Below are 144179 nucleotides of genomic sequence, written 5' to 3'. Positions count from 1 at the left end.
TGGGCCTCAAGCGCGTCAAATCTCGACTGGTACCGAAAACATTGAATTTTTTGGAAAAAAGGCGTCGAGTTGAAGTGTGTGAAACGATGCTTTCCGACTACCAGGGTGTCATGAAACGCATTATAACTGGCGAAGAGACTTGGATCTATGCTTACGACCCCGAAACAACCGATCAATCGAGCGAATATCGTGCCAAAAGAGAGCCGAGACCAAAAAGATAGCGCCAAAGTCGCTCGAAAATCAAGGTCATGTTGACTGTTTTCTTCGATTATCGTGGTGTTGTGCATTATGAATTCCTTCCAATCGGTCAAACAGTCCACAAGGAATATTATTTGAACGTTATGCGTCGTTTGCGTAACGCTATCCGCTTAAAAAGGCCGGAATTGTGGAAAGACAATTCTTGGTTTTTACACCACGATAATGCACCATCCCATACTGCCGTCGTAATTAGTAATCATTTCGCCAAAAACTCAACCCATATCGTTCCGCAACCACCGTATTCACCTGATCTGGCGCCGTGCGACTTCTGGCTGTTCACCAAGCTCAAAAGACTGCTCCGGGGACACCGATATACGATAGAGGAGATTCAAGCCGCAGCGAAGACGGAACTGAAGGCCATCCCGGAAAGTGACTACAACCAGTGTTTCGAGGATTGGAAACTCCGTTGGCATAAGTGCATTGCATCGGGAGGGAATAACTTTGAAGGGGATGAAATTGATTTGGAAGAATAAATAAAGAATTTTCAAAATAAATACAATGTCACCTTATTTTTTGGGCACAGTCCTTGCACGAAATTGGCTTCTTTATAATAAAATATAAGTTTTAATCTGAGCTTTCCAATCTCCCGACCTGAATAGAGAATGTCAAATAAAATTTTTGGTAGCGTTAGTTTGAAAAACAAAAAAAAGAATTGTGGAGAAATATCCAAGAAGCTTAATATTCCAAAACTCAGACTATCTGTGCGGCGCTAGTGGAGTCAATGCCAAAAAGCAAGCAAGCAAACCAAGCTGTGTTAAAAAGTAATGGCTATTAAATAAAATATTGAAAACGAACACAATTTTAAACTCCGTTTTAATTATATTTATTAATAATTTTTTTGGGAATGATCCGACTGAGGTTAAATAAGCTCCGTTTGCTCGATAACAATTGTTGTCCAGAGAGCTAGGAGCTCAAAGTTCGGCAGCAAGGGAGAAGACCGTAGTAGATGACTTCCTCTTAATCACATCAAATAGATATTAAAATCTTATTTCTTGGCCATTGTTGGAGGCGTCTCACTGAAATTCGACTACTATTGTTTCCATTAGACCTTGTCGTTGGTGGCACACTTTTTATCCCAGTAACCGACCGCTTCAGAAATGAATAGACTCTGTTGCGTTTCAGCAGCGTACATGCAATATCGGTCTATGAATACTCTACAATCATCGATCGCAGACAATATTTTCTTCTTACGTAGAATTATCATAATCACATTCTTTTTTTTAATATATCACGAAATACTCGGAGTTTGGAAAAAAATATGAAATCTACCACACAACACTATGCGCTTTAAAATTGTCGCGTTCCTGGTGGTGTCAGTTTCTTAAATAAAGTCTTCAACTGTTGAAGTGAGTATGACCCCCATCGTTGTTGAAAACCGATAATTAAAAAAAAGTTATTAATCTGTTATGTATTCCCAGACCAAGTATTGTTCGAAAAATTTAACCTAAGGTCAGATTTAGAAAAATGTCGATTTTTTCTCAAAATTGAAATTAGTAGCGCCTAAGCATTTACCAGGATGTGTTAGATACAGAGAGTTTAATAGGGAAGCGAGACGCATTTGCAGACAGAAAAAGAAAGAGGCCGAAATGCTTGAGTATGAAGAGCTTGATAAGCTGGCCGTTAGGGGTAATGCTCGAAAATTCTACGAAAAAATGCGGCGGCTTACAGAAGGTTTCAAGACCGGAGCATACTCTTGTAGAACCCCCAAAGGTGATCTAGTGACCGATGCCCAGAGCATACTTAAATTATGGAGGGAACACTTCTCCAGCCAGCTGAATGGCAGTGAATGCACAACGCCAGGAGAAGGCGAACCCGATTCCCCAATCGATGATGATGGAGCAGACGTTCCATTGCCCGACCATAAAGAAGTTCGAATAGCAATTACCCGTCTGAAGAACAACAAAGCAACGGGGCCGATGGATTACCGGCCGAGCTATTCAAACACGGCGGCGAAGAACTGATAAGGATCATGCATCAGCTTCTTTGTAAAATATGGTCGGACGAAAGCATGCCCAACGATTGGAATTTAAGTGTGCTATGCCCATAAAAAAGGAGACCCCACAATCTGCGTCAACTACCGTGGGATTAGCCTCCTCAACATCGCATATAAGGTTCTATCGAGCGTATTGTGTGAAAGATTAAAGCCCACCTTCAACAAACTGATTGGACCTTATCAGTGTGGCTTCAGACCTGGAAAATCAACAACCGACCAGATATTCACCATGCGCCAAATCTTGGAAAAGACCCGTGAAAGGAGAATCGACACACACCACCTCTTCGTCGATTTCAAAGCTGCTTTCGACAGCACGAAAAGGAGCTGCCTTTATGCCGCGATTACTGAATTTGGTACCCCCGCAAAACTAATACGGCTCTGTAAACTGACGTTGAACAACACGAAAAGCTCCGTCAGGATCGGGAAGGACCTCTCCGAGCCGTTCGATACCAAACGAGGTTTCAGACAAGGCGACTCCCTATCGTGCGACTTCTTCAACCTGCTTCTGGATAAAATAGTACGAGCTGCAGAACTAAACAGAGAAGGTACCATCTTCTATATGAGTGTACAGCTGCTGGCGTATGCCGACGATATTGATATCATCGGCCTCAACACCCGCGCCGTTAGTTCTGCTTCATCCAGGCTGGACAAGGAAGCACAGAAAATGGGTCTAGGCAGTGAACAAGGGCAAGGCGAAATATCTCCTGTCATCAAACAAACAGTCGTCGCACTCGCGACTTGGCACTCACGTCACTTTTGACAGTCATAACTTTGAAGTTGTAGATAATTTCGTATATTTGGGAACCTGCATAAACACCACCAACAATGTGAGCCTGGAAATCCAACGCAGGACAACTCTTGCCAACAGGTTCTACTTCGGACTGAGTAGGCAATTGAGCAGTAAAGTTCTCTCTCGACGAACAAAAACCAAACTCTATAAGTCACTCATAATTCCCGTCCTGCTATATGGTGCAGAGGCATGGACGATGACAACATCTGATGAGTCGACGTTGAGAGTTTTCGAGAGAAAAATTCAGCGAAAGATTTATGGTCCTTTGCGCATTGGCCACGGCGAATACCGTATTCGATGGAACGATGAGCTGTATGAGATATACGACGACATTGACATAGTTCAGTGAATTAAAGACAGCGGCTACGCAGGCTAGGTCATGTTGTCCGAATGGACGAAAACACTCCAGCTCTAAAAGTATTCGACGCAGTACCCGCCGGGAGAAGCAGAGGAAGAGGAAGACCTCCACTCCGTTGGAAGGACCAGGTGGAGAAGGACCTGGCTACGCTTGGAATATCCAATTGGCGCCACGTAGCGAAAAGAAGAAACGACGGGCGCGCTGTTGTTAACTCGGCTGTAATCGCGTAAGCGGTGTCTACGCCAATTTAAAAGAAGAAGCATTTTACGTACAAACGAAAAGTTGAAAAATCACTCTATAGAGAAAAATCAAAACGATTCGGTGATTTGAAAAGAAAAAAACATTTTAAGATATACTGATTAAGTTGAACGACTTTAGAAGGCTGTAACTCAAAAATATTTCAAATATAAATTTTAAAAAGATCTTCAAACGCTGAAATACCACAATGCAATAGCCGATGTTAACGGCTTTATACTTTCGAACATAGTTGATGAATATTATACCACGTGCATTATAAAATACACAAGCCTTAACCTTGTCAGCTGACTGTTGCTTCTTAACATGCTTTGGGTTCGGTTCATCATGTGCTGTTCACTCCGATGACTGTCGATTGGACTTCGGAGTGAAATGATGCAGCCATGTTTCATCCATTATCACATATCGATGTAAAAGCTCGGGCTTATTATGCTTGAGCATATCCATACACTGCTGTGAATCATCAACTCGTTGTTGTTTTTGGTCAAAACGGAGCCCGTGCGGCACCCTCTTTGCGCCGGGCTATCTTATACCCAAATATTCGTGAGTGATATGATATCTGGAGTCCCAGGTATCCCGAACAACTTCAATTTGCGGTAATTCAAAATTATTTTGATGACTTTTTTTGATGTCTTCGTCGGTAACAATCTGTTTCGTTCGTGCATCGTGTTCATTGTTTTCGGAATTCATTTCACCGCGTCTAAACATAGCATACCAATCCTTGATGATTAATTTTCCCGGGTCAGTGTCCGTAGTTTCATCATTGTTTTTGCTTCAACTGCATTTTAGCACTTCAAAAGGCAATATTTTATCAACACGCGGAATTCTTTTTTATCCATTTTTTTCAAAATAACAAAAGTTGCTTCACTCAAAATTATATAATTCACAAACTAATTATCCACAGCTGTCAAATTTATACATGTACCTTTCAAAGAATAGGGCAAACTAGAAATCATATTTATTGAATTCTATGGTAGTAGCGAAATCGATGTGTCAGACCGGGACCTTTTTAGACTTATGTAGAATATATAAGTAAATGCTCTAAATATATTTATCAGTAGACTAAATAATATTGAATTTATATTTATAAAATACTTCATACCTATGCAATGCTGTGCCATGTATTATGACATATTTGACATATTTAAATCCATTGGTTTTGTGACCTTTCAACTCTCCCATACAGTTACGCTTTCACTACCTCATGTGGTATTCAAATTTCATGGCCACACTGGCAAATGGCCAATGCAAAATTTATTTTGCACACACGCTCTTAGCATGTTGACACACTCAAACGCACTTGAATGTATACACGTGTAGAAATAAATTTATTGTAAAAGTCCGAAAGCTATATAAAGAGCTTTAAATTCAATTCCATTGCTTTCGCAACACCAATCCATGTAATGGTGGTCGAGTATGTGGTAATTCAATGCAATGTAATGCGATGCGTTGATCTGCGCTGAGCATCGGTTGATTTGGTTGATTGTATGATTGGCAATCAAATTTGCTTGTGGGCAAAAATAACTGACTGACAGAAAGACTGACGGCTCGACTCGATAACTGAATGGTGTGCCGTGTGCAATAAAATTCAATGCAAATGTTCTGTGCGCTGTGCTTTGGGATAAAATGAATGGATTGATGTATGCAAAGAGTTGGTGAAACTTGATCGTTGACAGAACTAAACTCATTAAAGTTTATAGTTTTGATGATGTTGAAAATTAGTAGACTTTTTTAAGTTGAAGAATTTTGATAAAATAAATTAAAAGTTTCAAAATATTTTTCAAGAACAATTTGTTTATATAATTTCACTAGGACAGACAAAACAAATAAGTAAGGAAGGGTTAAGTTCGGGTCTCACCGAACATTTTATACTCTTGGAACTTCCTAGAAACGAAGAGAAATACCTTTAGGTGCAAACTGTCAACCAGATAATAGGAATCCAAGCAATTATATGTACAGTTGAACTTCCCTAAATCAAATTACCATAATCCACAAAACAACTACATGGCTTCAATAGGCTTATAGCCTGTTCCGTGAAGTAGATTTTTCAGCTTAGGAAAAAGAAATAAGGCACAGGGAGCCAAATCTTGTGCAAACGGTGGTTAAGCGATGAATCTCTTTTCGGTCCTGACCAAAAAGTCAGTCATATTCGGTTTAGAAGGAGAAGGCATATTATCATTATGAAAATTCTATGAATTTGCTAATAAAAAAACATATCGCTTATGCGTTCAAACTGCCAATTAGTATTCCTTATTGTCCACTGCGTATCTCCTCCAGCGACTTCTCTCCGCCCACATATATCTTGACGGTATGTCAGTGAGTCGCTATGTGAGCGAAGAAACATGCACCAGTGCGACAAGCGACATAGTATGCAAGTTTTCAGGGATACAATTGCAGCTGGATATAATTTCAGCCTGACCATCCTTGGGAATCTTCTATATGCTTAGCTTTTCTGAGCGTTAAACCTACCTTCACCCTTCTGTCAAAGATCAGGTTGAAAGTTGTGACCTTCCGAATAATGGATGACGGACGTACGAGATTTCATATCTCGTGGTAAATAAAATCATTTCAGTTATAAGAGTAGTGGCATCTTCCAGTTTGTAATTTTTTCTACAGATTGCTCACTAAATGTGGTCTACATTTCGATTACCCTGACATAGCAGAAGCGGCCTACTTTTGTGACTCGTTTGAAAAATGTGCTTTTATACTAAGGAAGTCTCCCTTACCAGTTAGTTTTGTATCTTACAGCGTTGCTTGTACTCAACTTGGTAAATTGTCGAAGACGTCTATATCTATGTCTATGTCTATGTCTATGTCTATGTCTATGTCTATGTCTATGTCTATGTCTATGTCTATGTCTATGTCTATGTCTATGTCTATGTCTATGTCTATGTCTATGTCTATGTCTATGTCTATGTCTATGTCTATGTCTATGTCTATGTCTATGTCTATGTCTATGTCTATGTCTATGTCTATGTCTATGTCTATGTCTATGTCTATGTCTATGTCTATGTCTATGTCTATGTCTATGTCTATGTCTATGTCTATGTCTATGTCTATGTCTATGTCTATGTCTATGTCTATGTCTATTTCTATGTCTATGTCTATGTCTATGTCTATGTCTATGTCTATGTCTATGTCTATGTCTATGTCTATGTCTATGTCTATGTCTATGTCTATGTTTATGTCTGTGGCTATGTCCATGTCATTTTCTGTGTAATTTTTCTTATATTTCATCTTTTATTTTTCCATGGCTTTGTAATTCGTTAGATCCATATCTATTATTTTCTATGCCTATGCCCAGGGACGTGAAGAGAATACCGTTTTCAGGAGAAGAGTAGCGAATTGTAGTGAATTACTGGAGAAAAAATCTGAAAAATATATCTGAGATTCTCCTTCTCGCGTTAACTGTCTATGTTCTAGTACAGGAATGCGGTATTTTCGTACTGCAATCTTTTATTGAAAACATTAAATTCTCTTATACGACTACTGCTCCATTTTACTTTCACTACTCCAAATGTTAGGTATATCTGTGGTTATATCATATAAAATTTTCAAATTCAATAATATATTTATTGTAAATAAATAAGTAATAAATTTCTGCTAATATAAATGTAAAATATTGTCAATTCCATCAAAATATCTGAACGCTTCAGATTGTTTTATTTATTAAATTTGTAGAAATGGTCAACATTTGATAACAGAATTTGTAACTGAAATGAATTGTAGAAAATAAATCAACTTAATTTGCATATGCCTAAATATGTCGGAAGGAATTATGTTGTCATGCATAAGAAATAAATTGGAAATAATTTTCGATTTGCCATACTGCTCATAAACACTTGAAATGGAAAGTAAAACATTTTTGCATCTTTTTTATTCATTCAAAATAATAATGAAATTATTTGCATTGTCTAGCAAGTTTGGAGAAAATTTTATAATTGCCTCAATGCACGCAAATAATAAAGAATAAAGTAAAGCAGTCAAGTGAAATTTGTTTGCAGTTACAGCGAAAGGAATGTCATACACGCATACATGGGCATACACATACATACGTATGGCTGTAAGGACATATGACGGTGAATTAAAATTGCGACTATTTCTTGTTGATACATATAAGCGCAAAAGAGAGCTAAAGCTGAGCAGAAATGTTCATATTCTACAGTTATTGTAAAAATTAAATATAAACCATTGTAGAAATGTAATTTAATATAAATATTACAGTTAATTGCTGCTTTCACAAGTAATTTAATGTTGTAACATTTTTAATTTCCATTAAATTCCCTTTCATATAATGCCAGCAATTTACAGTTAAACATACTTGTATAGCCGCTCACATCCTTGTATTTTTAAGTAATGTAAAGAATGAGGAGTGAAAACCATCACGAAAACAAAAATCCTTTGAGATACTACCAAAAATCATGTTCGGCCAGAGCCTACACTTTTCGCGAAAATAGTTCAGGCAACAGTCTGATGAGCTTGGCTTTGATATCTTCTCGAAGCAACTTTTTTTCGAACGGTTGGTCTGATTTATGGCCTTCTAATGGAATTATACTTTGCATTTTTAAATAATTAGGATACAATAAAATAGTAGCTGATTTTTATTGAAGTTGATAGTGATTAAAGTTACTCTGATTTTTAAAGGTTGCAAATATGAAAGTATTACAAGTATATTAGATAAATTTAAGCCCGGATATCAGTTATTGAAAGAAATTATTTATATTCGAGTTCATATATTAATACCTTAACTGATTTAAAATAATACAATAGAAAGAGTAGTTTTAAGGCGTGAAACTAGCGAGGCAGTCGTCAACAGTCAAGGCGGTTGGCCGCAACCGTCATTATTTTCCATCCTGCAAGGAGTACCGCCCGCATGTACATGACAGATCTTCAGATCAGAGGTTTCTCGTAGACTCTGGATCAGTGGTCTTTGTAGTACCATGAGCTTTGTCAAGCAAAAACTGAAACTTAAACTCTTAAGCTCAACTAGTATCAACACTTATGGCCATCAACCAGTTACACTCAACCTTTGTTTTCGTCGAGCATTTACATGGCCCTTCATCGTCGTTGAAATTCAGTCTGCTATCATTGGGGCTGACTTCATCGTTAACTATGTTCTACTGATAGATATCAAAAAAATATCGCACCGTTAACATGACTCACAACGACTGGAGAACAGTGGATCAGCAAGCCCTCTCCAACACCCTTACTGATACCAGGAATGTTGAGCTTCAAAATCGTTTCATTGATATCATAACTGTAAAGGCTAATGTCACCTCAGCCTCTCATAGTATGGCTGACGTCCATCACATTGTCCCCACAGGCCCTCCGGTTATTGAAGGAGTCCACCAACTAGCCGGTTATAAACCCAAAGTAGAAAAGTTGACATCAACCTGCTCTTAGAGCTTGGTGTGTTCCGACCCTTCAGCAGCAACTGAGCTTGTCCCATACACATTGTACTCAAGAAGTTAAGGGGTTGGCGAACAACTGAAGACTTCAGACGATTCAACGCGCAAACGGTCTTTCACCGCTACCCAGTACCTGCCGCTGAAGACTTATTTCAGCGCCTCTACGGAAAGAAAACTTTTTACTAGATCGATCCCACTTGCGCTTATCCTAAGTTTCCTGTTACTCCAGAACACAACGAGAATATAGCGGTGGCAGCACCCTTCGGCTCTTTCGAGTTCTACACCTTCCAGCGTCACATGGACAACATCTTGAGAGGCTTGGACTTCGTTGGCTGTTTCATTGATGACCTCATAGTGGCTTTGAAAACTCATGTGGAGCATCTCCACCATATAAATCAGGATTTTACCGTACTGCGCGATAACAAATTCTCTATGAATACCAGTAAGAGCGTTTTCCCAAAAATCTTCGCCGAGTGACTTTTGACAGTATCCGTGATTTGTCCCATCCCAGTGGTTGAGTTACCGATCGTTCACTCAAGCAGAAGTACATCTGGCCGGACATAGAGAAGGACGCACTGAACTGGTCCCGCATCTGAATACCGTGCTAACGTTCCAAGATTTTGCGTGACAATTGCCTCATACCTACGCACAACGAAGCACCTGATACTCGGCTCAATCATGTATTACTAACCTCAGCACTTCGCTCACCATTACCGCCTCTCAATTTAAGTCTGCGCTTTTGACGGCTTTGACATGGGTGAATTTCATCAACATAACACCCTACCATTCGCATTCAAATGGACTGGTAGAAAGCAGCCACAGAACGTTCAAGGCAGCTCCGATGTGCAACTCAGCTGCTCCTTGGCCGGAGGTTCTTTTCACGGTACTCCTAGGTCTTTCCACGTACTATAAGGAAGACCTAAACGCTTCACCTGCTGACTTTGTATATTGCACAAGATTACATTCGCTTGAAGAATTATTTGTATAAGAGGACCTGCCACCGGACACACAGATCTGAACGTGAAGTTTCATGAATTTCAAAAAAAATTTCGTAATGAAAACTTATTCCCCATGTTTTTCTCCGTATGGATGCAGTAAAGAGACCTTTGTAGCCACACTATTCTGGATCCTGGAGCACATTGAAGCTTTCAAAAGAAGACCTTGGAAACTCTAACTAAAAATTTTATTCCAGCAGTTTCAACTGGTCTGTTATAAGCTACCAAAATTTTATCTTGGTAAATTTTTTTCACAAAATAGCTATTTGATTTCTAACTCATGTATGAAATCATATTAGCGTTTACAATTTCAGTTTGCTCTGAGTTTTCTCTCAGAACTTGTTTTTCAAGCTGGATGGTTTATGCCGTTATTGTGTCTATAGATGATGCAAACTTTCACTGCACTACAAAATCTTTGAACAACGAAGAAAATATTAGGAATCGTACAAAAAAATTTAAAAAATAATTACAATTCTTTTAAGCTTTTGTTGAGAATGAGGCCGCGTGAGAAATAAGTATATACATAAAATGCAATAGAATGTGCCCGGAAATTGTGAATAAAACGTAAAATATTACATCATATCTTATCGGCAGTTAAAATGCTCTCCAAGAATGTGGGATCAGAATTCGCACGATCAAGCTGTTTTTGAAAAAAATTCAGCTATATCGGGACGAGGCGAGCAACAACGCGTTTCATGCCAAAAATACCGACCAAAATCATTCGGAAGGTTCTTGCGAGAGTTGTCGAGCTCTCTTGCCATCTCCGTAACACTTGCTTGACGATTTTCAAACACCATATCCTTCACTTTTTTAATATTTTCATCAATTGAAGAGGTCGAAAGTTGTCCAGAACGAGGCATGTGTTTTTGTATCACTGTAAGCCTTTTTCTATATTCGCAATGATTCCGCATACGAAAATGGTTATAAATACAAAATTTTAGTTTTTAATTCTTTGTTCCATATTTTTATCCGTTGTAAAAATCGCAACACACTATTGTTGTCTGCGAAGGTCAACAGCTAATGTAAACAAAGTGGTTGACAGATCATATTTAGCGTAGTAATTAAGGATAGTCCCTCAGTTTTAAAGATATCATTTTGAAATTTTGCAAACGTCATTTTCTCTTCAAGAAGCTGCTCATTTGACGGAACTGCCGATATCGGACCACTAACATATAGCTGCCATACAAACTGAAGGATCGGAATCAAGTTCTTGTATGGAAAACTTTCACATTTGACAATGTATCTTCACGAAATTTGGTATAGATTATTTTCTAAAGCAAAAATGTAATCTCCGAAGAAATTTTTCAGATCGGTTAACTATAGCATACAACTGCCATACAAACTGAACGATCGGAATCAAATACTTGCCTGGGAAACTTCCTCATTTGACGATATATTTTCACGAAATTTGGTATGAGTTATTGTTCATAGAAATAATGTAATATTGGAAGAAATTGTTCAGATCGGCTTACTATAGCATATAGCTGCCATACAAACCGAACGATCGGAATCAAGGGCTTGTATGGAAAACTTTCGCATTTGACGTTGTATCTTCACGAAACTTCACATAGATTACTTCTTAAGGTAATAATATAATCTCCGAAGAAATTGCTCAGATCGGATTACTATAGCATATAGCTTCCGTATAAACTGAAAAGATAGTTACTAAAAGAAATGCACCTGTGAAGGGTATATTAGCTTCGGTGCAGCCTAAATTAACGTTTTTTCTTGTTTGAAATATCATTTACTCTGAGAATTTTATTACAATTTCCGGGTGCTTTTTTGTCACAATGTATAACTGACGAAGCTAATGCCGAGAGCCACTAAATTTAATTCTTATTACAAAACTGTATAAAATCAAAAGCGTGCCACATAAAAATAATAATTTCTATCTTATCATTACAATAAGCGTGCAGCTTGCTTTAGGCATATTCGTTACAAAAAGTAGCATGCAAAATTTATTGCCACACATTTCAATACATATTAAAATAATTAATACGCATTTAAATCAACAAATGAGCGTTTATGAAAATTACATTTTAATTGCTTAGTAGTATATTTCTCCAACTTATCAAATCATTAAATATATATGTATGTAGAAGTGTGCGTGTTTATTTGGAAATGAAAGTATGCTCAAGAAAAATGCGCCGTTAATTTCTTTTTGATTGATATTTGGGCACTTAAGAGGGCCAGATTTTCAGGCTTTGAAACCGCTAGGAAGCTAGCTGAAGCTATGTACACATATACATATACATACACCTGCTTATATATGTGGATACGGTGTGCTTTCATTAGCAGCCTGAGGGCCATCGAACAATAATTATCGCAAAAATGCGCAAACGTAAAAAGAGCACACACAATAAATACTTGTATAACTGAAATGTACATTTAACAGAAGAACGTCAATTTGGTTTCAGTTTGCATTATTTATTTACTTTTTTATTTCCAAAAAAGTGTACATGCCTCAAGACTGACCAGAAGAGAAAAAGCAGCAAAAAAGTGTAAATACTCACCAAATATACCTGTATGTATAATATGTGTGCGTTGTGCCCCAGGTCCACGAAAATTGCGTGACGCATATTTTTTCTGCTCAAACTTTTTTTTTAAGGAAACACAATGTTTTTTTCTTTCTTTCCTTTTCCTGCCGCCGCACGTGTTGATAGCCGCAACACGCAGTTTTCGTCGCTTTTCGAACTTTCGTCAACTGTAGCATTTTCGCTAAATATCAAAGCAAACGGAAACGCAATAAAAATAAACACTGTAATTAAGTTAATGAGCATTTTCAGATTTATGTGAACTTAAATTGTTTCAATTGTTTTGCCTACTCGTAGGACCTGTATTTGCTTTGTACGCCTTTGAAGTGTTTATAGTACGTTTTGGTTGCTGAAGGTATCAATTTCAAATTAATTATAAATGATGTGAAAAATTGTTTCAAAAATTGGTCCACATAAAATTTTTGTTAGGGTGCGGTTGTATCTAAAAGGATTTACAAATGGAGAAAGGAAAGGTAATTCAAGTAGATGTACTTTTTTCAATAGCCGTTTTTGACAGATCACGTATGAGTCGTGTTAAGCTGCCATGCTACTTTTGTTCAGTATGTTTTGGCATTTCGTCATGGAAAGCTTACACCTGAGCAACGTTTGTCAATCGTTCAACTTTGTTACGACAATTCAAGTTCTTTAAAGAATGTGTTTCGCGTGTTTCGCTCAATTTATGGTCAACATATTCGGCCTACTGATCACCCATCCGCAACACCATCATCCATCTTGAGACCCAGCACTTATTAATGAATAATATACGGCCGAATAGACCACGTCCAGCACGGAGTGAAGAAAACATAGCAACCGTAGCTGAGAGTATACACGAAGACCGTGGAGAGTCGATTCGGCACCGTTCGCAGCAACTCGTACTGATGTGACAACACTTTGCTCTATGGGCTCTTGAAAGGTTCCAAGAGACGTTTACAAGCCAATTGTGTTCAGCGATGGGGCCCATTTCTGACTCAATGGGTTATGTGAACAAAGAAAATTGCCGTGCTTGGGACGAAGGGCAACCTAAAAAGATTTAAGAGCTGTTATTTTATTAAGAAAAAATAGCGGTTTGGTGTGATTGGTGGGTTGGATGGGTTATGTATAATAAACAAACAAATTTGACGTGTTTGGGACGAAGGGCAACCTAAAAAGATTCAAGAGCTGCCATTTTATTAAGAAAAAAAAAAAACGGTTTGGTTTGATTAGTGGCCCGGAGGGATCATTAGTCTATATTTCTTCAAAAATTATGCTGGTGAGAATGAAACTATTAATGGCGACAGTTATCGCGCCATGATAACCGACTATTTGAACTGAAATTGAAACTCGTGATTTCGTCGACATTTGGACGACGCATCAATCAATAGATTAATTGAGCGAACACTACGATGAGCAGATACCGTTTGGGGCCGGTCGATTGGCCACCAAGATCGTATGATATCGCACCGCTAGACTTTTTCCTGTAGGTAAAGTATAAAGTCTGGAACAAAACATCACGCGAGTTATGCGCCAGTTACCAGTCGAAATGCTCGAACGAGGCATAGAAAATTGAACTCAACGGATGGACATCTGAGACGTAGCCGCGGCCAATATTCATCATCAGAAAAAAAAAGCCAAATTCCATTAAATTTGAAGTTTCTGTAAGTTTTCTTTAAGAAAGTAGGGAACTCCGAAATGGATAACCCTTTAGATCTCGACTTCAAAAATGCAAGCCGAACTTCTACGCCAAGCCTCTTCTTATTTAAGTAAAATCTGTATCCTTCATTCGTCTGACTTTCGAAGACGAAAATATTTATCTATGCTATAACTTCTATGTTGCAGCATTACCTCTGCATGTTATAACATTACAATTAATGATTACATTATGGAATTATTAATTGAATAAGTTCCATAGCTATATACTTGTATGTATATAAGGAAGAGTATAGTATGTTAATTTTCATATATGAAAAGCTACATTTGCATAGAGAAGAATTAACAGAAGAGCACTTATTTACATTAAGAGCTTAATTTGCTTGTTGTTGTTTGAATATACATTAAATAGAGATACAATTTGTTTTGAGCGTTCTTACGTATTTGTAGATAATGATGTTATAATTACTAATACACATTACAATAGCATTCCAATACTGAGTGCATTGTCTGGTATTATGCATGTTTTAAGTTGTTACTAATTGATATGAGGTTTCCAACTGAGAGGCCCATTAGGAACTCTTATTCAGATTTAGGAATTTACGAGGCTGTGTTTCGAGTGAATATACTATGAGTTCGAGGTAAAGCCAAAACCAAAGGAACAGAGCTGATACGATGATTTCAGTAGCGTTTGTAAATTAGTGAAAGGTTATTTATTACTTGTACTTAATTATTTTCGTTTATCTTTAATGAATCTATAGAGGTGTTGTATTAATTTTCGAAATCGAAGGGTAGAAATAAAAAAAAAAAAACACTGATTCTTATGGTTATTGGGTAATCTAATCTAACTACACTATAGTTGAAAGTGTTTTGAAAATCCCAAAGTAGTACAATTTCATGCACCGCTTCTTACCGAAATAAATTGTTAAATTAATGAATAGTTACATTGAATAATAAGAAAAGTTGTCATATTTAATGAACAAAAAATACATTCAAAATCTAAAAAAACGATATTTTATGCCAAAAATTACTATTTATGCCACTTGTCAAGAAAGTGACATTCAAGCTCCTAATAGTCCATTAACTATTGTAGAGATTAAGGAAAATATTCATGCCAAAACCGGCGCTGTTTTTACCAGTTGCTCGAAACTATTTTTTTATTTTATATTCGCAAATTTCGGAGAAGAAAATTCTTGGTTATGGGTTAAAGAAAAAGTATACCTAAGTACATACATACAAGTATATCGTGTATTCTTTGACTCTATGTTATTTTTTACTCTATTCTTTGTTTTGTTAATATATCGAATGTTTATATATTTGATGATATTCACCGAAAAGTTGAAGTTGATCTGGCTTATAGTTTCGGATACATGAGTGTATTTGTTAGACATTTGAATGTTCTGTAATCAGTTTTTAAAACTTTGAATGCGTTTTCTCGAAACAAATGGGATAAGCCCTTATTTTTTAGATATGTTCGCGAGCAATCCTCATTTATTTATCTAGATATGTTCGTCAGGTAATGATCGATGGATTAAGATTTGTGGTAATAATTTCGATTTTTTAAGCCACACTGAGTGTAGATTATTTTCCAAAGCACGACTTTTTTTCGAGGCCGCCATTTTGACAAAGCTCGAAATTTTTACTAGTTCTTTGATTTTTGTCTGTACTCCTCCAATGTAGTAATGCATTTTCTTTGGTTTTTGAATATTAAATAATTTTAAGGAGTTACATGGGTTTCCTCGGGAAACGGACAATCTTTTTTTAACATTTTTTTTTTCATATAAAAAATTAAATATTTTATTAGAATTTTTTTTTTACAAACACATACTATTAACAAAGAAATTCTGAAATTTTTGGAAAAATATATTTTAAACTCGGCCATTTCCAGTGAGCTCTTGGAAAAAAGATGCGCCCCGTTGGCAGGATAACTCCTTACAGGATTGTCTAAAGAGACAAATTCATGTTTTAGTTAAAAACATAACTTAGAACTTGGACGAAAAAGGAAAAAAAACTGAAATTTTGGATATTTTTTGCAGACATTTTTACAAAAAAATTAAAATTTCAGAGCAAATTTCGCGGCACTTTTGTTTTCAAATAGCTGAATCGAAAAAACATTTTCTTCCGAGTGTTTAAGAATTGTATCTCAAAGACCTGTGTAAAGTTTCATGAAGATCGCTTGAGTAGTTCTCGAGAAATCTTGCCAACTGACTACGAAAACATAGCTTCGAGAAAACGCGTTTAAAGACGGCGCATTTAGCTTAGCTAGCCTCGAGCGCACAAGTTCTCAAGGAAAAACTAACCTTGAAACTATTATCGGATCAACTTTAGGACATTGTGGAGGTGTTGTAGAGTTTAATGAGATAATAAAAAACATGATTTTTTGAAACCCGAAAAACTATGTAACCCCGGAGATTTACCAGGAGAACAGCTACGAGATCGAGGGAATCCAAATCAAAATGAATCACGGATTATTACTCGTATTCACACTTAGTGTGACAGCTTAAAAGGACGTCGACTTTTCGGCTTTCAAAAAGAAACTACTGAATCGATTGCTTAGAAAATTTCAGGATATATTCACAAGTACACATGTTTCTAGAATACAAAAAAAATAAAATTGTTGAACAAAATATTATTTTAAGAATTGTGCGAGATCTCCGATGGCGCTTAAAAGTCTTCTCCATGGTTGGAGCCTAAAAAAATTAACTCTAATGTAAAAGATATTTTCTGCATATGAACCTAGAAAAAAAAAGCTGTGTCTTTAAAAAAAAAATGAACTGTACCGCAAATATTGGCCGTTTTTGAATTATTGGAAATTATTGCATTTATTTTAAGCTTAACTTTAGGGTTTTGAAAATACTAAAAATTTTCTCTGCCCAAATCCCATAAATCTATAACACAAAAAGTCCAACATGTTCGGAAATTTTTACTATCACAAGCAGACAGACCGACATGGCTAAATCGACTCAGCTCAACATACTGATCATTTATATATATACTTTATAGGGTCTGCGAGGCTTCCATCTGGGTGTTACAAACTTCGTGACAAACTTAACATACTCTGGTCAGGGTATAAAGAAACAGCTTCTAACATGACAGTGACAAAATGACTGTAAACTAATATACTTGAACCAACCTTGGAATTATATAATATAATGAAAATAATTTTAAAATTTCTAAGTTTTAGTAAATTTCACTTTTTGGCTTACTTACATTTAAATAGTTTTAAGAAAAGCGTTTCAGTTAGAAATATGTAAATCTTACATATTTTTAACTTTTTTCATTCCACTTTTTGATTTAAGAAATATATTTTTTTTATTTGTTACTTCGAGTTTTAATATAAAAAATATTTTATCAACTTTTATTTCCGATTTTTGAATTAAAATTATTGAATTAATAATTCGATTTGGCCCCGCCCTCTGATTGGTTTAGTGTACACATCTCTAAAACCAATTAAGGGCTTATATACAGTTAGGGTTTTCAAAAATTCAATTTTTTATTTTATTTTCCTCAAAAACGTAGATCTAAGAATACACACAGAAAATTTTATGTCGTTCCCGTGAATATTTGCGAAGTTACACGCAAATTTGAAAGGGCTTTTCAGAGTGCTTGGAAGTACCAGGTCAAACCGGTTTTTCTCAAAATGGTGTTTTAAAAGTCGGTGATCAACATTTATCGAAAACGGTTACAACAATTAGTCTCAAGTTGTGACACGAGATTCTTAAATATATTTTTTAGTAATTAATTGAAGATAAATATATATATGTTTTTATAAACAATTTAAGGATGCCATTTTGTCAAAAAAAAAATATTGTGCTTATTCTTTACTTATTTACTAGATTTAACAATACTTTAACGAAATCTGTTTGGTTTTTAATTTCAGAGGATCCAGTTCAGATATATAGTGCTCACCGATGAACGTCTGTTTGAGAAGAGCTCCCGGAGATCAGCTGTAGTTCCTTTCCAAATAAATATTTATTAATAATAGTGAGTGAATTTAAAGTTTTCTCTGAACTTTGCGAAAATGGGCGAAATCGAAGAGCAACCACGCTACTTCCCATGCAACACAATATTAAATTCCATCTGATCCTTTCACTTTATAGTGTACAAATCAAGAAGCAATCAGTGGGATAAAACTTTGCATAAATAATGCCATAAGTAATGCCACTTTGTGACCAAACATTGTACGAGTCCCTAGATACCGAATATTCGGACCACAATACCTACAATTGATAATTCGTACACGCGTTGCTGTGCCTATTAAATTATAATAAACTGTTTAATACGCTGAAAGTACAATATTATTTAAATAATATAATAATATAATGAATAAAGATGAAAAAAATCCAAGTTAATGTACTTGAGGTTTAATTTTAAAAATTATTGATACAAGGTGCGTTCCAAACTAAACATGACTTAAAAAAAACAGAATGAATGGTTTCTTCGGCAAAATCGATTTATTTTATTCAAAATAGTCTCTTTCTGCTTCAATACAGCTTACTGCACGGTCCAAAAGCATCTCGAACGAGTGTTTTAGCTCGTTGGCCTGTATGACCGCCAGTATGCAGGTACAAGCCTTTTGAATGGCCTCTACATCTGCATAACGCTTTCCTTTCATGCGCAAATGCATTTTTCCGAAAAGGAAGAAGTCGCACGGTGCTATATCAGGTGAATACGGGGAGTGGTTAATGGTTAAAATGTGATTTTTGGTCAAATAATCGGTCACAAAATGTCCTTCGAATGTTGGATTCTGAGCAATTTTTGGTCGGTAGTCAATTTGTGCAGAACAAACCATGCACACACCTTTCGTAAGCCCAAATGTTCGGTCAAAATGCGATAAATCGATGTTTTGGAGATGTTCAATTCCACTTGCACAGTTCGATGGAATTTCCGGTGATCACGGATTTTGATTGGCCCACATGTTGATCGTCATTTATGTCCTCACGAACACTTTGGAAACGTTGAAATCACTCGTGCTCTCTGCGATAGGATAGGCAATCATCGCCATAAACTTGTTTCATCAATTGAAACGTTTCGGTAAAAGTTTTACCAATTTTAAAACAAAATTTAATGTTGGCTCTTTGTTCGAAGCTCATTTTCGCACCGATCACACAAACATACTGACACTGAAAACGCAATAACTTCACATTCAATCAATGAAATGTCAAGAAATTCTCACTGGACAATCGATAGAAATAGCAGATTCTAACGCACTAGTCGACATATAGATGGCACCACCAGGGGGCGTTAGATTCAAGAGATCCTGTTTAGTCTGGAACACACCTTGTACAACTGCAGTTAAGTTGAAAATTGCAGTTTTAAGAAATGAACTTTTAAATATAAACTTATTTAGGAAGAACGTAATTCAAAGAATGTTTGAAATATTAATTTGATGTTTTTGTGGGTTATTTCTAAAAGTATTATATAAACTAATAAAAATGTGCTCAAACAAATATTGTTGTTTTTTGTCGAAATTTACAGGATGAACATCTGAGTATTTATTTCAAACTATTTTAATTTCTTTTAACATTGTCCAAAAATTCTTTGAAATTTATGCTCAAAAAATTCTCACTGACCACAACTAATTGCCGTTACAGTGATTGAGGTTAAACAGTGAACAACACGAAGTCATCCTGCCAGAAATTACTAATAAAAAGCCTCATAGTTAAGTAATTGTTTATCATTAAGTAAAAGTAGAAAAGTAATTCAAACTACAAGCGCGCACATTTGCTCACCACTTAAATGCAAACAACGTTCAATTAGTTTGGAAGAATGCAGCACAAATCAATGTTACATATTTGGACATTAAAATGCCTTAAATGTAACAACAACGAAATGCTAAATTTTCAATAAAATAGTGATTTATGTGCTTTACGAAGCATGAGCTTACATATGTACATATATACGAAATCCAGTCGACTTGTTTAATAGTCTCGAGTTCATTATGTACATTTAGTATATTTGCGCTGGTGTGCGTGTGCGTCAAAATAAACTCATCAAAGTGTTTAGTTAATGACTTTGCATGTATGTGTATTTATTTACACACATTATATATATGTATGTATGTATGAAGTAAAACACTCGCTTGTCTGCAAGCATGTTTTAATTGCCGCATTGTTTACATTAAATAGGGAAGAAAGACATTTTCATTAACAGCAACAGTTGTTGGCTAATTAACTGTACCTATATGCATGTATGCGTCTATAAGGAATGACGTGTTTCTGTAAGCTTACATATATACGAAAATGCGTTTAATGAAGGTGATGAACTTTTGACCTTTCAAAGAATTTAGCTTTTGACCTCGGTTTGAATGACACACAATATAATGGTTTAAGCCTTTGAGATGAACTTTGTGTTCAGATCCTTTGAGGTAGTGAAAGGGGGTCAATTCCGGAGGAATATTTCGTAAGTATTTACGAAAGTATGAAAAAGAAATATAATAACATTTTTGTATGAATATGCTAATTTTACAGATTTTTTTAAACTCCTTAGTGTGTAAATTTAAAAAAATTAAAACAAGAAAAACACGTCAACTTCGGTTGCATCGCAGCTATAATATCCTTCATAAATACAAAATATTTCACACAAGAACTTTATTCGATCGGTCAGTTTGTATGATAGCTGTATACTATGGTTATCCGATTTGAACAGTTCCTTCGCCGATTACGCCATTGAAGCACACAATCATCCATGCCAAATTTTGCAAATATATTTCTTAAAGTGTAAAAAGCATTCCCTATAAGAACTTGGTTTTGATCGATTTGTTTGAATGACTGCTACATACATATATACACATATGCTTTGATGTTTCAATATTGGCACTTCCGACAAATGAGCAACTTCTTGAAGAAGAGAGTGAGAAGAGAAAGTGACGTGAGACAAATTCCAGAACGAAGTTTCAAAAACTGAGCAATTAGTTAATGTATATACAAAGAGACGAACAGGCGAGCATGGCTAATTCGACTCAGCTCGTTATGCTGATCATTTAGGAATATGTATATTTTATACGGTCTCTATGTTATAAAAGTCATGTCACATAAAGGCACAGAAAAGATAAAACAAATCTATACTCACGGTTGGGAAGTATCCACCTGCAGCCCGCGGTGAGGGTATTTAGAGCTCTTCCTAGATAGGAAGCTTTCATGAAAGCCTAATGTCGAGAAGATAGCAAGAAAAACATTGAATGCCTTGCGCGCCTTCTGAGGAGCCATTGTAGAAACGTTCAGATTCACAACAGCTATTAGCAGCTAATGAACAAATGTCTGAACACTCATGCAGCTTTGGACGCTGTGAATTTATTCTGGGTCGTTTTGATGATGTAGTCGTCAAACCAAACTCTAACCACATAACTGCGTAGGAGAAACCGCTGTGATGAGGGACAGTGAGCTTCTTACCGGTGGGTCAAAGATTGGGTTGGAAGTTTGTGGAATGGTATATTGTCCGAAACTATTTATCAGCTCTAGTTTCCAGCTTTCTTACTACTGCAGAATTTTTCTAGTCGACATTACTGCCATTAAGGTAACGGTCGATCTGCTACTTTGGGTTAAGGTTCCTACAGAGATTATCCACTCTGATAGCAAGGCGTCAATACCTTTAAGTTAGAAAGTTACAGATATACATACTAGTTATACAGCAAGCTGACTAGCTGGCAAAGAAATGCACTTTAACTCCACTATCAGTAGAATGGGAAAGGGTTGGAGTGCCACTCTTTTCGTGCATTCTAATACTAGATAGCTGATGTTGGCGAACCAGCGCTGGGTTATGGTATCATCAGCTCTTGCGCCGTGGCAAAATTAGTTTTGCCAAAGGCGAATCGCAAGAAGTCTATTGAGCTCCTTGTTCTCTGTAAGGCTATTATTTCCCCAGTTGTAGGAGTTTAACTGGTCAGTGCGCCATTGGTGTGCACGTAGAACCTGTTTTGCAGAATACGAGTAAGAAAATTTCAGCACATTTTTTCTTCACTATCCTGCCTTCGCCAGATCAAGGTTAAAACTCGAATCTTAAACTTTAATACATTCTGCTGTGCTGGCGGTACTAAAAAAAAGAACGCCTAAGCTGATTTGTGAAAAGCGTATTGCTGAGTTATAAGATTTGATTAGAGAAATTTATCCAACTAGTGTATAAGCCACTCGAACCTAATCTATGTATACCTTATGGGGTTACATGGGTTTACGGGTTTCAAAAAATCGATTTTTTTTTTGTTGTCTTATTAATTTCGACAACATCTCTAGAATATAGTCTTAAATTTTTAAGTTGATCTGAGTAATAGTTTCAGAGATACCGCCTTGAGAACCTGTGCGCTCGAGTCTAGCTAGGCTAAGTGCGCCGTCTTTGAACGCGTTTTTCTCGAAACTGGTTTTGAAGTCGGTTGGCGATTCGAGAGCTACTCAACCGATCTTCATGTAATTTTACACAGGTCTTTCAGTTACAATTCTTAAGACTTGGACGAAGGACTTTTTTCGAATACAGCTATGAAAATAAAAATGCCGTGAAATTTTCTCTGAAACATTTTTTGTAAAAATTTCTGTTAAAAATCCAATTTTCAGTTTTTTTTCCTTCATCAACCTATCTTTTAATTTTTGATGATTCTGTAAGGAGTTATTCTGCCAACGCGGGCACTACTTTTTCCGAGGGGTCACCGAAAATGTGGTCACAATGCATTGCAATTGCCGAGTTTAAAATATTATTTGTCCAAAAATTTCAGAATTTCTTTCTTAATAGTGTACAAGTATGTGTGTAGCAATAAAAAATTCTAATAAAATATCTAAGTTTTTATATGAAAAAGGAATTGTTGAAAAAAGGCTGATCCGAAGAAACTCATGTAACCGCTTACGTAAGCATCTTGCTTTTATTTTAATTTATTCCCAACCTCTACAGGTATGCCATTTTGTTGTTTAATCGTGAGTGGACTAATATTGACTAATATTTACTGAAATTAAGTTCTTATCATATACAATACGTAACAAGCGGGGGGTTTCTTCACGACAACAAAATACGATATATGACGAAAGAATTTCATAGTTAATCGTTCTGAATAATAACTAATATGTAGCAACTTTTATGACATTATTAGAATGTGGGAAATAATATTATTTAATTTTATACTTAATTGGACAAACATAATTTTTTTTTTAATTTTCTTTAACGGCTTTCTTTTAACAAAAATTAATTCTCATAATATCGAAAGGAGTCCTGAGAATATCTCATAGAAATACAAAAGAAAATGTCCATTTATTTAATTTTTTGACTTACAGTAAACAAGTTTTAAAAAATATTTATCTCATTTCGTTTGCATTACCGTGTAAATATACAATGAAATATCAAAAATTTATACGTTATTCTTGTACAATACATACATATGTATGTAGGTAAACCATTTGAAGGCATTAAGAACGACTGCAAATGAACAAATTAGGCTTAAAACTGACAAATTTAATATCAAATCTTACAATCTATATTGAAAGTAATCTCAAAGGAGAGTTAGTTGTAATCGGATTTGATAATAACTTTGTAACCCAGTAAACAAAATTGCAGCTAAAATAAAAATATCAAGCTTTTGTATGCTCTATTTTAAGGTTGTAAAGATTTTTTAAGTTTGTTGAATTCTTCATTTCTGAAGAAATATAATGTGCTTTGTTACCAAGAAAATGCACCACACAAGTCAGTTAAAACGATGGCAAAACTCCGTTATTTGGGTTTCGAATTACTTTCACATCCACCGTATTATCCAGAGCTGGCCTCCAGCGACTATACTCTTTGCTTTAATAGAAATTAAGATAGTGGTGAAGTTGTTTTAAACACTCCATTAAACCTAGTTAAAAGTCTTAAAAGGTTATTGAAGCATTTATACAATACTCTAACACTCTGTAACAGGAAAATAACCACTATCAACAAAGTCAAGTATCTAGGTGTAGTTCAAACATTTTTAACGGCGAAGGAACAAGACTTTTGAGTATGACATGCTTAAGACCATAAAAGCCATAACACATTGGATGGTTTATACTATGGGCTCATAGATATTTTCTGCGGCTAAAATAGATGATAGTAGATTTTCAATTGGCCAATGTTGACTTCACATCAGCAAGTATGGTACATAATCAGCCGGCTATGGTCAGACTTTTTTCTATAATGTCATGAAGGCTGTTTTCGATTTGGAAAGAATTAGTTTTAATTCGATTGAGACCAGAGCAGGTGGTCTTCAGGAAGCAGTATTCACCTTTACTATTTATACTGGACGAACTGCTTGCACTTTTAATGGAGTTTGATATCAATGAAGAACTAAAATCGCATTTTTAAATAGGTATTATTTTGGATTAACTACAGAGGGAACATTCTTTCTTCAGATATGAAAATATGACTTTCCCTTGACATTGTTGCAACTGTTTCACTTTTCTTCCTATCCAAGGATATATATAGGATGCTAAAGCCATCTCTTAGAAGACAAGAAAAAAAGTTAACTACGGCAGCGAAGGTATAAAAAGCTTTATTCAATTTTGATTAGCCAGTTTGAAAGGCAGCTTAAGGAGATTGTAGCGTTGCGTTTGAAAAAACCAATATAAATATCTGTAAAGTAAAGTAGAACTTCAGTTTGATATATAAAAGCTGTAGTTGTCTGATATACATATATATATTATACATAAATGTGTAGGTTTATGGCTTCACAAAAACTACGGATTTGGTTACATGTACATGGCTAAATAGTCTCAGTTCGTGACGACGTTTCGATGTTTCAGGCATCTTAAAATTAATGTTGCCTCTCGATTAGATTTACTGGGTAATTCGCTCCCTAATTCATGTATTCATATTACTCCCTATATTTACACCATAAATATATTTATATGCATATTAACACGCCAAGATAATCTCATTCTTATTCCACTTATATTTAAGTGCGAGTATATCTCCACTTAATCCGGCTCGGTGTAAATTTCAGCTTCGCTCTAACATTCATAGATTGGAATTATGGTCACGTATGTTATTACAATACAATTTGTAGTAAGATTTGTATTAGTCAATATATGTATCTGTATGGGTGTAAGCGTTTGTGCAAGTAATCGAGCAGCTAATATTGCCTTATAAACATATTTATAGAGATTGCTTATAAATACAAACGTACACATATACCAATAATCTTACATACACATGCCCTTTCATTGTTCTTGTCATGCATATGCTGTTGTTGCTTTGTTGTTTCCACAAGAAATTGGTTTTCGGCAGAACGCATTGCATGCGTAAAATGAAAATTTGAATTTATATTGAAAACAATAACTGTTCATGCCTTGCATGCTTTTTTCGTGGGATTAAAATGTGATTTCTTGAAGTGCGTTCGTTATTGCTGTTATTCCCGTTACTCTGACAGCAGCATTGTTATGGTTTTTACTAAGGAAAGTCGATGCTTTTTAATATCATATGCGATTTGATTTATGTTATTGGTTATGAAATTGGGCATTTGCTAATTTAATAAAACATTTTAAAATTTGTAGAAACGTTGCTCATATTCTTCTCCGCAATCTATTTAATATTCTATTAATTTTGCTACAACTTTTACCACAACAATACTTATGTATTTAGGTTTAATTGGAATATAGGGAAAATTAAATGATGCATTTCTATGTATATACATACAAGGTGCGTTACAAAGTAAACAGGACTTTTTGTAAACTAGCGCCCCCTGATGGTGCCATCTACATATATGTCGACCGGTGGTAAGAATCTGCTATCTTGAACGACTGCCCAGTGAGAATTTCTTGACATTTCATTGATTGAATGTGAAGTTAGTGCGTTTTCAGTGTCAGTATGTTTGTGTTATTGGTGCGAAAATGAGCTTCGAACAAAGAGCCAACCTCAAATTTTGTTTTAAAATTGGTAAAACTTTTACCGAAACGTTTCAATTGATGAAACAAGTTTATGGCGATGATTGCCTATCCCGTAGCGGAGTGCACAATTGGTTTCAACGTTTCCAAAGTGGTCGTGAGGACATAAATGACGTTCAACATTTGGGCCAATGAAAATCCGTGATCACCGGAAATTCCATCGAAACTGTGCGTGAATTCATCAAAAATTAGCCGAAATCATTATTGAAATTCATGGAAAGGAAATTGAAGATCTCCAAAACATCGATTTATCGCATTTTGACTGAACATTTGGGTTTACGAAAGGTGTGTGCACGGTTTGTTCCGCACAAATTGACTGGCGACCAAAAATTGACCAAAAATCACATTTTATCCACTAACCACTCCCCTGATATGGCTCCGTGCGAATTCTTCCTTTTCTGAAAAATGCATTTGCGCATGAAAGGAAAGCGTTATGCAGATGTAGAGGCTAAAACACCCGTTGACATGCTTTTGGACCGTGCAAAAATCCGTATTGAATTAGAAAGAGGTTATTTTGATTAAAACAAATTGATTTTGCCGAAGAAACCATTTGTTCTGTTTTGTTTTTAAAGTCCTGTTTACTTTGGAAAGCACCTTACAGCTTGCACGGATGGACGAGTGGTCGGACAGACAGGCAGTCAACCGGATTTCAACTTTTCTCGTCATCCTGATCAATTATATATATAGTATATAACCCTATATCTATCTCGCTTAGTTTTAGGTGATACGTACAACCGTTAGGTGAACAAAGCTATAATACTCTGTAGCAAAAGGTTGCAAGAGTATAAAAATGTTACCTATCCTCATTTTTTCGAATAAATAAAATATCATTTTAAATATAAAAAATATCTCCCTCAGGTACATTTTTTTAATGAAAGTGCTGTGGGCAAAAAATAGTAAGACTTTTTAATATAAATTTCGCGCGAAAACGTATTCGTCGAAATATTTTCGTTCTAGGTTTGTATGACTGTCTGCGGCCAAAATGTCACTTGTCGATTTTTACTATAAATGAAATTATTCAACAAAGAATATCCATTAAATTTGATATGCGGAATCATCGGATTGGTACAACTTATTCAAAGCTGGTCGACAACGCGTTGGCAATGAGCCACATTCCAGGTCGGCCATCAACATCAACTCTTGATCAACGCGTTAGTAAAATAAAAGGATTGCTGCTTGAGAGGGGACTATTAATAGTCAGACATCTTATTGGCATCGTTTGAATATCAGAAGGATCAGTGAAAATCATTTTGGGAGATCATTTGAGCTTAAGAAAAATGAAAGCACGACTGGTTTCAAAATCACTATTTTTTTCGAAAAACAGTATCGCGGTAAAGTTTGTGCAACAAGGCTTTCCGATGCATTTTACTGGCAATGAATCTTGGCTCTCTGCTTCCGACCAAAAAGCAGACAATCAATCGGCCGAATATCTTGGAAAAGCGAGGCTAAGCCGAAAAAACAACTTCAAAGAAGGTCAAAAATCAAGGTTCTGTTGACAGTAAGGGGAATCTGTGGGCTCAAATTTTTGAAAAAGTGAGTGTGGCGCAAACCCATTGTATTTTTTTATTTAAACTAAGTATTAATTTTTTCTCCTTATGTTGACCTTAAATCTAAAAAAACTTGTTAATGAAACCTAATCACAATAATCAATCAATACGCGTTCTTTGAATAAAAAGCTGCACAATTTTAACGTTACAGTTTTCAGTATTTTTTTGCTTATTTTTCCAATGGGAAATGAGTGGCTCTAAACATTTGATTTCTGTTTAATATTAATGGTAAGCTAATGAGGTTAATGTTTGCATTGACCACAGCCACACGGCGCTGACATGTGAAATTATATGATATGCATCTGCAGCATGAAGTTTGTCTGAGTGCAGATTTGATATTTGCGATATTTTGCAAATATGAGTGTGTTTGGCAATATGAACGTCAAATGTTGACCTCCTACATACCCCACATTCTTCCTTGCCCGGCTGGTCCAATTTCAAAGCAAAACATTTTTAATGCTCTTACTCACTCATTTGTCATCACATCCCCCTTGCTAGTATAAAATTTACACAACATCCGGTCTGCGTCTGCATGTTGCCATTTCGAATGACTCGGCAAACACGGCGGCTGCGAGCGGTTGTGAGCGCCAACTTGAAGCGGCCAACTAATCAAGGTAATGAAATCAGTTTTATTTCAACTCGCAGAGTTTATGTAGTACTTTTACTTCTTTTTTCATATTTTTTTCTGGTTTTGCAGCTTCGTGCAGCTAGTCGCACTTCCTGTGCTTTGCATCACTTCATCTGCGCACGTTGCGCTGTGGGCGGCTCATGTTGCACAAACAACCGCAGCAGACAGTTGCGCAAAAAGCAGGGGAAAATGGGAAAACAGTAAACAAGAAATTACCGGATAAGCATTTAGTTGAAGACCTGTGATGATTATTTGCAATATTTTGCTGCAAAAAAAGGCAAACAAAAAGCGCTAACCTGCGAAAGCAGCAACGAAAGCACATCAAATGCGTTTTTACCAACAGCTGTAAACGGTGTGGGTGGCGGGAAAGTTCTGGTGAGCATGAGTGTAGTGGTGTGAATATGAGCGCGAGTATATGTATATGTGTGTGTTGATTGCATTAGTATTTCGTAGCGCTAGAAGTGAATGGCAGTTTGCAGAATTAAGAATTAAAATTAAAAGTAGCATAACGGCATAAACAAAACGCTGAAAAATGCGGAAAGAGTAAAAGCAAATAATGAACTAGAAAGAATCCAGCCATTGCGAGTGTAGTTTCATTGTGCCAAAATTTCAAGTTCAGTTTCACCTTTTGCTTATGAGTAAGCGTATTTGATGTTTGTTTAAGCATTTAATGAGCTTGTAAATAATCTAGAATTTACTGATAAAGAGTATTGCATGCGTGTGTTATCAGATAGAAAGGTTTTAATATATTTAGGTGTTTCTGAACTATCAAACAACATATCCAAAAAATGTAACATTTATAGAAATTGGCTTTGATTGCAACGTTATATTCGAGATAAAGCAACAGTTTCTTTAAGAAGACATCAGGCCGTTATAAAAATGAAACTAAAAACAAGAAAAACGTTAACTTCGGCTGCACCGAAGCTAATATACCCTTCACAGGTGCATTTCTTTTAGTAACTATGTGTTCAGTTTGTATGGCAGCTTTATGCTATAGTAATCCGATCTGAACAATATTTCGGTGTTTATATTATTATCTTAAGCAGTAATCCATGTCAAATTTCGTGAAAATACTACGTCAAATGCGAATGTTTCCATACAAGCCCTTGATTCCGATCGTTCGGTTTGTATGGCAGCTATATGCTATAGTAAGTCGATCTGAACAATTTCTTTTGATATAACATTGTTTCTATGAACAATAATTCATACCAAATTTCATGAAGATATCCAACCAGTGTGAAAGTTAGTTAACCGATCTGAACAAGAATTACATTGTTGCTTTAGAAAATAATCTATACCAAATTTCGTGAAGGTACCACGTCAAATTTGAAAGTTTCCCATATGGCAGCTATATGTTATAATCGTTCGATATCGGCAGTTCCGACAAATGAGCAGCTTCTTGAAGAGAAAATGACGTTTACAAAATTTCAAAACGATATCTTAAAAACTGAGGGACTAGTTCGTATATATACAGACGGATTTACGGACGGACGGACAGACAGACGGACATGGCTAAATCGACTTAGCTCAACATACTGATCATTTATATATTTACTTTATAGGGTTTTCGACGCTTCTTTCTGCGTGTTACAAACTTCGTGACAAACTTAATACAGCCTGTTCAGGGTATAAAAATTTTATAATAGGGTTAATTTTATTTAAAAGTGCACATACTAAATAAGCGAGGAACAAAAATTTAATTGAAACTGTCGAATTTGCTTCAATCGTCAGAACCAGTTGTACAATGGTAGACTGCCATTTGGTGACCATCTCGAATAAGCCTTCACACTGATCTGTTCGATATATCCATTTCCCTTAAAATATAATAATTTCTAGAATCGGTTCGAACCTTGCGAGGATGGCTACTTCTTTATCTGTCATCAATTGTAGACGTCTGAAAAACGGTTAATAGTGTTTTAAATAAACATTCTCGAAATATCATGTTGGTTTCTTTGTTTGCATCCTAAACTTTGTAACAGAATTTATGTCAAATACTAAGTGTATTTCTCTCTCAATCTTTTAGAGGTTATGGTGTCTTTCTCATTGATGACGAGCTATTTAATTGGCCTTGCATTTCGTCTAATACCAACTCATAACACCTTACCATAGTATTATTTTGAAGCCGCAGCTTTTAATTTCTTATATTCATTGATCCTGGAGTATACTGGAGGTATTTGGAACTAATTCTTCTAAAATGCCAACCATATATAGTTAAATACATATACATGCTACCTGCTTAACTACCAAAAAATTACCTGTGTATACCATTTATAATACCAAGAGAAGAGCTCCTCCTCCCATCGCCCTCTTTGAGCTTTAATTTTATATTGTTTCTCAGGTTTGTGACAACATCTACTCAAAGAAAAATTTTCAGTGCAGATCAAACTCAATGCTATTGCTACAAGTATATGATTTATCTTCTATCGAGTGTCAGTCCCTCTAGTTAATTGAGATGGTCTATAGTAGCATATTCAACACTTTTGATCCATCTTCTAGTGATAAGATTTACGATATGTATGGAAAGGAACCAATTCAGTATCTTCAGCAACAACTTCGAAACGGCTATTGCTTTCTTTAAATGGTCCAATTGTTGACAGTGCAGATCTGATTTAAGAGAGGGTTTGAGCGTAGAGCTCATAGTAGATGATTCGCTGCCAATACTTGGCGCTGCCTAATAGCGAATTAACTACGAATGTTACCGTTTGACAGTGCTACTTTTCATCACCAGTAACCAACCATCCATTTCAGAAATGGATTTATTTTGTTACGATTTAGGTTTTGTTTTAACTCTTCTGTCATCCATACATTGAGTTACTTTCTGTATTCAGCTTGATTTTTTGGGCAATTTTCAGCGCCCGGTCAATGGAAACAGGATTTGCATATCGCTCGGTTTCCACAATTTCGATTTTCTTTCCCTTCTACGATACCGATATTTACTAGAATTTTACATGCCTTAAGACTATTAATTCGGCGATATAACTCTGATTGGCTAGAAATAAGATTTCCCTTATTTTAGCGATAATTTCCGACAGTTGGACTTCCAAAGCGCGGTTCATATTTCATATCAAAATTAGCAGAATGGTATCAATGGCACCAAAATAGCTCATCCTTGGCAATCGACTCACAGCAGTTTCAGGACTATAAAAATATTCATATTTTCCGCTGCTTAGCTTGCGAATTCATTTTCTATTAAAGAATAATTGTAAAATTTGTTTTTTATTCTTTATTGGTGTCAATCACTGACGCGTGCTCAAACAATATTGAAAGAAAAAATTACTAAACTGTTTGAAACTTTTTTAGTATGCAAATAATACAAACTAATACTGTATATTATTATAAGATCGTGCTATTAGAAGCCGAGCTACAGATTTATAAGATATTTTATTGAAAAAAAATGGAGTTTTTCTACTAGATCTTACAGTTTATGTTATAAGAATTCTGGGTCTTTGTAAAGAGTATTGTGCTTATTGTATAGATATTACTTACACTAGCTATAAAGCAAAAAACCTATACCCCTTATAGATCATTTGAAGGCAGAAAGGTTGAATCATGCAAACACGACTCAGTACTCCCATTAACACTTGTTAAAAACCAGCATATTTCCGCGCTCGACTGTTGAACAAGGCACACTTCGCGCGCATTCTCGAGCATATTCTATTTTATTTCGCAAACAGTGTCTTTGGGGAGTAATTACTTTGCATCACTGAAGCGAAGAATGCCATGAGAAATGGCGTTGAGTGAATTGTATGTTGGTATGAATATAAATAATAGCCAAATAGGAGCAGAAATAAAGCGAGTGTGTAAAAACATGAAAAAATCCTGGTAGATAGGTCATGTTGTGTCACAGAACACAAGAAAAAAGCAAAAAACAGGAAATAAAAAATTCGCGCCGAAAAATGTTAATGAAATAAACATGTTTATTATGCGTGGCGCTCCATGCTAATGCTGACAAACAACATGACGCAAGGTAACATTGATGATCATTTAGGGATTTTGATAAATTAACTTATTTGCAACATGAAGATTTCATTTGCGCCAAAGCTGGAATCAACACCGACACATGCAAACGCACAAAGTTATAAAAAATGTAAAATTTGTGTGTGTGTGTAGGTACGTATGTAAGTGCCAACAGTTACGCAGCGTTGCTCTAGTATACCTGCACGCGCTTTTATCTTTATATCCTTGGAGAGCACGCTGCGGTGTACCGATGTTTAATAAAGCACGCAAATAAAGGAAGCGAAAAAATGTTGCATGAAAGCAAAAAATGAAAAAATATACATTAGACGTGTGCCTGCCTATGCTGCTGGTAAATGGCACTTTTCTGTCCACTCATGGCACCAACAAAGTACCGTTAAATAAAAAAAGAAAATAAAAAGCGAAAGCAAAAAAAAAAATTATTTCCACTCGTGTTTACATGCCGCTTAGCGACTCAATTAGCCGTTGTTCAGCTGCAAAACTGCTGCCTCAATGCTACCGTTATTGGTAGTGCTGCTCTTTACACCATTTTGTACTTCAACATCACCTGACCCTATTGTCCGTTTGGTCCTTTATAGATTTATCTTGCATTCAACATCAGCACTTCAATATGCTCATTTGTGTGAGCGCTAATTATCGTATCGTGAGTATGTTAAGGCTTCACTGCGAACTTCATAGAAGAAGTAGCACGAATGGCGTTACATGAATGAATGTGTGTTGCTTGCTCTTTCACAGCTTTCTCTGAAAACTATGAATGTATCGCACAATGAGCAGGCTGGAAATTCAATTCAATTATTTTGTATAGAATATGCGGCGCTCTCAGGGTTCCGTATTTAATTAATCGGCGCATTCACTCACTCGGTGCTATGTACTTGTACATTGGTATTTGAGAAACACAGTTCACTCTTTAAGAACTCCAGCTATAAGAACACTCCAGCTATAAATTTTAAAGTGAATGATTGGGCTTTATTAGGTTTATGGCTTACTAACCCAGCAAAGAGCTAAAGGCTAGCTTTTACGGACCGATGGATACATATTTATCGTATTTGTTTTAAACAGCGGTTAAAAAGTTATTACCATATTCGTGAGTCTTACATCAACAATGGAAAATTTTTACTCTAAGAATGTGACCTTATCAACTTGTTCCCATCTTCAGACGTCAAGAAAATGTTCTTTTAAAAAATTACTTCTTTGAAAAAAGTTTGCCAAGAAGTTTGTGACACGTAGAAGGAAATTTGAAAGACTCTGCAAAATATATGCATAAATGATCAGCAAGTCGAGCTGGGACGATTTATCCAGTCTGTCTGTATATATACCAACTAGTCCCTCAGTTTTTTAGATATTGATCAGACATTTTGTACACGTCCTTTTATCCCCAAGAAATAGCTGCTATACAAACTCAACATCTGAGTTAAGTGCTTGTATAAAAAACTTTTTTATTTGACGAGATGTATTGGCATGGGTTACTATATAAAGCCATGGTATAATACCCGAAGAAATTATTCATCGGGCTAGTGGTTTATAGTTGCCATAATTGTACGGAAATTTTTTTAATTTTCCGAGGTATCTTCACAAAGTTTGACATCGATTATTTCCTAGGGTAATAAAGTTATCCCCGCAGCACTTCACTTTAACAGATCGGACAACTATAGCATATAGCTACCATACAAACTGACCGATCGAAATCAAGTTCTTGTAAGAAATCTTTTGTTCAGACGTCTTCGGTGCAACCGAAATTAATGGGTTTCCTTCTTTAATATAAAATTTGTAGAATTCAATAATCATTATAATTGATGATTGAAAAGAAAAAATAAAAAATAATAAAATTGATGAAAGAAAAATTCCCATGAAACACTATTTAATTAACACAAATATCAAAAAAGTTGCAGCAAAGAACACTTTTTTAGCGATTTGGTTTCTGCGTGCATTTTAAATTTTAATCCGAGTCAAATCTGATCAAATGTAGATCGAACAGCGTTCAGTTCCACAAAAGAGTTCAGGAGTAAAATAATCGGACGAAGTCTGCCGCAGATTGCAACTATCTGACGTGGAGAGTTGATTGGATTCTTCAAAAGTTCCAAGAAGATCCCACGTTTTCGAGCCAAATTTTTAAAGCGATGAGACCGCTTTCTGGCTCAAAGGGTATGTAATCAAGCAAAATTGTAGCAGTTGGGACAAAAAGCAACTTGAAGATATTCAAGAGCTGCCGTTTCATTCAGAAAAAACAACGGTTTGGTGTGGTTTGTGGGCCGATGGAATCATCGCTCCATATTTCTTCAAAAGTGTTGCTGGTGATAAGGTATCCGTCAATGGCGACCGTTATTGCGCCACGATAACCGACTCTTTGGTACCGAAAATTGAAGCTCGTGATCTGGGCATATTCGATTTCAACAAAAGGGCGCCACTTTCCACTCATCGCATCAATCAATGAATGTATTGAGAGAACGTTTCACGTTTTGGACCGGTCGATTGACCACCAAGATCATGTGATATCACGCCGTTAGACTTTTCCTGTGGGGATATGTGTACAAAGTCTAAAGTCTATGCTGACATTCCCGCTTCGATTGAGGTCTTGCAGCAAAACATCACTCGTTAGTTGCCAGTCGAAATGCTCGAACGAGTCATCGAAAATTGGATTCAACGGATGACGTAGCCGCGGCCAAAATTTGAAAGAATGTGCGTTCGAATGCTAAAAAATATTTGAAGTTTATTGTCTTTTTCTTTAAAAAAGTAGAAAAAGTGTATTAATATTTACTATATCTGAATTTTATAGCTTTTTTGATAGGCGAAATATAAATTTGTAATTTCTAATTTCTTTTGCTGGACTTATTTGCCAAACAACATTTGCTCAAATTACCTTAAAATGTCTAATTATGATTTAAGTAACACAAAAGTAGTTTGCAATTTAAACTTCTTGAAGAATATACACACGATTTCTTTATAAAAATCCTGTATTCATTCTCTCAATACCACAATTGCATTCAGCGCCCAAAAATATGCTTCGACAAATAAAAGAAGACTCAGCACCGTCTTCACTCGAACGCCATGTGCTCCAAACTAACACCGCTAGCAATTGCCCACGGACATTCACCAATTCACCATAACCGCCAACCAACGCTTATCGCCTCGTTTTTGCTATCGTTGACACACGCAAAGTGATAAAAGTGAAAATCCATTAAATTTTCCACAGTTAATTAAACGCAAACAACTTGCGGAGTGCGTGTGCCACGATTTCCCACCAACAGTTGTAACAATAACAACAACAACAGTTTGCGTTACAACTACAATGTGGTGTATTTCGCCACAGTTCAGCGGTGTTTTTACCCACGATTCAAGCAACGCGACGCGAACCGAAACAAATCGACAATCGGAAACCAGAAAACGGTGGTGACAACAGAGGTAAGCATACCATTAGGCGCGCAGCTGAGCTGTTACTGCTGGTATTTGTGTTGTAGATTTCTTTTTCTTCAATATTATAGTTTTCGTTTTTGTTGTTTTTCTGTTTGATTACGCTTCGCTTTAATGTCTAAAAGATTTTAATGATTGCCGCTAAAATAAGGAATTTCTTCAAGTCGCTAAGTTTACTGACAGTCCACAGCGATGACCTTCTTCATTTCTTCATGACCAACACGAACTGCTTTTCATCAAGTCATTTCACCTTTAATGCAATGAAAAGTAGATATTTCACTAGCTTGTAGTAGTTGCTCAATGCTCTTAGTTGCCTCACATTGCTTTAAGATTCAATCACTCATTCACTTTTTGGTGTGTGTGCGCTTGTGTGTGAGTGAGCGTGCGACAGCACTTTCTACTTCATCCTTTGAGATTGTGAAGATTGTATTGGCAGTGCATGAAGCATGGTGTGCGGTTTGCTGAAAGCAATGAACTGCGTAGAAACCAATTTTCTTAATTGACTTATTGGTTTCCAAACAATTTACACAGATTCAAAGAAGCGCACCGTTGTGGGCATAAGGCAAGGCGTATGGGGAGCACAGATACTAAAATAGGTATGTAACGTAATTCTTGGTTAGGTACTAAATATAGACTTTATATTACTTACATTTAACTAAGGTGATGAAGTTGATTGAGGCAAATTATTTTCCTGATTTAATGATATAATTAAAATGTTTATATTAGACTAATAATGATGTAATAGGCTTAGTGGAATTGCAAAGTATATTCGGTAATTAAATAATTTACATTAAGCTCGCACCTTTGTTTTTTGCAGGAATGAGATTATCGTCACACTTTTGTTGAACATCTAGATTATACTCAACCAATGCAAAATTGTGTTGTAATATACCATCTTACCAAATTTGGAATTGCCTGCACCTGCATTAGAGGCCAGCTCAGGGACTTTCGTAATAGCAAACACCTTAGCTTGAAATTTAATCAAGTGGTCCGGCAACTTAAAAGGTTGCCTTATTCCGAATCCTGGACAGTATATTAGCGCATCAACTCCATCCATTTTCGAGTCATCACTATAGATGTTTAGAGTGTTGCGCGTAGGAAACACACCTTTATGCCAGGCAGCTTTTTATGTGCTTACTTCGAACCTTCTTTTCTTAGTCTGTGTTTGCCCAACTATCATTACCTACCGAGCTATGCCCGAAGGTTCTATATATACTTATAGACTTATAAAGTGCTTTTCAGTTTGGAAAATTGAAAAAAGTCACATGGAGTCAAATCTGCGTAATATGGTGGCTGACTCTCGCTTCGTGTTTGGATAAAATTGCATGTCATTAAAGTTAGTCACAATTATGGTAGAATATAACAGCGATATTCGCGATGAAAAAAACATTGCATATCTACAAACCGTTTGACCCTATGAAATGAATTCATGGTAAACCAACCACGGTAGTTAAAGAAAATAACGAGCCTTGATTTTTAAACGACTTTGACGTGATTTTTTTGGTTTCGGCACATTTTCGGATCACCAATGGCTAAATTGTTTAACAGTTAAGGCATCATATTCATAAACTCATGTCACACCTACGCAGCTACATCGAAAAGCAACTCTTTTGGTTCCTCCACTTGACTTCGTTTTTACGATCACGTGGTATGAGTCTACCATTGACACACAGTAACCAAACCATTAACCCAATTGTGTTAAGTCGATCCATAAGAAATATCAAAATCTTCAGCTATCTCTTTGATGTCAACACGATGATTTTCAAGCTGCTGAATTGACTACTCGCTTAAGGCAAGTTTTCGTCGATTTCACGACCATAATTGACTGCTTGTGCCTCGGAAATATTTGTGTTCATCGTAAAGTAGTCTCTACAAAATACTTCTTTAATATTTTCTAGAATTCAATAGCTTCTTCTTCTTAATTGACGTAGACACCGCTTATGCGATTATAGCCGAGTTAGCAACAGCGCGCCAGTCGTTTCTTTTTTTCGCTACGTGGCGCCAATTGGATATTCCAAGCGAAGCCAGGTCCTTCTTCACTTGGTCCTTCCAACGGAGTAGAGGTCTTCCTCTTCCTCTGCTTCACCCGGCGGGTACTGCGTCGAATACTTTCAGAGCTGGAGTGTTTTCGTCCATTCGGACGACGTGACTTAGCCAGCGTGGTCGCTGTCTATTAATTCGCCGGACTATGTCAATGTCGTCGTATATCTCATACAGCTCATCGTTCCATCGAATGCGATATTCGCCGTGGCCAACGCGAAAAGGACCATAAATCTTTCGCAGAACTTTTCTCTCGAAAAAAAAGGTCGAATGGAGTCAAGTGTAGAAGTTCACGCAAGTGAGGAAAGCTCTCTGATCGCCATTCACTTAAGAGTGGCCAGAAACGATTCTTTTACATATGACACAAGCAGCTCACGACTTCCGGTCTTTGACCAAGTATCCTCTGGGTAGCCTTAGAACATCCGTTTGAAGGCGAGCTAAAGTGAGAAGGCAAAACATCCCCTCCACAGGGTTATGCGCTGGGTTTGGGACTCGCCACGTAAAAAAACACTCCCAATTAAAGGAAGCAGCTGAATGAGCTAAAGGCTTTCACAAAAGACTAGTTTGAGCAGTGTTTCGATGATTAGAAGAAGCGCTGTCTTAAGTAGGTAACATCAAATGGTCCCCATTTGAGGTTACAATATTAATCTAGACTAATAAATAAACATTATTTTCAGAAAATTAAAACTCCCATTAATTTTGAAATGCTCTTGTAGTACAAATTAGAAATTTGATTTATTATTAATTTTTGAAATCTACAATTCAGTCTAATTTTAAATAAGTCAATTGGTTTAGTAAATTTTGACAGGCGCATCGTATTGTTTCAAAATAAATGTATATAAAGTTCCGCCAACCGTCTATTATAGGATTCGTTTTGACAAAACCGGCCGCAATAACATCTAACTTTAACTAAAGACTTTTCGGTAGAAACTTTAAAATATTTTGAATCACTTTCAAAAAACAGAATGTTTTCGGCACTGAGAGACTTGGGTCGATTTGTAAAATTTGAAACAAGACCCAATTTCACTTTGTAGTTTTGAATCAACTTTTATCAAAAAACGTCTGTATTTTGGGATTTGTAATTTTTTGACTACCTTGGAAAAGAAAGAAACATCAACAGCTTTATTAGACAATTTGAAGGACAAAATGGTCAAAAAACGGGCGCATTTGAAGAAAATGAAAATGCTGTTTCACCAAGGCAAGACATTTTGGCACAAGCCAGTGAAAACGATGGCAAAAACTCATGAATTGGGCTTCGAATTGTTTTCACATCCACCGTGTGCCAGATGTGGTACCCAGAGACTATTTTATAATCTCAGATATCAAAGGAATGCTCGCTGAGAATAAATTTTCGTCGAATGAAGAAGTGATGGGCGAAACTGGGACCCTCTCTGCATGCCATCAAATCAAATAAAAAAACACGATTAAATTTTATGCTTTAATTTTTTGCTCTAAACAATTTTTCCTTTATTATTTTCATATAGCATTCATACAAATAATCATTGTGTTATATAGTACTTCACTGAGTAAACAGCTCAAATTATAGACTTAGTACTATTTTGCATACAATGTATACATACACATGTATGTTTATATTATTACTAAATGAAATGATCGTAAAACATTATGTAATATTTTGAATATAGTTTTGCAAACATGCAAACAGTAATAAACTTTCAATATTACGCACTAATATATATATTTATAATGTATTAATTTGTCAACTAATATATAATTTAGCATTTATTTATATAATCTTATTTTAGCAATTTCTTTTTGTTGTCTTTTACTCACTTATTAACTCCGTAGCAATTTCAGGCGGGGCAAAGAGGGTTGGAGCAATTTTTTGCTTAAGCCACGAAGCTTACACAGATATACATACATATGTGTTTTTATATATAATTTAACGTTTTTGTAGCAATTCTTCTCATAACTACCCTTTTATATATGGCAAGTATGTACTATATATATGTATGTATATGAACAACTTTTGAATATATATATATTTATATATGTATATACACGTATATAATACTTGTGTGTATATTTCATGAGCTACTAATTTTTGATAATTTTTTTTTTAATTTATGATTTTTTTTTCACTTTTGTTTATAACAATTTTAACTTGAATCGCATTGCATGATATGTATGTTAATGATTTTTTGGAATCAATTCATTTAACCTAACCACTTTCTCTAATATATTTTTAAGTATTACTTAACTCAGTTACACTTAATCATAATTTAAATTAAGGTTTGATTTTGAATTTTGTTCTGCAATCCAGATAGCGACTTTTTGGTATAAGTTTCCGTTAGTTGCCTAGTATGTATATGGTATTAGTTTTAGATATTTATTCACTCATTCATTCATGTTTAATTATATATATTTACAGTTCTTAAAAATGATTTATTTACATTATATGCTGAAGCTTTCGATATACCATCTTTTACATAATTTCTGCTTAATAGCATTGAATTGTGTGCATACAGTCTTTCATATCATACAAGCAGCGTTTAACATTGCTTTTTTTATTTGATGTGTAGATTACTGTTTGTACATATATACTATTCTTTTCTTGTACAAATAAAATGTTAAGTAAATTTATTCTGAATTTCAATAATTATTTTTTAAAAATTTATTAACAACCAATAATCCTTTAAAATCTCTGAAGTTTGATACCTTCTCTTTAGTGAAGCTCAAGCACATATTTTCATACTCCACCAGCCTTTGAGAAAGATAGAAGTTGATAAAGAAGTCATAGTAGGTTGAAACCCTTTGAAAAAGAAGTGCAAATAAATCATATTAAAAGAAAAATAGAAAAAAAGCTTAACCTCGGTTCCACCGAATCTATATTAGCCTTCCAATTACGAAAAATTCCATACAAAAACTTGATTTTGATCGCTCATTTTGTATGGCCGCTATACGCTATAGTGGACTGATGGACTGGACTGGTTAATAGAGATTGTTACGGTAAATTCGATAATAATCAGTTCCCAATTTCATCTAGATATTCTGTCAAATGAACAAATTGTTTCAAACAAGGACATGATTTTGGTCGTACACTTTGAACGGCAGCTAGGCGGTTCCGACAATGGAACAGCATCTTGAGGAGAAAAACACCATGTACAAATCACTTAACTTTGTGCCTACCCATGGCGCAAAACGCAAATCAAAACTGCCTTTTATCTAACTCTAAATGACAACGCAGCGCTACTAAAAAAAATTATATAAGATTCTATAGAAAAATATGAATTATCTTAAACAAGATGCTTTTGTCAGTAAATTATTTTATTCCAAACATATTTAAGAACTCGAGGGATACTATTATGATTACTTGCTTCGTACATACACATACATCATGCACATATCGTAGATATGCTTGTTCGTGAGAGCGAGAAAGAAAACTACCTTAGTGCGGCATTGAACCATACTTTCTCTTCAAATGTACTAAGTTAAGCCGCACACCTTTATTATTATGTGCATGTGTGTGTCATAGATAGACTTATTCGTGAGAACGAAAAAGATAAAGAGAGAGAAAATACCACAGCGTGGTTTTAAACCAAATAAAATAAGTTTTTTTCAATTCAAGATTAATCTCTTTTGGTATTTTACAGTTTTTTTCTCAAATATAGAATACACCTGTAATACACCAGTAAATAGGTTCCTTTTTTAAGTAAAGTGAGTTCTGTTAGTTCATTACCGACCGAATCAGTGTTAAAACTAAACTTTCTGGTTTTGAAATTTATAAAAATATTGTTTCTTTCTTAGACAAAGCAGTGCTTTCCGCCAAAAAGAGAAGAGAGAGTCAAACGCTTAGCAATATGACAGCAGCGGTGGCAAACCTCACTCAAACGTCGGTGGACCCACAGACTGATATCGAACATCCATTCGTGGATAGTCAAGAGAACCTGGATCTCCATCTAACCCAAATACTAAGTGGACATGGGTGCTTTAGAGTGCTTTGAAGACTCTGCGCATGTATTCTTTTATTGTCCTTGCTTTCTAAGTACAAGTGAAAAACTTAGAACTACTTACACTCGGTGGTTTTAAGTTTTTCTCTTCGGTCGGTGGTTTTACAGTAAATTCTACGACACTCATGTGTCAGTCCACTGAGAACTGGAAAGCTGTCAGCGAAGCGGCAGCCTCAATCGTGACAAAACTGAGACTCCAGGGCAGCTTAGGCGTCCGTCAGTCCGTGCCATAGAGGGGCCATAAATGTCTTATCATTCCCACTAAGTAATAATTAAAATTATTTGTAGAGTGGAAAATTTTGTTTTATCCTTTGTTCTTTGAGAGTTGTTGTTTGGATTGTAATGGCGTGTAGTCATGCTTCTGGGTATGCAGTTATAGTGGTAGACTATACTCCATTCCTACTCTTGCGACCTCGCCGCGCGCATTTATGTAAGGTACGGTAGCCAACCCGCGACATCCCCGCCGTCCAAGAAATATGATGGACGGGACAATGACGAAGACGACTAGTTGCTTGTGACATTTGCTACATCTTATGAAAGAGTACTAACTTGGTGTGGAATTCGTGATGGGCGAAAGACTCAGTAGTCGAGTCCTGGCTTTTACACCAATGACCATCAGAGTAAAATTTTTCAACGTAATACTAATTTGCGTCCATGACTCGTTGGAAGAGGAGGACGATATGATCAAAAATGCCTTTTATGAGCAGCTGTTGCATGCTTACATCATGTCGTCCGGATGGAAGAGAACACACAACCTTAACCCTCATCGAGATCCTCGGGTCTGGCCAGGCATATTTTGTTTTTAAATGTTATTTAAATATATTGAGAGTGTAGCAAACGACTCACGCTTCCAGGTAGCTTCCCAGAATTTTATTGTCAATAGAATTCAGAAAAAAAATTGAAGGATATCGTATCGAAAAGGACGAAAAAAGATATTATAATATTACAATATCTTAGTGTTATGACACTTTAAGGTTTTCGGTTTTCGCCATTTTTGTGGGCGTGGCAGAGGGCCGATTTTGCCCATCTTCGAACTTAACCTTTTATGGAAAATGATATCTCAATTTTTACTCAAGAAGCTTGCATGGACGGACGGACAGACGGACAGACGGACGGACGGACAGACAGACATCCGGATTTCGACTCACTTCACCCTGATCACTTTGGTATATATAACCCTTATCTGACTCTTTTATTTACAAATTTATGTGAACAAAACTATAATAGTTTCGTTAGCAACAAAAAAAATCAAGGATATCGTATCAAAAGGACGAAAAAGATATTATAATATTACACCTTAGTGCACCAATGGTGCTTGGCTAGACCCCATATATTTTGTATGAAAATATATGAACTTTGGTATGTTTCTATCACTTCGCACGGTTGATTTATCTGTTTTCATGTTCGTTACATATCCAAATTGGTTTGTAAGTTTATCTAGGTCAAATACTTTAGCCGCTAGAGCATTTTAAAGGTTAAGAAAAATGTAATTTTTCTCAAAATGTTACATTTTTTTGAACGCTATTGCCACGCCAAGCGTGAACAAGGCAGTCAATTTGATTTCAACCAAATCGAGAGGTAAGAAATTTCAAAAATGTATCTATATTGTACATACATATATGAGCGTAAATACAGCACGTATTTCCATACAAATGTATGTAAACTAGCCTAGGCTTAGCCAAGTACCATTGGTCTTGACTAAGTGTATCAGACCGTTGGTCTCGACCAGGGTTAAAGGCTTTCGATTGAGTATCCGCCAGCGGAAGCAGAAGAGAGGAACGCCTCCACAGCGTGCAGAGATAAGGTGGAGAATGATCTTGTAGCATTTGGTATCTCGATGTGACAGCAAATAATGAAAGGAAATAGCAACTGTCGTGTCGTCGTTAACTCGGCTATTACAGCGCGGGAGGTGTCTATGTCAGTAAAGATTAAGAAGAAGATGTTGTGTAGTTCAAAATATTCCATTTTATTCTTAAATAGGAAAGTAGACATGGTTTAGGTACGATTCAAATTGAATTTTTTTAGCGTAAACCTGCAAATTTAAGGGTGTTTGCAAATCAGCTTTGGGAACTTCGGACTTGCACTTTAAGTACATTTTTAGAGTTTTGATTAAAAAATTATAAAGGTAATATTTAACTAATAAAAAAACAATAATTTTGTATTCAATTCACTACTTCCAGTATACATACATATGTATATATCATACAAATATATATCGGAAATCATATTTTATCATATTTTATGTGAGAGGAAGCATTATTTTATACGTTCACCTTACATATAGTTAATTATCTTTACACTTATTATATTTCAATATTTATTTACAAGAAAAATCAAATTCAAAATTAATTAGTTGTAAACTGAACTAATTAAAATGTTTTATCATATTACTTTTCTGCCTTATTTCAAATAGAGGTTGTTTAAATTTCGTTTCTTATATATTTTTATAACTTTTATTGGCTTCACTTTCTATAAACTACAAATAGAACTAAAAATTGCAATATCTGTACTATATATACATTTGCTTATCATTGCTAAGCTCCTTATGTGCTCTACAATTTTTTCTTCATAATTTTAACTTGCAGCATAGTAACGACTTAATACTCGCAACTCATACATTTGCACAAATTTATTGCAGCAATATTTACATACAAGCACATACAAATCATAAGCAGGCAACAGTAAATCCTTTTAGCCTTAACAGTTACTCATACGCCACCGCAACCACAATGTCATCAGTGTATCAGCAGCTCTGCGCTCAGCAACTGTCAGACGTCAATCAGTACCGCAACTTTTCTGAACAGTAACAACATGGTGAACAACGCCACTGTTGTCACTGTCAATTTATGTTGTTGACAATGCGTTACAGCCGCAGCAGCTGAGTCGTAGTAACCATCCTCCAATTCGTTGCCAAGCATCATATCTGTGTAGTAGAAATGAGAGAACGAGAAAGAGAGAAGTTTTGCAGAAATATTAAGTAATTTATTGTTGCGACTTCGATGTAGTTTAAAAGTGATAGTTTGATGATATATTTAGGTATGTATACATATGTATGTAAATAAATAGTGTTGTCTGTGAATTTAAAAAGTTCAATTGCCTCGTAAAAAAATTTAATATTTTTGATCTTTCCATGAAAATATGATGCCATTCTGTTGGCTTCTATAAACTATTTTGTATAACTAACTTCTACAGTAACTATTTTAGAAAAAAAAGCCACAACAACAATAAATATTTTTTCATTATTCGAAAAATAATTAAAATGTTTTTCTTTGTGCAAATAAAATGATGGCACACCCATCTCCAGATCTTTAAGGAGTTCGAAAGAACGTGTTATTTACACAGTTTATTTTAGAAGAGCCCATCGTTTCTATAAATAACTAAACATACTGCTCATTTATACAATTCAATGTACATTAATAATCGCAGGTGAAAACAAACCAATTTATTATCAAAATACGTATATCATGAAATAATCGATGGACTAAACAAAATTATTATTATTGACAAAATTTATAAAACAAAAGTTGTTTTTTGTGAACAAATTTTCCCTTCATAATGACCTAGAAATTGAAAGTTGTTATTTTTTCTATCCCTACTTGAAAAAATATAGCTAAGAAGGTCGTATGAATTTTCAAGTCGGCCGAAAAAAAAAATTATTTACTAGCTTTGAAAGAGCGTTCCAAAAAAACCATTTAATGTTTTGGTAGCCAATTACACAAAATTAAAATATTTAAATTTTCAGATCAACTTTAAATTTATTTTCCATCATACATATGTATATTCGGTATACACTCGAGATCAAATTTGACAACAACTTATCCACGTAAATTGCGAGCGCAAACCGAATTGGAAAACTTTTTTTATATATATTTTTATTTATATATATATTATATATAAATTACTGAAATATATTTTATAAATCAGAATTATATAATTTTATAAAAAGTGTTTGTAGAACTCTAAACACCGATTGAGAAATGGCTTCAAATATTTTAATAAACCATCTATATTAAATATACATATATAAGTTTCAGCCTCATGTGCCGTAAATAGTGAAACATATACGTAACAGAAACATTTTATGTGGAGAGTCTAAAACTTTTAGATATAACACAAATCGACTTATGCGAAAATACTTGAAAGTTATAGTATTTGGGTCAAACCACGTTAAGTGGTCCATGAAAATTTCGAAAAATCTCCGATTATGAAAATTAGCAGTTCATTAGGAAGGGGACCAGACGCATACCACGTAATATAATTATTTCCTTAAAATTGTTTTTTTTTTGTTGAATTTATTGAAGGTTGAAATTTAGAGGACGATAAAATTGTAAAATTATTTTCTCATAAACTACTGCAGATAAATCGCTGAAATTTTGTGAAGACAAAGAAAAATGTTCGTGCTAAATTATAAATATTTGTTCATAATTCATATGCTTAAATAATAATATTTTACATAATTTTTTGTTAAACAATTGAAATGTATAAACATTTGATTTTTTTTTTTTTTTGAAATCTATTTTGTGTACCCTTGAAATATGAATATTTAGTAAAGAGTGTACATATATTGTACTAAAAATATCATTATATATTATTTTCTAATCATTTGCCGGAAAGTGGTCGAAATTCGGAAATCTAGACTAGAATATCCTCCAAAAACGAAGCTATGGGCTGATTTCACTCCTAAATGCCGTTTATTGGTAAAAAGTGTACATCATTGCATTCACTGAAAAGCTGTAGCGATTATATTTCTGGGGGTAACTATTCCTTACTGATTATCTAGTTTGAATGCTAAGCTGGTAGAATGACAAGTCCGACTTATATTATCTTTTCAAAGCAACCTATGGACCATTATTTAGCACTATAATGGATTTGTATTTCGCTTAATTTTATAAAAGTATATAGAACCTCTTCCGAATAAAGCTATATCCCTTTATACACTTGGTATTTTATAATTCATTGAAGTGAATTGGATTTTGGTTAATTGAAATTGAGCAGTTCTCACTAGCATCATCATGCATTACATTTCCAAAAATGTAGATAAATTTTTTCTTTGACAGTACAAAACCAAGCACATAGATGTTACTTTTTCAGAGTAGTAAATAGCTAACAAAGGTATATAAGGCATGTCGTAATACATCTGACAAAAATATTGACGGTCATACATTTTTTTTGGGATTATTTCGAAAATAAAAAGAAAAATACGAACCGCTTACGTTTTGGTTATTTAGTCCTTATTAAAAATGCCTACTTTCTCGTTCACACCTTTAACAGCCGACATATTTCACTAAAATTATTGCCAGCAAAATTTTTTTTTATATGAACATTGCAAGCAATTCCGTAAGTATTTTAATCATTTTTTGTATATGTATATAATATTGAAAACCATTTCGTTACAATTTTTGTTGAAGTTTCCACAAAAATATTGGAGTATGTATCTAATACTTAATTAGTGCTGTATTCTTCTTCTTTACTGGCATAAAAACCGCTTACGTGATTATAGCCGAGTTAGCAACATCGCGCTAGTCGTTTCTTCTTTTCGCTACGTGGCGCCAATTGGAGATTCCAAGCGAAGCCAGGTCCTTCTCAACCTGATCCTTCCAACGGAGTAGAGGTCTTCCCTTTCCTCTGCTTCCCCAGGCGGGTACTGCGTCGAATACTTTCAGAGCTGGAGTGTTTTCGTCCATTCGGACAACATGACCTAGCCAGCGTAGCCGCTCTCTTTTAATTCGCTGAACTATGTCAATGTCGTCATATATATCATACAGCTCATCGTTCCATCGAATACGGTATTCGCCGTGGCCAATGCGCAAAGGACCGTAAATCTTTCGCAGAACATTTCTCTCGAAAACTCGCAACGTCGACTCATCAGATTTTGTCATCGTCAATGCCTCTGCACCATTTAGCAGGGCGGGAATAATGAGTGACTTATAGAGTTTTGTTTTTGTTCGTAGAGAGAGGACTTTACTTCTCAATTGCCTACTCAGTCCGAAGTAGCACCCCTTGGCAAGAATTATTCTGCGTTGGATTTCGAGGCTGACGTTGTTGTTGGTGTTGATGCTGGTTCCAAAAAAGACGTAATTATCTACAACTTCGAAGTTATGACTGTCAACAGTGACGTGGGTGCCTAGTCGCGAGTGCGACGACTGTTTGTTTGATGGCAGGAGATATTTCGTCTTGCCCTCGTTCACCATCAGATCCATTTGCTCCGCTGCCGTATCCATTCTGGAGAAAGCAGAACTAACGGAGTGACTGCTAAGGCCAATGATGTCAATATTATCAGCATACGCCAGCAGCTGCACACTCTGCTAGAAGATTGTACCTTCTCGGTGCAGCTCGAATTATTTTCTCCAGAAGAAGGGTGAAGAAGTCACACGAAAGAGAGTCGCCTTGTCTGAAACCTAGTTTGGTATCGAGCGGCTCGGAGAGGTCCTTCCCGATCCTGACGAAGCTTTTCGTATTGCTCAACGTCAGTTTACACCGCCGTATTAGTTTTGCGGGGATACCAAATTCAGACATCGCGGCAAAAAGGCAGCTCGTTTTCGTGCTATCGAAAGCAGATTTGAAATCGACGAAGAGGTGATGTGTGTCGATTCTCTTTTCACGGGTCTTTTCCAAGATTTGGCGCATGGTGAATATCTGGTCGGTTGTTGATTTGCCGGGTCTAAAGCCACACTTATAAGGTCCAATCAGTTTGTTGACGGTGGGCTTTAATCCTTCACACAAAGTTTCGTAGAATTTCCATGCATTACCCCTGTCGGCCAGCTTGTCAAGCTCTTTATACTCACGCATTTCGGTCTCTCTCTTTTTGTCTTCAAATGCGTCTCGCTTCTTCAACTCTCGGTACGAGTATCTATCCCATTCCGCACGTCTTGTGATCGATCGTAACGTTGCGAGGTAGGCATTCTGTTTTCTCTCCGCTGCGACACCGCACTCTTCGTCGCACCAGCTGTTCTTTTGCACTTTCCGAAAACAAAGGGTTTCGGTCGCAGCTGTACGTAAGGAGTTTGAAATGCCGTACCACAGTTCCCTTACACCGAGTTGTTGACGAGTGCTCTCAGAGAGCAGGAGTGCAAGCCGAGTAGAAAATCGTTCGGCTGTCTGCTGTGATTGCAGCTTCTCAACGTCGAACCTTCTTTGTATTTGTTGACGTGCGTTTCCTTTTGGACCAGTTGAAGGAAAAGAGAAGAAGATATACACAAATAGTGTTCTCAAGGTATTTATTGTTATGCCCAAAAACTGTCAAAATTAGACTTTAACTTGTTGCAGACCTTAGTCTTTCCTTACTTGTTTGATTTTGCTATCACCCCAATCTGCGGAATTATTAAACACGCTTGAGAGATTAAGACACGAAATCGTGCGACAGTAGTTGACCGCCTTTCAAAGGCATGCTATTGTGCGACGTTACATGAATTGGATAATGTTTTCTGTATACGTTGCACCAAATTTGGGCGAAGTTTGAAGACGCCATGACGATTTATGTAGGTTTATTTATAAAAACCAAAAAGATAATATGGATTTATCATTGTGTACGATGATCAGTTGCCACTGTGGTCGGTATACAGAGTGAAAGAAAGAGAGAGCGAGATAGAGAGAAATATATAGAGAACTTACACTGCCACTTGCTTACACTGGCATTTAATAAGTCGGAGTAGTTTGTATCCCAACAAGTCACGACTAAGGAAACTCAAGTACATTGAAAGAGTTAACGTAGAAACTAATATCTACTGCACAGTGTTACTCTGTCGTTTGGAACGATGTAACAAAAATTAATCGCTTAGGACCTGATGATCGAAGGTGTGTTCGCCGTCCAATAATTCAAGAATTTGATTATCGCTAGGTTCCACGCGTAGTTGAGCATGGCGGAGGATCAATCATGGTGTGGGGATGTTTTATCTGGTATGATGTTGGTCCACTCCATATGATTGATTGAATTTTAAACAAGGAGCAATACGTCGACATGCCAAAAAATGTCATGCTGTCATGGGCTGAGGAAAATTTGCCTGTTAACAGGAAGATAACTATTGAAAGCATGCGTCTAAGTTAACACAAAAATTTTTTAATAAAAATTCTATCAATGTTTTGGAGTGGAAATCGTCCAGCCCAGACTTAAACCCTATAGAACATCTCTGGGTGATGCTAAAAGAGCGATATGCACCAAAAATATCCCAAATATGGATGTTCTTTGTGATGAAATTAGAACGGCATGGCAAGCTACAACATTGGTGCGCTGTCAGAGTCTTATAACGTAAATTTGGAATCGATGTGAGGCAGTATCAAGGTAGAAGAGATAACCAATAAAATACTAACTGAAAGTAAGCAAGTTATTGTAGTATCATTATTTTTCGTTGATAAAATATTTTCGTTTCTAATTAGTTGTCGCACTCAAATCCTTGATTCCACATGTTTTTGTTAAAATCTTCAAAACAAAAACGAATTTTGAACAAAATTTTTACTATTCGAGTTTAAGTTTAACATAGATTTCAATAAAACAAATGAAAATACAATATATTTATCGTGATTTATTAGAAAATAACATTATTCACTTCAAAATAGTCGTTTCTTATTAGCTGTAAACAGCTGTATATGTATATATATTATACAGTATATTAAATCAGTTCAATAGCAAACTTTTGGCTGGTAATTTTCATTACATTATGTACATAACCATCAATATCCAGAATGAGTATAAAATTGACCCATCCAAACCAAAAAAATAAAAACCAACGTGGATTATTTACAAATCATTAAATGGTCGTAAAGAATTGGCTCGGTAGGCGTAAAATACAAACATTGTGGACGAAGAAAGGAAAAGAAATGAACATTTATTGATATACAATTAGGAAGTTTATGGTATAAAAGCCAACCAAACGGTACTTCAAGTTCGGTGGTATTATTTGTACTAGCATTTTTTGTGTTTTTGTAAATTCTTTTTTTTCTATTCAAATTTTTTTTTTGTGTTCGCTTAGTCAAATAATAGAGGGGAAGACAGACTGCTACTTTGTTCAGCTTATGCTTGAGCAAAGAACAGATTTCTGGTTGCAGTGCTGACCTGATATTTATTTTAGGTAAATGTGTGTGTATATATGTATATCGTGCTGTTACAGTCTCAAGTGGCCGATCATTTTTGGAATAACTAATACCACTCACACAAAACAAGCTAAAAATACAAAGAACACTCTCACATTTACACATACACACATAAATAAAAGGCAGCAAAGTAAACGAAAGGTTTAACAGGGTAGTATTTGTGGGTATAAGGTAGGGTAAGTAAGTAAGTAAGTGAATAGGTAAGTAAATAATCTTAATCTGCTCACCTTTTCGTTTGCCGGGATTCTCCATGTCCATGCCTTCGGATGCCTTCGACTGGTGATAAAGTTCCGAGCTCTTGATGCGTTTTTTGTTGCTGCCTAAACGCCGTGTGGAATTGTGGCGAAAGCGTTAAAGGAAAAAGGGAAATGTCGTTCAGTGAAAAATGGCTAAATAAATTGCACTTTCGGTTGAGTAAGAAATGCTTTCAAAGCGTAAATTATACATTTCATATTTCGTATGCAAAGAAAAACGAGTAGTGCGGACGCACAGTGGGCTTATTTGTTGTACATGTGTGTTAGGTGGAAAATTTGAGCGCTTAAAGTATTGGAGCACTGAGTGGTGAATTGAAAACGACAGTGGATTAAGAATTGATTTATTAATTTTTACGAATAAGTGCTCAGTTTAGCTCTCAGTGTCTTAGTTTTATTGACATATATATGTTTAAGAGGTTTTATCTAATCTTATTCTGGAATACTTGAGCCAAACGAACCTTATTTCCGATAATACATAAATAGTGATACGCAAAATACCAATCAAAAAAAAATAAAGGTTCCATAATAGACCTAATATTTGCTAACGACACATTTAGCAGGCACATTAAGTATAGGGTGTCGGACCTGTACACTAACAGTGATCACTTGGCCATTATTGCCGAAGTTTTGTTCTCCCAAGAAATAGAATCCATCATCAGAACATCTCTAAACACAAAGTTAGACACAAAAGAAGTTCGCACTAGATGAAGGCGCCGCTCACTAAGTATCCGCGGTGCAAAAAGTAAGTACATAACTACAGCATACGACGCAACTATGCATAGAAAGCGAAAGCCCGTAGATTGGTGGAACGAAGAAATCGCCACGCTGAGAAAGCTCTGTCACTCAGCTAGAGGTCGTCTACAGTACAATCAGAATGATAGGAACAAAAGCCGCCTCAGAGAGACTTAAAAAAAAAGCTCCTGAAAACAGCCATTGCTCTTAGCAAAAGATCTTACTTTGAAAAAATTTAAGTACGGCAAGGCTCGGTCTTAGGCCCTCTACTATGGAACTTGAAATTCGACGGGGTGCTAAGCAGACACCAACCAAAAGCCGTTAAATTATTTGTATACGTAGACGACCTTATTGTGGTAGCGTTGGCTAAACATCTGAATGACCTCCGGCTCAAATGCAATGATAGCATAAGTGGTCTACGTCAATGGTTTGCTTCTATGAGTTTAGAGTTGGCAGAGCAGAAAACGGAAGTCTTGCTCATAATCACAAGGACGGTGAAGGAAAGGTTTTCACTCATCTTAGGGGAATGCTTTAGACGCTATCTGTTTCAGTTCCTTCAGGACTTTAGTCCATACAGTCTGACGTGAGCAGAGTGTATAGAAGACTCTGAGCACGCATTTTTTCAAGGCCTTGTTTTTCAAATGTAAGAGACAGGGAAGTTTAATAGCACTCATATATAAGTCTTCTGGTGAATGGAAAGCAGCCGATTCTAATGATAATAAAACTAAAACATATAGAGAGTATTAAGCGTCAGTCAGTCCGTATGATAAATGAGACTTAAATTCTTTCTCTCTCCCATGAAATAATACTTAATCCGGTGGTTACGTGGGAGAGATATGACTTAGGAGTAGGTTACGTTTAGCGAATTAAAGTTGCACTCTCCGTCTTTCGATGCCTCTTTCTTAAATAAGAAAAACATAAAAATTACAGGTATTCCCGTAAGCAGTCTATTTTTAGAAACTAAAAAGAAACTGAGAGGACCCTAGTACATATTTTGGATCGACCCAAACCAAAAAAAAAAAAAATAATATCAAGATCTTGTTGTTTATATATTATTTAAGAAGTCGATATAATTATTCTTCTTTCTTGGTTGGCTTGTTTGAAAAGCAATATTTGGAGTATTGTGCTCCAAAATATAACCCAAGAAAGTAAGATTCATCAGCTATGTAGTTGGATTAGATGAAACTTTTAAATTTCTTCCTTAGCTGCTCAATTTCTGCTATAATTGATCATTTCTACTCCGTCTAAAATGACTGAAATTTGCGTATTCCCGAAGGTGATGTTATAAACATTCATAATTTTAGCATTTCTTTTTAAATATGCTGAAGGTGTTTGAAGTTGAGATCCCATAGGAACTGTAATAACTCCTACCATGTCGCTTAACTCTTTCATATACAAAGGTAGAAGTCATTTGGTCTATCCGTCATACCAAACATCTCAAAGTAATTAGGTGTTCAAGATGTAATGTGTTCCTCTAGTCTCTTCGCGCCGCTTCATGGAAAGCTCTATGGTTTTGGCCATCATGTGATGCTATTTGCGTTCTCGGCATCGTCAGGTCAGGTTAATTTTGCTTTTTTATATTACATTAAAGTTACTTTTGGGCACCTTTGGCCGCAGAAATGTCAGAATCGGAGTTTAGGCAAAACTTATTGACTACAGAAAACTTTGCTATGGAATTTTTTAGTCACATTTATGCATTACGTTTGGATGAGCGAATCTTTGAAAAGTCTGATTGAGTCGTAGGTATCGCATTTATCTCAACATAACCTCAAAATATCATTATATCATCTTTTTCAACACACTGTGTATAACTGTCGAACTATGATTCATTGTGACCTCACCTTTCGCCTCGTTCTCACGATAGTTACTCACCATCCAGAGCTCGGTTGTTATTTGCCATAATGCACGCCTGCCTGGTGGCGATTAAATTCGTTCGCCTGAGGATTTGTTTGAAGCCGAAAATAAATAATTTATTTGCCTCGCACTTTTTAAAGCAATGAATTATTTGTTTTTTGTCTTCCATACACATATACACACATTTTCGTATACATCACGTGCACAATGTCATCACAAGAGCCGCCGCGAATGCAAGGGGCGTCTAGTCTGCACGTAGTGGCATTGCTTTAGATATGAGAGTACACCAACCTTTAGTTATGGTGCTTATGCCACATACATATTCATAAAGAAATATGCGAGGAAAAAAATTGTAAAAAATTATGCCGAGTGGCTATTACTGCTTGCCTCGGCGTCAGCGTTGAATGGCGTCTACAACGCGAATAGACATTGAAGTGCGCCGATTTGCATTTGCATAGTCTTACCGCACTAACACACACACACATATGTTGATATGTATACACACACATACGCATAAAGAGTAGGTACGTAAAGCATTCACTATTGACAGGCGCTGGTCAGCGCTGACACTCACCTTTGTAACGTCCTTCCGAGTTCTCCACATAATTCACAGCAGTCGGTGGTATTCCTGCGAAAATAATTGCGAAGAATGGAAAATTTTTATGGATTAGTCGAAAAAAATCACGGCAGCTGAACGCTAACTCCTACAACAAATCATACAAATTATGTAAATGAAAAGCGAAAAAATGTGGAAAAATTCAAAATTTCTGCAAAAATTACGCCACCATTCGTTGGTCGCATTCTAGAGCGCGAAATGTGTATGAATGAAGTTCATTAAAATGCAATGCCTCCGCCCTTCTTTCCGTCCTCTGACGTAAATACTCGCAGTCGTGGTTGAAAATATTTAAATTCAATTACGTCCAAGTGCAGGTGTCTGCGTACGACCGAGCCGCCGCCAGCGAAGCGGTTAAATATTTCTGCCATAGTTAATTCACTAAAAGAAATGCGAGCTTACGAATGCGCTAAGTTGGCCGCGCCATTCGGTTTAGGGGTCGCATTCATTGCCGCAATTTCGCGGATTATTTTTAAGCTGATTTGATCTTGAATGCAAATATTTTGGGTTTTTGCTTTATATTGCTTTTAAAAATGTCCTTCTTTTATAGTATTTCATATTACTTTAGTCATTGAAATCGCTTCAAACTCAGATTTCGCTTTAAAGACGTTGATTGTCTAAACCATGTATGAGAAGACATGTATCCATATCTATCTTGTGAAAATAAACCTAGTTCCGAAAAAATGGATAAAATCGCATAGTCCGACCGTAATTTGGCGCAAAAAAGCCTCTCGGAAACTTTTGCCTAAGGTTAGGTTAGGTTAGATGGTTCAAAGATCGCTCTTGGTCTGTTAGTTCTTTGTGAAGCCATTGAAAAGAAGAACTCCTGCGTTCGAACTTATGTATAAATTAGTAAAACGCTTAATGGTCAATACAAATTTGCACAGGCGTTTAATTTCCATGCCCGCCAGTTCGGTGGGATGTTTGAAGGTATGCGCTCCCAAGTGTTTAAGTTATGTCCTCCCAAATGCGGAACAGTCAAGAAGGAAGTCTTGAGTTGTTGAGTTGTTTCCACCTCATCTTCTTACATAGCTGCTGCTGGTGGCGTCTGGTAAGATTCCTAACCTTATGACATGGATGCCATTAGGCTAATGGCATATTAAAAGCCAAAAAAACTAGGGAGGGGCTAGGCTTACTGAGGGCAAAAAAGATCACTAGATCTCTTGCGATCTATCTTGGGTCAAAAGGCTTTTGTCTCATTTCCTGGCTTTGCAATTTCCTGCGATTCCGCTATGGTCTGGCTTCCATACCAGTCTTATCACAAAGACTCTCTATGCTATTAACAGCGCAGTTTGGCACTCCTCGACTAACTCTGAATGCACTGTTTGTGAGTTCAAGGCTAGTATCGCCATTCCGCTATCTGAGTGAATGGTCATTTCTCTGAAGGAGGCTGCAGTCCGGAGCAGTAGATCTGCTGCAAACTTAATGGCTGCAACCAGTGCTTGGAAGATACTGCAATAGTCATGCAGTCTGAAGCTGGAGTTGATAGAGAGCTTCTGACAATAAAATCTTTCACAATCTTTCCCCAAAGGCTTTGAGCCGTCCGTAAAGAAGCTCACTGTCCCTCTCCTCCAACGGCTTCTTCTCATCCAAAACTCCCTCATCGGTATATGGGCAGAGAAGGAGCCGCCAGTGTACGATTTGGCGACTCTATGATCCAAGTTATCCGGTATAAAGTCAAAGCGTGTGAGGATATCCAAGTGTTCAGATACCTGTACTTTTAAGAATCCAAATTCTCTGAGTATGAATCAACTCTCGCAGTCATACACCTTCCGACGATATCTAGAAGGCGTAAGTGTCATGGGTGGAGTGGACCTTAGTACCCAAACATCGTGATGAGAGCCACCCGCTGAACGCTCTCGAGTTTCTTTGCAACTTTTGCCTTAGGCTGTATACAAAAAAAGCCACACGTCTTAAGACATAATCAACTCCGAATAGCAAAAAAAAATCGATCGAAGCGAACGGATACTGTTAATAAAATTATGACCTTTACGATAAGATCAAGACACAAGGATCGTATCTTATATGCAATGAACCGACGCACACGTTGGTTAAGCGAGGATTGACGGTCAACTAGGTTTTGGTGGAGAATCATCTACTATAAGCTGGCCCTAGGGTTAAACTCTTCATTCGCAAGAATCATTCTCCCTTAGACGGCCGCGTTTGGCCAATAGGAAAGAAATTGTGTTTCATCAGGACAACCCCAAGATAAGTTGGGAGGCTTATATACATACATACATCCACCACTGGAGCTGACAGCATGGGACTATCACTTGCACTGTCTATCATCGAATGATTTTTCTGTTGAAAAATTAGTCACAGCATTTTGCCAATTGGGATGAGGGTTTCCATGAATGAGGAACAAGGTATCGAACAAAATTGTGTGTATTTCATCTTAATCGGAACATTATAACTATGTATGTAAAACAATTTTTTTTCTAATGTAAAAATAATTTCTTTTTACTAAAGCTTACATATACTAAGGCCTAACCTTCCAAGTATCGCAGTGTTCGACTACCTTTTTCAGTTCCCAAAAAATTCACTGAAAATATATTTGACATCAAAATCACCGACACTGAGACTTATTTTGAAGTAAAAAATTTTGTAGTTATTGTAGTAGCTTCAATCATACATTCGAAAAATCTTCAATAGAATATGCGAACCTGAAAGCCTCGCCATAATTTGTATTGACTGAGGGAAAGTATGTACAGTGTTCTCTAATAGGGATGATACGATTTCAAAGAGTCCTTTCGGTAATTTTTAATATGTTGTGATCTGCAATTTTCCTTTATTCAGTAATGTTTATAATTTCACTATGGAAAGACAAAGTATTTGCAAGAACAACGTTTACAAGTTATTCAATTTTATTATCAAAATAATCGTTCTCCAGTTGCAACTTTTCGTGCGCTTTTGCCATTTATTAATCGTCCAGTAGTCGCTCGTCGTCAAATTGTTGAAAACTTCGATCGTACATTTTATTCACTAAAGTTCAAGTGCCAAAAAGACGAAGAACCGCTCGAAGTAACGAAAATGTTTCTACCGTTCAGGAAAGTTTTGCTAAAGACCGCAAATTTTTGATTTCAAGTCGTTCTCTGAAGAACTGGGACTATTTTAAGACCACAATGTAACGGATTTTGAGAAAGGAGTTGGCCTCGCATCCATAGAAAATTATTCTCATTCACGAACTGAAGTTATATGACCACGGTAAATGGCGTGAATTTGCGCTGATTTTGCCTTAGAACTAGAAAACGATAACGAGTTTAAGAAAATCATATTCTCCGATGAAGCTCATTTTCATCTGTGTGGTGCGGTAAATAAATAAAACTGTAGAATCTGGTGCGAAGACACCTCACAAGTTATTCATGAAAAACCATTAAAATCAACTAAATGGCTATTTGGTGTGGTTTTTGATCTAGTGGAATCATCATTCCGAACTTTTTACGAAATGAACCAATTGACACCGTTACTGTCAATGGAGAACGCTACAGATCGATTATAACCAAGTTTTATTGCCGCAATCGGAAGAGTTTGTTCTTGACAACTTCTTGTAGAGTCATTTGAAGTTATTGGTCTTTAGCAATGAACCAAACTCTCTTCAAGCCTTAGAAGTCAATATTAAACGTGTTATTTATGGCATTCGATTTGATTTAGTGGAAAAATTAATCGAAAATTAGATTCATCGAATTTGTTCCTGCCAAAGAAGTGGTGGAGGGCATTTGTACGGTGTTATATTGAGAACTTAATTGTAAACATGTGAATTTCCTTAACAATTAGAGTGCTTTCTTTTTAAAAAATTATATCACTCTTATTGCAAAGTGCTATAGTTGAGTTCACAAATATAAGAGTATAATGCTTTTTCAAAGGTAGATGTAGATCTGATTCGCCAATCCATTTGAAACCTTCTGAACTAAACTTGGCTTGCCAAAAATATAACTAAATAAGTAAAATAAATATAACAAATTTCTAATGCCTGTAGTAAGATTGGGTATTTTAAAAACATCGTCGTAAGCGCTGCATTAACTACGAGCATTGACCCTAAATGCCGATACCTTATTTCTTTTAGCCAATATTAAATAATTAAAACTCTCGCAGTGTTCAAGGATATATAGGGTATGGAAGGGTACCTTAGAGGATTTATAGTTTTAGTTCAGTTATCGAAAAATAGTGCTGCACTTTGAAGTTTGTTAAAAATTGATATACAAGTAGGAGTTTATTATAAAGTTTTGGGGTCACCCTATAAGTTATCTGAGGTTTCTAAGCTTTTGGACATGAATTAGAAAATAATAGTGATCTAGGATACTTCAAATTTAATTCACTTAATTGCAGCAACCACAGAAATCCAGAAATATATGTATTTTAAGATTCTGATTTACCTATAAGTACTATAAAAAATATGTAATTATTACTAAACTCCACTTTATGTATAATTTGGACCATTAAATTCGATATGTCTGTGCTTTGAAACAAATAAAAAGATTTGTATGTATCCAACTTGCCCTAGTCTTTAATCTGTTTTATAAGCTCAGCATATTAACATATAAATTTCAAAACCTTAAAATATATTTTTTTGATAATAAAAGTTAAAAAAAAAACCTATTTTTGAATTTAATAAAAGCTTTAACAAAAAAAACTTCATTTAAACTCAATGCCGGCTAACTAATAACGTTTATTAACTTACGATATAATTTTATGGTGCCATCGGTATCGCCCAGTGAATTTTTCGCCACACAACGGTAAGCGCCGAACTCTGCTTGCGTCAAGTCACTGATATGCAATTGCATTGCATTGCGATATTCGCCAATCTCCGTCACGCCAGACGTATATTTGACACCTGCAATGGAAAGGTAAAAATTTGCATGAGGTGGTAGTTATGGTTATATAATCAAATCAATTATTATTAAGTAGTATAAATTGTTATTTTTAACAAAATTGAGGTTTATGAAAAAATAAAAAATAAAAAAAATTGTATAAAGATATTATTGGCTTTTTGAACACGTATGTCTGCGTGCTAAGCTCTACCATTTGTTAGTATTATTAAAGGTTAGCGGTACGCAGGTTAGCAAGCAAAAGTTAAAACCACATATACTGACTCGTATTATACTATATCTGTGTGAAATACGCTAATAACTGCGCTCTCTTATACATACATACACAGTTTTTCCATAGCTTATGTCTCTAAGTCCGCTCACATTTGCATGTAAGGACATTAGCACCAATTAAAAGTCGCTACAAAAATGCAAATTAAATTATTAGCATTTAAGCAGAGCTTTTTCTAGCGCATTTGCGTCGCTTGCTTCTTTCGCTTTTCCATATATAGACAAACATGTACAGTCCCTTTAGGTTGTTTTTTTTTTGGACTGGCCATGAATAAATGTAAATAAATGCTTACAACTGAAATAGCTTAAATCGATTTAATATATTTAAACTCTAAACAGGTTTAAGTTTGCCATAAAATTTTTAAAATGTCTGATATATCTACACTAATATTATAAAGAGGAAAGATTTGTAACTATTTTTGTATGTTTGTATGTTTGTAATGAATAGGCTCAAAAAGTACTGGGCCGATTTAAAAAATTCCAATAGAATGCTACATTCTTCCAATTTGACATAGGTTACATTTCATTTTGAAAAAAATTAGCGATCCTTGGTAAAATTTGAACAATGTAACGGAAGGTGTAGAAAAATGAGTCTTAAAATGTCTTTCGTTGAATGCGCTGCCGAAACTATTAGCGATAGAACAAAATAATGTATGTACAACAATATTGAAGAACATCATGTTTATATTCTGATCTGTCAATGTCTACAAAAATATGTCCAACTATTGTAGTTATGTCACTACAACAACTTTTTTCATTTTAAACATTAATGAAAATGCTAACCAAATTCAAACCATGCTATTTATGTGTTTATATAATATTAATGTGTATTTCAACTCAAAGATTACAGTACAAATTAACATTGACGAGTTTTTTCTCAACTTTCGTCAGTGATCCGTTTACGAGAACGTTGCTCTATTCGGAAATACCCTGATATTATACATGGAATGCATCGTCGATGAAATAGTTGCGCAGAAAGCAAGGCCAACCAGTAGATTGAAATCAAGGTGTGTTCTCAACTAATGCATTAGGACGAATTTACACAATCCACCCGAAAATCGACGATTGTTTCTAACTTGGGTTGCTATGGATTAATGTACCCGGTTCAACTTTATTTGAGTCATTGCTTACTGTGAATGGTACGGTGTGTGCGAGTTTTGGAGAAGTAAGCCAGCAATTGCAATTGCTGGAACACGTTAATCACTGGAATGAAAATGAAGTTCGTACACTTTTCGCGATAATCATTTCGACATATCAGCCTTCAAATCCGCGTCAATTATGGGATACGAACAAAAAAGACATTGCCGGAGACATTTTACATGGCCTTCGCTAAAAATTGGAAATGGTAGAAATTCGGTTGATACTTCCGGTGGTTCGATATCAATTCCATCTTCCCTTTGTCAATTCACGAAAGATGAACTCATCACAAATGTTCGAACATTGGCCAAATTATCGTAACTACGATTCCTTAAGTGCACGCGCAAGGTTAGCTGCCAAAAATACCGATGTTGTTGACTTAAACTGGAAGATTCAAAGTCAAATTCCGGGAGACTTGCGCTCATACAAATCGATCGATCGTCTTGACAATGAAGACGGCGCCATGAATTATCCATTGGTATTTCTAAATTCTTTGGACAGGCTTGGTATGCCACCGCATCATTTGCGTCTCAAAGTAGGATCGGTCGTTATTATGTTTCGCAATCATCATGCCACGAAACTGTGTAATGGAACCCGACTGATTGTGACGCACCTATCGAATACAAGGGGCAGAATGCTTGATTCTACGAATTCTTTTGAGTTCTAACGATTTCCCATTTCAGTTCAAACGTATTTCGTTTCCAGTGAAAAGTAAAACGGCTGCGGGGTCAGCTAGTAAAATATATGTACTATATATAATTTTTCATCGTGATGAGCTGAGGCAATTTAGCCTTGTTTGTCTGTTGGTTCCTCCATCCATCCATCTATACATGCTGACAAGTACGTCATTTTTCGACATATGGACCTGAAATTTTGCACACCTCCTTTTCTTCTTAAGAAGCTGCTTTTTTGTTGGAACCAACTATATCGGACCACTGTACGTACGGCTTCCAAACAAACTGATCGACCAAAATCTGGTCTTTGGATGGAAAAGTTTTTATTTGTCAAGATATCTTCACACAGTTTGGCATTAATTATTCTCCAATACATAACAACAATCTACAATAATATTGTTAAAATCGGACCACTATTTGATATAGCCGTCTTACAAATCAGTCCATCGAAATGAAGTCGTTGTAAGAAAAAGCTTTTTGCTTGACAAGATATCTTTGCGAAACTTTGCGCAAATTATTGCATCAAACAACGCTACAATCTCTGGAAATATTGTTCGGATCGGATCACTATATGATTTAGCTACCGTACGAACTGTACGGTCGAAATTAAGTTCTTGATGAAAAAAATTTTAATTGAGAAGACATCTTCATGAAATTTAACATATATTATTGTCGAAGGAAATTCGATCAACTCTGGATATATTGTTCAGATCGCACCGCTAAAGTATGTATAAAAGCTTTTAGATTTAGTTACACATATATGTAGTTGCTGTAAGAAATGCGCCATAACTAAGTATACGTCACGAGTTTCCCCTGAAAGCCCCTTTAAATATCAACAACTGCCTTCAAATATCAAAATAATAAAGCATAATGAAAATTCTCTAAAATGAACTTAAACCATTTTAACAACTAACTCCATACATTGCTGTGTGTATTCCCCTAAATGTATGCAATTATGTGTTAGCGTTCTTATACTTATATGGAAATATAGCCCTTTTTTGCAGCCACCAAAGCAACCACAGAAATCTAGGTAAAAAACATAAAACAACCGCTGCAGTGATTATGCAAAAACCTAGACCAGTGAAATATGTATCACCTACACATACATAGCTATAAACATACCTATTTGTTGGTGTGTATTTATGCGCAGCGGTAGCATTAGTGCAGCCACTGAAGTGCAGCCAGCGTAAGAGAGTTTCATAAACTGTAGTGTGGCCAGTTTGCTGCATTTCGGTTTGTGTGTTTTTGTGTGTCTCGAAAAAGTTTTTAGTTAAATCAGTTAATTAAAAAGTTAGGTTGATGCTCATGCTGCAATGATACAATACACTTTTTGGTCTACGGTCAAGGAGTATTTGTGACAACACTTCAATTAGAAGGTATAATTTTCAAAATGTTAAGGTTAGCGGCATGCTGAAAATAAAATTTCTGGAATATTTGCAAAATTTGGAAGTTGAATTCCTGGAAATAAATTGGATTGGATTAAGTACTCTAACCAATGATATCTACATATCTCTTTGCGAAGCAAAACTTTGATGATGTTTTGAAGAATCTTTACATTTGCTTTCCATTTTCGAAAATATTAATAATATAAAGAGAAAGAGTTAAAACTTTTCTATATGACAATTTTTTAACAACCTTGAGAATATTTAATATTTATTTGATTAATTAACTCTGATTCGGTACTCAAAGTTGAATTGCCTCAGTCAAATGAAACTCCAAAGTGCTTTAAATCATGTGGAAACAATTAACGAAAGAGAAAAAGTTCATAAAATAGTTAATAAAATAACCAGTCCTTTTCAATCTAATGTCTCAGTCACCGATATTCGCTCTTAGCCCAAATGTAGGCAACATTTATCTTTCCAATTAAGGAGGAGCTAAAATCTCGCAGTTTTGTAAACAAATCTTATTTAATTTAACAATAGCAAATTTTGAAAAACCTTTCAATTATTCAGAGTCTGAATGTTTAAATCAAAGAAATGCCCGAAAACTTGAACATAATTGACTGAAGTAAATGTTCAATAATATATGTAGTGAATAAATAAGCAAATACAAATTATTTATTTTATTTTACAGGGAAAGAAAGAGTTAAGAAATAAAAACTTAATTCTAGAAATTTTTTGTGCAATATATGTACAAGGTGTGTTCCAAAGTAAACAGGTCTTTTTGAATCTAGCGCCCCTGGTGACGCCATCTATATGTCAACTGGTGCGTTAGAATCTGCTATCTTTATCAATTGTCCAGTGAGAATTTCATGACATTTCATATATTGGAAGTGAAGTTATTGCGTTTTAAGTGTCGGTATGTTTGTGCTATCGGTGTGCAAATGAGCTTCGACAAAGAGCCAACATTAAATTTTGTTCTAAAATTGGTAAAATTTTCACCGAAATATTTCAATTGATGAAACAAGCTTATGGCGAAGATTGCCTATCCCGTAGCAGAGTGCACAATTGGTTTCAACGTTTTCAAAGTGGTCGTGAGGACATAAATGACGATCAACATGTGGACCAATCAAAATCCGTGAACCGGAAATTCCATCGAAACTGTGCGTGATTCATCAAAAATCAGCCGAAATCATCATTGAAATTCATGGCAAGGAGTTGAATATCTCCAAACCATCGATTTATCGCATTTTGACCGAACATTTGGGCTTACGAAAGGTGTGTGCATGGTTCGTTCTGCACAAATTGACTACCGACCAAAAATTGCTCAGAATACAACATTCGAAGGACGTTCTTTCTTTTCAGAAAAGTGCATTTGCCCATGAAAGGAAAGCGTTATGCAGACGTAGAGGCCACTCAAAAGGCTTGCACCGGTATACTGGCGGCCATTCCGGCCAATGAACTAAAACACTCGTTCGACATGCTTTTGGACCGTGCAAAAAGCCGTATTGAAGCAGAAGGAGACTATTTTTAATAAAAATAAATTGTTTTTGCAAAAAACCATTTTTTGTTTATTTTTTAAGTCATGTTTACTTTGGAACGCCTCTTGTATATAAAGCAAAAGTGAGGCATTTCCTGCAACCTCATTGAATCTGAAACTTTTTACAGGTTTTGGGTATTAATTTAATAATTATTAAGAGGAATGACATTTTAATAAAAAAAAATATAAAACTTGCATTCAGTTAATGTTACTGTTTCACAGTTATTTACAAAATTAATTTTAACGAAATATTTTCAATAATTTAATAAAAATTCCAATGGAATTATTTCTACAAAAATTTTAACATTTTTCAATCAGTAATTTAATTATCAATAAACAGAATTAAAATACCGTTTTTTCTTATTTCCACAGTACAACTTTCCCTAACTACCGACAATATTATTTTTGTTGTATCACAACTTTTTTGCAATACAATTTTTTTTGTTCTTTTTTTCCAATCCCTTTTACCATAAAAATTTTGTTCTGCCAAATAAGTATGCCACAACTCAGTTACAAACTTAATTAAAATCATAAATGCATACAAGCGCATATACTACGCTCAACGATTTCGCAAAATATGTGCCAGCAATGATTTAACTAATTAAAATCACTGTCAAGACAATGTGGCGAAAAGTTCATGCATAACTGCCACGCCGCAAATGTCCACACGTTGACACCTCAACAAAACATGCAGCGCAAACAAACACACGTGCACACAGACATCAGCATATAGCGATCTATATAACGAATAATTAAAATTTTAGACACAAGAGTTGTACATGAAATCACCAGCGCAACCGCAGAACCTTAACAAAACCTCAGAAGGTTGTCACATTCCATAAAATGCTCAATGCATGCATATATACGAGCATGTACTGTTATTCGTTTGCTACAGCAAACTAGCAGGTTTATTTTGTATGCTTGTAAGCCGCAACACAAAATTCTAATTAAATACGAAAGGGACAACTGAACGGAAATTTAGTCTGCTAGCAGAAAAAATAGAGTCAGATAAGCAGCATAGGCGATGAAGAAATTTTTGAAGAGCCCGAAGAAAAACGTATCTTCACTATAACACTGTATTGTGACCAAAAATGGCTATATCAAGATTTTATAACTTTTAATTGCCCATTGTTTGTAATACTAAAACCTTATTGAGGTTAGTTTTATCAAATCATCTAGATGAACAGATATACATACTGTAAAAAATTGAGAAAAATTTGATAAATTTTACGAATAGATCCAAGCTTGCGAGGGGAGTTGGTGGAGGGATACCCTGCCAGGAACTGTTTATTCATTTCAATTTTGGTTTTCATCACCACTGCAGCGTCTTTTTAGCTGACGTAGCTGCTAGAGAGAGAGCAGCACATCTATTGCGTCGGATCGCAGCCACTTTCTACTGAGTTGGATCACATCCACCTTTAGAGTGGTGACTATCCACTCTGGTAGTAGTGTAGTGATATTAGCTTTGACATCGCTGGCTCCTTATCTCTGGCAACGAGTTACCTAATGATTAGACCAGTATGGATGTCTGGCCACAGCGGTATTGCAGAAAACTGTAAGGCTTGAAAGGTCGGGAACTTCAGTCTCATAAACAGCAGAATAGTACAGGTAGGAGCTTCAGTACTGCATTGTTGGGCCTCAGACCAACTTAGCAAACTTGGTCAACATTAGCAACTGTGCAATCGCAACGTCCTTATAGCCCAAAAAAATGGTAACTAAGTTTAGTAAGTTCGTCTCCATCTGCAAAATCTTCCTGTCAATGGTTCTAGGAGTTCGAACGGAACACTGTCCCAAGATCATCAGATGCTTGGAAGAAGATCCTTCCTTTCTAAATGAATGTCTCACCTTTGCAAGATCAAGACTAAAATCATATCTTATAAAAATGTAATAATATCTGGAAAAAATTATCGTTCCCTCACTTAACGTTGCTACAGAAAAACTGAAATCAAATTAAAGCAAATCCATTTTTTGATATACTTGTATTTTGATTTTTTATATACATACATATTTCAGAATATTCTGTAAAAAATTGATTTCTAGCAAATGGCTGGGCCGTTTGACTTGAAATTTTCCCTCCACCTTCCAAGATTTATATGTATGTCAATTTATGATCGAAGAACATTATCGATTTTTTGCGCACTCTCAATAGTAAATTTTTCCCTTTTTTTATGAGATGCCATCTTTTCAAAAATCAAATTTTGACTAGTCCTTCGAAACAATGAAGTTTCTGACCTCATGGTTGATTTAAAAGAATATATACGTGTATAAGATGTTTCCAATTCTTTAAGCATTACTCTGCTCAGGAGCTCAAACAAACGCACATTACCTGTGGTGCAACCCTGCGCTAATACAAGTATATCTTCTGATGCATACGCAATAGTATTAAGATTCTTCCTTTGTCGATAACTAATTTTTTCACGTAAAAAGATTGTAATATTTTATTTTGATTTTCAATAAATTACTATAAGTCTAAGGTTTAAAGACAAAATTTATTTGTCATTTTAACTATTCACAATAATAAAACTGATATAAAACATGCTAAACAAAGCTTGATAGCATTGAATATAGCGGATATACCACTTTAATGAGGTATCCGTACTCTCTTCCAAGATTACTTTGTTTTTAATTTTACGTGTAATTCTTTTGAGAAGATAGTAGAAGCGAGCATAGAAATGGCGAACCAAAAACAGCTAAAACATAATCAAATACCATATGGGACTGCATTGGACTTGGCCTAGGAAACAAAAAATATTTCCTTGTCCTAGATAAACTAATAAGCAATGCATTAGAAATTATTAAAATCAGGCCAAATTATGGGGCCGAAATATTTTCAGATCATGAAGTAAATCGTTTCGGTATTTTATAAATATTCTGGAATATTTTGCACAAAAAACTGAAGATATTACTTTGTAACTATTAAGCTCTTTCTTGTCTGTAGAGCAAAATAAGAAATTTATAATCTCTAATTTCTTTATTATACTAATGAAAATTTGTCTGTTTGAAATAATTGTGTTCAAGTTTTCTTTAAAGCTTCTTCACAATGAACAATTGCTACATTAAATAAAATTCATTTTCAAAACTGCGAGACAACTTAGCGCATACTTACTTGGAAAGATAAAATGATGCCTACATTTGGGCTAAGAGCGAATATCGATGACGGATACATTAAATTGAAATCAGCTGGATATTTTTTTACCTATTTGTGAACTTTTTCGGCCACTGTGTTAACAAATTTGAAAGCTCTTCCGTATTTTATACGACTGAATACTGAAAAATTCAATACTTTCTAGGTTGTTAAAAATTTTTTAAAAATTTTCCCATAGAAAAGTTGTTGTATTACGTTGTTTTATTTCAAAACTTATTAATTCACATTTTTGACAAAGTAATCCTGTTTTCGCACAAAACCAAGGAGAGTCTAATAATTTATGGTTTTTCGAATAGTCTAGCTTTTTGAATAATTTTTGCGCTTTAGATTAAATTCTTCTAAAAATACCTTCCAAGAATTCGCTGAAATATACAAAATGTAGCTCTGAATATCGAGTAAAAGAAATCATATTCAATTTATTCGTAAATATAATGATTTGGAGGGCCAATACAAAATCATATATACAAGGTGTGTTCCAAAGTAAACAGGACTTTAAAAAAAAAGAACAAATGGTTTTTTCGGCAAAATCAATTTATTTTATTCAAAATAGTCTCCTTCTGCTTCAATACAGTTTTTGCACGGTCCAAAAGCATGTCGAACGAGTGTTTTAGGCCGGTATGGCCGCCAGTATGCCGGTGCAAGCCTTTTGAATGGCCTCTACATCTGCATAACGCTTTCCTTTCATGGCCAGATGCACTTTTCCGAAAAGGAAGAAGTCGCACGATGCCATTTCAGGTGAATACGCGGAGTGGTAAATGGTTCAAATGTGATTTTTGGTCAAATAATCGATCACAAGCGTCGATCGATTGTTTGATCGTCAGTCAATTTGTGCGGAACAAACCGTACATACACCTTTCGTAAGCCCAAATGTACGGTCAAAATGCGACAAATCGATGTTTTGGAGATATTAAACTCCATTGCTATTAATTTCAATGATGATTTCGGCTGATTTTTGATGAATTCACGCACAGTTTCGATGGAATTTCCGGTGATCACGGATTTTGATTGGCCACATGTTGATCGTCATTTATGTCCTCACGACTACTTTGAAAACGTTGAAATCACTCGTGCACTCGGCTACGAGATAGGCAATCATCGCCATAAACTGGTTTGATCAACTTGAAACGCTTCGGTAAAAGTTTAACCAATTTTAGAACAAAATTTAATGTTGGCTCTTTGTTCGAAGCTCATTTACGCACCAATAACACAAACAAACTGACACTTAAACGCAAACGCAATAACTTCACTTCCAATCAATGAAATGTCATGAAATTCTCACGGGACAATCGGCAGATATAGCAGATTCTAACGCACCAGTCGACATACGAGGTGTGTTCAAAAAGTATCGCGGATTCTTCGAAACGTGGTGCATCATAAGTCCTCAATAAGTTTACCTGCAAGTTATGCGAAAACACCTTGTATATATTCTTTACTTATTATAATGCAAATATTTATTATCTTTATTTTTGCCAATTTTTCCCTAAACTGAAAGGCCCATGAAAGGACGACGTTACGCTTCTCTTGACGATAAAGCCGGCATCGAAGGAGGAGCTGAAGAAGATACATTAAAAACTACTACCTGGTGAAGGGGACAAAATAGATATCTCCCGCGTTCTCTCGTCCAGTAATATAATTGACTTTAGGAAATTGCATTAAACTACTACCTGATTGACATCGTCCAAATTAATTGACTTACATTTTTATTTTTTTACTGCACCGATCAGTTGATTTTGCACTGTTATCATTGGCGGAACTGAAAAGTATATTCGAAATATTAAAATATGTATATTTGAGGTATTATATTTGCTTAAAAATGTATATATAATTGTGTAGAATTCTAGCTAAAACATAATTTATTCAGTATGATTATTTAAAATCTATGTTATTGTTATTAATATTCTTTTAGTTAAAAATTGATTTTAATATCAAGTCTTTTCTAAATACTAAAAATACACAAATATCGAATTTTCTATTTTTGAAAAACAAACCGTATAGGAAGCTATTTCAAGAAAAAGTTTAGAAGTGCGAGAAAAATTATTATTCAAAATTAAGTTGGTCAGTTGTTTTGAAAATATATATTCCGTTGCAAAAATAAATACAATATATTTTTTCCTAATACAATATTCTATTAATTAGTATTTATAAATATTTTTAGTTTTGTTTTGTTTTTATATTCATTACTGTCGAAAAAAAAATCTGCTATGTGAATGAGTTTGCTGACCGTTGCGTATAAGTGACTATTGAAAATCAAACTCATATATTTGTTTATTTGTATAACTGTAATTAAACCAATATATCGTTAAATATTTTTTTCAATCACCAATCGTTTGTTTTAATGTTGGCTTCATTATTAAATCGTAATCGGGAATTTACGTTTTATACAATTTCGTATTAAGCCAAGCAAGCTACATAACCCCAACAACATTGTCACAACATTTTTTATATAACACGTTGACTAACGTGATTTTTGTGTAGTATTAGCCCAAGTAAACAAAGGTATGAAAACTTATTTCCTTATAAGACGATTTCGTATTGAAGGTTTATTTTTTTCATATACTCGCGTATACACAAGATCACTCATACGCAGTGGTGTACATGTTTATGTTTTTCAAAAAGTAAACAAATAATATATATACATTTATATATACACATTTGAAATTCCTTTATACTTACAATGCACAATCAACGTTATGCGCTTGCTCACCGATGGCGGCACACCATTCGATGCTATGCATAAGTATGCGCCCATATGTTGACGCTTCACTCGTGGCAGAACCAAAGTAACACCCTCAACGCTCAGCACTGAAATAAAAGGAGTGTTTAAATAGAATTTCAAAACAGTCAAAAATCAGTTCAGAGTAATCATTAATCACAATAGTTGGCATATTTTTTTTTTTTAAATTATTCAAAAATGCTCATGTATATCAAAGTTCGTAATTTAAAAAAATTCTCAGGTTTATATTATTTATGATATTTTTTAAACAAAATACTTATGACAAATTTAATTCATATATGTAATATTCATTCATTTTGCATTTGCCTTATGTTTATTTAAGCCTTAGCTACTTTTATTGTCGCTTTATTGCCCAAGAACTGCTGGAAAGTTTCTTTAGCCCATTGCCAATAGCTGAAAGCTGGTGAATGTATGTCACTCTGAATGAAACTCTTAACCGTTTTAAGCAATGAATTTATAAATATAATCTGAACATATTAGTGTCACATAGGCAAACAAACCCAGAGCAAAACTTTTTTATATAATTTTGCGCAAAAATATTAAAATTAAAAAATCTTGACAAAGGAATATTGTGGGGTTTTCCAATATAGACAGAAGCGTTCCAAGATGATAGTGAATGCGTTGAGGATGACGTGCGCCAGAACGCCTAAGCACATCACAACTAACGAAAATGTGAAAAAGGTGAAAACCATGGTGTTGAATGATCGCCCAATCACAACAAAGAAGTTCGGTGGTGCTGTTAAAAAGATACTGGGACGATGTCCTAGCTTCCACATTCAAAAAACATGGCTTAGTGTTACTTTTGGCTATTTCGAAACTAAAGAGAGTCTTAAAGGGCCATCGTTTGCAAGATTGATGAAAATACCTGAAAGAGCTAACGGATATCGCAAAATCGAGCTCGAGAAGTATTTTATTGATTAAAAGAAGCGCCCGCAAGAGTCATATTTTTACAAAAATTTGCCGTGAGATAAATAGCCATCAAAAATTCTTAGTTTTCAACGCAGTTCATATAAGAAATAAGCGACTTTAAAAGCAATGCCAAGTTACAGTGATAGGTTAACTGTTTTAAAGATGAGGAAATATTTTTATGCTTAGTTAAAATTGCATATACATAGTTTAGATTAGGTAACACTGGCCGGCTATCACGCCATATGGCAATGTCAGTTTAATTTGAAGGGAAGAATTCTTCACATAGGACGTCAACGGTTTTGCGCACTTTAAAAGCGACTTGATATCTACGTCTGATACTTTGTCCAGTCCTTTGAACTCCGAACCTCCAAATTTCATATCATATAAATAAATGTTTAATTAATTGTTATTTTACACGTATTCGCTTTCCCGTAAGTTCAATGTGTGATGGCTTATGCAGTCATTAGTGCTTTATTCGCATTGAATAATTTGCGTTCTTTAAATATGATCAGAAATTATAATGGGTCGGTGATACATGACCGGCACGTTACTGCGAATATCGCTATAAATGACAAAATATTTTTGGGCCGAATTGACAATATATGGTATATAAACCCACACAGCAAATTGGATATATTGAAAATCAAGTTTGGTGAACGTGTTATCTCACGAAATGTTCCAGTCAATTGGCCGCCCCGGTTGTGCGCTTTGACGTCGTTGGGTTATTTCAACAAACCAGCGCCGATTGACGAACTGCATACAAATATCAAATGTAAAATTGCAACTGTATCTGCCGATTTATGCCTAAAAATCGTCGAACAATTTGTTCAGCGTCTGGACTTCTGCATAAAATGGACTTTCAGAGGAATAAAGGATTTCAATGACGTTTATTTATAAAAACTTTTGGAGAGCTCTTAGTGAAAACCCCGTTATATGAATGTAAGAACATTAGAACTATATGTATATAAAGTAAACACTTATATATTATGCTATAAAAAGTTCGCCTGTGAAGGGTGTTTTAGCTTTGTTACGTCACTTTATTGTTGAAAAAAAAATAATACGAAAATTAGAGGAAATTACGAAAACCATCTTATCAACAAAATAAACAATTTTTGAGCCATATAAATATAATTGGCACACCTTTTCTCCCCAACTGAATATGTATAATAAATCTAAATTTCAAAAGCAAATAAAAGTTTATATATGCTAATATTGTAAACCAACCAAATTGTCCAAAAATTGAGGTTGATATTGTCAGCTGTTAAGTTGCCATAAAACTCGCATGCCGAAAATCGACCTTTTCCATGTTAGCTGCTAAGCTTTTTATGGAATTTCTCCAGCTGACAATAAAAACGGGCACCCGAACGACATTAGAGTACTTTATTGCACACAAGCAAACATTTACACAAACAAATATAACTTAGTGCCCACTTAATAGCTATGTAGTTTGTTGTTGTCAAATGAATTTGGAAAATATAATTTTTTCTCTGCAGTGCCCGTATGGGGAGAGTAGCACGAAAAGAGCAAACTTAACAACAAGTGCATAATGGCTATAATAACAGTTGGCATAGTTTTGGCCAAACCATAAATGCATGTGTGTATGTAAGGCTGCAGCTGCATGTGTGCAGGCATGCCACGTACTCGACAAATACAAAACAAAACCACTGAAAGCCATTTGAATGGCTGCAATGAGTGGATTATGACTTGCTAACAAGCTGCCACAGAATTGCATATGCTTTGTACACACATATCTACATATACTTAGTCCTATATATATCTATAGTATATATATATATGAGTATATAGGTATTTAGCATATTATAACTGCAATTTTGTTGTTGTTTTGTGTGTTTTTGCCAGTTTTATTGCGTCTAAAGCCATCGAACTTTGCAGTGCTTTGCGATAAATGTTTAAGTGCATTGGATGAGACAAATTCGTTTGCAAATTTTATCGGTCTTACGAAAAATGTATAACCAAATATTTAATATATTCGTGTATTAAAATTTTTTATGGATTAGTTACATTTTCTCAAGCGCAATATGTATACCACATTTTTCTTTTAATGTTTTCAGCTTATAAGGTTTTATTTTGAAAAATATTTGAACATTCAAAAATACAAGTTTTATTAAAAAATTGAAAAAAATAAAAGTACATGCTCAGTTTAACTACAAAATCAAAATTATTGGGTCTGTAACAATATTTAGCTTTGTTTTTGAATTTTAATATTTTTGTAAGAAAAACATGTGCAATATTATTATTTAGTATTGCCCATCTGAATTTAAAACATTCTCCTATCTTTTTGGCGATTTGTTGATTCCATCCAAAAAGAACTGTTTGCCACCTTTTCTGATGTGAACCGTACTCAAGTGAGGGTGTTCTGTATCGACTGGAACCAATGGGTCTCAGAAGGTCCATGGTCCGGGCTATAAAACGGATGAGGCAAAACTTCCCAGCTACTGTTTCCCAAATAGTTTTTAACCGGTAAATGATTGATAGAAAAGTTTCCGGAAATTGTAAATAAAACGCAAAATATTTAGTTATTAATATTTATTTTGTCGCTTTCAAAGTAGTCCCCATCAGATGTCCTCGAAACTTTTTCAGGATGGCCTTCAGCTCCTTCAGCGAATTTTGTTGTATCTTTTCAGATTCCATGAAGTGGCAATTTCAGTGGTTTCAAATTCGGTCACAATTGTTGCTCGATGCGTTGGTGCATCCGCTTTATCGGAACGAGTCGCACAAGAACGCGTTTCACACCCAAAATATCCATCAAAATCATTCGAAAGAATTTGTGAAAGATGTCGAGCTCTCTTACCGTCTCTTTAATACTTGCCCGAAAGTTTTTGTCACAATGTATGTTCTACAAGGTCTGTCGCAAAAGAAACAGAACTTTTTAAATATGACTGTTTCTGGTGGCGCCACCTATTGGTGGGTATATGAAATAAAAAGTTTGATCTCTTGTTGACATTTCGTAAAAATTTTAAGACAATTGGATAACTACAATCGATGTTATCGATCAAAAAGCGACAGCAGCTTTTGGTCATCGGTCGTAAAATGCATTTTGAACAAAGAGCAAATATTAAATTTTGTTTTAAACTTGGGAAAAGGTTTACTGAAACATTTCAAATGATGAAAAAAGTTTATGGTGATCAGTGCCTATCCCTTAGTAATGTGCATGAGTGGTTTAAGCGATTCCAAGAAGGTCGTGAAGACCTCTGTGACGATCAGAAGTCGGTCGTCTTTAGAAGTCAAAAATAAAGACAATGCTGATTTGTTTTTACGATTCCGAGGGTATTGTACACCGAGAGTTCGTCCCACCTGGTCAAACGATTAATGCTGTGTTTTACCTTGGTGTTATGAAGCGTCTTTTGTCACGCAATCGTCGTGCTCGACCACAATACCGTGAGGCAGGGTCCTGGCGCCTGTTGCACGATAATGCGATGTGTCATCGGTCGACGCTTGTCACTGATTTTTTGACAAAAAACTCCATATTAACCATTAATCACTCACCCTACTCACCTGATCTGGCACCCTGTGATTTGTACCTATTTGGAAAACTTCATTTGCCCATGAAAGGACACTGGTTACAGGACATTTCAGATATCCAAAAGGCGACGACCGATATTCTCAAGAGCATTCCGGAAAATGACCTTAAGCACTCATTTGAAATGCTAATTGACCGGGCTAAATGCTGTATCGAAGCACAAGGAAACTACTTTGAATAAAAAAATATAACTTTTGAAAAATATAAATTTTTTGTTGTTTTTTTTTTTAACAGACCTGTTTCTTTTGCGACAGACCTTGTAATAATGTATGTGCAGTATGTATATCTACACTACCAAACGAGTTAATCCTATTTTTTTAGATTTTAAGTCTGGTATTTAAGCAAACGGGTAGCAATTGCGGTGCAACGTTGCGCTAAAATAACTTCTGCCTCATTCGCAATTGTTTTGCGTTTCTCCTTTGATGGTTAAATTACTTTTTTCATAACAATTATAATTCATTAATAGTCTCAGTACTTTAAATCCAAAAAATTCTTCTAATATAATATTTTAATTAATATTTTGACAATATTAAAAATGGTATAAAGTCTGTAAAAATAAATCACAGTAGCAATGAAGATGGTGATAATATTACTTTATACTCTTTTTCTTAAGTGCAAATCGATTAGTTTATTGTTGTTTACATATTAATTTTTTAACAAGGCAGCACAATAAAACAGCGAACATAGAATAAAATTTGACAATATTTTTTGGAATTTTTTAGTTAACTAGAAGACAAATTATTAAAAAATCTGAATCTCTTTGAATTTTTTGTTTCCGACAGAAATTGCGACCTGCATCCTGCCCATCGTCCGACAAATGTACATGCGAGATGCATCGGGCAATTGCGTTCCAAAGGTAGAATATCAAAGATTTCGCATTCAAAAATTTATGAATGATGTTCAAACATATAACTATGAAGCCTAGAAATTTTGCTTGAATTAATTATTTCTTACCCTTCGAAAAAACTCCGCAAAAATTTAATTTTTTAAGCTTCTAAAGCAGGCTCCCCCCTTAAGTTCATAAAGTGCATTTGGCGATTTTTCCGATGAGTGAAATTATTCCATTAAATTATGTTCAGGAATCAAATTTCTGGTGCCGAAACGTGCAGAATGTTGGAAAAGGCCTTTGGTGATCAGAGATCTTACTGGAAACGTTGGAATATCGGATAAAAATTTTTTTTCGAGAAACAGTGTCGCTCAAGATGTCAAGAAACGTATTATTAATGGCGATGAATCTTGGATTAATGCATACGACCCGGAAACAGACGATCAATCGGCCTAATATCGGCGCAAAGGTGAGCCAAAGTCGAAAAAATCTCATCAAAGCAGGTCAAAAACAAGGTTACGACAGTTTCCTCGATTATCCCGATGTGGTGCACTCCAAATTTTTTTCGACTGGCCAACATATCAACAAAGAACACTACTTGAGTTCTATGCGTCGTTTGCGCGAGGCTACTCGTAAAAAGAGGACGGAATTATGTGCCGACAACTCTTGATTTTTTGCACCACTCCAGAGAAGCCCTTTTAGTCAATTGAAAAATTAAACTTGAATCGCTATGCGCGTTGGAGGCTATTCCGGAAATTTACTTCAACAACTGTTTCAAGAAGGGAAAAGAGACAAAAGCTTTTGCATTCAAACAGTTTACATAAGATAATTTTTCGATTTTTTTTTCAGTTTCGAATGCAGAATAAACTTCTTCCATCAAGCAAAGCAAGTCGGCGTACTTATCTGTTTTGCAATTTGAAACTCGCGTTGTACTATATACCTTAAGTATCCTCGGTGCGTTAAGATTTTGTAGTTAAAAAACTTCTCAAAGACTTTTGAGATTGTTTGACTTAGTTCTGAAGAAGAAGTGCTCCTTATATTTGGGAGATTTTAAGTCATCTCCTTTGTAGTGTAGCTAACTGATTACTCTCTACCTTTCTATGGCAAATAGTTTTGCTGGTGAAAAATTCGTCCAAGTGAAGCATATGAAAATCCAATGTACCAATGTTTTGTCAATAAAGAGGAGGGTTTTTATAAGGGCGGCATTATGAATTTAGTTCTCAACAAGTTGTGAAATATAACAGTGCATATTTAACATAAATGCATCTTTCTCTCTCTGAGAGTATAGTAAATTAAAACTGAAATCAGTGAGAGTGTTCAAACAATTCGCGTCTAGGCTTAAATGTTTTTAAAAGATGGATATCTTATTGGAAGGCATGCGTATCAACTATACTACTGAATGGTTACATTTGAGAGGGGCTTTTAGTTTTAAATTTTTATTTCAGCCAACGATATCCTGACAATTTTTTAAATGATATTTTGTGAAAAGCACAATTTTTGTACAAAAAGTATGAATATATTAACTGTGGATCAATAGTCATCCAGTTAGCTAGAAATTTAGGTTATACTGCAATTCAATTTGGGAAATTTTATATTAAGCTAAATATAGCGCTGAAATGTATATTGCACTGCTCTAGACTTCGAATACTTTCGCTTAACAAAGTTGCAAAGCACCAAAATAATTTCAACCCAAAATCCAAGTATAATTTTCACCGTAATTGCTGACAGGTTCAATCAAACCGAAATATTTTCATAGAAACACTAAAAGTTTGATTTTACTTTTAATGACGTCGCCCACAATTGGCCAATCAGTGCAACACGACCGACGCGCTTCAAACAGCAAAATTCCAAATATTGTAAAAACTTTCTGTAACACCAATTTCAAACTAAATCGCGTAAGCCACAACACCACACAACAACAAAAACAAAACAGTTTAATATCGGCCATAGTTGCAAAGAGTACTAATAATAAAATAACTCCAAATATATATACGGTTAATAGTAAAAAAGTTGGTACAAAAGAAATACTTAAAAAAAACGAACGAAACAAAAACCAGAAAACAAACAAAATGGCAATAATAATAATAATAACAACAGTAATACTCGTAATCACGACTAAACGAGTTTTGCAGACATTTTTAAGCCGCGAGGAAGGTCACTTGCCGCATTTCCCTACTCACCATTTGGCTGCGTGCATACGAAAACCACACCACCATGCACACAGCTATAAAAACAACAGTTATTTCTATGTATTAACATGTATGTATATATGTGTGTGTGTGTGTGTTGATACCACTGCCAGTCGAAACCTCCTTTGTAATCGCCACTGCCAGCCGTCCACCGCTCAGGCGTCCCTTCTGCTGCTTGCGAGCGACTGTTGGCCACTTCGCCGTCGCCATCGCCATCGCCACCGCCATCACCGTTAGCAGCCAACGTCTATTGCACTTTACTCCCGTAATACTTAAGTATTCTGGTGAATTTTTCACATTCGATTTACAGCATTACGTGTTGCGGTTCCGTTTCTGGCGCACTGTGTATGACTCAGAGTCTTCCGTGTATGCCTGCGACCATGTTCACCTCAATCGCTTTGCTATGGTCTTCTTTTTCCTGTTTTTACTCCTTTATACTACTGCAAAAGTTCGCTGCCAAATGCCAATAACGTTCGCTACTCGGGTAATGGTCAGAAACAAAAAAGTTCCACGCTTTTTGATTGTACTTCTCGTAGTTGGTAGTTTGTGTTAGTTGGTTGGGGCGAGCATGTTGCGCTTTGCCGTAAACGAGAATGGCGGTGGAAAAGTGCTCAGCTATGCGCGCCAAATGCTTGTAGAACTGTGGTTCTTTTGAAATTTTGCCAGCAGTGGTAAAGGGTGTTAGGGTAAGAGCAGCAACGTGGTTGCTTTTAAGGCAATGATATATATTTCTAGCTGTAGGTTGAGCTTAACTGACTAAAGGAGGAACTTTAAAGTTCTGAAGCGTTTCGAAGTATTAACGGCTCTCCAAAAACATATATTTGATGTTCGAAGAAACTTAGAAGATTCATATTGTCGACCGTTGTTCGACACTTATTGTATTATTTTCATTCATAATTTATATTTTCATAACCAAATCGCGAGCTTAAGAGATCGAACAGGAAATGGGAACGCTTATCAATTGCTACCTCTCTCTTGAGCCTTAATTTTATGTGAATTACTTACTGAAAGAAGCTTGGTGAGCGCTGAGCAACTAACTGTACTCCACGATCGTAAGAGCCTTCTGGCTCGAAGTCAATCAGAAGATATTTACCGGTCTCTTTGTCATAAGTATGGCTAGGTCTCGCTAAGTACATATATAAGTTCTAACTGGCCATTTTTCTATTGCTGTCTACGCGAAAAGGTAAAACATTTAACGGTAGCAGAAGCTTGTTGCGGTGAGACGAATATCCCAATACTTTTTTCTCCATTGCTTTGCATTTGAGAGATCATAGCGGAAACACCTTGGATATCACACCTCTCGACATTCAGCTGACCTGACGAGAATAAAAATTATACGTATTTTCAAATTTGTAATGGGTACAAAGCATTATGTCGGCACTTAACGAAAAATTAATGGAGGCTGTTTATGATTTCACAAAATACTGCCCTTAAGGGAGAGCATGCTTTAGAAACTTCAAAAAATCGATGTTTTTCTTTTTGCTTAAATCTCTTTAAAAAATATCTAAAAATAATTTATTTCCCTCCCAAAAAAACTCTCAAAAAACAAAAAAACGATTTTTTGAAGCCTCTAAAGCAGGCTCCCCTTAATCAGTCCAAGTGCGATAAAATCCATAAATATTACATTTGATGCACTCCTCTAACTAATGATAGATCGAAAATAAAGTCTGGTTCGTTTCATATGCTGGTTTACTTTACTGTTTCGGTACTGTTGAATTACATTATATCTGTTTCGATTTATTTTTATGGCCAATTCTTAGCTTTATTATAAAGATAAAGAGTACCGTTTTAAGAATTATTTCGGTCAACTGACTGTCTCGACTGGCTCGAATAAATTCCAGCCGAGAGACCCGATTTTCAAATGACTTATGGCTTTGCGGGCTTAGCTGCGTAGACAAGCTAATGTTAAGTCCCACAATCTTGGAGGCCACAGCATAGCCTCACGATGCGAGATAATGCGCTAACCAAAAGCTTCATTCAAAATAATTATTGCTGTCTTTTTGGTATCTAAGCTCGTCTACATCAACATCCTCAAATACAGGATACAGGACAGAAAAAGGTTATTAAAATGTTAAAAAGTATAGTGTTTTTCATTAGCTGTAACATTATGGCCGACTTCATTTGGAAGAAATTGATTATATTAATCAGTGACTTTTTGAGGATCTAAAGACATCTCAACAATGTCTAATAATTTATCATCACACCGAATTCAACCAAAATTGAGGTTAATTGCTTTAGTTTTTTTTTTTGTGAAAATACATAGGTATCAGTGGCCAACCTGGTTTGGGTCCTTTTACCAAACGTGCCACCCAATATTAGACTATTCATTATGAAATGGCAAAACAAACTGAGTATAAATGAAATAACACTTGTCAGAAACCCATTCAGAAAAAAAGTGATTACCTCACTGAAAACCACACTTCCAAAAGGTCATCCTTTATATGATCAGCTCGGAGATAGATTTGACTAATATTATTGTTCGTATCGGAGCGGTCAATGAAATAAGAAAAGAAGCGAAAAATGCCTTGTTATTCCCATAAACTGAACAGCAGTATCTCCAAATCTGTTAAGATAAGATTAATCGAGATGGTATGCAATACTATAAGAGAGGTGGACAAATTTTTCAAGAACACTTATCCCAAGCGGCGATGCAGTTATCCAATTTGTCGCAAAATTATCGTTGATCGTCAAAGCTTTGATAAAAATTAGTAACTTGAAAAAAAAAAACGTGGAGATTAAGTGGATTTGTCCCAAATGCAGTTTTGAGTCTCGGTAGACTTTCCCTTTTAAGTATAAGGGCGGTCAGTGTCAAACCCCTTAGCTACACGTATTATTGAGGTTGAACCACCAGAGTCATAGAACACTGGTATAGCTACCAGACATATTACAAGAGAAAGAAAATTTCTTTGATTTCAAACAAATACTATATTTTAGTGAGCTCAAGGAGAAGTTTAAGCAGTGAACACTTTTTGATAAATTCTGAGCGAAAGCGTTATTCGCGAATTTCTCTACATTACCAAACTACAGCTCTTGTGTCTATTGTGTTGTGTAGTACCATATTATTAATGCTATTGTACTGAAGGTGCTCTGGTTTTTATTTTAATATGAAATACTCTAAGTTTTATGCTTTTTGTGTTTTATTTATTCTATCTAAGCACTTTTGCAATTAATGTAGCTTGCGAAATGTAAGTTGTCCCGTAAACTCGAGTTTATTGTTCATATTAGTGTTTGGGTTTAAACACTTCCTACTAACAAAGTATTTACAATACAAAAATCGCTTCAACTACAGTGTTAATACAAAGGAACAAGAACTCAGTGCTTTCTTGTAAAGTCGCTCTTGCACAATTAAAAAATTCCCTTAATTATTGCAAAGTAGTCATTGCATTATGTAAAAGCATATATGCACATACATATGGCGCAGTGGACTATAGTGGGGAAGGCAATACAAATAAAAGAGGAAGAGTCGTAATAATAATAGACAATTTTTGTCCTCCTAGTAATAATTCAAACAAAAATTTAAAGAAGTTGATATAGACTAGTTACCAAAAGCTTTATAAAATCCACAAGCCTAATAGGCACACCCTTCATATATTTCGTAGCAAGCTTTACTGCATTCGTCTACACGTGGGCAATTGAAACCACATGAACCTTGCAATATTTCAACGCAAAAAAAGCCCACCCACTCAGTCATACAGTCATTCACCCCTACTGCTCAAGCAAATTACACACATATGTATATGTATGTAGAAGTATACATTCAACAATGTACATATGTATGTGTGCATATAAAAGAACGTGGATTGGGTGGTACTTACCCTCAGAGCCGTTGGCCAATTCAATGGGTACTCCATTTTCACGTCGCCATGTAATTGTCGGCTCTGGTGAGCCCGTTGCCGCACATTTGAGCGTCACATTACTATCCTCGCGCACAACCATATCCGTGCTGGTGGGATAATCGAGGATATCCGGCGGGACTGTATAAGAGGTGCGCGAATGAGCGATAGAATAGCGCACGAAGCGTGTAGACCAAGCGACGAGCGTAGAGTGGCAGCGCCAACAAACAAAAATTAAAAAAAAAGAAAATGCAGTGAGACAAGGAAGCCGGAGATGATGAGCAGATAAGTGTTGGATGCATGGAGTGCAGTTGGAGTTTTGTATAACGGGATGTACGATTTTTAAAGTTAGTATACGAGCGTTAGATTTGGTTTTGTTGCAGGTTTGATAGTTTCATTGCATGTGTTGTTAAAGATGACGCGGCAGGTGTTTCACATTTGTAGCACATTTGTTGTAGTTGTTTTTTTTGGATATTTTATAATATATGTTGTTGCCGTTATTCAAATGCCGAAAAGTGTACCGGTATGCCGGAAAAACGAAGCGCATGAAATTTTTTTTAAAATTGTTTTGTTGCACAATTGGTTATTTTGTAACGGTTAAGCGCATTTTTTTGTATTTTTTCACATGTGTGTTGGGGTTATATTATAATATGTGTTTGTGTTGTTCGGTGCAAGGCAAGTGAATCAAACAATTTGTATCGTTGTTTCCAACATTTCGTTGCATATTTTGTGGCGCATAAAAGTATTGCGTGGATTTTGTCGTTTTATTTTTTTAAATTTGTATACATTTTTTTTTCAAATTTTTCATCATTTTTACCACAATTTGAATAGCAATTTTTTAATTTTTAAACCATTTTTGTACAAATTTTTTTAATTTTTTTTTATGTTTTTTATATTTTTTTATTATTTTTCCCAGTTTTATTGTTATTTTTTCGAGCGTACCGAAATTGTTCGGTTGCGGTGGGTAATGTTATTATTGCATGTTGACCAACACAGATTGAAATATTTTTTTATGATTTTTTTGTGTGTTGATTATATTTTGGCAAAGCGATTGTTGTGATAGTCATCAGCAAATGTTGAAATGTTGATGATGGCATCACATCAAATGTATACAATGCAGGAAGTGTGTGTTGTTGGGGTTGTTTTCGGAAAATATATTGTTGTTGTTGTTATGTTAGTACAGAAATTATGATTAGCGGTCATTTTCGTGATTTGTAGGTAGTTTTATGATTTTTTTTAGCGTTTTTTGATTGAAATAAATTTGGTTGTGAAAATATATTTTCGGAGTTATGAGTTTTTAAGTTTAGATTTTTAAGACAAATTTTTTTTTAATTAATAGTGAGTAAGAATATTTCATTAAGAAAGTTTTTTATATAAGTAAATTATTTTTCGTTGATATATACAAAGTTTAATATTTATATGTAAAAGGAGGATTTTTTTATTTTGATGAACATTTTTTATTTAAATTTTTGTTAATTTTTTAGTTTAAAATCATAATTATTGAAAAAAATATATATTTTTAATGATTATAAAAAAAAATAATTTTTTTTATTTTTTAATAATTTTTTTTATTTTTTAACAATTTTTTTTATTTAAATTATTTTTCATTGAATTAGTCAAAGTTAAAATTTATGTAAAAAAAATAAAGTAATTTTTGTTTTGTTAAAGTTAAAATATTTTATTTCAATATTAATTAATTTTTTTTTAGTTTAATTTTTATTTATTTATTATTTATTTTTATTTAATGTTTTTTTTTTAAATAAATAATTTTTCGTTGATTTTTTTCAAGTTTATTGTTTACATTTATAAAAATTAATAAAAATATATTTTTTTATTTATATTTTGTTTTTTAATTTATTGTTTTTTTACATTTTGAATTTTTTTATATTGTTTTATTAATATATTTTTATTTTTTATTTATTATTTGTTGTTTAAAATTTTTGTTTTATTTTTTTTTATTTTAAATTTTGTTTTATAAATTGAATGTATTTTTTACATTTTAAATTATTAATTTATATTATTTCGTTTGTATACGTTTATGTTTTGATTTATAAATTTTTTTTAAATTTTGTTTCATTTGAATTTTTTAAATTTAATTATAATATATTTTTTTATAATTTGTTCAGAGTTTAATGTTTATGTACAAAATAAAAAAAAAATTTTAATGTATATATGATCATTTTTAGTGTTTTTAATTATTTATATATTATAAATGTTAATAATTTATTTTAGTGTTTATGTATTTTTAATTATTTTTTTATTATTAAAATCCAATATTTTTTTTCAAAATTAGTGATTTATTTAAAGTTTAATGTTATTGAATATAAAAACAGTTTTGATGTTTTGTTTAATATTATTTATTTATAATTTTTTTTTAATTTTTCATAGAAATTTTTTATTTTCATACAATTTTTAAAATTGTTTTTTTTTTTATTTAATTAAAGTTTATTATTTAGTTGTTAAATAAATTGAATTTATTTATTTTTTATTTTTTTAAATTTTATTAATAAGTATTGTTTCATAATTTTTGAGAGAAGTTTTCAAAATGTTAAAAATTTTGATCAAATGGATTTTTTTTAGTTTTTAAATTTTTGATATAATATTACATTTTTATTTAAATTTTATTTTGTTTTTTCATAAAAACATATATTTTTTTTTTATATTGAATGAAGTTTTTAGTTTCCATTAAAGATATTGATTTATCAATGTCAGTGTTCAAATTACCACAATTTTTTGTACATTTCCAATCCCAACAGAGTTTTATATCACAATTTTTAACGCCATCATTGTCGTCGTTGTCAGCGTCCACCACATGAAGCCATCCATAAAATGATCACGCCGTCGGTAAAATCACCATCAGCGATAGCATCATCATCGCCAGCATAATTGTTATTATTGCGTTTGTTTGCGTCGTTAAAGCGCGGTTGGTTTTCAGAAGTGTTGTTTTTATTGTTATTGCGTACGGCACCATGCAGTGATTGTCGACACCATTATTAATTTGTTGTTATTATAATAATTGTTGATGTGTCGGTGTGTTTTCCAGCAGATTGTTTCAATGTCATTAATTGGCAATTAATACAAGCGAAGCGAGAAAGTGAAGTTGTTTCGTTGGGTTGAGTTGTGTTTGTGGGTTGACGTCGTTGAATGGCAGGAGTTTTGTAAAGAAAGAAAATTAAATACGTTTTGTTAGTATGTAATAAGTATAAATATTTTTGTTGCATTCTATGGATATTAGTTGATGTGAGTTAGTTTAGTGGCAATGTTTAAATATCACAATGTTTCGAAATAATGGAATTGGTCTTATTTTACTTGTTTGACTATGTGAAATATTAAAATATTTTGAAAAGTGTTGTCTTAGTTTTTGCAAGCTTTTCCAATTCTTTCTGTTTTTAAATTGGTAGGCTCAGGTTCCAACTTTAGTGTTTACGAATAAATAGAAGAAAGGCTAACCCATACATATAGCTTTTAATATTTGAGTTTAGAAAGCTTAAGAAAAGAGGTAAAATACAAAAAGTGCTAATGTCGGGAAATTTTATGGCCAATTGTGGGCTATAACTTTACTCGCAATATAGATCAGCAAGGAGATCCCATCTTGACATCAGCACCGCCTGCTATACATGCTCGATACAACGTGAAGACTACTTAACCCTAGACTGGAAGCGGCTATCAATGAAAGTCGCGGACTCTCCCCAGACAGCACGGTTTTAAACCCGGAAAGTCAACTCCAAGCGCTAGCCGAAGCGTTATTGAAAGTGTAAAAGACGCACGGCGTAGATGCAAAAGTTCTTTTAGCGACTTTAGACGTTCGGAATGGCTTCAAAAGAAAGAACTCTAGATCACAAGGAATATGTCTGTGTGTCTTTGTTGACATAAGTGGAGCATTCAACAATGTCTTCAATAGCGTAATCGTTATCAGGCTGAAACTGGAGCTCGCTATCGTAGCACGGATAAAAGGTCTAATGAGTAGCATGGACAGTATTGGCCAACCTACAGGTCAAACAACTTTTGATAATTGTTCTTAAATACAAAACCCTTAAACTGGAGTTTATACATCAACGTGATTGATCTATTTTGATTACTAAGTTGATAATTTTATTTCGCCCTGCTCTACTTTTCTGTCCATTCCCGCGGCGAAGGCAAAAGTATTTGTCAACCTAACCTCTCAGTAAGTTCATAAAACTATATAAATATATTTTTAAACAACTATACCTTTTTGAAATTTTCTTCCTAGCCTACTAGCACATTATTTCAACGAATTTTAAATAAATTTTCGATAGCTACAAACACATGCTTTATGCATGGCCAGCTTACTGTATGTGGCGCGTGTTGTACCTTTTTCAATAATTTAAAATAAAACTTCATGAGCGCGTCACATAATCGCCATATACTTATGCATACCATACATATGTATTAATATATTTATAATGTGTTTTCAATTTTTATTACTCAAGGAAATCACACATACACACAGTTACTTATATGTTATATAATATACGATATGTAAGTATTATTCCACATTTTTGGCTGACACCTGCGGCCATGACTTTTGCCGCCATTAAAATAGCTGCTGAGCGCAATTTTGTACTATAAAAACACATGTCACACACACACATAAACACATGTGTGTGCGTTTTGTAGAAATTTAGCATTCGTTGTTTTTGTTATTTATTTTTTCCATGTCAACGGAAGGCGAACAGACCGTTGCGGCCGGAAGTTGGAGATCATGGCGACAAACAGCAAAAGCAACAACAAATCACGCGGCAGCGCGACAGTCGCAACAACAAGGATAACGGTGATATTGTGGAGTGCATTTGTAGCGAACAATAATAACCGCGGTCACAGCGGAGCGCGACGGAAGTGGTGCCATTAATATAGCGAATTTGCCGCTGGGCTATTGTGCAGGAAGACAAGGGAGGTCAATTGTCGGCTAGTCGCTGGAAAATCAGTAGTCGCTCGGTTGGTCGGCGGAGTGGTGTGAAAGTGGCCGCAATTATGCGGTTAAATAGTGCAACCCGAAATTGCGGCGAGTGGCGTGAATGGCGAAAAAAAAATGTCGAAAGTGCTGGAGGGCTGAGTGTTTGAGTGCGAGTTTGGCGGCGCTGTATTTACAGTAGTTTGTGTGTTCACACACACGCGCAGATATACTTTTTGGTTTGCTATAAGCTGTGCAAACGCGAAGAGATTACCATTGTAATATTTTCATTATGCGCTGCATAGGAGCATATGTGGAGATTTTGTGCTTATACAATAACGGCACTCGCATTAGGGTGAGGCAGTTTTTGACGGGTAATTAAAATTTTTTAATTTTTGTATGATTTTGTTAGATAGAAGAATTAAAAAAAACAAATTAAAAATATAATTTTTGTAGAACAGTATTAATAAAAAAGGAATCTTTCATGTGAAAACTTGATTTTGATCGTTTAGTTTGTATGACAGCTTTATGATAGCGCCATGCGAATTCAAAAATTTCTCAAAATACTATAGCAATGCTTTGTATAATAATTTATGCCAAACTTCGTGAAGATATCTTGTTTACAAGAATTTGACTTGATAGTTCTGTATGGCAGCTATATGCTATAGTAGACTGATCTAGACAATTTCTTTGAAGATTGCTTTATTTTGTCAGATAATCATCCAAACCAAATTTCGTCAAGATATCTCGTTAAATGAAAAATTTTTCCATACAAGCATTTAATTTCGACCGTTCAGGTTGTATGGCAGCTATATGCTATAGTAATCCGATCTGAAGAAATTCTTCAAGAATTACATTATTTCTTTAGGTAATGATCCAAGCCAAATTTTGTGAAGATATCCTCCAAAATGAAAAAGTTTTTCATACAAGCGTTTAACTTCTATAGTTCAGTTTATATGGCAGCTATATGATATAGTGATTTGATTTGAAAAATTTCTGCAGGTATTATGGCGTTGTTTTAGAAAATAATCTATACCAAATTTTATGAAGATATCTTTCGAAATAAAAAACGTTTCCATACAACCACTTGATTTTGAGCAGTCAGTTTGTATGGCAGCTATATGTTATAGGGATCCGATTTCGGCAGTTCCGACAAATGAGCAGCTTCTTGAGTCGAAAAAGATATGTGCAAAACTTCAAATCTACAAGTATATCTCATAAACTGACGGGCTTAGTTAAGTTTCCCTCCTGGTGTTAAAAATTCGGAGGCAAATGCTATGTATATTCACAATATAAATATTCTGACAAACTTAGTAAACATATACATATGTATATAAGTATCTTATTATAATTTTACTAAAGATGTTTATTTCGTATATAAAACTTTGGTAACGAATAGCCTTCCCATTACAATATTGTAATTCTTCTACCTCCCTTATGTAGCACATATGAATATACGAGTACGACACTTGAGTTGCATTCTCTCGCGTTGGCTTGTGGCAGTGTAAATTAAAAGCCGTTGTGTGCAAAATTAATTTATTGCCAGTTGAGGTAAATTAATTTTTTACTTTTCACATTTTTGTGTGATAAATTACAGCTTGGGAATTCTTGTTGGTGGTATTTTTCCGAAAAATAATACAGAAAATGGAATATAAACGTACGAAAATGGAGGACATAATGTAGACAAGGAGAAATGAGGGCAGATATGTTGATATGGGAAATTAAAAGTTGAAAGACTGTTAACTACTTAGAACACAGTAAAAGGACACATAGTGAAGCAAAATTTGGTATAGAAGTTATATAGATTTCCTTCCGGTGGTGGAAGGATTTCTTTTTATAGCTCCAGTTCAGTTTTTTATATAGTTTTAAAACCTTGCGAAAATATTGACCTTGGTTTTAATAAATTTTCGGATTTTATTTTTGTCACTCAACGACTCTCAATACTTCCTAAAGACCATCCAAGCTAGTAGGAGGGAGGCTATACTAAATTTACTGGCCTCATAAATGGAATTTGTTCACAACACAACGGGAAAACCACGCCACTTCTAGAAACACAAGAAGATCGAGAAACCAGACATGCAGATGAAATGACAACAACAATGCAAACGCAGCGGTAAAACCACGCCACGCAGGCAATACAGCGGGATACCACGAAGACGGAGAAATCAGACAAGCAGATAAAACAACAACAAGCATGCATACGCAGCGGTAAAACCACGTCACTGCCAGCAACATACGCCGTCCCAGCAACATACGCCGTCCCAGCAACACACGCCATCCCAACGCAACATGTTGCGAATGTTTTAGCACGCAGCACAGGCTTGCTGGGGAGTTAGGTGACCGATGATCGGAGAGTCAGCACGGGACTGTGACAGCGTACGCACGTTTGGCATCAGACTACGCAGTGAGTTTATCCTCTGGCTAGTCTTGGTACCCTGACTTGTGAACGCTGTCTGTTAAGGGCGAGCTTGGTAGTGAGTTTATCCTCTGACCAACTCAACCTTTAACATCGCGGTCGCTAACGCAGTCTTCCGTGATCCGGGATCTCTACGCGGCAAAAGTGGTTAAAAGGACCTCTCCAGCGTAGCAGAGGAGCGTAAACGTGTATACCAGTACAGCGTTCTTGAAGCCTTTAGAAGTTAGTTGTCAGTTGCGCCAGTGTCAACGTGTATACCAGGACAGCGTTTTTAAGCCTACACGAGCGCCGGCAGAAGTAGCCGAGCGTAGTCGTCGTAGCACGCGAGCGTCAACGTGTATACCAGGACAGCGTATTGAAGCCTACACGAGCGCCGGCAGAAGTAGCCGAGTGTGATCGTCGTGGTACAGAGCAGCAAGTCGTCTAGCACCCAGGAGCGCAACAGAGCGGGAAACGGTATTGCCCTAACGGGCCACACAGAACCGTTACCCTGACAGCGTCGTCCTCGGGCGACGACAGTACAACGCAGGAGAAAATTTTGTAACACAGATTAATGTATATTATATATTAGTATAAGTTGAATGAAATAAAGTACGATTCGCAGAAGAGCCCCAATATTTACAAATTTATTTTAACGAACCCTGGACGGCGAGTATACCTCAGTAATTTATACTTGTAAGAAGCAGGGGCAGAAAAAAGCTTCGTTACAATGGATATAAATAACAGCTTAAGCTAAAAGTACTTCGGAAGGAAGGGCTATCAGTACTTAATTAGCATATAAGTAAAAGTACTGTGGTGTTAATATAATGGATTTTTCAATAGACAAAGTAGACCGATACGAACAGCAAACGGCGCCATATTTTTCGCCCGCTTTTTTAACATTTCTCTTCAGTAAGGTTCGCCATTTTATCATAAAAAGATATACGATCCAACGACGAGTCAAAATTATTAAAATTTACTACCGAAATTCGGAGTCAGTGGCCTCAACTTTAAGAACGCTATGTCTGATTTATGGTCGTCATAATCGTTCTGACAGATCAACAATTGAGCGTCTAGTAGAAAAATTTGAATCCACAGTACAAAATGTTCACGTGCCAGTGAGACAAAGAAGTGCCCGTAGTGTCGAGAATAATGCTGCCGCTAACGCATCAATTGATGATAATATGGACTTGGACAATATTCGGTTCTAACAGGACGGTGCCACAAGCCCCACAGCGAATGTCACAATCGATTTATTGAAAACCAAGTTTGGTGAACGTGTTATCTCACGAAATGGCTCAGTCAATTGGCCGCCTCGGTCGTGCGATTTGACGTCTTTAGACTATTTTCTGTGAGGCTACGTCAAGTCTATGATCTATGCCAGAAAGCCAACGACGACTAATGAACTTCGTACGTATATGGAATGTAAAATTATAGCAGTATTGGCATATTTATGTTTAAAAGCTGTCGAAAATTGGATTCGGAGTCTGGACTCTGCAAGCGTGCCCATGGTGGCCATGCAAAAGAAATCGTGTTCCATACATAATGGCGTCGAATGTACTTTTCCAGGATTAGGAATTTTATTGATCGTTTTTGTTCTATTAAAAAATACTTTTGTAGCGCTCTTATTGAAAAACAAACTGTTGAACTATCTAACGAATGGTGCTACAAAATTTAGACGTGAAAAATACTTCAAAATAGGTCAAAACTCAAGGTGGCAAAAGTAAGTAATTCTAAAAAGTCAAAGAGAATACTGCTTGGCAGTTTTGAGACGTCTACGTAAAGCAATTCGAAAACTAACGTCATTTCCTATTGATCAGATTTGTGTCAGAAAATCCATGAACTTTTTAACACGATAATGAGTTTTCATCTTTAAACATTAATGTGTTTGACTTTTTGGCTTAAAATGCAGCGAAAGACATGGTTCAGCAACCATATATGCCAAATTGGGATCATTGTGGCATTTTTAGGGCTTTATAGCTTCGATCCAACCGAAGTTAACTGTTTTACTTGTATTCTTTCTGTAAACTCATCATGTCGCTTGACTCTATCACAAAAAAGGCTCTCGCATATTTGCATTCATCTGTTTACTCAATGCACACTCTTTTGAAAATTCGATTGCTCCCCACAAATTAGTAATAATCACTATGGTGTGCGAGTCAATTTAGCGCACACGTTTACTCCAGCAATGTATTGCCTTAATTAAATTTCCAATTTCCATGAAGAAGCGAAAGCCTGCGCTCCAACACACGCACACACATGCATATGCAACCAAAAGCGAACCATAAATGTCGGTATGTACATATATGCTAATGCGCGAGTATGTGTTGACCACAAATAAGCACTTTAATGCCGCGCAAAGCCTGGCTACAGCTGTTTGTGAGAGCCCACACATACCCACATATGAATATGTATATGTTCATGTGTGTTGCTGTGTCTGTATGTGTGCGCGCGTGTTTGCCGCTGCTTTCACTTACTAAGAGGCACAAACCACTGCATTTACGGCAACATGCTTCGGCATATTTGCAAGCCAAATTCGTTGCAGGTATATTAGATTGTGCATATAGACAGGCTGCGGCCGTGTTGTTGCAACAGCAGGTGCCCGTTTTACGCGAAATGGTGAGAGACTGCCAGCGTTTAACGTATTAAGCGGGAATATTTAATGCAAAATCAACAAGGCCGCTGTGGTGCGGCGGCACACGATGCATATATTGGAGCGCCAAACAACCGCACAAACACACACACAGATATATGTATATATCTCCATACGCTCATCCACATTTCCATATCCATGCTACCACTGTGTATTACACACGCTCCGCTAGATAAAAACAACAACTACAACAATAGGTAGCACAATCGCATGGCCAGCAGAGGCATTTAGTCCACACTGACCACCAATACTAATAGTCAACAATGCTGGGGGAGCGACATTGTCGTTAAGCACAGCAAATGAGTGCCAATAACAACAACAACAACATTGTGTAAGTATGTCTGACTGTGTGTGAAGTTCGCTATTAGCAAATGTTTGTTTGTAAGCCAGTTTGGGAGTTTTGGGAACAAAAGCATTTGGTCGGCTAAGTCGCCATGCACCGCTAGTTTGCCAGCGCTGTTGGTTGGATGGACAAGTCAACTGAGCTTACATAACTTGTCGGTCATAAGAGTGGGTCATAGTGGTGTGGGTTGTTGCTTTGCTTATACATACATACATATCTCTGCGCCATTGTTACGCACTCAAAGCGGTCTGTGTATTTTAGCTTTGCCCACATGTTTGGCTGCCGCCTTCTGCATGCCTTTCTGCCTTTCGTTTTACCCGCATACACGGCAGAGTTGCTTGCAATTGACCTTGGAAATGGTCAAAGCAAACCGTGCTGGTATGTAATCGTACATTAGCAGTTGAATATAATTTAATAAGCGTACGTGTTCTCTTCTGCCTATTGTACATATTACTATATTATAGCATAAGTTTTGATTACTAATTGTATTTGCCATAAATTGATGAAAGCTGTACCAACATATGAATTGTTGAAATTCTAAACTTCTTTGAGTATATATATTACCAGATTGGGCTACTGAACACATATTTGGCTGTCAAAGGTGGGATGCTCTTTATATTTTTGGTTATGAAGTACCGTCTTTGAAATTGCGATCTTGTTTGCAATGACTGAAATTTTTAAACGATTTTCGTGTTATTTTTTTGTGGAAGAGATGAGTTTTTATACTATACTATAACTATGTTTAAAATGTACTATTCTGATTTCATCTTTTTCATCATCACTTCGACTAGTTGTGTCCTCCAAAATCTTTAGGCGCACCACGTGCGTCTCATTGACACTAAGTATTCAGCTAGGATACCTATCATTGACCAATGAACCTTTTACGTTCCACTCTGGGTCAGAGGATTTCGCAACTCCACAAGCGCTGGTTGCTGACTAATGTGTACTGAGCTCCCGTGAAGTCGCGTATAGATTCAAAGTTCGATTACACAAAGACAGTATCTTGATGCTAGGAAGGTCAAGCACTCATAGCACAGAAGACTCCTCTTCCAATATTCCAGTCGAGTCTTGACCCGCTCTTTAAAAAAATTCATTGCACCTTCTCTCCAGCGACTGCGTCCCAACCACATTGGTTTCTCTAAGTGTGCGAAGAAGATGCCGCTTAATATGTCCAGTTTCCGGTAGTAGAAACTGACGTGATAGACCAGAAAAAACAATTTTTGAGATAAAAATAAAACTACGCTATCAATTACTTTAAAATTTTAAGGATACACTACCGTGGGCAAAAAATAGTAAGACTTTTTGCATTAAATTTCGCGCGAAAACCCATTTGCACAGAGAACTTCCATTAAATCTTGTGTGTGGAATCACATTTCTGGTGCCGAAACATTTGAAATGTTAGAAAAGTCCTTCGGTGATAACTGTTTGTCGCGAGCAAGTATTTTTGCTTGGTATAAATTATTCAGAGAGAGTCTAGAACGTGTTACGGCGAATCACGTCCAGCACGGCCATCAACATCAACTGGTGATCAACACAAAAATCTTGCTGGCTTTGTTGGAATTTCGAAAGAATTAGCGAAAACCATTTTGAAAGATCATTTGGGCCTAAGAGAAGTGAAAGCACGATTGGTTTTAAAATAATTAAAATTTTTTGGAAAACACCGTCGCGTTAACGGCTGTGAAACAATAATTTCTGACTAGCAGGATGTCATGAAACGCATTATTTGAATTATTACTGGCAATAACTCTTGGATATACACTCTCGACCTGGAATCAGAAGATCCGTCAGCCGAATGTCGTGGCAAAGATGAGCTGAAAAAGCGATCGGAAAGCAAGAATATGTTGACAGTTTTCTTTAATTATCGAGGTTTTGGTGCACTCCGTATTCCTTTCAAGTCATTTGTGCGAAAACTTTCGTAAGAAGAGGCCGGAATTAAGGCCCGACCGTCACCACCGTCACCTACTGTATTGATTCTTTGTGAGTTTTCCGCCAAATTATCAACTAATCGTATCACAACCATCATATTCGCCTGTAAGGTTTGTTCTTTGATATTATATATGATTTTACGTTACTAAGAAAACTTTATTTTTTAATGATAAACTTGCCTCTCATACCTGCTAAGTTCCATACCGGTCATATGAGTACTGAGGACAATAGATTGGTAGAATGAGGCTAAAGAGGCTGGTACGGACGTAAACAAAAAAAAATTTAAATTTTATGTTTGGATAGCCGTAAAATAAAAACAAACAATGCATCTTCTCTTAAAACCAATAACGACGGTGGTAAAATTCCTTCATGAATTGACAACGGTGAACAAAACATTGAACAAATTGATTAACTATATGATGTGGAAGTTCTTATTGGTACATACCAATGACATAAAAATTGCAAAGTGGGCAAATTCACAGAAAAATCGAAAGACCGGAAGACATTAAAGCAGGCATTGCGGGACCACATACCAAACTATCCATATCAATTGAGTCTTTGTTATAAGTCAGTGTGTAGATAAATCTCCAACACAATTATCGCAACTAGCGTACCGCTATACTTAACGATAGTCAGGTGGCACTAAAAGCGATCTCTGTTTCAAATCACTTTTAGTGGAGGAACCGCCTTTCAGTTTGCAATTACGTCCAAAATGATGGGGCCGGAATCATGCATTACGGTGGAGAGGAGATAGTGGGGACAGAATGGCACTGGCAGCAGGCGGCAGGAACGCACCACGCCAAGCTACTACTAGGAGGCTACAACCTTGCAAGATTTAGAAATATGATCAAGCTTCCCCAAGACCAATCTCGCCTCCTTGTCAGGCTTTATTCAAGGCACTGAAGGCTCATGAAACACTTGTCTAAATGGGCATAGGCTTTTGAGCAAACAAACAGGGCACTGAAGGCTCATGAAACACTTGTCTAACATGGGCATAGTCTCTTGAGCAAACTGCCGACTTTGCGACAAGGAAACTCCAGAACACCTGATTCTAGGTTGCCCAGAAATTCATAGAAGCAGGCTCAAGACCCTAGGTTCCATCTACATGGACAGGGATCACATCACCTCGGTCGTGCCAAACAAGCTTCTGGCATTGTTCAGAGTTCTGGATCTTTGTGACCATATGTGATATACTTAGGAGAGGGCACAATAGACCACAGCCTCAAATATTTTATATTTATCTTACATATTTGATGCAGCTGACTCCATCTTATTTCTAGGTAGCTTTTATTATATATCTCATATACAATTGTAGCCATAAAAGCCTCAAACAGAAGATTTGAAATTTTAAAAGCTTAACTAGAACTTCTACGACCTTTAGTGTAGACGTTTATTGATTCATATTTCAATATTTTTCACCCGCGTGGGGAGAAGTCTTAGAATTACTGCATATGAAAATAATATTTAAGTCTATTCAATTGGAATATTGATTTTTAAACTGAAAATTCCAAATTGTAATTATTGCATTACATGCATCATGCGCTAGTTTCCACGTATATGCATCTGGTGATTTTTGGTTTCTGTGCTAAAAATGATTTTACTCAAAAATACCGGTATGAAATATTGCGCTTGTTCTATTTCCCCTCTGCTATACTTTACGCTAGGCTAGCGCAAATTGTCGTAACTACCTTTCCAGCTGCAATAAATTCACTTTAACCATGCCACAAGTTTGTAACCTATACCCTGCACGCTAACTGCATTGTCCGGCTTGCCAGCCCAACCACCTGCTCTGTGTATAATTTCCCTCCACAAATTCGGTCTCCACTTTGCAATATAATTCTTTTAACAATCGGTAATTTGTGGTTTTTGCGGTCGCATTTTCAGTTGTTTTCACATGCTGTTTTATTTATAGCACCGCTTTCGCGCACACAGTTGCCAACACAAATGTGAACACAGCCATTAAATGTTATTGTGTTGGTAGCAAGTTGACCGCTACAGCCTTTTAATTGCATATATTAGGGGTTTTTCGCATGGTTGGCTGGCTACCCGCCTGACTGAGTGGCAACGGTAGTTGGCTGATTTTCTGCTTGGATTTGCACCTGGCCAATTCTATTATTATTTGCCGTGTTGTGCTTTTCATACTTTTATTTCGTGTTTTCGTTTCACCGGTGTTTATAGCTTTTTCACTTTCCGGTTACTTTTTCCGTCTATAATTGTTGATTGTTTTGTCATTGGCTAGCGACTTGCAAATGAGTTTTGCTTTGTTCAAATATTCGCGTTTCAATTTCTTTTCGTGAAAGTGACCCGTGTAAGTTGTTGTGCAATAATTCCCTAAGTTAAGTTGAAACAGTTCACTAAATTAAGTTGAAATAGTTCACTAAGTTATGTTGAAAGAATTCACTAAGTTTTCTCTTTAATAATTTACTGTGAGTATTGACCAACACTTACCTACCACATCCAGATAGCCCATTTGACTTTTCATTGGGTCCGTATTTATTTGACACATATACCAGCCTTTATCATTCTCCTTGATATCTTTGATTTTCATAGTCCACGTTTTGTGTTCGGAATTTGTTATGCCGATGCGTTGATTTTTTGTAATCACATGATTTTGTATGGTCAAAATTGTTTGTGTATCTACACGCAGCCACGCCACCTGAAATACATGAGGGGAAATTTTTTCAAATGAAGGTGTAAAGATGGAGGATATGCTATTTTTATTGACAGATATAGATATTTAAAACTTATAACATATCCATCTAAAAAGATATATTACATAAGTTCACATTTCTGTAAAAATTAAAAAAAAAGTTTAGGAAGAACTTATGCGTACTTTGAAGATATAACCGAAAATTTCTTTAAAAATCGGTGATCTACTAATATTGTACATCGATATACTAAGATCGCATATCAAAAATCATAAATGTTGTTAATTATTAATATATAATAAAAAAATCTAGTGACAAACATTATAAATTTTTAAAGGACGAAATGTCAACAAGAGATCAAACTTTTTATTTCATATATAACCTGAAACAGTTATATATTTAATATTCTGTTTCTTTGTCTAACATCAACAAAAGAACTTATGCGTACTTTGAAGATGTAATATATTTATATTGATATACTAAGATCTCAAAAATCATAAATGTTGTTAATTATTAATATACCATAAAAAATCTTATAACAAACATTATAAAATTTTTTAAGAAGCTATTAAAGGGAAATTCCTCTTCTGTCACAAATCATTTATATTACACCTCATTTTCTTTTTTTAATTCTTCTTCTTTACATAGAGCAGTGCACGACATTCGGTCTTAGACCAAGCATCCGTCACGTAAAAAAACCCACAATGCCTTTTCCTAATACTCTTTATAAAATCATTCTATATCATATCGCATCATATTAATAGGCAATATTCCACATTACAGTACAGTCATCCCATCCATCATTTTCATCACATCCTTTCATATCATGCAATATTACATCACATCAAATTTAAATATCATCGCTACCCACTCCCTTGATTTATTTAACTTAAAGTTTATTTGTTTTGATATTAAATCAGGCATAAGTACGTCTCTTCGAAACGCATAAAGGACATGCAAGAATTTTTATAATATTATAGTATAATAATCCCTATGTAATATCACATCATCATCACATTATTGCTCATCGCATCCCAATATTATCATGCCACATCATATATATATTACCATATAACAATACTGCCTCGTATCATTTCGTATTATACTGCAGAGTCATATAACATCGTAGTTTTACATCATTTAACACTATATATATCACATCGTATCTTACAATATCACAATATTTCATGTCATATCATACCATAGTATCACCGTTTTTTTAATCACATATATATTTTCACATAATAAATCACATCGTATCATATCACACGATATCATTTCATAACGTTCAAAGCAGGACAACATACTACAAGATTTCAGAGCACTGCGTATCACGTCACAACAAGTCACATCACATAATATCATATATACTGTATCATATCACATATCACCCCAGAACATATCACATCATACTACTAATCATCACGTAATATAATCATACATTTTTTCTACTAACGCCTAATAACTGCATATGCGATATGCCTTTTACATAGCAACCCTCTATATTAAATTATAGCACATCACATCATACCACTTCCCATAAAATTAAAATATAATATATCACATCCCATTATATCATATCATCAGGACACATAATATTAGATAAAACCACATCACTTCTAACCACAAGATAATATGATATCGCCAAATCATATCACTTCACTGCATAAATATCACACAGTACATATTTTCAAACCATATAACATGAAATTATTAACATCACATCATGCTATAACACATCGTAGCATAGGATATCCTATTATAATACAAAATATCATGCGATATCACATAATATCATACTTTGGATATCATATAACACCAGATTGTATCACATCATATCAAGCCACATTACATCACATTAAATCAAATAATTTTATTTCTAATAAACTAAAAATATTTAATACCAAAACACATCAAATCATTCAAATCGTATAACACCCAATAATAACACACACGTTGATGTAAAAGAAAACTTCGCCGGTAATATCATAATTCTTAAATCAAATAACGGGTGATCCAAAGAAAGATACTTTTTTCAATAGTATTTTCGTGACAACAATTGTTGTGATTTAAGTGAGTACCTGCCGACGACGGCCTTATCTCACGGTGCTTTCTTTGAAGCACATAGATCAATACAATGCGTCTCAAAGTATAAATGCATTTTGCACGTATATTTGGTACCAAATTGGTTTAGGTAGATAAGAACACCTTTACCACCTTGGTCTGGTACGAGACCGATCTAAAACCTCTGCCGTGCTTTGGGTCCGGCACCCGGCCGCAGTGCGACTCCACACTGGGTTGAATTTTTCAACACTACCCTGCTTTAAACCACAGCCACTACGAATCGCCACAAGGGCTAACTGCTCCCCGTGGTACCAGGTTAAAGTCTCTGGTAAGAACTTGTAGCTTTTGCGACTACCAGTTGAGCCCCCACAACTCAATGACTGGTGACATTTGTCGCTTGAACTTCAAATGTCTTTATATTAGAATTTTATATAAAGTCTATAATATCATTTCAAGCTGAGTATTATGCTGACATTTCAAGGCAAGCCCAGAATAAAAGACATAGTGCATATGGATTTTAGTCGCCTCTTACGCCAGGCATATCTTACCGCGGGCAAATTCCGCAGGAGGAAGTATTTTCTTGACAGTTCAGTAGTGTCATTGAATAACGTATAGAAATCGTTCAACATTATTACTGTTAGTTAAAGAAGGTGGTTCGCTTCGCTAAACTTTTGGTCAACATAATCGGCCTACTGAGCATACTATTTGCAACACCATCACCCATTTTGAGACCCAGCAGTACACAGTGTGGTTTGTGGGCCGGTGGACTCATATGCCTTAGAATGTTCTTTTGAATGATAATAAATATTCTCCATTACATTTGAAGTTAATGTGTTTTTTCTTTAAAAAAGTGCGGAACTTTTCACAATCTTTAGAATGAGAATCGATCAGAAAAAAAAATCTAATGTCACACAAGGCTTAACGACAACAATACAGAAAAAAAGTAAAGAAAGAGGAAAAGAGGTCATCAGAAAACCTGTAAACAAGTGCAAATAAAAGATATATCGAACAGCGGCCTATAAATAACAACAAATTATAAAATGTAATTTCCATAGAGTCTCCAATCAGTCAGATTAATTTACTCTGCTTAGTTTCCTTGTTAATTTGGGCACAGTTCCTCTACCTTAGAAGAGCAGAATTAACATAAAATTGTTTTGAAAACATTGTAGTCCCCTTTCAACACTTTGAAAGCAGTTAAATGATGAGTTTGCCATATCTCCACAAAATTTCTTTGATCATACGTTCACTAAGCAATACCATTATTATGATTAAAGCCAACTCGTCTAGACCGAAACTGAAAGCACAAGCGACCTGTTGTCTCATATGCAAATAAGTAAATGAAGTGAAAAGAATCAGAGACAATTGGACAGGTAATGAATAAATTTAAAAACAAATAAACAAATGGAGAAGCTGAAAAAGCATACACACAAAAAACAGGCGGAAATGCAAATGATGCAAACAATTACTTAAAATAAGAGATGTGGAGAAGGCAGTTGTTATGATAAACACAGCCAATTCTTGGAGGATGTGAGTTGGAGTTTTGAAAATAATAATAATAATAAATGTGATGTGGAACGAGTGTGAAGAAAGAAAGGTACATATGAATAGTAGATAAAGAGGTAGAAATGAGACATGTTAAGGGTAAAATAAGAATAATCGCTGAGTGTTGAGAAAACAACTTGAAACAACTAAAATCATAATAAGAACACTTTGATTTACAGTACTTTTATATTATGATGTATGTCGCTGGACTATGAATAAAGATTATTACCCTTAAGGCAAAACCACTCAATGCTCGAACTGGTGATATTATTTGGTAAGCTTTAGCGAACAGCCGATAGACAACGCAGATAAGAGATGTTATTCTAAAGTCAAGTGCTTCTTAAAAAAAAAACATATATAAAAACACTTTTGTCCCACATAAACATTAAATAATAAGGAAGCGCTAAGTTCACATGAAACAGAAAACTTTATAACCTTGCAATATGCAAGGATCACAAGCAGGAAAATACTTTTAGGCAAATCGGGTAGGCAAAACTTGGAGGATGAAGTCATGTGTAGGGAAGATGGCGTCATGTGTAGAAGCTCACGTAACTGAGGAAAGTTCTCTGATCGCTATTCACTTGGGAGTGGCCAGAAACGATTCTTTTACATATGGCTCAAGCAGCTCACGACTTCCGGTCTTTGACCAAGTATCCTCTGGGTAGCGCAAGAACATCCGTTTGAAGGCGATCTAAAATGAGAAGGCGAAACATTCCCTCCGCAGGGTTGTGCGACGGGTTTGGCATCCGCCACGTAAAAAAACACACCCCATAAAAATTAACAATCAGCATCGGATGAAAGACCTCCCTTTTGATGACGACCATGGAAAGCACATTAATGATAACGATTTAAGGGCATGCACCTAGAATGTTCGGTCCCTTAATTGGGAAAGTGTCGCTGCCCATCTGGTTGATATCCTCGTGAAAATAAAGGCGGACATCACCACCGTCCCAGAAATGTGATGGACGGGACAAGGACTGAGGCGAGTATGGCCTTGTGGCATTTACTATAGTGCCCATGAAAAGGTGTGCAAATTCGTTGAGGGATTCGTGGTGCGAGAGAGACTCCGTCGGCGAATACAGTCATTTATCCCGGTGGATGAACGTTTAGCTGATTTGCGCCTACGCTCCGACGGAAGAGAAGGACGATATGGCTAAAGATGCCTTCTAAAAGCGCTTGGAGCGCACCTATGAGAGTTTAAAAATCGACTTTAACGCCAGGATGGACAAATAATATGTCTTTTTCACAACAGTAGGTAAATTCAGCCTCCACTAGGAAACATACCTAAATTTGTTGAGGCTGATCGACTTCGCTGGGGCCCGAAATATGGTTATTACTACTAGTACTAGATCCCAGCATAGAAAAATTCATCAAGCCGCCTGGCTGTCTCCAGATCGAAAAGCCAACAATCAGTTGAAGACAAAAAAAAGAGAGAGACCGAAATGCGTGAGTATGAAGAGTTAGACAAGCTGGCCGACAGAGATACTGCTTGAAAATTCTACGAAAAGATGCAGCGACTAATTGAAGGTTTCAAGGCCGAAGTATACTCCTGTAGAATCCCAGATATGGTCTAGTGAATGATACCTAGTCTGAAACTATAGAGGAAACACTTCTTCAACCTGTTGAATGGCAGTAAAAGCTTAACATCAGGATATGGTAAACCCGATTCGCCAATCGATGACGGTAGAGCGAACGCTCCATTGCCCGACCATAAAGAAGTTCGACTAGCAATTGACCGTCTGAAGAACAACAAAGCGGCGAGAAGTAACTGCCTTTATGCCGTTGTGTCTGAATTTGGTATAACCGCAAAACTAAAATGGCTGTGTAAACTGACGTTGAGCAATACCAAGAGCTCCGGGAGATTCGGGAAGGACTCTCAGAGTTGTTCGACACTAAACGAGGTTTTAGACGAGGCGACTTCGTATCGTGTGACTTTTTCAATCTATTGCTGGCGAAAATAATTCGAGCTGCAGAGCTGGATAGAGAAGGTAAGATCTTCTATAAAAGTGAACAGTTACTGGCGTACGCCGATGATTGATATCACTGTCCTCAACAATCGCGTCGTTAGATCTGCTTTCTCCTGACTGGATAAGGATGGTGAACGAGGACAAGAAGAAATATCTTCTGCCATCAATTATACTAACGTCGCACTTGTGACTTGGCACCTACGTCACTGTTGACATTAACACCAACAACAGTGTCGGTCTCGAAATCCAATGCAGAATAACTCTTGCACTCAGATGATACTTCTGAAAAGTAAAATGCTCTCTTGACGAGCAAAAACCAAATTCTATATGTCACTCATCATTCACCTCCTGCTATATGGTGCAGAGGCAACGAATTATTTAGTGATTACGTTATAAGTCGTTCGAAAGGATTTTCTGAGAAGAATTCGAGCAGTAACTTTTTTCGATAGAACTTGGGTTACATTATTTGCAATAAATAATTTATAAAAAATTATATAGCCTATGTTCACTAACACAAGTGTAGTTCTCAACGGTGAAAGCATTTTTCAAATCCGTCAAGTGGTTTCGGAGGCTTCTCAGTTCAAACACAGAAACAGTTAGATCTTTTCTCCTTAAAATATTAGTATAGATAACTATATATTTAGGTGATTCCTACAACCGTTAGGGGAACAAAACTATTTAACCTTGTAAAAACATGTTGCGAGAGTATAAAAATTTCAGTAGAAGAACGCTTCAGCTATTAAAACCACAAAGAGCGAAGATCCACTTCATGTAAGTAGCATTGAGTTGAGAATCTCAAAATATCTCGAGTGGAATTCGCCACAATGAATTGAACAAATGAAGCATAAGACTATAATAAGCAACAAACATGTTGTGTTTTTGTGATGATAAATAAAACCACACTTCCTCTCACTCAATAAAAGCTAAGAAAAAAGTGACAATACAAAACGGAAGAAAAACGCACGACAACAGGAAGTTAGTAATTGTACAGGTAAGGAAGAAATTAATGAAACAAAAACAACAGCAATACCACAACACACACAAGAGCAAGAAAATATAATAAGCACAATAAATAAATATACACCATAATAACAAAAACACGAAGCAATTATAACAAAACCAGGAAAGAGAAAAACGTGGAAGAAGTGGAAAGGAAGAAGAAGTAGCAGCAGAGTTGAAGCTTCATTGGTTTGCTCACAAGAAGGGTGGCGCGGCACTTATGCGGTAGTGATTATGTGGAATGAATGAAATATGAAAAAGCATCAAATAATAATGACAAACAAAAGCAACAGCCACAACAACAACACTAACAAGAACAACCACCTCAAGCATAACAAACTCTTAATAAACAATAAAACTCCACACACACATAAACATCCAAGAAACACACAAAATATTTTTTCCATCAACGGTTATATGAAACCGTTGAACACATATATATATACACTAAATACAAAACGGTCATTGTTTTGCTGTGGTAGGGCGCTGCCATTCACCTGTATACCGTTAAGCGCCATAAAATAAGTAATTACACCCATGAGCCTGCTCGATTATCTTTTTAAGGCTTAATTGAAGAAAATCATTTATGAAAACAAAATACCAACAACATATCCACTTAAGCGGTGCAGCACTACAACAAGTTGTATCTTCACCGCCAAGCTTAACAATTCGTATTTACACGAGTAATAACAGACGAGTATATTCGCTCATTATTACTTATTTGTTGTTGTTGTTGCTGTACAAGACGAAATTTAATGGTTATATGGGTGAGAGTTGGAGTTGGTAAATTGAATACGTTATCGTGCGGTTAGTGGAGTAGAAGGGTGGAGTGGTTATGAATGTACACGTAATATGAGAGTATGTGTAAACTATGTATATATGTGTGCATATTTGTAAGCATTTAATTGAAATGTGACCCTGTAAGAATATTTAATATTAAATTTTGTCTTTGATAGTAAAAATCGGAAGAACTTTTCCATGGTTTTTGTAGTTATATGAAATTGGCTGATCAAAACCTTCAAATAAGGAAACTCTTTATAGAAATATATCTAAAAGACTTATTAATTTGTTTTAACAAAGGAATTTCAATATTTTCAGTTTACCTATCGTTGAAAAAGTCGATGAAATTATAAAAAAAAATTGACCAAGACCGTCACATAAGCAGCCACAACATTGCTAAGGAACTTAACATTCATCACCAAACGGTTTTGAATCATTTAAAAAAGATTGGCTACTCGTACAAAAAGAAGCTCAATGTTTGGGTACCATACGAATTGTCTGTGAAAAATTTAGTAGACCGAATTAACTTCTGCGATTCTTTACTGAAAAGAAATGAAATCGAACCATATCTGAAACGAATGGCAACAGGAAACGAAAAGTAGATCAAATACGACAATAATGTGGGAAAAAGTCATGGTCCAAAAGTGCTGAAGCTCAAAAAATGGTCGCAAAGCCAGGATTGAGCCTCGAAAGATTATGCTGAGTGTTTGGTGGGATTAGAAAGAAATCATCCACTATGAATGATTAATTTTACATTTTACTGTCAACCACTGATGAGATTAAAGCAAACAATGGAAGAAACGGCCAAACCTGATCAACAGAATGGGCTTCGACTTCCATCAGGACAACGCTATACCACACACATCTTTGATGACTCGGCAAAAACTGAGAGCGCTCAGCTGAGAAGTTTTAATGTATCCACCCTATAGTTCTGGTCTTGCACAATCGGACTACCATTTGTGTCGGTCAATGCAGAACTCCCTTAACCCTGGTCGAGACCAACGGTCTGATACACTTAGTCGAGACCAATGGTACTTGGCTAGGCCAAGTGGTGTTTACATACATTTGTATGGAAATAAGTGTTGTATTTACGCTCATATATGTACAATATAGATACATTTTTGAAATTTCTTACCTCTCGATTTGGTTGAAATCAAATTGACTGCCTTGTTCACGCTTGGCGTGGCAATAGCGTTCACAAAAAATGTAACATTTTGAGAAAAATTACATTTTTTCTTAACCTTTTAAAACGCTCTATTGGCTAAACTATTTGACCTAGATAAACATACAAACCAATTTGTACATGTAATGAACATGAAAACAGATAAATCAACCGTGCGAAGTGATAGTTCATATATTTTCATACAAAATATATGGGGTCTAGCCAAGCACCATTGGTGTACTAAGGTGTAATATTATAATATCCTGTTTTCGTCCTTTTCGATACGATATCCTTGAATTTTTTTTCTGAATTCTATAGACAATAAAATTCTAGGAAGCTACCTGGAAGCGCAAGTCGTTTGCTACACTCTAAGTATATTTAAATAACATTTAAAAACTGGCCAGACCCGAGGGTCTCGATGAGGGTTAATGGAGTACAGTTGGCTTCAAGAGAAGCTTGTGAGATTTACTTGACGCAGTTTTCGCCGAGAAACCAGAAAAGTTTTACACTCATAGAATAATGTCTCTAGCGGAAAAATGGCAAAAAGTGATCGACCAAAATGGTATATATTTGTTTCACTAAAGCCATTATGAATAAAAAACAAGAAAAAACGTTAACTTCGGCTGCACCGAAGCTAATATACCCTTCACAGGTGCATTTCTTTTAATAACTATGTGTCTAGTTTGTATGGAAGCTATATGCTATAGTAATCCGATCTGAACAATTTTTTCGGAGATTACATTGTTGCCTTAGAAAATAATCTGTACCAAATTTCGTGAATATATCTTGGCAAATGCACAAGTTTTCCATACTACCACTAGATTCCGATCGTTCAGTTTGTATGGTAGCTATATGTTATAGTAATCCGATATCGGCAGCTCCGACAAATGAGCAGCTTCTTGAAGAGAAAATGACGTTTACAAAATTTCAAAACGATATCTTAAAAACTGAGGAACTAGTTCATATATATACAGACAGACAGACGGACAGTTGGACATGGCTAAATCGACTCAGCTCAACATACTGATAATTTATATATAATACATACTTTGTAGGGTCTTCGACGCTTCCTTCTGGGTGTTACAAACTTTGTGACAAACTTAATAGACCTTGCTCAGGGTATAAAAAATAAGCTGAAGTTTGATTAAAAATACGAAAAGACTTTTTCGACTACCCTCTATTTTATCTTCCTCTTTGCACCAATTTTTTTTTTTTGATGTGCCAATATTTAAATTAATTATATGAAATTCAACGTATTCAGCAGTTTATGCAATTTCATCACGGAAAGATATAAGCAATAAAAACGTTTATATATTATTCAATTTTATTATCGAAATAATCGTTCTCCATTTGTAACTTTTCGTGCGTTTTATTTTCTGACGTCGAATTTTTGAAAATTTCGAGAGCACATTTTCTCAAAATAATGAAAATATTACTGCCGTTCATGGAAGTGTTTCTGAAGACCGCAATTTGTCGATGCCAAGACGTTCTCAATAATTGGGAATGTCTCAAGCCCCAACCTGGCTGATTGTGAGAAAGGATTTGGGCTTGCACTGATTTCACTTAAAAACTGAAGCCAATGGACCACTGAATCGTTGTAAATTTGCTGGATTTTGCCTTGGAACAACATGAAAATTATAAAAAAATTTTTAAGAAAATAATCTTCTCCGATGAGGTTCACTTTCATCTGAGTGGTGCCGTAAATAAATAAAACTGTTGATTCTGATGAGAAGAAACACCATTACAATCAACTACACTACACGCATTCAACAACGGGTGCGTACTTCTATCGAAATGGAGCTGGTGGAACCGTTACTGTCAATGGAAAGTGGTATAGATCAATGATAACTAACTTTTTATGGCCGCAATTTGAAGATGTTGATCTTGACAACGTCTGCTTCCAACAAGACTGGGCTACGTGCAACAACCGCATTATTGCGAGATCCACACTTTTCTTTCACTAAATAAATAATATTTGAATATCCTTAACAATTAGAATGTTATATTTAAAGAATTCATATTACTCTTATTGGAAAGCCTATATATGCAAATTTTGTCTCCTTGATGCCAATACAAACCTACTTAGGCGTTTTAGTTCTATTCCCAGCAGCTCAGCAGGATGTTAGATGTGAAATCTAAGGTGCTTTAACTAAATGTATATCACAAAGGCGTGAAAAAATGTTCATACTTCATCTTCTTTCAAACAAAAATCCCGTAAAATGAGCGACCTTACCACGTAAACACTGGCAAGGTAAAATCCCTATAACTAGGGAAAGGCTAACACCTTACTGAGGGCGAAGTGCTACATTTTTTGCTTTCTTTCGAAAAGTCAGCTTAATTGTTTCGAAATACTTGATTATTCGTCTTACAATTTTTTTAAATAAGAATACTTGTTTACTCTAACGAAAATTCATTGAAAAAATTCCTACATGGCTTTTGACTGCCATTCAAATTTAAGGAGCATAAGATTCATATCTGTGTTTATATGTGCCTCTCGTATATGTATGTCTGCTGAATGGGTTGGTAAGTTGTTGTTTCGCATTTGTTTAACACTGAGTGTTCGCTTATAGTATTTTGGTGTACATTTCTGCCCACTTCGGTTATAATACAACACTTATGCACACACACACACAGTTAAATAAACATATTCAAACAAATACCGGGACTCCCTGCTGTCATTTGCGGACACATATGAATAACAAAATGTTGGCTGTACGCGTCATAAGTAGTTGATTATGGCTAATGTGCTGTTAAAGTGTTACCGTTGTGCGTAAATAGCGGTAAATTCGACACAGCAACATTGCCTATGAGGAATTGTTAATGAGACAGACAAATTGTTTTGATTCCTGCCGACAGGCAGGCTGATAGGTGAGATAAGACATGAAAGTCTAAGTATCATATTAGCGATATAAGCAACTACATACATATATATTATTAAATGAGATTGAGACTATCGTGCTAGTACGCCTAATTTTGGGTTAAACGTTTCATCGATAAAACGCTTATGAAATTGTCACATACTTGTGGTTAGTGCGTGAAAATATATTACGATATGAAGGTCTATAAGTACCGACAAATAACTGGTTTTATTATAACAAAACTTTATTGCGGTTATCACATACTAAATCAGTAGCAAGCAAGCGTGCCAAAGCACCCACTATAATCCGCTATGTCAGTGTAGCCACCTATAAGACCGCAATTGCGGCTTTCACAGCTTTGATTACTTTCTGGCTCATCTACTTAATGCGTCTCATAATTCAATTACTTTTTATGAGCTTTCATTGTTTCATTGTTATTGCTTATTATAGCTGTGACTTTTACGTTTATTACTCGCACCTTTATTGCAATATAGTTATGTGATTTCAAGTTAAGTGATTTAAGTTATAGTAGGGATATGGTGCTTTGTGATTTGATGTACTTGAGTGCTTCTTTTGTTGAAGTGGGGGTGTTTTGTGAAATACTATTTGTAAATTAACTTGTTTCTGTGAGATTTTAAGTTTTATGGGTGGGTGAAAGCTTTACAAAAGAGAGCTTTCGGTTTATGATTTGATAATCCTGAATATTTGTTTTTAAGTTCTTTTGTGGTGTAATATTTGCAAATTGATTTTCTTGACACGTTTTGAGTTAGTTAGGTGAAAGCTCCCCAAGCAAGTATTGGAAAATTTACATGTATTGAAAAATTTACATGTGACCCATCATAAAATTTAGACAAACAATAGGCATAACTTCAATATTGCATGAATATTTGACTATAAAAAAATTTGTTTACGTTGGAACCTACATAATTTGTCAATCGCTCAAAAAAGGCTTATGTAGATTAATCGAGAGAAATGTTTAAAGGGTACGATAACGCTCTGTGAAATGCATCTATGATATCGTTAAGAGCTCGCAAGTAAACAACACTCGACTGCATGGATTTTCAGATGAGTCGAACGCAACAAAAGATATTCGCGCACGAAGCTCATCAAAGAAAATTACGAGTAATACAAGTAGAGTTACTTTTTTTCAATAATCGAGCGTCGTTTCAAGCTGTCATGTTATTTTTGTTCAGTTTTGCTTTGTCTTCATCATGCAAAGACTTACGCCTGAATAACGTTTACAAATCGCTTAACTTTGTTATACAAGGTCTGTCGCAAAAGAAACAGAACTTTTTAAATATAACTGTTTCCGGTGGCGCCACCTATTGGTGGGTATATAAAATAAAAAGCTTGATCTTTGTTGACATTTCGTAAAAATTTTAAGACAATTGGATAACTACAATCGATGTTATCGATCAAAAAGTGACAGAAGCTTTTGGACATCGGTCGTAAAATGCATTTTGAACAAAGAGCAAATATTAAATTTTGTTTTAAACATAGGAAAACGTTTACTGAAACATTTCAAATGATGAAAAAAGTTTATGGTGATCAGTGCCTATCCCATACTAATATGCATGAGTGATTTAAGCGATTCCAAGAAGGTCGTGAGGACCTCTGTGACGATCAGAAGTCGGTCGTCATCAGAAGTCAAAAATAAAGACAATGCTGATTTGTTTTTACGATTCCGAGGGTATTGTACACCGAGAATTCGTCCCACCTGACCAAACGATTAATGCTGTGTTTTACCTTGGTGTTATGAAGCGTCTTTTGTCACGCATTCGTCGTGCTCGACCAGAATACCGTGAGGCAGGGTCCTGGCGCCTGTTGCACGATAATGCGCCGTGTCATCGGTCGACGCTTGTCACTGATTTTTTGACAAAAAACTCCATATTAACCATTAATCACTCACCCTACTCACCTGATCTGGCACCCTGTGATTTTTACCTATTTGGAAAACTTCATTTGCCCATGAAAGGACATTGGTTACAGGACATTTCAGCTATCCAAAAGGCGACGACCGATATTCTCAAGAGCATTCCGAAAAATGACCTTAAACACTCATTTGAAATGCTAATTGTCCTGTTTCTTTTGCGACAGACCTTGTAAAAGCTCACGCTCAAATTATAGTGAACATAATCGGCCTACTAAGCATACTATTCGCAGCATCATCACCCATCTTGAGACCTAGCATTCATAATATTCGACCGAATAGACCACGTCCAGCATGCAGTGAAGAATATATAGCAGCCGTAGCTGAGAGTGACATGAAGACCGTAGAGAGTCCATGTGGTACCGTTCGCAACAACTCGGACTGACGCTCGACCTTCCCAAGCGACATCGCTTCGATTTATGGGCTCTTGAAAAGTTCCCAGAAGATCCGATGTTTTCGAGCCAAATTTTATTCAGTGATGATGTTCATTTCTGGTTCAATGGGTTTGTAAACAAACTAATTGCCACATTAGAGACAAATAGCTACTTGAAGAGATTCAAGAGCGACCATTTCATACAAAAAAAGCAACGATTTGGTGTGGTTTGTGATCTGGTGAAATCATCGATCCATATTTCTTCAAAAATGATACTGTTGAGAACGCAACCGTCAATGGTGACCGTTATCCCGCCATGATAACCGACTATTTGATATGGAAATTGAGGCTCATCACGGCGCCACTTCCCACACATCGCATCAATCAACGGATTTATTGAGAAAACACTTCTTGATATGGATAACCCTTTAGGTGTTTTAGCTGGACATATCTAAACCACACTACTAGAACAATGCAGAACATTACATTCTGAGTTTTGCACAACTACATGCTTGGCAGTTGTCTTTCCAGAAATCAGGAAAACAAACCGCCGAAAACGATTCACTCTCAACGACAATGCGAGCTCTCACACAGCGACAGAACGCATGTTCTGAGAAACATCTGCACGAAAGTAATTTACTCAAAATTAATGACAGACACAGATTTTAATAAGGTAATAACAGTTCCGGAATTTGAAGCTTGGATAAGATACATGTTGATAGTAGAAAATTTCATAACTAACCAGAAGGAACCGAATTATGAAGAAAAATTATGCAAAATATTTTGACAAGCTTCAGTCGTTTGAACCAAACACGAGTACTAAGTTAGACTATCTTCCTAATGGCATTCGGAAGTTTTCGAATAACATTGAAATTTTTTACTAGGATCTAATAGTGATGGAAGAAAGGTATCAAGGTTGATGGGATCGGATTGTCGACTGGAACATTATAAAAGAAATGATCATAAAAGTAGCTTTATTGTAATAAAACAGACTGTGTTAATTTTGAAATTTTTCTCTTTCCTCTGTTTACTTCGTTGCGTCCTTCCTTTTCAAAACAAAACTGATATCATAAATACATCTCGTACTTTCTTTCATGTTATCTGATTTTTTTAATGTAAAATAGAAATATAGAATAAATCCTTCAAAATCAATTACAGTTTCATGAGTTTTAAGCACAAAACTACTTTACTTTACTCACCTTAAACGATCCCAAATCCTGTACAACACATGTCAGAAAGGCTTCACGCCCAACAGAGGCTGTGACATTTACAATTGGAAAACTGAATTTAGGATCGGCTGAAAGAACAAGACAAATAATCTGAGAAAAAGTGGAAAGCATTTGGTGTAACTACGACTTTTCAATTTTAATATAAAAATATTGTATAAAATAATCTCGGCTATAACCGCGTAAACGGTGCACGCCAATAAAGACGAAAATCAGAGGTATTTAGGAAAAATTTAGGGAGCAAAGAATTTAATGGAGAGCAAAAGATATATTTGTGTTAGAATAACTATATATAAATTCGTTGGATTTTGTCAATAGATGGCGTAAATGATATGTTGGAACGCTGCTTCTTAGTCTTTTCTTCTATACATGTCAATTATTTGAAGTGTACTTTAATATGAAGAAAACTTCAGTCGAAAGGTGAACTTCCCAAAGTGGTTTGTACGATTGAAAAATTATGGTTTTGGAAGATGATGAACGTTCTGGGCCGAAAAAATCTAGAAGTTAGGAAACTGAGAGCTTTGCTCCTTGAAGACTCTTGTCAAATACAGTCTTCTCTTAAAAAAAAGTTGTTTTTGCATTGGATTATGACTGAATCCGTTATGACAATCTTAAACCCAAATCAACAAGAAAATCGAAATGCTCTGCATTTGGTGGAATCGGAAGAGCGTGCTACATCGTGAACTTCTAAAACCTGCTGAACTATCAATGGGGAACACTAGCAATAACAGCTCATCCAATTGAATCCAAAGATTGCAGAAAAATAACCGGAATTTTCGACGGCTTTAACTTGCGAACCAAGTTTAGCCTCATGTTGTAAGGTCGGTTCTTTGTTCTGGTCGATGAAGATCGTCCTCACTGGCATACGCTTCACATCAAAGCAGGATATCAAAAATTATTCGCTATGCGCTATTCTCTGGGCAGTTCTTTTAAGATGGAATCCAAAAATTTCCAGAAAGATGGGAAAATATTATAGCTTAAATCCTAGTTTTTCTTCAATAAATGTTAAAATTTTGAAAAACAAACACCCAAAACAAATGTAATTATGGATCCAAATAATACATTCGTTCATTTTCCTTAATACTGAGTAGTCGAAAAAGTCTTTTCGTATTTTGTCAATAGATGTCGTTGCAGTCGTATATCTCCAGTGCTACTAATCACATTTTGTCATACCATATAGTGTTGAAAAGATCAGATTAAGAGATTAAGCTTCATTTATCAAAAAAAAAATTAAATTCGGGACTAGCGGAAAAATAGCAAAAAGTGGTTGACCAAAATGGTACAATTTTTTTTATTTATTTATTAGCATATATTATATATAAAAAAAAAATAAGTTGATGTTTGATTAGTTTATGAAAAGACTTTTTCGGCCACCCAATATGAGTGTCGGAATTAATATCACCTAATACCCAATTGTATTACAAAGCCATGTATTGATTTATTAAACCCCAATTCTACTCAATAGAAATAATTATATGTAATATACGCTTTTTAAAAATTCTATATACATACATATATACAAAATTATTAATATTTTATTTTGTGTTAATAACCAATAAGCCTTTAAATTAATGTATTATAATAATTAAGCATTTCATATTCTCTTAAGTAAATATTTTTTTTTTATATATACATAAGTGCATAAAAGTTGCATTACTTACTTATCACATCGGCAGCTGTTTCAATTAAACTGAAATCAGTTTTATGGCACATAAATATCAAAACGAATAATAAGCTGCCTGCTGGCTGCCTCAATACCTTTGTAAAGCATGTTGCGCGTATCGACGGCATGGCATTTGTTTGGTCTTATCGCGGATGTTTATTTACAAGTAATCTCATTGAAAGCGACTACTCGCTCAGTATTTATAACAAAGCCTTGTTTTATTGCTTTTAATGCATTTTTATGAAAGCTTTGGTTGGTTTATGCAGTCCACGAGAATATTCATTATTAAAAGTAGTTGTTGCTGTAATGGAATTAAAAAGATAATGAATTATTATTTGAATAATTTTTATATACAGATTTGTGGATAATATTGCTCAAAAATTTAAAATTTAAGCAAAGATGTAAAGCTTTTTTACTGCGATACTAATTTATACATAATTTTTTAGTTAGTTAGTTAGTAGTTTTGATCCACAAAGGGTTGAAGAGTAGTGAATCGAACAAACTATACCACATGTTCAAGCAAATAGGCACTTGCGTTGCAACTCCGTGCTAACAAGTTCACTCGCGTATGCCCAGTTGTGTTGTGCAGGTTTTTTTTTTGTTTGAAGGAGAAAATCTTTTTTCCTCGTAAATTTTTTATTTACTTTTATTTCATATAAACAATAGCACTGATATACTAAGTAATGTATTTATACCAGCGCTTGTTTAAGTCCTCGAAACACTTTTCGAACTCGAATTTGGGTTAGCCGTTAACTTTTTCAGAGATTTTCATCAATCTTGTAGAACGAAAGAACCTTGAGGTTCTCTTAATTTTTAGAAATAGACAAAGTCACACGGAGACATGTCTGGTGAAAATGGAATCTGGGGCATCTATACAGTATTGTTTTTGACTTAGAATTCACTAACAAGCAACGAAGTGCGAAGTCGTGGTGATTATCATGGTGCAAAATCCATGAATTGTTTTCCAAGAGTCCGGATATTTTTTTCCGATTGCTTCACGCAAACGACAGCGGGGGCCCATGGATTGCCGGCCGAGCTATGCAAACACGGCGGCGAAGAACAAATAAGAAGCATGCATTAGCATCCTTGAAGAATATGGTCGGACGAAAGCATGACCGACGATTTAAGTGTGCTCTGTCCAATCCAATCCACAAAAAGGAAGGCCCTACAATCTGCGCCAACTACCGTCGAGCTGCAGAACTAAATAGAGAAGGTACCATCTTCTATAAGAGTGTACAGCTGATTGGACGTATGCTGTGATTTAATGGATCATCAACCGACAACACCCGCTCTTGGAAAAGACCCGTGAAAGAAGAATCGACACTGCTTTCTCCAGTGGATAAGGAAGCGATGCAAATGGGTCTAATAGTGAACGAGCAACAAGATGAAATATCTCCTGTCATCAAACAAACAGTCGTCGCAACAATGTCAGTAAAAATCGAATGCATTAAAGATAGGGTAGTCTTCTATAAGAGTGTACGAAATTGAGAAGAAGAAGTAATGTCTTTTGTCTTTCGACGTCCATTTTCGAGAAAATTTCATGATTGTCAACTTTAGGATTTAGGATTAAAGTTAAATTGTCTGAATAGATTGAAAAAATGTTCATTTGAATTAATTCGCGTCAACAATTTTTATGACTTTTTAAAATGTCAAAGTTTCCGGATAACAATATACCCATGTTGTATTCTGCAGCTACTGCTGACATCTTTTCTCGAGTTGGCTGTGTGCATAATGGACTGGGAGATTGCATTTGAACATGCTACTGAATGTTTTTCACCTCGGTAACATTACTCAAAATTAGATGGGAATATTTTCTGCCACACTATAAAGAGCTTCGAAAGATCAAAACCAAGTCCTTGTATTGAGAGAAAACTCTTTTATTTGACAAAATTTCATAGATCGAAGGAAATGCTCCAGTCTCTGAATAAATTGTTCAAATCGAGCTATTATAGCACAAAACTGCCTTATTGGAAATAATTAAGAAAAAGATGGGTGTTGCCTGGTCAAATATTCATATTTACTTATTCTATAAATGTTATGGTTGGAGGATGGAGCATGTGTAGAAGTTCTCTGAGTGACATTCAGTTGGAAGTGGTCAGGAACAATTCTTTCACATATGCTGCTATTTACATGCACTGTTGAAAACTCGGCTAAAGCCGCGAAAGCGGTGTCTACGTCCATAATAAAGAAAAAGAAACTACATAGTTGATATAAGAAATGCACCTGTCTTCGCAGTAACGGAAGTCATCGAGTTTGTTTCATTTTTGTATTTTTTCACCGTTTCTCTAACCTTCAAACAAACACTCTTAATTTTCACTATAATTACATGTTTTATCCTCAAATTAAGCCATACGTTTTTTGACCTTCCTAGCTGTGTGCAACTTTTGCATAAAGTAAGTAATACTTTTATATAATTTCTCGCAGCTAGAGAAGCAAATTTGTTGCTTAAATAATTGTACAGCCACTTGAAATAAAGTTATCAGACAATTGAGCGCTAATAAGTCGGTAAATAAGAGCAGCGAAGAAATCAACAGCCCGCGAGACAATCATAGACGACTCGCCAAAAAACAAAACAAAAGAGTAAACAGGAAAATAGTAAGGCGTGCCGAATGCCAAGTTGCCAAGGGTGGCGCTGAAATTGCGAAAGTTTCAAGTTTAAAGCGAAGGCTTTGCTGAAATGATACCGTAAAGTTTGGAGAGAGTTGAACGAATTACAAACAAAAATTGGAGAAAAGCGGAAAATTGTTCAACAGCTGCATATATTGCGAAGTGAGTTAATGTAATTCATGCTTTCTGTTTTATAATGCCTTGTTGTTGTTGTCTTTTTTTTTTACTTTATTACAACTTCGCATTATAGAAAAGCGGCATTACTGCACGCTTTTGCTGCCAATTTGCGTGTTTAAGTTGTGTAAATTTCACAATGCTGCAAATGGCTGTTTATGTACATATATATTAGGGTGAGAAAAAAATTATAAAAAAATTAGTGATATGAAAAAAACGAGGCAGTTGACGAAAATAAAATTACTGTTATAAACTATCTACCCTTTTTTAAAACAAAAAAAAATCATAGTACGATGAAGACCATTGGAAACGAAAAATTTTGCGGTTTTTTATTTCTATCTTTTTATTTTGGGGAAACCTTTTACTTCCTAAATATACTGAATTTTTTTAAATTTAATTATTAAAGAGGAAGCTTTATTTATATGTTCTCAATATCGAAAAACGGAAAACACCATATTTCAACCAAAGAATCTCAAGTCAAAATATTAACTTTCCTAAGAATGGGTTTACGTTGGGAAGTCTCTACTTTCTGATTACATATAAGCTATTTTGAAGTGGGCGTGGCTTCGAACATATTTTACAAACTTCTAAAGCAAAACCTAAGAGATCTTTCTCAGAGCAAATCATTTTGGCTTCTCCTCTCACGTAGTAGATATGGATGATTTCATGTAAAAACTGCACCTACTGTACAATATACCCATATTGGACAACTGTGCAACACTGATTCTGGTATTAAGGGGCTATACCAGTGTGACACTTTCAAAAATCGATTTTTAGTTTTTGCTTTTCCGATAGTTTATATTTACAAAAATATCCTGTGAAATCGGCAAGGTCATATCTTGAATAGTTTGTTCTAAAGAGAGACTGCTCGCAGGTATAAATTGGTCCACCTGAAACTTTAAATGCGTTTTTCTCCAAACGACATTTTTCAAAATTACTGACATCATAATTCAACGAGAAATTGACCGATCGACTTCAAATTAAAACTGAGTATTTTTGAATATATTTACTATACAATGACCTTATTGAATGGTTGAAAATTTTCAATTTAGCATTTTTATTTTTACCTAAAAACGACACTTTTTTCAGAACTATGCCATTTTGTTAATGTTTGATATTTTTTAAAAACTTTAATAACCGTTTTTAACTTTTTGTTTCGCCTGGAATTATGTCAGCAGTTGGGGAATTTGTTTTTGGCACCTCCGAAGACAGCACATAATTTCGTTGTTTTCAATATTTTTGAAAAACAACATCTTCAAATATCTCTGAAAATATACCTTACTATGTTCAAAGATTTTCGAAACATTCTATTGAGTAACTTCTTTAAAAAAAATTTACGAAAATCGCCTAATTTTTCTTGGGTTATACTAATATAGTCACTTAAAGTCATTTATAAAAAAAATATTACATAAAATCGAGTAAGTACTTCCCCTAACATTCACATATTTAATATAAATATTTTTGTTCTTCCGTTCGACTTTAAACCGCATACTATATACATATATATCTATTATATGAGTGGTATTTAAGTAGAATTAATTGGAAAATTCTTCTTCTTCTTTATAAACACAGCTTACGCTGAGTTTACAACAGAGCGCCATTCGTTCTTCCTTCTCGCTGTTTGGCGCCAATTGAATATTCCAAGTGTCCAGGGCCTTCTAAGCCTGATCTTTCTAACGAAGATGATGTCTTCCACTTCCTCTGCTTCACCCGGTGGGTACTGCAACGAATACTCTCAGAGCTGGAGTTTTAATCTTTTCGGATGATATACCTAGCTGGCTGAACTATGCCAATGTCATCGTATATCTCGTAGAGCTCATCGTTGCATCGACATCGTAATGCGAACTCAAGAGATATTGTCATCTTTCATGCCTCCATACCATATAGCAGGACGGGGACGATTAGTGATTTGTAGAATTTGGTCTTTGTTTGGGCAAGAAATATTCTGCGTTAGGTTTCGATTTTCGATTCTGACGCTGTTGTTAGTGTTAATAATTTGGTAGGGTATATTGTATGTATATATATAAATTAATTAGCTCGATTTTAATATAAATATTTTGGTCGAGCAAAATTAAAAATGTCACAAGAGAAATTCCATGAATGTTGGAGTATTCAGCATATTCACCATATTCACCAGATTTGGCCCCCAGTGACTTCCATTTGTTTCCAGAATGTAAAAAAATATATGCGTGGCAAGCGTTTTTCATCAAATGAAGAGGTCATAAAGCCTGTTGAAGCGTATTTTTCATGCCTTCCGGATTCTCACTTCAAGGATGGGACCCACAGATAGGAGGATCGTTGGAGCAAATGTATTAATGTTCAGAGAGATTATAGTGAATAATAAAGTGTATTTTGAATCACAAAATTGTGTTTTTCTTATCAAACGACAGAATTTATTGAACAACCTGGTGTTATCTGCCTTCCCTACTAACTCTCTTCTCCATTCACGTCTAGAGGGTATCCTCACCCGAAAGCAACTTTTGAGATCCAAACTTGAAATAATATAGTCTGATGTACCTAGGACAAGCTGGTTCGGAATGACGCTATGTCCATATACTTTTCAGTTCCAACTTCATAATTACTTTATTCTGAAGGCCGAACTTGCTGCTACTCTCCGAGAGAACTCATTTATAGACAGTTTATGCAGAAGCATATTAAGCGTCTCGGTCAAACATAGCTTAGTAGCCCCAGTAACTCTGTACATGCTACTCTTTGTATTCCATTTAGTTTTCTGGTATTATATTGATGCTTCAATGATGGCAACCAAACCAGCGCTCTATTCGTAAGCATTGGTCTAATGACGCCCCTATACATCCACAAAAGACTTTTACTCTACATGAATCTGCAATTGAATACATTTTATTGTAGACGGTTTAAAATGTATGTTCTTTTTAATAAAAACTGTTTTTTTCAAGGGAATTATTAATAGATCACCGACACCTTTAAAAATCAAGCTAAAAGTTTGTGCCTCAAAAATACTTTTTCTCTGGACATTTGTAGGTTCTTTTTAATCCATGAATACGGTGGGTTAGTTTTTCATTCACCCTATTGTTTCTATACATATGTACTCGTATGTATGTAGTTGTTAATGCATGTACGAGTATATACGAGTATGTTTGTTGCATGGTGTACAGCTGTTTTCACTTTGCGCCAAGTTGTTGCTTGCCCGCAAAGCTTTCAAGACTTCAAGGCTGCCGTAGCGCTTAACTGCAGACTGTTTTGTTCTTGCTGTTGTTGTTGTTATACCATATGTTGTTGCTGTTGCTTTCGTTAATGTAGTTTGGTTTTTATGCCACTGCAATGGCATCAAAATGTGGTGTTAAAATTACCAGTGCAATGCAGCAGTCGCCACTAAAAACAACCACGAATTGTAAGCGTAAATATTTTACCGTTAGCTAAGTTGAGTGCAAAGCAACAACCTACACTTTATGGGTAAAAAAATCGAAATGCACATATAAGAAATAAAATATTGCGAAAAAAGTCGAAGGGAAATTGCTAACCGGCGTCAAAGTTGAAAGGCAGCAGATGGGAGCGGGTGATAGGCGAGCGCTACACGAGCGAGCAAACTGACACCTGAGCGTATATACAGTAAGTAAAGGAATATCCCTTGATACAACTTGATACATATTTACACATATGAATGATTTTAAGTAATGGTTGTACAGTTTATGTGTAATGCCTATACCTCTGAGGCATCCAAAGGACACAAAGTGCACGCCAAGGTAACGCTAGCAGCCGCATATGCCTGTTCACTTAAGAAATGCGCCGACAAACGTGTGTATTGCACAGTGATCTTTTCCATTTGCATTCACTTTTCTCTGACACACGCTCTTGTTTTCACCGTTTTGTGCATATGCTGCCTTCTCACGTCTACTTTTAACCGAAAAACTGATTACGAAAACGGAAATGAAAAACTATTGCCTTCCTTTCGTAAATTAAACCTGTGTTTATTGGTGGTGGCGTCTTGTGCAGTTGCGGTGGGGGGCGGAGTTGCTCAAATGAGAGTGTTGCTTCGAAGCTTTACTTGAAGACACAATAACATTCATATAAAGAAGTACTTTACGCGTTCTTTGGGAATTGAACATTTAAGGTTACCGTTGGTATTAAATTGGTGTAAAAAAATTCCGTTATAGTTTTTGATAAAGTTACGGTGTAGAACGTTTTTTGGTGGTTTTTATTGTATATGGTTTTTCTTACATTGATCCTCTCAGCACAACGCAGCACAAGTAAACTCTTAGACTGAAATCATCTTCCCTATAAGTCGTCTGTTATAATGGGCGTTCGAGAATAATAAGCAAATTACCGTTTCTATCCAATACCCAATACCAATTTTAAAAATGCTTTAGAAATAGACTTAAATTCGGTCGCCAAAATTGGAATCCCTTCCAGAAAAGAGGGGGATAGGATTAAGTCTTTCTACTATCAAACTGCTGCAGTGTGTTCCAAGCCTAGTGCGAGAATGCTTTGATTTATTAGAAGATGTAATAATCACATCATAAAAGAGGAACATATTCGGCTTAAGTGTTTGCTGAAGTCTAATTGCGTCGTCTGCTCATCAGAGGTGTGGCTATGTATAAAACTCTATACTACTTGCCTAGCGGTGTTATGCGCTGCATTTTCGACCCGCCAATGAAAAAGAAACAACAGCGTCGGATGAAAGGTCCCACTTTTGACGACGATGAAAGCAAACTTTATAAGGACTATGATTTAAGGGCATGCTTGTTGAATATCCGGTCCTAAATTGGGAAGGTGGCGACGCCTCGTGAAGATAAATGCAGACATAATCGCCGTCCAAGAAATGCGATGGACGGTACAAGGGCGGAGACGAGTAGGTCTTTGTGACATACGTGGTGGGAGAAAGACTCAGTCGTCGCGCCCTGGCATTCACTTCGGTGAATGAGCGTCTAGTCACAATCCGCATTAGAGCAAAATCTTTCAACATTACAACCTCACCAAATGGGTTGAGGCTGTTTGACTTCGCAGGGGCTCGAATTATGTTTTACTATGTAGTACTAGATTCATTCTTCTTCTTCCTTACTGGCGTAGACACCGCTTAGGCGATTATAGCATTTTCTTACACTATATCTTTTTAAGATTATTTCTTCAAATTTCATACAGATCTGAGCACTCCAAACAAAGGTATGGCTGTTGCGCTGTGACTTCTGCCACGTGCCCCGAATACGTGCCGAAACTTTAAACGCGATTATCTCAAAATGATGTTTTTTGAAAAGCACCGTTACGGTGAGCAAGGGTTCTCAAGAACCATGTACCCTTTAGTTTTTTTTTTTACGATGAAAAAGTACAAGAAAATTCATCGATCTACTTGGCTGTCTCCGGATCGATCTCGATCATGTTGTGATAGTTGAACGACATGTCTTCAGTGTCCTTGATATGCGAACGCTCCAAGGACTTAACGTCGACTCTGACCACTATCTTGTGATAGCGATGATACACGCCCGCCCCTGTAGAGCAAAGAGAAGTCCGTCAACAAACACAGGGAAGGTATGACGTCAGGAAGCTACTATCACAACGACAGCGAAACGGTTTTCTACTCGACTTGCACTTTTGCTGGACCACAATACGAGCGGAGGAGCATAGATATCGATATTTAAAGGGGAAAGCGAGATTGATATGCAGACAAAACAAGAAGGAGACATGAGTGAGTATGAAGAACTTTACAAGCTGGCCGACAGGGGTAATGCTCGAAAGTTCTACGAAAAAGATAGGCGGCTAACGGAGGGATTCATGGCTGGAGCATACTCTTGTAAGAGCTGAAGTGGTGATATCAGAGCATACAGAAGTATTTACGTAACTATATATGAAAAAGCTTTTTAAAATTAATGAATGTTGAGTGGAACTAATGTCACCGGAATTCGAGCCACAAGTCATCAATAAAATAAAGAAACTGGGTCAGGTAATAAATTTCAATTTCAAAATTATATCAAATTTATATTTTGTTAGCCCAAATCTACTTATGATGTATTGAAGTGCATAATAGCAATATGTGGAGAAGAGAAGCACTGCAGAGCAGTAGTATGCCTACTCGTCGGTAGCTATCGGTAGCTACAAAAGGAAGCCATTGAAAAGCTGCTCCACAATTATGTATTAAATCTCAACACAATAATAGTATATGCGACAATCTGATGAGCTTATGCTGACAGGCCTATTGACATATTGATGGAAAATTAATTTTAAATTAAATGCTAAGAACAGTTGAGGGGAAAGGTGAATAAAAGCGAATGGAAATAACGTAAAGACATTGCTTGACAGGAGCTTTTAATACCTAATCGGTTTTAAAGCAAGCAATATTGATGCCTTAGGGAATTGCAAATTAAATTTTACATTAATTTATGTACTATCTATAATTAGCCAGTGTCTTTATTAGCTATAAGTATACAATTAAGCATTGCGCTTTAAATATGCAATATTATGAGTGACCGTGTATGTATGTGTGAGCTGATGATAGTATATGCATGTGTGCTTGTATGTGTGCTAAATTGTGCATGCACAATGTAATTATGAAATATTAATTTGTTTTGTGTCGTCAATTGATACAAACTAATTTCCTAATTACGCGCGCAACACAATCAAATGCTTACAAAATTAAGCGGATTAAATAGCGCTGATGAATTTCAAACACTTAATATGTCACCTTAACTGACGCGAGCATCATTTCATAATGACACGTTGACTTAAGTGTAGCGCTTTAAAGTGTTTTGGGGCAAGGCAGAGAAAACGCGCGAAAAAATAATCAATAAATAATTTTATACAAAAATATATTTGTTTGCTAGGTATTTACATATGTATAAGTAAAATATTTAAATAGGCACACACGCACATGAACTCTAAAACACTGTTATTTGCTTTTTGTGTGCCACAGACGCATAATTGCACGCAAAGATGTACATTAGGGTGTGCGTTATTACTTGAGATGATTTTTTTTGCTGTGAAAGTTGTAAGTTTTTGCTCTAAAATAAGGTGACCTACGCAAGCAAGCTTTTAATTTTCAATGTCAATTAAACCATGCCTAGATTATTTTAGTTTTCCTAATATTTTGTATGGAAATTTTGATATTTTGCAAAAAATATTTTATCTCCAAAGCAAATAAATCTACAATTTCGAAAAAGTGATATTCGAACATAAAATCTTTCGCTCTACAAAAAAGTCTGAATACTATTTTAATCCAAACATTGCTTTAAACGTTATACGCTGTTGAAGTTATGCATCAAATGTAATGCATTCATACTCGCATAGTACACCATGTCGTATGAGCAACATAGATTTTATAAATCACTTGTGTGAATGCCCAAGACAGTTGATGCTTAACTTAGACTGCGTATAATTTTTTAATAATATTTGTATGAAAAATCATTAAAATGTTTGTTGTAGAACGCAAAATTTTGTACCCGAGTATCACTAAAAAAAAGAGCTCGTTTGCGCTGGATCCTTATGTTTATGCCAAAAACTGAAACTTTAGGGGACGCTTGCAGCAACAAGATAAACTTGAAAAATCAGAACACCCTTATGTGTATACTCAAATATTCATATACACGCAATTTGAAGTATGAGGGTAATAATATGGCACTCGTTAAATAATTTCATTCATAGCCGACTTTTATGCGTTTTGTCATGCAAGCTCTTGTGTGTGACGTTAAAGAGACAGCTTGAACTGTAAATTGCCGCAAATGCCTTGAAATATGCACACTAATCGGTGACATATTTACAAATTATATAACATATATGTATATATTTTTACATAGGAAATATTTGTGTGCCAATTTAATTATAATGGTACTGGTAATGATAATGGTAACAGTAATTGAGCCCTAAATATTATTGTATTGATAGTGATAATTATCACAAATAGAGTGGCAATGAATGGATTGTAATGATAGTTGTAATGGTATTGATAATGGTATGATACTGTTATAAAGCTCTTATACTTATAAATTGTAATTATAATGATATTGGTGAAATTAGTACCTTTAGAAATTGAATACGAACAATAATATCACATTTTATAATTCGCACGCATTAATTACAATGTTTTACTTTATTATTATTGGTATAATATATAATTAAGTATAATATTTTTGTAATTATTCTAAAAAAATTGTTTTACTAAGTGTAATGGTAATTTTAATGGTAATGATAATGGTATTGGTATTGGTAATGATAACTGTAGTCTTTATTACACTCTCGCAACAATGTTGCTAACGAGAGTATTATAGTTTTGTTCACATAACGGTTGTTTGTAAGTCCTAAAACTAAAAGAGTTAGATATAGGGTTATATATACCAAAGTGATCAGGGTGACGAGTAGAGTTGAAATCCGGATGTCTGTCTGCCCGTCCGTCCGTCCGTCCGTCCGTCTGTCCGTCCGTCCGTGCAAGCTGTAACTTGAGTAAAAATTGAGATATCATGATGAAACTTGGTACACGTATTCCTTGGCTCCATAAGAAGGTTAAGTTCGAAGATGGAAACCGAAAACCTATAAAGTGTCATAACTAAGCCATAAATAAAGATATTAAAGTGAAATTTGGCACAAAGGATCGCATTAGGGAGGGGCATATTTGGACCCAATTGTTTTGGAAAAGTGGGCGTGGCCCCGCCCCCTACTAAGTTTTTTGTACATATCTCGGAAACTACTATAGCTATGTCAACCAAACTCTACAGAGCCGTTTTTTTAAGGCATTTCCATATACAGTTTAAAAATGGAAGAAATCGGATAATAACCACGCCCACCTCCCATACAAAGGTTATGTTGAAAATCACTAAAAGTGCGTTAACCGACTCATAAAAAACGTCAGAAACACTAAATTTTACGGAAGAAGTGGCAGAAGGAAGCTGCATCCAGGCTTTTTTAAAAATTGAAAATGGGCGTGGCGCCGCCCACTTATGGACCAAGAACCATATCTCAGGAACTACTAGACCGATTTCAATGAAATTCGGTATATAATGTTTTCTTAACACCCTGATGACATGTACAAAATATGGGTGAAATCGGTTCCCAACCACGCCTTCTTCTAATATAAAGCTATTTTGAATTCCATCTGATGCCTTCTCTGTATAATACGAGTATAAACATTAGGAACCAATGATGATAGCGGAATAAAACTTTACAAAAATACGGTATTTGAAAAATATTTAAATGACGAATAATGAAATCTATCACTTTACCATGCGAGAGTATAAAATGTTCGGTGACACCCGAACTTAGCCCTTCCTTACTTGTTATTATTGCATTTATACTTCTAACAATTATCCCAAATACAGTGGTAATAACGAATGTAATAGTATTGATAATGGTAATGATACTATTATAAGACGAGAGCCTTGTTCTATTATAATGAAAGTGATAAAGATAATAGTAATTGTACTCCTAATTGTTAATTAATTATAATAGTTCATATGGCTGCTAGATTTAATTGAAATAAGAATTTTAAGAAAGTCAGTGGCCGTACAAATATACAAGGTCTGTCGCAAAAGAAACAGAACTTTTTAAATATAACTGTTTCTGGTGGCGCCACCTGTTGGTGGGTATCTGAAATAAAAAGTTTGATTTCTTGTTGACATTTCGTAAAGATTTTAAGACAATTGGATAACTACAATCGATGTTATCGATCAAAAAGTGACAGCAGCTTGGGAAAACGTTTACTGAAACATTTCAAATGATGAAAAAAGTTTATGGTGATCAGTGCCTATCCCGTAGTAATGTGCATTGGTTTGGTGGTTTAAGCGATTCCAAGAAGGTCGTGAGGACCTCTGTGACGATCAGAAGTCGGTCGTCTTCAGAAGTCAAAAATGAAGACAATGCTGATTTGTTTTTACGATTCCGAGGGTATTGTACACCGAGAGTTCGTCCCACCTGGCCAAACGATTAATGCTGTGTTTTACCTTGGTGTTATGAAGCGTCTTTTGCCACGCATTCGTAGTGCTCGACCACAATACCGTGAGGCAGGGTCCTGACGCCTGTTGCATGATAATGCGATGTGTCATCGGTCGACGCTTGTCACTGATTTTTTGACAAAAAACTCCATATTAACCATTAATCACTGTGAACCCTGTGAAACCCTGTGATTTTTACCTATTGGGAAAACTTCATTTGCCCATGAAAAGACACTGGTTACAGGACATTTCAGCTATCCAAAAGGCGACGACCGATATTCTCAAGAGCATTCCGAAAAATGACCTTAAACACTCATTTGAAATGCTAATTGACCGGGCTAAACGCTGTATCGAAGCACAAGGAAACTACTTTGAATAAAAAAATATAAATTTTGAAAAATATTAATTTTTTGTTTTTTTTTTTTAACAGTCCTGTTGCTTTTGCGACAGACTTTGTATATTAATGAAATGAATGCTAATTGCTAAAGATAGCGCATGATAAATTCATAATATTAATTACATTGGTAATGGTCATGATAATTTTAACAGTATTGATATGTAATGTGATTGGCAACACTAATTGCAGTCCTAATTATTATTGCATTGATAGCTGTTCTAACTAATGCCATTAAATTGGTAATGACGAAAGTAATTTTAATAGTAATCGAATTGCTCTATGGCTGTTGTATTGATAAACGGTTCAAGAACAAAGTCAGGAAGGTAAATGTAGTTTTAAGAACAAATATAATGATAACAGTTTTGGCAGTAGTAGTATTAACAATTAGTAATGATGGAGTAATGTTAAAATGCCAATGATGAACTACACATGAAAATAACAGTAACAAGGATAAATACAATTATAGTAGTAGTAGGAATTTGTAATTTATAATACTTGTTCATAGGAAATTTAAAGTTTAATTTTTTTTTTTTTTGTTTTTTATTCCATTTTTAATTTCAAAAGTAATTGTATTTTGTAATTATACACCAGTGTATTCCTTTGGTAATGGTTCTAACAGTAAACTTTTCAATTATACATAGCTGATATTAAGGTTGCTTTGTTAACTGCATTAACAGAGATATGAAACCAGTAATGATAGCGATAACAGTTGTCACTTTTGTCAATACACCAATAATTACAAAGCGATTACTTTGTTAAAATGCCTACTTAAAAACTATTTTTTGATTTGAAAAATATGTTTATGATTTCAAGTTATGTGTGTCAATATCACTGGTTTTAAACTCAATTCTCATTTGTATTTTGTAATCATAATTACATTTTTTAACTCAAAAGTAATGCTACTTATTATATGGTATTAATTGTAGGTCAAGACATATTTATTTTCAATGATTAATGTAATGATATTAATGGTAATATTATTATAGCTTTAAATTACTTAATTACTTTTAGTAGTAATGATTATTGTAATGATAGCGTATTATTAACGGTAATGATTAATGTAATGATATTAATAGTATTTGTTATTATAATTTTATAGGTATAATCGTAGTCATTACTTAATAACTTGTAGCAGTAATGATTATTGTTATTATTTTACTTAACAAAAAATGTTACTTAACAAAAAAAATATTTTTAATATTTTTTGTTAAAATATGTGTACTTACTATGTAGATGGTAATAGCAGTCATCATTATCATACATATGAGTACTTTCATATAGGACTAGTTTATTACCTAAGTTGATTAAGCTGTCTGAACAAAAAAATGCAGTTTGAAATTTAAATGTTTGTGACCAGTAATTCAAAAGTAATGGTAATCTTTCTAGCAATTTTAATAAAAAAAATTATTGCACAGAGTTTTTACTTAACTATATTTTCTCATGTTCTCCTCTTTTTTCAGTACCAACGGCTGCAATCACGCCCATTACTAAACGATTACTTGCTACGACTCGACAAAAACTTGCTCGTTTCTGTGTTATTTTGCGCAATTTTTTAGCGCTAACCATATTTTCACTACATAAAATTCGCATAAATCAGATGTAAATGCACACATATTGCATAATGCAGAGTCAAACAAAAAACTCACGTGCCCGAAGCAAACAAAAATGCTTGCCGAACGCCTTAATGTATGCTGCATGTTTGGTGACCGTGTTCAACAGTCGGTGTGGCCGGTATGCAGGTATGTGCTACGCTTGCCGGCATGTTGAATGCGACTTAAGAACGGAAGTTGATTATTATCGCTTGTAATTAACAACGGTGGCAACAACAAAAACTACAAGAACAATAACAAAAGCAAAAAGTATGATTTTCTCATGCGAAATACTACGAACGGCATGCAATATGGCGGCAACTTCTGGCTGTCAACGCTAGCAGCTGCTTTGTGTCAAAACTGCCGCTGACGTATATATGTGCATGTATTTGTTCGCATGTATATATAAATATATGTATATAAGCAAGCACATTTGCCGTCTGTTGAGTTGTGAAATGCCTAGCTGAGCCACTTGACAGATTTACCCAATGTCGGACAATCTGACAAACAAGTGGGTAAACAGATAGACATGCGGACGGATGGACAGACAAACCAGCAGGCTTTAGCTTGCCCAACCACACCACCACCGCACCACCGCCAAACAACCACATACACAACAACAAACATAAGTAAGCGGCTTGCTGCTTACCATTGGATAACTGTTCATCTGTCGGTCAGCTGCATGGCTGCATTCATTAATATGCCACACAAACACACACATGCATACGAACACGCATGCAATCGACATATTTGCAGTTGCGTGCGTGACATATGCATTGACTTGCTGGATTGATATTTTCATATTTTCCCAGTATTTTGCGCACATCAAAATGCACGCACACAAGCATGACTACTGGCAGGCTAGTACATACATACATTGACAGCTACATATGTATACATATAAAGCCACGCATGCCTGCTTGCTGCATGATATGCCATTTGTGTGGCCGCGTAACTCGAGTGGAGTTAATTTTAAAATAATTCAACATACTTGCACGTGTGTGTGTGTGTGCATTTGTAGGGCTATCGATTATTTTTAAATGGCATTAAAAATTAAATGATTGTAATCACGGTGAAACCGATTACACAGACAATTTTATAATTATCTTTTAGCCGCTGAACGCGAACCGTTATGGACATCGTTAAGCAAGCATTTGAGGCCGCATATACTATAGTCAAACATATATGTTTATGAAAATATATTTATATATTAAGGTGAGCGATTTCTTCGGAAAGCATGTTGTTACTTTGAATTGTAATCCATGCCGAATTTCGTGCAGATATGATGTCAAATAGAAAAGTTTTCCTTGCAAAAACGTGATTTCGATTGGTCAGTTTGTTCGGCAGCTATATGTTATGGTTATTTGATCTGATCAATTTCTTCGGAAAGTATGTCGCTGCTTTGAATTGCAATCCATGCCAAACTCGTGCAGATATCTTATCATGTAAAAAAGCTTTCCTTACAAGGACATGATTTTGATCGGTCAGTTTGTATGGCATCTATTACTATGGTTGTTTCATTTACATAATTTCTTTGGACAATGTTTCGCTTCTTTAGGTCATAATCCTTGCCAAATTTTGTACAGATATCTTGTCAAATGAAAAAGATTTCTTAACAAGAACATAATTATTTTTAGAGGTAGTTTTTCAAAACTTATGGCATTTCACTGAAATCATATTTTTTGCATCTACAATATATGAGAAACTTTAAAAACTCACCGTCACTTTTTTAAATTCAGCAAAAAAATTTTCCATGCAGCATAGTTTTTTGTTAAAAATTTATTTTAACCCAAGAATTTGTAAGTTTAGTTTTTGGCTCACGCTAATATACACATATTACATAGTATGTGCTACAAGTACTGGTACCCACCAGCATTATTGTTCATAACGCTTGTCATACAGCTTATGATTAACTGTTCGGCAGTTTATAATTATGTATGTCAATATGATTTATTGTCTATGAATTATATAGGTAATATTGACAATTGTTTTAAATTTTGTAAAATATATGCTATTTCCGACCACATAATTGACTACTGCAGGGAGATATATCAGTGACCTAGTTTGTTAGTATGTAAGTAAAGCAGGTACAAAATGAACGTCTTCCTTTCTTCCATATGTATACTTATACCTCATCGCATTAAATACTGAATTTACTTGGGTTCAAGTGCCACATTTTTGAATCTATTTAAAGTGCATAGTAAGAATAAAGATAAGATAATAAGAGAATAAAGCGCCTCCCCCGGGACGGCAAAAAACACGTTGAAAAAGGGTGGGAAATGATCTCGGCTTAGAAAAGATCATGTCGACTTCACTCGTCCTACAGGAGATGGAGGAGGAAAAAGAACCCAGTCAGCGGTCTTATGGTTCAAACCAAAAGCAGAGGGTACTTGGGATGTTGAACGAGAAGTGTCAGATCAACCCTGAAAATAACTTTCGAAACACCACAGAACACGCCGTGCTCCGAAGAAATATGACGATAATCCAGCAACTGCTTGTAATTTTGATTTCCAGACATTTTATAGAAAAGAATTCAAAATTGTCCTCAAAAATTTTACAAATTGTATTCAAGATAATTTGCAAGAAACTATGTCAACCTTCAAACCCATTCAAGAGATGTTCAGGATTCCAGCTAACAGAAGTAATATTACAATAGAATCTATACAATTTGTTGTGCAATTGGAACCTAAGTTCTTCAGTGAAGATCTAGATTGTATTTTTGCTGAAACACAAATTCTTTTTGATTCATGTAAAGAGTGTAAATCTTTCGATGACATTTCTATAGTAGCGTACAAATTGAGAAAGGTCATTCCTTCTGCGTACAAAATTGTTCATTACATAATGACTGCCCCTGTCACGTCAGCTTCATGTGAACGTTCTTTTAGTAAATTGAAATTTGTTTTCAACGATTTGCGTACAACAATGGGGGATGAACGTTTGAATTCTTTGATGCTGCTTTCTTCTTCAAAGGATAAAGTAGACGAAATCGATCTGCGCGATGTTGTTGGAAAATGGTCAATGTTGAAACATCGCAGAGTGAATATATAACTCAGAAATTTATATTTTTTGCAATTCATTTTCCTAAGAAAATCTTGTTTTTTCCCGCGTAACACGTCGCTGAACAATATATGTATTTTATATTAAGAGAAACAGATTAAACGATGATTATACTAATATGTACAATACTTATTTGAGAATAAAATAATGAATTATGCTATTACATATGTTGTCAAACTTCTCCGTAATACCTTATCAGAAATGAAGATATCCTTATTTTATATATATTTATAAACATATACATTAAATCGGCAAATTCTTGAAATGAGTCGGCATTTCAAAGGGACTCACCCCCCCCATGATCTGGATCCTCGCGACGCCCCTGGTGTTTATGCTTTGTCTCTAAAAGATTTTTTTTTTTTTGGTAATAACTTTACGTAGATCATATTGTATTATTTTCGGTAACTTAATATATTTATCACGGCCAAAGAATGGAATTAAATCTTGAGTATTTTCGCGCGATTATATTTTACAACTTTCGACGTGGACTAACTACAGTATTAAAATGAATAGATGAACTTATCTCAATTTTTGACGTTGAAGTTTCATAAAAGACCAGTGTTTATCGATGGGATGTTGTGTCCAATCGGGGTGGTAGGTCACTTCAAGATGGAAGTCACTCATGTACTGTGTATTTAATAAAGGCTTCGAGTACAGGGCGATTTAAGATTTGGAGATTTGAAATTGAACAATTTTGCAGAAATTTTCAGGATTAGAATTTAATAAAATTCTACAAATATTGTAACATATATCGATTGATTATCTCACCAAAGCTTACCAGATAAGGAAAGTAGTTAACTTCTAAAATATTTTTTCTGAGGCTTAAAAATTAAGAAAGATTTTGAACAGAAAAATTAGCTTCAGATTGAACCATAAAATTCAACATCGAAATTAATATAAACAACTTTTGAGCACCAAATATTTCTTTCAATACATATTTTCCACAGTGTATTTCACGCACTGGCACTTAGCGGTATTTAGGCTACTTGTTTTGATATTTATGAAAGCGAGCGAACAAAAAACTAAAATAAAAGTGAAGGCAGGAATAACGCACGGAAATCGCTTTAAATACGTGCAGATATGCTGAGCGCCTAAAAGTATGCAACATTACTGTATGCAAACAAAAAACAACAACAAAACCGCGCAGGATCATTTCACAATTATTCCATAAATAAAAGGTTAATACACACGCAAAGCCCACAAAAAAGCGCACATACATTTTACAGCCGCAAATACAGCCACACACCCATACAAACATTTGTACATAAGTATATGCGTAAATGGCGAACGAACAATGTGCTTATTAGAATACATGGAATTAGTTAGGCGCAAAATTGGCAGTTACTGTCCGTGGCAGTTGAAGTGCAGCTGAAGTGGAGCCGGTCACGAGACCAACAACCAGCCTGCCATATGGCCATGAGGTCAAAGCGTCGCCTGCCACACAAGCGATTGCTGGCAAAAACGTAATGGCGCCAAACAGCGGCAGCAAACGCACGCACACATACACGAACATATGTGTAAGCGTCGTGCTGCAATGCACATTTTTGTCATAATTACAAAAATCACGAATTTACCATTAGCCGTTCGCCACGCGCTTTTCGCCCGACGCAGCAGACCGTTAGCGAGTCTGACAGTCAGCTTCCCTGCCTGTGCGCGCGCAATTATCCACACTATCACTTATTTACGCGGCGCTTATGAGTGTACGTATGTGTGTGTTGCTGTTGCAGTTTCAAGCTTGCCAACAATTGTTGTTTTGAATAAACAATCGCACAAGCGCATTAGCAAATAATAGCGAGTCAGAGCAACACGGTCATAATAACAACATTAGCCGCACACAACAAAAGGCCGCCTGTATTATTTAGCTAGTGCATAGCCTAGGCGAGTAACGCATATTTGCTGGCAACACGCAAATTTGGCTGAAGCTGGCGGCATTCCGTATTACTCCTTTATGTTATTTTTATATATACATATACATATATTTGGTTTATATTTACTCCCATTTTTTTCATTGCCATAATTTGCTGCCTAATTATTTCTTTCCACTTATTGTGTGTGGTGATTAACACAAGCATTGCCACTTCCGTCGAGCTGATTATTTTAATTATTTTTTTTTTGTGTAAACATCACGGTTGTTTGGGTAAACAGAGGATAGTTGATGTAGCGGAAATAAAAATCTAAGACTTTTTTAAGATTAAAATAAATTGAAGAAATGGTTTTTACGTAAACTGAATGCATTATTTTTTTATAACCAGAATATTCCTTTTCCAGTAGATTAGTTAAGTAGGTAATCGCATGAAGGCTGACTACCCGAAAGTCAATAAACTCATTGCTTCCCCAGTTGAAGCGCAACTAAACACCACTCAACAAGTCGATGGATTTGATGAAGTTTCTTATATTTTTCACACTAGTTTTTCAATTTCTTTCAAACTGGCACAATGGCAATCATATCAGATAGTCTGTGCTAACCGATTTAACTTCTATTGCATCGAGGGATTATAACAAATACAAAAGTTTCCATACAAGAACATGATTTTGATCTACAGTGAACCGATCTGGAAATTGTACTGTTCTGTTAGACCAACACTACATATAATATAAATTTCGTGAAGGTATCTCCGAAAATTTTTTTCATAGAATGGCTTGATTTTGATCGTAGAGTTTGAATGGCAGCTATGTGCTATAGTGAATCAATCTAAAAGAGTTCTTATTATATTGTAATAGTATTGCTTGGAGTAACAATTTAAAATAATTTTGTGAAAATATCTCGACAAATAAATATTTTTTCCATACAACACCTTTTTTCTCAAGAAAAGATTATAATAAAGTCTACAAAATAATTTTGGAACATCGTAAAGTGAAGTTGTTCGAGATAGCAGGCGCGCTAAAAATATCAACTAACCGAATATAAGTCACGAATATTTGCATATGAGAAAGCTATGTGTAAAGCCCGTGCGCGTGAGCTCATTTTTTTTTCGGAGCAGTGTTAAATGTCAGTGATAAACCAGAGCTTTTTCGTCGATATGTGATAAGAAATGAAACATGGCTTCATCATTTAACTTAGAAGTCCAATCGACAGTCATCCGAGTGGACTGCACATGATGAACACGCTCCAAAGCATGGAAAAGCAACAGTGGGCTGGCAAGATTATGGCGTCTGTGGTTAGTTTGGGATGCGGATGTTACAATTTTTATTGACTACCTTGAAAAATGTAGCGCCAATGGTGGAAACCCTTAAACACTATTACTAAAATTTACAATGGGTAGATTAAGATCAAATAGTTTTGCAGTATCTTGCTACGATCTTGCTATAGATTTTAGCACTTGCTGAGCTCTAATTAATACTCCAATACCCATGGTGACATATAGTAGATCTTCATTTTAAAATATTTAACAGTGAAAAACAAAACGTACGTATTACTACGGGAAGTTTTCTCAGAAAGTATAAACAAAAAAATATGCCACTAAACGACTCATAGCTGTTTCCTTGCCAGTGCCACTAAACCTACACGAAAATTGCTTGGTTTCTATCAAATCTAACAAGATTTTGTTATAATATGGTAATAAAAAGAGTTTTTTTTAGTAAAAACGATTATGAAAACTCTGAAATTTCTTAAAATATTAAATACTGAACGCATATTACCGCCACGGTGTGGTGTAGTTATGATTTTAATCACCTCTCCTGAAGACGAGCGTTGAATCACTCTTACAAACTTAAAAAAAAACGAGAAAAGACATTAACTTCGGCTGCACTGAAGCTAATATACCCTTCACAGGTGCATTTCGTTTAGTAGTTTTGTGTCCAATTTATATGGAAGCTATATGCTAAAGTTAGCCGATCTGAACAATTTCTTCGGAGATTACATTGTTGCTTTAGAAAATAATGTATACCAAATTTCGTGAATATATCTTGTCATATGTGAAAGTTGTCCATACAAGAACTATATAAATCCAGATCGTTCAGTTTGTATCGGCCGTTCCGACAAATGAGCAGCTTCTTGAAGAGAAAATGACGTTTGCAAAATTTCAAAACGATATCTTAAAAACTGAGGAACTAGTTCGTATATACACAGACAGACGTACGGACAGACAGACGGACATGGCTAAATCGACTTAGCTCAACATACTTATCATTTATATATATACTTTATGGGGTCTCCGAGGCATCCTTCTGGGTGTTACAAACTTCGTGACAAACTTAATATACCCTGTTCAGGTTATAAAAAGATTATCATCTGAGAGCCAATGCAGATAACTACTAATGTCGATAAGTATTTTTTATATGCAAAGGTGGCTAATAAAACCTATTAGTCGATAAAAATTGGCTTAGAGCAAAATAGCGGCTTCGGTTAGATAAGTTCAGAAACTTTCATCGAATACTTAGCCAAGAAATGCGGGTGACTTAATTGTTTTGAGTTTTGTTTCATTTATTTAAAATGTTTGCAGTTTTTTTATTTCGGTTATATATGTGACAAATATTCATCGAAATAAATTTCTATCTCAGGAGCTATAATGCTTAGGTTAGGAAAGATGATTGATCTAGAGAGACCGTATGTAGTCCTTTGTGAAGCCATAAAATTGATTATTAGATTGTTTACACGTAACAAAATTTGTTTTTATTTCTATTCAAACACATCTTAGTGAGATTTCACATTTTTCAAATTATTGATTAATTTGTTTAATATTAATAATTAACTACCATGGAAGTAAATGGACATTTATGGCAATTACTGACACTGAAAAACTTTAATTATCTGGACACATATACATACATAGCGTATATTAGCTTATCAAATGTGATTTGGATCTTGATCCAATTGTTATTTTTTATGGTCGGGCGAGATTTGATTTTCACATGTCAATTCCTATGTGTTTGAGAAGGTTTGTCTGGCGATTTTTACCGCAAAAAAATTAGCAATGCATTTGCTTTAAATTTTGTGTTTTGAAAAAGTGTAAGAAGTCTGTTTGGGAGTCGACTTTATCACGAACGCAAGTATATGAGTTTCACAAAGCATGCAGTGCAGATCGTGAAGTCATCGATAACCCCAAAAAAATTAAAGCAACATTACGTGAAAATCGTCGTGTTGGCAACAGAGAGATAACAGCGGATCTCCATAACTTTTATATATCGACTCAACCCGTTTTAATTAAAGTTTTGTGTATAAAGAGGGATAACAGCGGATCTCAACATCTCTTATTGATCTACTCAACACATTTTGGTTAATGTTTTGGGTATGAAGCGTGTCAGTGCTGGTCTTGTAGTAAAATAACTGAAACTTTTGCATAATGAGTGCAGAGGTCCCAATGGAGATGCTTGACAAGGTAACAAAGAATCCTCAAAGGCATCAATATTGGTGACAAGACGTGGTTTTATGAATATAATATCGAAACTGTCGAAATTGTTCAACAATCTAGCAAATGCACGCCAAAAATGCGTCGAAAGCAAACAAAAAGAACCAAAATACTCTGAAGGCACTAAAGGCCATTCCAGCCATGACTTATTAGAAGTGTTTGAAAAACTGGGTTAAGCATCCTTGTATTGGAAGATGACATTAATGATTTGTATTAAAGTACGTGAAAATGTTTTTGATTTTGATTAGTCCGGTTACAATTTGATCAGACGTATACTTTAATGGCTCTTTCCTTTAAAATAAGTTGCCTTAAATGTTTTGTGAATGGATGCTGAAGCAATTATAAATGCATTGGCTGATATCTTGGACTTTACAATCATATATGCATGAAGTATTTGAGCAGATAAAGCTCAATGCATGTGTAAAAATGTGGTAGCTTAAGAAATGCAGAAGTAATTGCGGTATCAACAGGTTAGGAAGAGTTTATTAGGAGTTTCTTTCAGATGACAATAGCTCACTTTTTCTATTGAAAATATTTTAATATATAAATTGTGTAAACGAGCATACTTTATGCACCGGTAGTTGCAAAAAATTGAAAGAAATTCTTAAACGGTTGAAATGCGCCGTAAGAAGGACTAAGGTGAGCATGTTCACGGCTCATTAGTATAGTTTAACATGTAAGGAGTTCTATAAATGTAAGCTGCGAAAACATTATAAAATTATATAATAAGGGGTATTCAAGAGGGGCTGTTTTCTTCCTCCCATTGGCATTGTTTTTTTAGGTGGCAGAACCGAAACCCAGCGGAGAACCTGGGACGAAGGACAACTGGCGCGCTGTTGTAAACTCCTATATAACAGCGGTAGCGGTGTCTACGCCAATAAAGAAGAAAGTATTCAAGCGAAGCTAGTTGTAAAACTTTCATGGCAACTAACGGATAACTTGACCAGTATAATAACCAGTGAATAATACGTTGTGATACTTTCGTATGTGCAATCTTCAAGATCTTCCAAAAACGGAGAGATGTATGTTGTTAAGCTTTTGAAACTCATATTCGCCTTATATGTTGAATGAGAAACATAAAAGTAATAAATCATCCATCAGAATACTACCCGAGTGGTACCAATTTAAATTAACTGTTTTGTAAGGCACTCAGAGGGCACATAATTTTAAGTGAGACAAATCCAGCGAGTAATTTTTTATAATCTTTTAAAATCAACTGATATTTTTTTTACATAAAAAATTCAAAATTATTTCCGTTGACGAGTAACACAATTAGCGCATTACCGAAAGCATATATTTTAACACAAACAACATATAAAAGGCAACTTACGAAGTATTTTTCACGCAATGGTATTTGATTTACATTTCCAACATTTTTTTATATATTATATAAACACTTTAACACATGTTTTGGCTAAAAAGAATTTCCAACACAGCTAAACACTTCAAATTATAGTATTTCTAAAACATTGCCATGTCACATAATCACACTTCACCGTGGTGACAGTCAACCGGTTGCCTTTAGCGGCTTTAGTAATTACTTAAATATATAATTATTTTGCCACAAATTGTTATTAACACACACGTTTTCGATTGCGCGCCATAAAATAGTACCGTTACAATTTGCACAATACAACCGCTCGCAAACGATGCCGACAAACAACTGATTCGCAATAGGTCGGTTTCATTTGCCGGAAGCATTGGCGAAGTGTAGCCACAGCGTGTCGTATGAGTAACCCGAACGAACGGCGAACTAATACTCGTCGCCGTCGCACACGAATTGGGAGACAAAAACAAAACACACACACACATATGTAGAGGTATATTGTTGTAGCAGCATGTAGAAAGACAATAGTTGCAACGACAACGTCGCTTTCGTCTTTACCGTTACCAACAGTAATAGCACCGACAATGCAAACGAATCACAACGAATCAGACAACTGTGATTTTGTTTTTGTAGTCGTTTTCTTTTTCTTTGCCGCTGACAGCAGTTGGCATTACTTTGCACGCTGTTGTATTTTCATTTTGTTGCTTTTTATTTATTTTTGCTTTTGGTTTTACTTTATTTATGTACACTCTAGTGGTGCGCGTTGGTGTTGGTGTATTAGAGCGCCCCCTTGTTTGATTTTTTCTACTTTTTTGTGTGTTGGTTTTGCATTACCCCGCTTTTGGTTTCGTATTTATTGACATGTGGTGGGTTTATTTTTGTAAAAGTGGTGAGTATATCTTGCAGTGTTGATTTCAAGTCATTCTCCTCTGTTAGCAATACTGTTAACTTTGCTTTGGGATATTTTTGCGTGTAAAATTAATGTTATTTGTATTATATAAAGTCTGTTAGTGTTTCCTGTCTATGAGTTTCTGTGAGTTCTCTTTGCTAAAAATTACTCCTTTACTTCTAAACCGAATACCGAATAATTTCTTAATTTATGCCTCTTATTTTTAGGAGGTTATATACAGTTAAATTTTTCAAAATCGACTTTTTTATTTAATTTTCATAATGTACATGTATTTTATAATACACAAAGAAATTTTCATATCGTTCCGGTGAATATTTTCGAAGTTGTGCTTTTCTCAGAATGGTGTTTTCAAAGTCGGTGACCAACATTACTCGCAAACGGCTAAACCAATTAGTCTGAAATTTTAACACGAGCTTTTTCAGTGTATTTTTTTAGTAATTAATCGAAGATTTTCCCTCACCGATGTATATGTATTTCTTTCATAAACAATTTAAAGTCGAAATTTTGGTAAAAATCGGTTCGTTTTTTTTTTTTAAACCGCCATTTTGTCAAAAGCTTTTATTTTGCTTTTTTCTTTGATTTGCTTTACTAGATTTTACTTTAACGAAATCTCTTTGGATTCTTACTTTTAGAGAATCCAGTTCAGAGATGTAGCAGTCACCGCGAAGCGTCTTATTTGAGATGAGCTCCCGGAGATCAGCTGTAGACACGTAAGATTAGATTAAGTAATTAGGATGATATTCATTAATGAACATTATCAAAAGACCGTCGCATATTGCCAAGAATGTGATGTTTTCATCTCATTTTCATCCATAACATATAAAGAAAACTGGTCAATAAGAGCTTTTATCATTGCGTTGTGGGGAACCTTGGTAAGAGTAAGCAAATTCAAAACATCTCTTAGGCTCCTCTTTGGACCTGAAAAATCTCGCTGTTGCATAGATGCACGTTGCTAACCGAAGTTTACGGAGCTCACAACAAAACAGATCCAGTGCCAGAATGAAAAAAATCAGCGGAGCACAGACCCAGTCTGAAATTAGGGATAAGAGGGTTCCCGATCTCATGTCATCAGCTTTCAGTCTTCAGCGAATCCGCCAATGTGAGCATGAATCAACCTGATGCCTTTGGTAGTAATGTAAAGCACGCTTTTAATAACTTTAACCGCAGCCATTTCTGCTTGAAAAATAATAACCTGCAGTGGTCTGGTATCTTAAACCTAAAGTTAGTGGAGAGCTCTTGACAGTAAAGTCTTCCTCCGACCTTCCTCCACCCACATAACTTTTTTTTGGCAAGTATGCAGAGAAAACACTACACGTTATACATTTTCCGTTTTCTAATTATATTTAAATATAAAAGTGTAGAAGAAAGTTCTCTGTGCGCAATTCATTCGCCATTCCATGGGAGTAGTCAGAAATAATTTGCTTAGGCAAATCATGACTTCCGGTCTTAGTCTAAGTATTCTTCAAAAAACAACAGTTTGAAGGCTAGCTAAATTGAGAAAGCGAATCATCCCTCTCCAGGGTTGTTTTGGTCACACATATGAGAACTGCCTTTACAACTACGTCAAAATCATGCTTGATGACGCCAGGGTGGGCAAAGAAGGCACCTCTGGTGGTTGGTAAATTCAGCCTCCATGCTAAAATACTCCCAAATGGATTGAGGTTGATCGACTTCGCTCGGTTATCTGTAGATACAGACCCTCCTCTGTGAAGCAAAAACGCATGTCAACAAACACAAGGAAGGTTCGACGTCGAGAAACTGCTAACACAATCGAACGATTTTCTACTTGACTTCCACACCTGATGTCTGAACGCACTCATCAGCAAACGAGGAAACATCAAGGTTACGAGTTTTCGAGAGAAATATTCTGCGGAAGATTTATGGTCCTTTGTTTATTGGCGTTCGATGGAACGATGAGCTGTATGAGATGTTGTCATAGTTTAGCGAATTAAAGACAGAAAACACTCCAGCTCTGAAAGTATTTGACGCAGTACCCGCCGTGGGAAGCAGAGGAAGAGGAAAATCTCTACTCAGTGGGAAAGCCCAGGTGGAATAGGACCTGGTTGCACTTAGAATCTCCATTTGGAGCCTCATTGCGAAAAGAAGAAACGACTGGCGCGCTGTTATAAACTTGGATATAAGCGCGTAAGCGGTCTTTACGCCATTAAATAAGAATAATAAGTTCGTGTATAGATTCAGCTAAATCGACTCAGCTCGTTACGAAGTTTATTTATATACATACACCTGAACTAAATAGGGTTTCCGACTTTTCCTTTTTGGTGTTGCAAACATCATAGCAAACTAACTATACCTTATTCATGATATAATAAGATAATGGGTGTTGTTAACGGATGGAATCAGGTTTGAAGACATAGCTAGGTAGTAACAAAGTGTTCGAAAACAATTTTTCCCAATACCACTTACTATTAACATACCACTAAACTACCAAAAAAACCATCATATATAAAACCCTGATATGAGTTATATAAGGGTTAGGCCAAGTTTTCTCTCAAATTTATCTATTTTAGACACAAAGACACACTGTTATGAGTAAAACACGCTCTCTTATTTCCATTGGGAGAACTCACACATTGGTCGACATATGCGGTAAAAAGTCACCCGGAAGTTCGAATTTTTTTTATTAGTTATATGGGGGCTAGGCGAAGTCTTGGCCCGATTAATTATTGTAGTTCAGTACAAACTTTGTAGTAATATCATCTCTCTAAAAACGTGTTCTGTTAACCTCATACTACCATTGCCTGATGAATTTTGAGAACACAATAAGAGATAATGAAGAAATGTTTGACTTTAAATAGTATTCTAAATTTCGAAGGATATGTAATACTTGTATAAGAGAGTCGCAAAAGTCACATTACGGTATCTTGAGCTAATGTCGAGACCCAATCTTATAATTAATAGGGTATATAGTGAACTGATTCACAAATAGCAACAAGTGTAACTGAAATATTATAATAATTTTATGTATAGTTTTAAGTTGAGCTTCGGAGAATTCCCATAATTAAACAGAATTTTTTGTAAATATTTTGATCTAGTACTTGACAGCCAAGTCTCCATTAAATGGTTAAAAAACAGCAAACCCCTTATCATTATTGATTTCAACTGCAATAATTTCTATAAAATAATTCCACTAAATGTAATAAAAAAAAACAAATAATTCTATTTAATTTCAAGGTCTACCTGCAATAAAGGTACAATAACCACAAAAAATGATATGCTGTGAATAAAGCTCGCCGATCAACCGTTAATCGAGTGCCATAAACTTTTATTTAATTCCCATTAAGCCCAGTCAGATTTCACTTCACAACAAAAGTCTGCAAACAACTTTACCAAACAAGCGGGCAAACTAAATTGTCTGTCAATTAAAAAATTTCACAATGCCTTCGCGGAAAATCACTTAAAATATTACAAGGAAAAAAAGAGAGAGAAAAGGAGAACGGAAAACACACTCCGATTCGAAAGGGGGTTATAACGCGAAGTCATAAAACGCTAATAAACCTGTTGTTGAAAAGCAATAACAACAGAGCAAACGCTCCAACAACAAACGTCATAATACTTTGTTGTTGTATTTTATTTTTTTTACAAAAAAAAAGAACAAGAAAATCACGCCTGCCAGTTATTTGCAGTCGGCTCGGAGGTTTGTTATTGTGCGAGCATTCGCAATGCATTCATTAAGGCACGCGAGGCGAAGAGCGCGGAGAATAAGTGTGTTGCAGTGTGTGTGCAACAAAGTTAGTGGCACGAGCGCGTCGGTGTATTTGTTGTGGTGGCCGAAAGTACTTTAACTTCGCGCAATTGAAGTACTTTTCGTTTTTATAGACAACAACAACAATGCTACAAAATAGGGTAAAGAGCGGCATGCGGTGAATGGGAAGGTTTAAATTTTGGTGCCAATTTGCCGGCAAATAAAAGCACGGCATGAGATGATTTAACTATGCGCCGGTATTCTGGACCCTGGCGAGAGCTCGAAATGTGTCTCTAAGTTGGGTTATGATTACACAGTGTAACCGAAATATTAATTTAGTTAATTCATAATAACAATTTTTAACAATAATTACAAGCATAATAAATATATTAAATTTTTTATAAAAATGTTTATATATGTATATATTTTTATTTTCAACACTACAATTTTATAGCTGTTCATTTTAACCTGTCATGACATGAACCAATCGTGCTTTCACTTTTCTTAAGCCCAAATGATCTTACAAAATTGTTTTCACAAACCCTTCCGATATACTAACTATGCCAGTAAGATCTCTGACTGTTAATCGTCGATTCTCAAGCACCAATTTCTTTATTTTATTGACGTGTTGATCATCAGTTGAGAGAAATAATTAACAACGAAGGCCTGTTCCAACGTTCTGCAAGTTTTCAGTGCCAGAAATATGATTTCGCACACAAAATTTAAAGGAACTTCTTTGTCGAATAATTTCACTCATCGTAAAAATCACCGAATACTCTTTATGTACTTTGGAAATTACTATGCACTAATCATCATTTTGATGTGATTTTTGACAAAAATGTCACTGACAGTCATACCAACCTAGAAATAATACAGTATGTCGACGAAAGGATTTTAACAGAAAATTTAAATTAAGCAGTCTTACTATCTTTTTCCCACAGCAGTTCATGGTTGTAATGAGTGCATTTATTACTTCATAAAAATAAAATTAATAAAGGAAATATATAACAGCTAAAACTAATCCAAATGTATAAAGAGTTAAATATGTATGTATATGCAAATTTTCAGGATGACGAGACGGGCTGACTTTCGAGTCTACTGGTTCATCCACCTGTGGAAGCTATAATAACTTGAATATCTCGAAAAAAACACTTTAAGAAGACTGGTATTGTAGATTAGCGGCATCGGACACTGCCACGCCCACAAAACCTTGTTAAACGAAAACTTAAAAACGCCTTTAACTAAGCCGTATATAAAATACAAATATGTGATTTTATGCACTGAACGTAATTGCCTCCAAAACGTATATTTTTGTGACTTTTAAAAATAACCACTGTATCAATTACTTCGAAAATTTCTAAGTATATTTATAAATATCTGAAGAATACACAGTGGAAAATAAATTCAATTTAAAATTTGTTGAGTTATACGAGATGTCCCACGGCGCTTAATAAGTGCCCTCGACTGGTGCAGTGATACCAGCCTTCTTCGTGGATGCAACCTAAAAATAAAATAAATAATAAAATAAAAAATTTTGTTAAACTAGAAAATATTCTACATAAATACTCTACGATAAAAAAAAACTACAAAAAATTCATAAAAAATAAAAAAAAATTATAAATATTAAAAAAGTTTAATTTTACCTAAAATTTTGGTTCTTTGCATGTGCGATTTTGGTCAGATCAAAAAACGATAGCTTTTTACATGTATAATCATACAAAAAACAGTTTCGTGATGATCGGATCATTTGTGTTGGAGTTATCACTGGTGTGCCGAATTGAACAGAATGGCTACCCCTTAAAGAGATGCAACTCAAAAACCATATGAGATATTGATTTAATGTACATAACGTGCAAACCATTAGGCTATTATACTATAAGTCCGATAACTCGCTTAATAAATGCGTCAAAAGCAACTAATTATATACCTGTGATGTTATAAGTATTCCAAGTACCAATGTAAAAGTTGGAAGATGGCCATGGCTTTGTTCAACTGCGGTGAAATCCTATACAAAGTTTTACATATTCACATCTTAAGCTTCCATCTACCGAGTATTACTGAACTTGAGAGCGATTCTTTTCCTGATAATAATGTTTTGTGCACATGGATAAAATCAGGTCAATACTTCTCCTAGTTCGCATATACCTTGTTTGATAATTCCAAGCATCCGGTCAATATGTAAGATAGCTTAACACGTTTAGGTTACTGCAAAACGTTGAAAATATTATTGTAAGTCTGAGAGTTGCTTTCATGAAAGTTCGTGGAAATACTTTTTTTTGAGTATATTTGATTAGTGGCAGTTATTGCAATCAGTCCAGACCCAATATATCCCATATAATCAATATTAATCATGTGTGATATTTCACTGAAATTAACTCAATTCTTAAAAATAATGCGGTTTACAATAATATCCCTAATGTAATTATTTTCGATTCTATGGTTAATGTTTTTCTTATTTATCTAATATTTTAAATTCAGGCTCTTTGGTTGAGTTTATGTCAAATATATATATCATTTGAGTTGGGTAAATTTTAGTATAT

The 144179-nt window shown here is 35.4% G+C and overlaps 2 protein-coding genes and 1 long non-coding RNA gene across 3 annotated transcripts in view; all 3 read right to left on the bottom strand.

Moving 5' to 3' along the window:
• Positions 1-39109: 39109 nt before the first annotated feature.
• LOC126753220 (uncharacterized) lies at positions 39110-42592 on the bottom strand. The gene is made up of 2 exons (XR_007666103.1): positions 42263-42592; positions 39110-42058 (listed from the first exon to the last, which is right to left on the bottom strand). It is a non-coding gene; the product is annotated as an uncharacterized LOC126753220 (long non-coding RNA).
• A 1006-nt stretch (positions 42593-43598) lies between these two features.
• LOC126753730 (limbic system-associated membrane protein) lies at positions 43599-137378 on the bottom strand. Its single transcript, XM_050465400.1, has 11 exons — positions 137026-137378; positions 112639-112941; positions 110951-111048; positions 95877-96084; positions 81182-81340; positions 69841-69969; positions 68870-68920; positions 58875-59027; positions 54158-54211; positions 50971-51063; positions 43599-44579 (listed from the first exon to the last, which is right to left on the bottom strand). Exons 2-11 carry the CDS (start codon positions 112766-112768, stop codon positions 44425-44427), a joined length of 1230 nt encoding a protein of 409 aa, XP_050321357.1. The 5' UTR covers positions 112769-112941; positions 137026-137378; the 3' UTR covers positions 43599-44424.
• Positions 137379-143086: 5708 nt separating this feature from the next.
• Positions 143087-144179, bottom strand: part of LOC126753728 (uncharacterized) — a 3263-nt gene continuing 2170 nt past the window's right edge. The window contains exon 2 of the mRNA XM_050465399.1: positions 143087-143140. Within this exon, the coding sequence (XP_050321356.1) occupies positions 143087-143140 (54 nt within the window). The remainder of the gene's footprint in view (positions 143141-144179) is intronic.

The sequence above is a fragment of the Bactrocera neohumeralis genome, chromosome 3 (genome assembly GCF_024586455.1).
Source record: "Bactrocera neohumeralis isolate Rockhampton chromosome 3, APGP_CSIRO_Bneo_wtdbg2-racon-allhic-juicebox.fasta_v2, whole genome shotgun sequence".
NCBI classification, from domain to species: domain Eukaryota; kingdom Metazoa; phylum Arthropoda; class Insecta; order Diptera; family Tephritidae; genus Bactrocera; species Bactrocera neohumeralis.
This window is presented reverse-complemented; position numbering and strand designations above follow the sequence as displayed.

What these genes read in the sequence shown, in the direction of transcription:
- LOC126753730 (XM_050465400.1), bottom strand. Translation starts at nt 112,768, where the DNA reads ATGCCGTCGATACGCGCAACATGCTTTACAAAGGTATTGAGGCAGCCA. An exon ending in GGGCTATCTGGATGTGGTAG is followed by an intron (nt 81,341 to 95,876) that starts GTAAGTGTTGGT and finishes CCTCTTATACAG; the next exon opens with TCCCGCCGGATATCCTCGAT. An exon ending in TGGCACCATAAAATTATATC is followed by an intron (nt 54,212 to 58,874) that starts GTAAGTTAATAA and finishes TTATTTTCGCAG; the next exon opens with GAATACCACCGACTGCTGTG.